The following is a 144179-nucleotide window of genomic DNA, read 5'->3' as shown; positions in this document are numbered from 1 at the left end:
CACCTTTTCGTAAGAGACAGCCCTGACCAGTCAGTTTGATTCTTGATGCTTGGCACAAAATAAAGCTTTGCTTGACCTTCGCTTTGTGTCAGTCTTATTCCTTTGATCACCGACCCTAACACTATAAGGCCAAATCACATGATTAGGATCAGAAAGAGGTAACATAAACAAACAAACAAAAAACATACCTTTAGAACCATTGTAAAACTACTACCAAGTCAAGAACAAAATTTCAGCCCATCCATTTTGTATTAGGGAAGATTAAATCATCATGGATTTCCCTTCCCCCCTCACTTCTCTCTCACTGTACTCTGGATCCTGCCACATCTTTCACCTGGCATTCTGTCTGATCCCTTTTTCTTTCCTTTTATTTAATAGTCAATTTTAGTGTGGTTAGGCATTTTATTTACTCACAGATTTAGGCATAAAGACTATTTGTTAAATTAATAATTTATTTAATTTGGAGTTCCTATTTACTGCCAGGAAACATGCTGTGAAGACATAGCAACTAAGGAAATAGAGGAAAAAATTATACAAATGGTCCTTCTACATGGACCTTATATTCTCATAAGAGAGTCAGACAGTAAATAAGGAGACAATTTACTAAACTAAGTATAGTCTTCATCAAGGCTAATAAGCAAACAGGGTACTCATGGAGATTTCTACTATGGAGAAGTTGATCAGGAAAGGCCTTCCTTCGAAGGGAATGTTAAAGCTGCAATGCAAAGGATGTATCTCCAAATTCTACTCCTGAAACTAATACTATATGATCAGAAACACTGCTCTAGGTAGGAAAGTTAACTAAACATCCTAAGTAATTTGTTCTCATTTCACTGATGGCATGACCTATTTGTAGAACAGGCTAAGTTTTGACAGGAATTTTTAGCCCATTGCTATGTGAAAAGGAGGTGGGAGCTGGGCTCACTCATCTTGGGCCCAATTATAGTGGGAAAGCTTTCAACCTTTCCCTGTTGAATATGATGTTAGCTATGGATATGCCATATATGGCCTTTATATGTTGAAGTAAATTCATTCTATACCCAGCTTGTTAATATGGGTTTTTTTAATTTCTCTCTGTAAATGATTTTTAATTTACATTTTAGTATGTTTACAGAGCATCTAATTTCTTGTGCTACTGGCAAAAGTATATAGAATTTAAATTATTTTTGAAATTCTTTCAAAGTTTAAATTTATTTTTAAGATAAATAAAATATTTTATTTTGCCTTAACTTACCTCTTCTCCTGTGGACTCCATTTCCTTATGTAAATCAGTTTCTTTTTATTTCTTTTTTCCTTTATTTCCCTTTTAAGTTTTTAAATTTAAATTCTAGTTAGTTAACATATAGTATAGTATTAGTTTCAGGAGTAGAATTTAATGATTCATCACTTACATATAACACCCAGTGCTCATCACAACAAATGCCCACCTTAATACTAGTCACCCATCTAACCCATCCTCCACCCTCCTCCCCTCCACAACCCTCAGTTTGTCTCTATAGTTAAGAGTCTCTTATGGTTTGCCTCCCTTTCTTATGTCTCCCCTTCCCCTATGCTCACCTGCTTTGTTTCTTAAAATCCACGTATGAGTGGAATCATATGGTATTTATCTTTCTCTGACTTATTTCCTTTAGAATAATGCACTATAGATCCAACCACCTCACTGCAATGGCAGAACTTCATTCTTTTTGGTGGCTGAGTAATATTTCAGAGTGTGTGTGTGTGTGTGTGTGTGTGTGTGTGTACCCACACCATATCTATTTTATCCACTCATTAATCAATGAATATTTGTGCTCATTCCATAATTTGGCTATTGTTGATAATGCTGCTATAAACATCAGGATGGATGTGTGCCTTCAAGTCAGTGTTTTTCTGTCCTTTGGGTAAATACCTAGTAGAGCAATTGCTGTATCATAAGATAGTTCCATTTTAAGTTTCTGAGAAGACTTCATACTGTTTTCCAGAGTGACTGTACCACTTTGTGTTTCACCAACACTGTAAGAGGGTTCTTTTCTCCCATCCTGACCAACACCTGTGTTTCTTGTGTTGTTCATTTTAGCCATTCTGACACGTGTGAGGTGGTTTTTCATCATGGTTTTGAATTGTATTTCCCTAACGATGAGAGCTGTTGAGCATCTTTTCGTATGTCTGTTAGACATCTGATGTCTTCTCAGCATTTCTTGACTGGATTATTTTGTGTGTGCTCAATTTGATAACTTCTTTATATATTTTCAACACTAACCCTTTATCAAATATGTCACATACAAATATTGTTTCCCATTCCAGAGGTTGCCTTTTAAATTATTTCCTTTGCTTGCAGATACTTTTTGGTGAAGTCCTAATAGTTTATTTTTGCTTTTGTTTCCTTTGCCCCTTGACATGTGTCTAGTAAGAAGTTGCTGCATCAGAGGCCAAGGATAATGAGCAATGGTCATTGCTGCCCATGTTTCCCTCTGGATTTAGATGGATTCCTGCCTCAAGTTTAGGTCTTTCATCCATTTTGAGTTTATTTTTGTGTATGGTATAAGAAAGGTTCATTCTTCTGCACGTGGCTGTCTAATTTTCCCAACAACATTTCTTGAAAGACTGTCTTTTTACCCTTGGATATACTTCCCTGCTTTGTTCAAGATTAGTTGACCTAGAATTGAGGTACATTTCCGGATTCTCTATTCTGTTTCATTGATCTGCTTGTCTGTTTTTATAAAAGTACCAAACTGTCTTGATGATTATAGCTTTTTAATACAGCTTGAAGTCTGGAATTTGATGCTTCCAGTTTTGGTTTTCTTTTTCTTTTTTTTTTTTCTTTTTTCTCTTTTTCTTTTTCTTTTTTTTAAGATTTTTTATTTCTTTACTTGACAGAGAGAGAGAGAGAGAGCACAAACAGGGAGAATGGCCGAGGGAGAGGGAGAAGCAGGCTCTCTTGGTATTCTTTTTCAACATTACTTTGGCTATTTGGGGTATGAACCCACTGTTGACACCAACAAAGAGACCAAGAGGGAGCACCTGGGTGGCTCAGTGGTTTAAAGTCTCTGCCTTCAGCTCAGGTCATGATCCCAGGGTCCTGGGATCGAGCCCCACACTGGGCTCTCTGCTCAGCAGGCAGCCTGCTTCCCCCTCTCTCTCTGACTGCCTCTCTGCCTACCTGTGATCTCTGTCTGTCAAATAAATAATTAAAATCTTTAAAAAAAAAAAAAAAGAGAGAGAGACCAAGAGAATGAGTGTCCATGTAGATGAGTTTCAGGCAAAGGTTTATGTCATGCATGAGTGGTCTATGACAGTGGAGCTACACACAGGCAGCCACACTGTGAAGAGAACCTGAATGGCTGCAAGGGCAAAGCCTCCAGCCTATGCCAACTGAAAGAGGAAGCCTTATCCCCATCACTTGTGATAATTTCATAATACAGAGGTTTGCACATGGCCACATGGATACTCAGCAAAGATGTCAGCCACACACTTCCTGAAAGAGATGGTTTTCCTTAAAGCAAAAGTGCAAAGCAGCATTTCAGGGGCCATGGATGGGCAACAGCAGATACCTACAAGGCATAACTCACACAGGCAGAAACAGAAGCAGTACCCAAGGTCATGAAAGATAACTTGTTGATGAAAAAACCTACTCATGGATAGCAGTTCTCAGTACTAGAAAGCTATAAACTCTTCCTAAATTAATCTTCTTAAATTGAATCTTCTTAAAAATAAAACTGTTTTGTATCTAAACTATTTTAAACTTAAATTTTAATTATTTTATTTAAACTTATTTTAATTTGTCAATTTATTTGAATGTTAAAATTATTTATCTTACTTATTTCAATGTAAAATCATTTTTTAACTTTAAACTTCTCTTTGAAATGTAAATACACAAGAATAAGCATAAATCTGAATAAAAAATGAGGTATATAAAAATGTGTTACATATGAAAGCAATTTTATTGTGTACCAACTGGGAATGAATAGAGATCAACGAAACAGAATTAAATCTTAAATGGGATCCAAGTGTATAAGGAGCTTTAGATATAATAGGACTTCAAGTCAATGGCAAAAAGAAAACTATGAAACTATTTTAAAAAACCCTGAAATTTAGAAAACCAACTAAAAAATCCATACCTCTTTAATGCCTATATAAAAATAAATTCTAGATGGATCAAAAGTTTTAATGTAATTATGCAGGCTCAACAATGCTTTAAAATTAAGAGCTAAAAAAGCAGTTGAAGAATATTTTGGTATGAATGAAATGGGAAAAGTCTTTTTAAGCAAGATATATAAGCCAAAAATAACTTAATATTAAATTAATAAGGACATTACTTACATGCTAAAAGCATTCTATAATGTATACAAGTATTAAAACACATCACAGGTTCAATTACTTGAAAAATATCAATTACTTATACAACAGTAGAAGAGATCATTTCCTCAGTAAAAGACAGCACTCACTAATATCAGTATGGAAAAGATCAACAATTACACAAAACAGATTTTTAAAAAAAAACAGATGATTCACTAAACACATGAAAAGATACCCAAACTCAATAATATGAGAAAGACTGTAAGTTTTTTGGTTGCCTTATACCATAAGTATGTATCTGGGGATGGTTGTGGAGAATATGGACAGAAGTACTTTCACAGACTGAGCAGCAGGGTAGCTATTAGTACAATCTCAAGGACAACAGTTTAGCAATAACTATGAAATTCAACATTTAGCTATCTGACTATTGACTCAAATACATTCCTAAAAAGTCCTCTCCTACAAACTCATATTGCTCATATTCACAAACACACAATTATAAAATTCTTCATTACAGAAAAAAGTAATAACATGAACAGGAATGGAGATATTTATTTTAGTATATATTTACAAGTGAGTAACATGGAGTATAAGAAAAATGAAGAGATCTATATAGACTAGTATGGCATATCTTCAAGATGTTACAAAAGATTTCACTTTTATGTGGAATTTAATCAACTCACCAAAACAAACAAAAAACAAAAACAGACTCATAAATACAGAAACAAATGCCTGCTGCCAAGGGGAAGGGAGAGGAGGGATTTGGGAAGTAGGTGAAGGGGCTGAAAGGTACAATATCTGGGGAATAAAATAAATAACTCACAAGCATGAAAAGTACAGCCTAGTGGATATAACCAATAATATTGTATCGACTTTGGCAGGTAACAGATGGTAAGAGATGGAAGCTACACTTTTCATGATCAGCATTCTGTAATGTACTTTTTGTTTTATTGCATCCCAGGTTTCTTTAAGAACAAAGTGATGAGTGATGCAGGGATTAAAAAACAAAACATCCTTGAACTTTGACTTCCCTCCAAATAGACCTCTCAAACTTCCTGCCCCCACATCTTTTGTGTTCCCAAATCCTTTCTCAGTGAATGAAGAACTTGATCCCAAAGACCTGAGACAAACCCCAGGTACTTGTTCCCTAGCTCTCCCCTCTCCTCTGCCCCCCCCACAATCCTGGGAAGGGCACCTCAGTTTGAAAGCATGGGAGAGCCCAGAGTGGTGACAGACACTGAGGGAAAGGCTCCATCCTCAGGGAAACGAATCAAGGAGTATAGGGTAGTGAAGTGGGGGTCCCATAGCCTGGGGTACCTAGCCAGGCCCTGGTGCCGAAAGAAAGGATATGGGTACCCCTGAAAAAAGAGACCCAGCAGCCTCAAAATCCTATCCTGGCCAGTAGTCCCTACTGAAGACCATTGCAGATGTATACTTAGACCACATGCTTCTCACACCCCAGCTTCTGGGCAATGGGGCTGATCTGCACCTGGGTGGGTTTCAGGCACTACAGGAACATGTTCTCCAGGTTACCTCATATGATGCTCCAGACTTGTTCACTTGCTCTTTCATTCCTGCACAGGGGTCCCTGCTTTGTATATCTCCTGCAGATTTTTGTTGTTGTCAGTTTCCACCACCCACTTCTACAGCAGGGGCCACAGCATACATGTGTTGTAGAAACTGAGCTGCTGAGGCTCAAAGGCAGATAAGGTTATTTGGTGAAACACCTTCCCAAAAGAATCTTCAGGGTGAGCCCCACATGGGCCTGAGTATATCCTAGAGTGATCCTCTTCTGCCTCAAGGGCTTGGCAAATTGTTTCATGTCTTTCAGCAGAACTTTGATGTCCTGGGACTCTGCAGGGTTTAGCTCCAGCTTTTCCTCTGCTCAGGGAAAGAATCCTTGGAGCTGGCTTTCCACTTCAGCTCCTAGCTTGCCCTCTGCCTGAGAGCTCTCCAGGCTGCCTTGAAGCACCCACTCCACCTTAACCTCATGGCCACAGAATGCTGTCCTTCTGCAGAACTCATATGGCAGGGAGGCATCGGGGAACCCCCCAAAATTCCACATCTGACCCAAACCCTGATTCTATTCCTGACCCACCAGGAGGGTAACAGATGGTCAGCCCGGTGAGAGGGTCAACCCAGTAGGACTTTAGCACTCCTGGCCCATCCAGTCCACTCCCATCCCCTTGTGGATACAAGAATGCCAAGTCAGAGGCCAGACATCCTGCCATGGGGAACAGAAGGAGCCCAAACCAAGGCGTCTGGAAAAATGAGGGCTCTCCAAGAGACTGTTCAACACCTCTCTCCCTCCCTAATCCCACACACTATCATAATGTACATAACTGTTGAATCACGATGGTATAAACCTGAAACTAGTATAATATTGTATGTCAGCTATATCTCAATTAAACATAAATCAATAGGGGTGCTTGGGTGACTCAGTGGGTTAAGCCTCTGCCTTCCACTCAGGTCATGATCTCAGGGTCCTGGGATCTAGCCCTGTATCAGGCTCTCTCTCAGCCGGGAGCTTGCTTCCCCCTCTCTATCTCTGCCTGCCTCTCTGCCTACTTGTGATCTCTGTCTGCCAAATAAACAAATAAAATCTTTTAAAAAATCAATTAACAAAGCTATTATGAATTAAAATTTTATAAATTTTATTTGTATAATTTATAAATATTTATTAATAAATATTAAAATAATAAATTTATAATTTATTATAAATTAATAATAAAATAATAAAATTATTTTTATTTATAAAATTTTATAGATTTATAAAAATTTCTATAGGAAAGCATTTACATACACATTGAAAGACTCACATATAAATATTTAAATTTACACTTGCATTTGTAAAGATTACCTGATGAATTTAAAGATACAGATCAAGCAACTGCCTCTGGAGAAGAAAATTGGAAACAATGCTGAGAGTAAAACAGAACTTAATCTTACACTGTATCTCTTTTTGTAAGGCTTTCAATATTATTATTTTTACCTATTTTTGGCTATTACACTTCAATTTTTCTTATGTAAACTAAAAGTATTAATCTAAATATTTTTATGTAAAGCAACCAAAAATTAATAAGGAAAACTCTACATAGCATTATTTCAAATAATATAAAAAGGATAAACTTAACTGATTGAATCTAAAAAAAATACTGTGTCAGAAAAAATGTTTTTAAAAAATTTTTAAATAACCAAAAATTAGTGTAATCATATAAAAATGTCCTCAGTGATTCATTACCTAGTATGAATTCCTTGCTATAGAGGCATCACACATTTCTAATTAGAGATTGACAAGGTGTTATGGACCTTACATTCTAGTCTCAAGGGAAATTTTTCACTTTAATAATAATTTACTTATAATTCTTACAAATAAAGGAAGTAAAAATCAAACTTAAGAGGACTTCTACAGTCCAAAGATATAGATCCTAAAGGCAAATAATTCTCTTCATGGTGAATGATACATTTATCTACTCAAAGATATAATATTTCTTCCCCAGAGCTTCTTCATAGCATTTGTCATCTCAGAATTTCTCAGAGTGTAGATCAGTGGGTTCAGCATGGGGGTTATGACTGTATAAAACACACTCAATGATTTGTCAATGGGGAAGGTCTTAGCAGGTCTTGCATACATGAAAATACAAGGAACAAAGAAGAAGACCACAACAGTGATGTGGGAACCACAGGTCTGGAGGGCTTTCCGCCTCCCTTCTGAACTAAGGTTCTTTAGAGAGTGCAAGATGACACCATAAGAGATGAGCAAGAGCACAAACACAATACTGCATATCAGCCCTCCATTGGCCACCACTAACAGGCCAATGACATATGTGTCAGTACAGACAAGTTTCAATAAGGGATACATGTCACACAAAAAATGATCAATGACATTGGGGCCACAAAATGGGAGCCTATAAATAGTGCTAACTTGAATTACTGAATGCAGAAAACCTCCAACCCAGGACACTACCAGCAGTACAACACACACCCACTGCTTCATGATCACCAAGTAATGCAAGGGCTTGCAGATGGCCACATAGCGGTCATAGGCCATCGCCAACAGAAGAAAGACCTCTGATCCACCAAAAAAGTGTTCTGTTAATAGCTGAGTCATACAAGCATGGAAGGATATTGTATTTTCTGCAAACAACAGGTCTGAAATCAATCTGGGAGAAATAGAAGATGAATAAATGACATCCATAAATGATAAGCTAGCAAGAAAAAAGTACATAGGTGAGTCCAGGGACTTACTGACAGTTACAGTCACCACAATGAGCAGGTTTCCCACCACAGTCAAAATATAAAAGACTAAGAACATAACAAAAAGGATCTTTTGTTCCTTTGGATCCTGGGTGAGGCCCAAGAGGACAAAGTAAGTTACATTGCTATTTGGTTCCATCTATCTGCATTAGGAACTGACTTCTTTTATTAGAAGCAAGTGATCTACAAAAGAAAGGGGAAAATTTTAAATGCATTATAAGATTACTCTTTTTTGACTCATTCAATTAAAAAATTGTGGCAGAAGTACCTGTTTATGTCACATGTGTCACAGACATTGTGATTTCCAAGTTGAATAAGCCATGGTTTCCAACACTCAGTGATAGCATACGTAATAGTCACCAATGTAATAAGCGATAGTATAAAGATAGTTGCACAGTGTGAAGGTCATAAGCAAACTGCAGTCAGAGAAGGCTTCCCAGAGGAAGCAATGCTTTAACTGAGTGGCAAAGGAAAACTGAAAGGACAAGAAAATAAGGCAAGGGAATTCCATGCAAAGATACACAGTTCATAAAATCATAAAACTAAATACTTGAGGCCCCTTTAAGGTAACTGACATATTTGAAGTGAGTGGATCAAACTAGGAATGGAAGTTTGTGGCCCTGGATTGCATCTTTCCTGAGACTTCTTTCAGGAAGAAGTCCTGAAATTATACACATATTATACACATATTATATATTATACACATTTCATTATATTATATATTATACACATATTATTATACACATATTATATATAAAAATACATATTATCTATATATAGATAGATATATAGATATAAATATAGATATCTCCAGAGTTGGAGACTATATATAGTCTCCAACTTTAGACATTTCCACTTGGATATTAATTCAGTACTTTTGAAAGCAAATTTTTAGTTTTCATCAATATACGTATTGTGTTTCCCATCTAATTAAATGGTACCACCTCCCATATCATTGCTCAGACAAGAAATATCGCCATGTCCTTCATGCCATTCTTGCTCTTGTATAGCTTACTGATACCTTTAATAAATCTTATTCACCCCCTCTAAAATAGATCACTTACTTGATCATTCCCCTCCCCGCACCACTTCTGGTCCACTGCACTAGCCTCCCACAACATCCCTCCCCTTTCATTCTGGCTTCCATAAGTTTGTGGCTGTGAAGCAGTCCAAATGATCCTTTTTAAATCTGATTCTGATCTGATAATGCCACTGCTCACAACAACTACAGGGGATTTCACTCACAGGCTCACAACTTAAGGAATCACATTTCTATTACAGTAACAGGAACTATAATCCTCATTTCAGAGTTGAAAAACAGAGGCTCAGAACATCTAATTAATTTTTCCAAAGTCATTCATTTTTAAGTGATAAAGCTAGAATTGCAATCCAAGTTTGCTTTATCTAAAGTAATCTTTTATGGAATAAATATACTCACACAATTGCAATGCCTGGTTTCCACTATTTACTGTTATTCTTACCTTAGGTAGGAAAGTCCACAATCTGAAGGAACACGTTTTACTCATTCACAGGAACATGGACTTCTTCTATCAACCAGTCTGACAAGAGAAGGTAAAAAGTTGCATTATTACTTGAGGACATATTTTATTTCATTCAACTGTCTGTTCGTTCTCTCCTTGGGGTCTTCTGGTTATTCAGAAGTTTGCTTTTATTTGTACTGCAAAATACTTCCTAGGAAATCCAGGATCCACACAGAAATAAAAAATTTAGCAAATTAGAAGAATTTACCAAAAATACAAGGAATTCCTATTCTTAGATAAGGAGATAGCAACCAGACATTCCCGAGGGAGTCTTTTCTCAAGTAACTTCTCTCCTACTAATGTCTAAATGGAAAAATACCATTCAGCTCTTTAGTCAACTTCATTCTGTCCTGTCAGTTTGCTCAGATTAGCTGACTTGATATTTTAAGAGACATTCTGTGCTTCTCTTTAGGTAATGCTGTAAGCCTAACAGAACCCCCCTAAAAATATATATATCGGTAGTTAGGAGCATAGCATCTTCTTCCCAACACAAGCAAAGATCACTGAACATTTTATGCCTTCTAACCAAACTCCTCATTAAGTTCTAGAATTGGGAAGTGTCCAAGACTAATTCTTGCTTAATTAAATTCGCTGGGAATTTCCACAAAAACTTTAAAAATATCTTTAGGAGGAAGGTATTAAGTCAAATCACATAGTTAGGGTCATAAAAAATATATATATCCTTAGAACCATTGTAAGACTACCACCAATCAAGAATAAAATTTCAGCCCTGCCATGTTGTGTTAGGAAAAATTAATTTATCATGTCTTTCCCCACTTGTCATAGCAAGTTTTTCTTTCCTTTCATTTAATAGTCAATTTATGTTACCTTGCAGTTTGGTTAGATGTTCTAGATATTTATTCACAGATTTAGACATAATAATTATTCAATTGTTATTTTTTTATTTTAAAATTTTTAATTAAAAAAAAAAATTTTAATTTTAAATTTGGAGCACTTATTTACTGCCAAGAACAGTGCTATGAGTGAAGACACAGCAATTAATGAAATAGGCAAAAATTATGCAAAGGGTCCTTCCTCCATGGACCTTATTTTCTCATAATAGAATTAGACAATAAATAAAGGAACAATTTAGCATACTATTCATAATCTTTTCAGTGCTAATAATAAGGAAAACAAGGTACTCAGGGAGAATTCTACTATGAAGAAGATAATCACTGAAGGCCTTTCTTCAAAGATAATGTTTAATCTGAGATAGTTGCCAACATCAGAAACACTGTCACAGGGGCGCCTGGGTGGCTCCGTGGGCTGGGGCTTCTGCCTTCAGCTGGAGTCATGGTCAGGGGGCCTGCTTCCCTCCAATATCTGCCTGCCTCTCTGCCTACTTGTGATCTCTGTCAAACAAATAAATAAAATATTTAAAAATAAAAAAAATAAAGAAACATAGTCACAGCTAGTAATTTTAAGTAAAAAGGAAGTGAACTCACTTCACTGATGGCCTGATCTACATGTAGAAATTGCTAAAAATATCACAGGGATTTTATTCCAATGCTTTTGGGAGAAGGAGAGGTGAGAGTAGGCACTCTCATCTTATTCCTGAGTGTGGTGGGAAAGCTTTCAACCTTTCCTTTTTGAGTGTGATGTTACACATGGATCTGTCATATATGGCCTTTTATGTTGAGGTATATTCCTTCTCTACCCAATTTGTTGAGAGGTTACTTTTTTCATGAAAATATATTGAATTTCTATGTTACCAGTGAATAGCCCAGAGAGGATTAGGAAAACAATTCCTTTAACAACAACATCAAAAATAATAAATATTTGAGAAAAAACATAAGTAAGGAGGCAAAAGTCTTCTACAGTGCAAAATTACAAAATGTTGCTGAAAGACAATATGAAAGATACAAATAAATGGAAGGACTTTCATGGACTGATATAGTTCATGCCATTAATATGTCAATGCTACCTAATCTGATCTATAGATTCAATGTAATCCCTATAAACCCCCCATCAAAAAAGAAATGTTCTTTGAGAAATAGAAAAATCCATCCAAAAACTCACATGGAATGTCAAGGAACACAAACAGAGAAAATAATATTGGAAAGAAAAAGAGGGGGAAAAAAAAGAACAAAGTTGGAAAACTTCCTGGATCTAAAACTTACTACAAAGCTATGGTAATCAAAAGAGTGTGATATTGACATAAAAACAGACATAGTAATGGAACAAAATTCAGAGCCGAGAAATAAACCTTTGCATATGTATTCAATGATTTTCAACAAAGATGTCAAGAGTAGTCATGGGGTAGAGACAGGTGGTTCAAAAAATGGTGCTGTGAAACTGGATAGCCGTATAGACAGGAATGAAATTGAACCCTTAATGCATATCATATGCAAAAATTAACTCAATATGGATCAAGATCTAAAATCTAGCTAAAACTATAAAACTCTTATAAGAACACATAGAAGAAAAACTATGACCTTGGATTTGGCAATGATTCCAAAAACACAGACAAAAAGAAATAGAATAATTGTACTTTATCAATATAAAGAACTTTTGTGCATCAAGCAACACCACCAACAATGTGAAACAACACATAAAAGTGGAGAAAATAATTGCAAATAATATATTTGATAAGGTATTAATATCCAGAGTACATAAGGAATTTCTGCATCTTAAAACACAATGAAGGGTACCTGGGGGGTGACTCAGTTGGTTGAGCATCTGCCTTAGGCTTGGCTCAGGTCTTGGTCCCAGGCTTTTGGGATTGAGCCCTGCATCAGGCTCCCTGCTCAGCGGTGAGTCTGCTTCTTGCTCTGCCTCTTCCCTTAGTTTGTGTGAGCTCTCTCTCTCTCTCTCAAATAAATAAAAAAACTTTAAAGAAAAATAAATAAATAAATAAAATTAAAAATACAATGAAATAAACAACTAGATTAAAACAAAGAACTTGCATAGACATTTCTCAGAAGAAAATATATAAATGGCCTGTGGGCACAAGAAAAGATCTCAGTATCATTAATCATTAGAAAATGGATTTTAAAATCATAATGAAATATCACTTCAGACCAACACAGATAACTATTAAAGAACACACACACACACACATAAATGTAGGAGAGAATGTGGAAAACCTGGAATAATTGTGCATTACTGTTGGGAATGTCAAATGATACTGCTCTATGGAAAATGTTATGGTAGTTCTCAAACACTTAAAGAATTATTGCATGATCTAGCAATTTCACATCTAGGTGTAGTCCCAAAGTAATGGAAATTAGGAATTCAATCACATATTTCTACACTCATTTTCATGGCAGTATTCACAATAGCCAGTAAGAAGAAGCAACCAAAGCATTTACTAGCAGGTAACTGTATAAATAAAATGAGGTGTACACACACAGTGGAATACTATTAAGCCCTGAAATATGAAGGAAATTCTGACACACACCAAAACATACTAACTTATAATAGATTCTGCTAAGTGAAATAAGGCAGTCACAAAAAGACAAGCACAGTCTGTTTCTACTTACACAATGTACTTAGCATATCAAATTCACAGATCATATGTAGAATGGTGGTTGCCTAGACCTCACGGAGAGGGAATGGCAATTAGTATTTAATGGGTGTCTGGTTTCAGTTTGGGAAAATGAAAAAGTACCAGAAACACATGGTGGTTATGTTATTATAAAATAGTGAAGTAACTTAATGCCCCTGAACTATGAACGTACAAATGGCTAAAACTGTACATTTGCCACATATAGTTTACCACAATTTAAAAGCTAAACTTAAAAACTAAGATAACTTCCATAAGCAGTAAATGAAATATCTATAAAAATCAGTCAAGGAATTTGCAAAATAAAAGGATGTAAATTATGAGGTATCACAATCCCAGCTATGAAGATATACTACAAAGCTGTAGCAATGAGAACAGTATGTTACTGGCACAAAATTAGACACATAGTTCAATAGACAGAATAGAGAACCCAGATAAACTCATGATTATTGGAAGTTAATCTACAAGAAAGGAGGTAAGAATATGTTGTGAGGAAAAAACAGTCTCTTCAACCAATGGCACTGGAAAAACTGGACAGCAGCTACATGAAAAAGAATGAAACTGGACCACTTTCTTACACTATACACAAAAATAAACTCAAAATAGATTAAAGGCCTAAATGTGAAAACTGAAAACATAAAAACCTTAAAACAGAGCAATGGCAATACTGTCTATGGCATTAGCCACAGTTACATTTTTCTATATATGTCTCCTTGATGAGGGAGCAGAAGACTAACTGAGGACAGGCAGAAGCTGACAGTCCACAGCCCACCACTCCATGGGATATATGTGACAGTCCTCAGGCATTCCTGGATGCCCTAAAGGAAAAACAAAATAGTTTATAAAGATTACAATCCTGCAAGACATGAGTCTCCCTAAGTTTACAAAAATCTTAGCAATGTACAGGAACGAAACATTTCTATCAACGGTATAGCTTCAAGAAGTGAATGTAAATACAATTAAAGGTCCTCATAATCTGCAGCCCATTGACAGAAACTTGAAGCAGGTGAAGTGAAATTTTTGTTCCTCCAGGAAGCTCCCAACTCTTTTACTGTTAATGCCTTACTAGAAGGGAAAACAACTTTAATTTCACAAGGCCTCTGGTATCCTGTGAGTCTTCTTTAACATACAAAAATCCTTTTGAAACCACCTTTTTCCTTACCTCCCCCAACTCTGAAGTACATAATCAGCCACAGCTCACAAACCCTGGGCAGATTTTTCTCCTTATGGGTCCTGTCCACATGTTTTAATAAAACCACCTTTGCACCAGAGACATCTCAAGATTTCTTTCTTGACTGACAGCTCCGGAACTCACCCCACCAAATTTCATCTATATTCTAAAACCCGACCATCCTGAGGCAAAAGAAAGAAAACCATAAATAAACTACTGGTATTACATTGAAATAAAAATCTGCACAATGAAGAAAATAATGAACAAAACTAAAAGACAACGTAGGAATGAGAAAAGATATTTGCAAATGACGTATCTAATAATGGGTTAGTATCCAAAATACATAAAGAACTTATACAACTTAATGCCAAAAAAAAAACACACACACACAAATAATCCAACTAAAAATAAGCAAAAAGCATGAACAGATATTTCTCCAAAGAAGACATAAAGATGGCCAACAAACAGATGGAAAGATGCTTAACATCACTCATCATCAGGGAAATCCAAATCAAAAATACAGTGAGATATCACCTCACACCTGTCAGAATGGCTAAAATCAAAACATAAGGAATAACAAGTGTTGGCAAGGATGTGAAGAAAAGGGAACTGTTGGTGAGAATGCAAACTGGTGCGACCACAGTGGAAAATAGCATGGAAGCTCTTTAAACAATTGAAAATAGAATTGTCATATGATCTAGTATTCCCACTACTGAGAATTCACCCAAAGAATATGAAAACACAATTTTTTGAAGATTTATTTAGTTCTTTATTTATTTGAGAGAAGGAGAGTAACAAGAGAGAGCATGAGCGGAGAGGGGGAGAAGCAGGATTCCTGCACCAGGGAACCTGACCCAAGGCTAGATCCCAGGACCCTGCATCATGACCTGAGCCAAAGTTAGATGGGTAACTTGATTGAGCCAACCAGGCACCCCAACAAAAACACTAATTTGGAAAGATAAATGCACCCCTAGGTTTTTTGCAACATTATTTACAATACCCAAATTATGGAACTGTCCATTGATTGATGAATGGATAAAGAAGTGGTATGTAGACACAATGGAATATTATTCAGCCATAAAAAAGAATGAAATCTTGCTATTTGAAACAACACAGATGGATCTAGAGGTTATAATGCTAAATGAAATAAGTCAGTCAGAGAAAGACAAGTACCATATGATTTCACCCATGTGGAATTTATGAAAGAAAACAAATGAGCAATGGGGAAAAAAGAGATAAACAAAACAGACTCTTAAATATAGAGAATTGGTGGTTACCAAAGAGGAGGTGGGTGGGGTGATGGGTGAAATAGATGAAGGAAATCCATAATACACTTATTGAGATGAGCACTGAGTATTGCATATAACTGTTGAACCACTACAGTGTACACCTGAAAGTAATATAACACTAAATGTTAATTATACTGGAATTTCAAAAATACATACACAAAATAGGAAAAAAAATTTTAGAGTACCACAAAAAAAGAACTAAGTTGATTTCACTGATAGGTTCATTATGTGAACACAAACTGTAGCATAATAGCTAGAGTATATGCAAAGATTACTGGCTTCAGAGACACCTGAGTAATTTTTCTAAAAGTAAATATGTCCTCCAACAACAAAACTGTAAATTAAAATCTCCAGAGTTGTGTCCTGACAATCTGGATTTTATGAGAACTCTAATTCTCTCAGTATATTAAACTTTGACAGTCAATTCGACAATACATATATCTAAAATAGGGTATTTTTACTATGATAAATAATTTGTCCCTGACCCTTCCTCCCAGTATCTATATGCTAAAATAAATACACTTTTGACAAATAGTGTTCATGTGCCTCTGTAACATAGAAATTACCTTTTCTCTGTCCATTTAAGAGACAAATTTATCTTATAAAGTTATGGATATCTCTTAAACTTACCATTTTTATCCTAGAACTTCCTCATTACATTTTTCACCTCCAAATTTCTGAGTCTGCAGTTTTAAGTTTAACAAAGGAGTTACCATGCTATACTACACAGCCACAGCTTTATCAGTGGAGAAGGTGGTGACTGGGTGCAAATATATAAATATTCAGGACACAACACTAAGACCACCACAGTGATGTGATATGAGTGTCCATACAAATGAGTTTCAATCAAGGGTTTACATCATGCATAAATGGTGTATGACAATGGAGTTGCACACAAGCAGCCACACTGTGAGGAGGACCTGAATGGTTGCAAGGACAAAGCTTCTAGTACATGTATCCCCAAAAAAGCAGCCCTATCCCTGTCATTTGTAACGATTATATAGTACATGTGTTTGCAGATGGCCACATGGATAGTCAGCAAAGACGTCAGTCACACACTTCCTGAAGAGATGGTTTTTATTATAGCAAAAGTGCCAAACAGCATTTCAGGGTCATGGATGAAAAACAGAAGATATCTAGAAGGCATAACTCATACAGGAAGAAAATGGAAGCAGTACCCAAGGTCATGAAAGATACTTGTTAAATGAAAAGACCTGCTCATGGATAACAGTCTCAGTACTGGAAAGCTATAAACTCTTCTTAAATTAATCTTAAACTGAAACATCCTAAACATAATAACTGCCTTTGTTATGTAACTAAACCATGTTCAACTATTTTTTAACTTTTTTAAACATTTTTAATGTTAAACATTTATCTTATTTACATATAAACTTATTATTTTAAACTTGAAATTGACACAAAAATATGCAAGACTAATTATAAATCTGAAAAAGAACAGAAAATAGACACCACTAGTCTCATCACATATCGATATGAGTTATATATATGAAACATATATTGTATCTCAATTGGGACTTGAATAAAGACATCAATAAAACAGAATATTCCTAAATTGGATCCAAATACCAATGGGACATTAGAATATAATAGTCAGGATTTCAGGTCAATGGTAAAAAGATAATTATACAACTATTTAAAAGAACAACTAAAAATTAGAAAAAAATATTCAATCCCCAGTTAATCCCTATATCACAATAAATTCCCAATGAATCAACAATTTTAATATAAGACCAAAAGAAGTACTTAAAAATTAAGTGCTAAAAATAGCTGAAGAATATTTTGGCATGAAAGAAGTAAGGAAAGTCTTTTTAAGCAAAATACAAAGCAAAAAAACATTAAATGTAAAATGTAAGACAAAATATAGACTCTGGACTCTGGGAAACAAACTGACAGTTACAGAAAGGTGGGGGGGTGAGGTAGCCCAGGGATGGGTATTAAGGAGGGCATATGTTGTGACGAGCACTAGTGTTATACAAAACTCATGATTCACTGAACACTGTATCAAAAACTAATAATGTACTACATGTTGGCTAACTGAACATAATAAAAAAAAAGTAGTATACGAAAGTTAAAAATATCACATATATCTAGTATAAAAAAGTTAAAATATCACAAGTCAGAAAAATAATAATTATATATACAACACTAAAAAGGATCATTTCTTTAGTACACAAATGACTCATAAAAATCAGCATGGGAAAGGTCAACAATTGAATGAAATAAGCTTTAATAGATGATCCATAGGAAAAAAAAATACAAATCGTGCTAAATATATGACAAGGTGCTCAAACTCAATTACACTAAAAGGATTTTGAAAAAAAGGATATAAAAATGAAATAAAATAATTTTAATCAGATTGTTCAAACAATTATATAAGAAGGATTTTAAATAAAAGGATTTTGATTAAAGCATAAAAATGAAATAAAATATTTCTAATCAGATTGTTCTATGCCTTAAGTATTTATAGGCACACGTTGTTGAGAATGTGGATAGGAGGACTCTCAGTTGCAGCAATGTAGCTGTAAGTACCACCTCAAGGATGGCAGTTTGGCAATAAGTGTGAACAATGAGATTTAACTATGTGACCATTGATTGATTCAAATACCTATAGCAACAACTGTACTCCTAGGAACTCATCTTTGCACATATTCAAAAATATATATGTATTGCAAAATTGTTTGTCATACTGAAACTTTAGGATCCAAAGAGAAATGCATACATTAATTTCAGTATATATTTATAAGGCAGTATTACCAAATACAAGAAAAACTAGATTTAGATCTGTATAGAATGGTATGGAATGTCTTCAATGTTGCAGGTGATTTCACTTCTACCAAAAATCTAAAATAAAAAAAATGGAAAAAAAAACAGGCTCAAATACAGAGAACAAACCGATGATTGGTAAAAGGGAGGTGTTGAGGGGACCAGCAAAATAGGTGAAGTTGATTAAGAGGTACAAACTTCCAATTATAAAATATTCAAGCCAAACAGTATAGTGCAGCATAGGAAATATAATAAATGCTGTCCTAATACCTTTGTATGGTGACAGATGGTGACTATGCTTATCACGGTGAGCATTCTGTCATCTGTATAATTGTCAGAGCACTATGTTACTTGAACCTAAGACAGTATGGCAAGTAAATTTCAATAAAAAACAAAAATAAAAAGTATATTAAAAAATCATAAAATTAAAAGTGTATTTAAAAGCAGATGTTGCATAAGCAACAAGCAGGGCATGATGTAATGAGCACTGGGTATAATATGCGATTGATGAATAACTGAACTCTCCATCTGAAACTAATGACATACTATATGTTAATTAATTGAACTTAAATAAACTAATAAAGAAATATTTTTAAAGATGTTACATAGTAAAAGAAAACATTTACATACACAGAAAAAATACATATACGTATAATTAAATGTACAGGCATTTGTAAAGATTATTACCTGACAAATTTTAAGAAACTGATGAAGTGACTGTCCCTGAGGAAGAGGACTAAAGACCATGCTGAGAAATAAGTAAGAAATTTATGCTACACCTTATCTTATTTTCTAAGATTCTCATTTTTGCTATTATTAGCTATTACACTTCAACTTTTCTTATATAAGGTAACTGAAATTTAACAAGGAGGACATTCCATCCATGACTGAATATTTTAAATAGTGTAATGAAATATCTAAATGACAAGAATATAATTAAAAGGGTGCCTGGGTGGCTCAGTGGGTTAAGCCTCTGCCTTCAGCTCAGGTCTTGATCTCAGGGTCCTGGGATGGAGCCCTGCATGGGGCTCTCAGCTCAGCAGAGAGCCTGCTTCCTACCCCCCCCCCCCCCCGCCTGCCTCTCTGCCTGCTTATGATCTCTGTCTGTCAAATAAATAAATAAAATCTTTAAAAAAATTTAGTGCAATCTTATAAAAATTTCCTCACTAATGCATTACCTAGTTATGGATTCCTTGCTATGAAGGCATTACTCCATTCTAAGTGAAGTGATACAGAAGACATTATAGACCTTATATTCCAGCAGGGAAGAAAGCTTATTACAGTACAGTCATCTAGTCCATCCTTTAATCATAATTATCAGAAATTCTTTGGAGAAAGAAGAGTCAGAATCAAATATAAGAAGACCTCTGCATTCTAAGGAAATGAACCGTAATGCCAAATGACTCTCTTTGTGGTGGAAGATGTGATCATTTATTACAAGATATGATATTTCTTCCCCAGAGCTTCTTCATAGCATTTGTCATCTCAGAATTTCTCAGGGTGTAGATCAATGGGTTCAGCATGGGAGTAATGACTGTATAAAACACACTCAATGATTTGTCAATGGGGAAGGTCTTAGCAGGTCTTACATACATGAAAATACACGGAACAAAGAAGAAGACCACCACAGTGATGTGGGAACCACAGGTCTGGAGGGCTTTCCGCCTCCCTTCTGAACTAAGATTCTTTAGAGAGTACAAGATGACACCATAAGAGATGAGCAAAAGCACAAACACAATACTGCAGATCAGCCCTCCATTGGCTGCAACTAAGAGGCCAATGACATACGTGTCAGTACAGACCAGTTTCAGTAAGGGATACATGTCACAGAAAAAATGATCAATGACATTGGGGCCACAAAATGGGAGCCTATAAATAGTGCTAACTTGAATTACTGAATGCAAAAAACCTCCAACCCAGGACACTACCAGCAGCACAACACACACCCACTGCCTCATGATCACCAAGTAATGCAAGGGCTTGCAGATGGCCACATAGCGGTCATAGGCCATCACCAGCAGAAGAAAGACCTCTGATCCACCAAAAAAGTGTTCTGTAAATAGCTGAATCATACAAGATTGGAAGGATATGATATTTTCCCCAAGGAACAAACTTGAAATCAGTTCAGGAGAAATAGAGGAGGAATAAATGACATCCATAAATGATAAGCTAGCAAGAAAAAAGTACATAGGTGATCCCAGGGTCTTACTGAAAGAAACCGTCACCACAATGAGCAGGTTGCCCACCATGGTCAAAATGTAGAAGAGCAAGAACATAACAAAAAGTACTTTCTGCTCCTTTGGATTCTGTGTGAGGCCCAAGAGGACAAAGTCGGTAACATTGTTCTTTGGTTCCATTCCTTGGCTCTCTCTATTCCTTATAGGTGCTGATTTAAGTTATCAGAAACAGCTTCCCTTAAAAAAAAAAAAGGGGGAAATGTTTAATATATTATAAACTTAATTTTTTATTTATTCAATAAACAATGCACATGGAAAATCTATTTATGTCAAACCTGTCATAACTGATTATCACCCAGTTGAACACAACATGGTTTCTTCCTCTCGATGATTTCCTATATAGGGGACAGATCATTACATACCAGTTTAACAAGAGTCACTGTAAGTACATTCATGTAGACTAAGGGTTCCCTGTGCTAGAATACATAAATCAACATCGGATCTGGGAAGGCTTCCAGAGAAAGCAGTACTTGAGCTGGTTTTTTTTTTTCCTTTTTTTTTTTTTATTGTATTACGTTAGCCACCATACAGTGTATCATTAATTTTTGGTATAGTATTCCAAGACTCACTGTTTACATAACACTTAGTGCTTTAGCTGAGTTTTGAAGGAGACATGAGAGAACAAGAGAGGACGGAAAGGAAATTCCATGAAAGATGCACCATGTAAAAGTCATACATAAAGTGTAATTCCTAAATGAAGAATCACTTAAGGTAACTTACATATGCAAAGTGGGAGAACAATTTATGAATGGCTCTCTGTATACAATTACGTAACTGACATTTCCAAATAGGTATCAATTAATTATTTATTAAGATAATCTTTTCGTTTTCCACAATAAACCTATTCCTTCCTAAATGACCTCCATCTCATTATATGGTACAAAATATTTTTCATCACATTATATGTGTACAAAATACACACACTGTGTGTGTGTTTATAATATATACACACCTATACATATATATCTACATTTATATATGCACATTTATATAGAATCACATTTAATGTACCACATTTTATCTTTACAGTAGCAAGAATTTCCATCCCCATTTTATAGTTGAAGAAATGGGCTTAAAATGCTTAATTTCTCAAAGTCATACACACTTCAGTGACAGAGATGGAATTAAAAACTAACGTCTGTGAATCATCTGTACCCCTGGGGATAGAGTATTATGCCTCCATCAGAAAGGATGAATACCCAACTTTTGTAGCAACATGGACGGGACTGGAAGAGATTATGCTGAGTGAAATAAGTCAAGCAGAGAGAGTCAATTATCATATGGTTTCACTTATTTGTGGAGCATAACAAATAGCATGGAGGACATGGGGACTTAGAGTGGAGAAGGGAGTTGGGGGAAATTGGAAGGGGAGGTGAACCATGAGAGACTATGGACTCTGAAAAACAATCTGAGGGTTTTGAAGGGACGGGGGGTGGGAGGTTGGGGTACCAGGTGGTGGGTATTATAGAGGGCACGAATTGCATGGAGCACAGGGTGTGGTGCAAAAATAATGAATACTGTTATGCTGGAAATAAAAAAAAAAAAAAGAAATTAAAAAAAAAAAACAAAAAACTAACGTCAATTGACTTCAGATCTCTTGTGATTCCAAAGAACTTTTCAACTCTTATAAAATCAAGTTTATAAGAATTTATTTATTTATAAGAATTTCCTGCATAATAAAATAATTCACACAATTGAAAAACCTGGCTTCCACTATTACCCCTCAATGGCTTACTTTTTGAAGGCTTGTTTACAGTCAGCAAGAGGACTTTTTAACTAACTCATAAAGACCTGGCAACGTCTCTTCCATTTGGTGTCACTACCAAGGACAAAAAGCTGCATTAGTCCTTACGGATATTTTTGGCTTCACATGACTATGTATGTCCATTTTCTACACAGAGGCCTGTAAGTACATCAGAAAATTGTTATTATTTATTGTAGATCTATTTAAAAGGAATTCCGTGATGCAAACAGAAAAACCAAATATTCCACACTATTATTAATTAGTAATAATAAATTATGTGATAATATAATTATTATAAAAATATTAGGGTAATTTATCAAGGCAGGCAACCTATGTAACACAAGAAGTCAATAACAGGCTCTTTCAAAAGGTGAACTGTTCCCTAGAAACGAACTTATTTTTAGTACCCTCAAAAAAGAAAAATCACCATCCACATTTTGGAGCCATTTTATTCTGTTAGTATGGCAAAACTAATTGGACTGAGATCTTGAGAGGACATCCATGAAATCTCCTCCTGAAAGAGTTGTAACAGTCCTAAAGAGAATAGTGTTTTATGCCCAGTAAAGACAAGTATCACAGGTCATTTTTCACCTTCTAACCAGATAAATCATCGAGTCATACAATTGGGAGTATGTCCAAGACTGACTCTTGCTTTATTTTATTCACTATGATATTCCCCCAAATTTAAAAAATTTAAAAGAGCATCTGTATGTAAGGATACTTTCAGACCTATTACATTACGGAGAAGTTGGACAAGAAATACTGCTGAACTATACAGTCCCAGAAAAAGAAACCAGAACAAATTATGCAAAAAAGGTGGGACAACTATCCAAGGGGTAACGTACATGTAATGGGAATACCAGGAAAAGAAGAAAAAAGTGAAAAGAACAGAAGCAGTATTTGAAGCAATATGACTGAGAATTTTCCCCAAAATTAATGTTGAACCCAAGTCTCTGGAAGCTCAGAGAATACCTCATAAGATGAATGTCAAACAAACAAAACACCATATAGACGTATGTTATAATCAAACTTCAGAAAATCAAAATAAATTTTCAAATCATGAAAGCAGCCAGAGGAAAAAAGTTCTTACCTGTAGAAGGGTGAGTATCTGACATTAAGCTCTTGTAGTGTAAGTGCTTGACATTAAGTTTTTGATTGCCGAAGCATCCACTTCAAAAGGCATCCGTCATGAATAAACATATTGCCAGCTTATGACGGAGCTGCTAGCAAAGCAACAGGATAAGGAATTAAGTCACCTCCATTCATGAAGTTCCCTCTTTCAGAAAGCCCTGGGTAACTTCAATAAATGACCACTTGAATGACCCTGCTTCTCCTTTTCCATACTCTAATTCCCACTCTTCTACTTTAGCCAATAAAGACTGAACCCACGAAACCCTAACTACCTCCCCACCACCTCCAGACCCTAATAAAGGCAGAGGACCAGGTCTGTGCTCTCCTGCTTTCTTTACTTGCAACCTGCGGTGTGGCACTCAGATATGCCATGCACCCTCTGGGACTAGTGCATAATAAATCATACTTTGAAGTTCCCTGATTATTTCTACTGCAGTCAAGTGTATCCTGCAATCATAATAATAACCACAAGAGCCAGTCTAGCCACAACACCTCAGCAGGGGAAATGTCTGTGGGGATTTGCTACAAGTAATATGGGCCCAGGTGAGTGCCACAGGCATTCCTGGACAACATCATCACTATCAGTAGTTTGGGACCACCACAAGGAGCAGAGGCAAGGATTATATCCAGCTTTTCCTCAGAAACCACGGAGGAAAGAAGTGAATGGAGTGAAGTATTTAGTGTTGAGAGAAAAAACAAACACCAACCAACATTTCTGTGCTCTGTGTATTATCCCTCAAAAGTGAAGAAGAAAAGTCAAACTCAGAACCAGAGTAGAACATTGGTTGCCAGGACCTGGAAATAGGGAAAGGGGACGATGTTGATCAAAAACTACAAACTTCCAGCTTAAGATGAATAAAGTCAGGGTATCTAATAATTAGTATGGTAACATAGATAACAATATTGTGTTATATATTTGAGAGTAGATCTTAAACATTCTCACCCAAAAAAAGTAATTATGTGAGGTGACCAATGTTTTAACTTACCTTTTTGTGGTAATAATTTCACAATATGTATGTATACCAAATCTCAATGTACATGTTAAACTTATAAAATATTATATGTCAGTTATATTTTAATCAAGTTGAGAAGAAAAAAAATCTATACCTGGATGTTTCTAGCAACTTTATTCATAATTGTCAAAACATGAAAGCAACCAAGACACCCTTTGGTAGATGAGTGGATAAACAAGCTGTGGTACATCCAGACAATAAATATTATTCAGCTCTAAAAGAATGAGCTATTAAGTCAGGAAAAGACATAGATGAAACTCAAATGTGTATTACTAAATGAAAGATGCCAATCTCAAAAGGCTACATACTGAATGATTTCAATGACATGAAATTGTGGAAACTATGGAAATATGGAAAACTATGGAGACAGTGAAAATATCAGTGGCTATCAAGGAGTTAGGAGAGAGGGAAGGATGAACAGGCAATGCACAGAGCATTTTTAGGGCCATGAAACTACTCTTTATGATACTACTGGTGGGTACATGTCATAATACATGTGTCCAAACCCATAGAAGGTACAGCACCAGGAGAGAACCCTAATGCAAAGTATGGACTTTGTGTGATAGTAATGTTTCAACATAAGTCCATCAGTTGTAACAAATGTACCACTGTCATATGAGAGGTCCATAGTGGGAGAAATTTGCATGTGTGGGAACAAGGATTATACAGGAACTCTCTGTACTTTCTTCTCAAATAACAAGAAGCTGAAAACATGCCTAAAAATAAAGTTTATTAGTTTTTTAAGGTGATGTGTGTCCAGTAAGAGGAAGCATGTAAGTGCATGTGGATAAGCTGGACGGCCTGGGGACCTGCATTAAGTGCCAAGGTCCAAACAGACAGAGATATGAGGCAAGATGGAATGAGTGTACCATTTTGAACTTAGCCATTGTGGATTTTAAACAGAATCCCAAATATGTTGGGGAGAGTTGAACCAGAATTAATTAGTCTTCTTAATTATAATAGCATAACTTTGAGAACCTTATTTTAAATATCTCTAAGCCTCATTTTTTAGCTTTAAGAGAATAGTATGTACTTCTGGGAATTACAATGACTGGATGATATAATGTATGCAAAGTGCTTGATGCATGGTAGTACACAATATATTTGGGGGTGATTTTTTTAAAGGATTAGGGTCACTAAAGTAAGACAAGCATTTTGTTTCTTATTGAGGAAATCTTCCTCCTAATAAACAGCTCAAAGTTAGGGCAGAAGAGATATTTGGGAAGTGCCACTGCATCAAATGCTACACTATGCTAACGAACAAGGTGAAATATCATGCTGTCCATTTGTGTTTCTACTTCAGCACTAACCACAACTAAGCACAGCCCCTATTTGGGAAAAATAAATGATATGAATAACTGTATGGTATCAACAATTTTCCTGCTCTCAGCTTCCTTGTGGTCCTTGATTTTTGCTCTTCCCCCTAGATGTAGGACAGAGACTGGGAAACCCTTAAATTCTGTGGAAATTAAAAACTATGGGAGAAATGAAATCCATTTTGTGACCTCCCATCTTCCACTGTGCATATCCAGAGTATGTGGCTGCCCAAATATCTCTTATAAGCATCCTGCACATGTTAGTTTCCAAAATATTATCCACTTTCCAATGTAAAATCCAAAGAACCTCATTTGCTTTCTCTGTCACCCTGCCACTTTGGTGCAGGCATGTGATGGGTTCTGTCAACCAACAGTATGTGTGCAAGTCTTGGATTGGAAGTTGGTTATCTAGGGCTAGGTGGTTCCAAGCATCAGAGTGGCTCTCAGGTCAGTAATGTGTGTACCATCACAGGGCTGGCTGATCCTGATTACGGGACAGGCAGTAGCTCCCTTAGCATGCCAGTCCAGTCAGCTGTGCTTCTACGAGTACTTCCTGATAGCTCAGCCTAGAATCTGTGATTCCCACTCTTCCAAATAGCCATAAGTTATTTAATTGCATATTATACATCCCTTCTACTTAAGTTAGCTACAGAGATTCTGCATCATTAGCTAATAACCCCAGCTGACCTACTAACTGATGTAAAATTCTCCATTTCAATTTATCACCAAGAATGAAAAGTCACCAATTTCAGGAGCTCCCAGTTAACAAGGGTACCTTTTAAAAATGCATTTATTCTTAAGGGAGTTAAGTGGAGATGATGGCCTTTTATTCAGTAAACATGTAGGAAGCATTTACTATGTGCCAAATCTACTCTAGTTGCTGGAAATACAGTAGTGAACAAAACAGCCAATGCATCTACTTTCATGGAACTTACATTTTAATTGGAAGAGAGAGAGAATAAATCAGTAAATCAGATAATCAGATGGTGAAGATGCTATAGAGAAGTTGTGAGTGATGTGACAAAATAACTCAGGGAGATAGAGAGTGGCTTTACAAGGTGGTTAAAGAAGACCCCTAATGAGGTGCAGCTGAGTTGCAGACTGAGTGGGGACAATGACCCAGGCATAGGAATGTCTAGAGGAAGATCACTGGGAATAAAGAACTAGTTCAAAGGCCTAAAGGCAAAAATGAGGCCATTGCCGCTGGAGCTAGTGAAAAAGGGAGAAAATAAAATGATAGGGTCAAAGAGATGTGCTTGAGTGGGACAACTGTACATAAATGTACCATTTAAGCAAATGCTTTCACATGGGAAAAAATTGTAGAAAATAAAGAAGCCATGAAGAGGCAAAGTGGAGATCAATGTCATTGACTATACCAAGTCCACCAAAGAAAACATCTGCCAGAAAGCACACACAAGTTCTGGGGAAAGGTCACTGCTTGAGTACAGATGTTTTATTTCACTTATCCTGATTTTTTAAATGATTTTATTTATTTATTTATTTGAAAGAGGGAGAGCTTGTGAGGAGAGTGAGAGAGAGAGAGAACAAGCAGGAGGGAAGAGGTAGAGGGAAAGGAAGGAGCAGGCTCCCCGCTGAACAGAGTCTGACATGAGATTCGATCCCAGGACCCTGGGATCATGACCTGATCTGAGGGCAGATGTTTAACCGTCGAGCCACCAAGGCTCACCTCACTTCATCTTCATTTTAATTATCACTAAAATAATTGTAAGGTTAAGGTGATCTCCGAGTCAGAAGAGAGTAGTTGATGACACTCACCCATGTCAGATAGAACGCCTCTTCCTGAATACAGAAACTCCTCTCTAGTGGTTTTACTTGTGACCTTTCAGCTCACTGTCTTTCATGCCTAAACACAGATAAACACTATAAATTCTTGCTTTGAGGTCTTTCTTGAACTCAAAGCTTAGAGAGGGACCCTGCCTTCTGATTCACTATCACATCACATCCTTCAATTTTTAAGCACTTTTCTCCTTAAATGTAACATTTTTTATATATTTTAACTTGCTTACTTCCTATTTCCCTCCACTAGAAAGTGTTATGTCATCTGTCATTGTTATGAAGTACATCACAGTGTTTAATAGTGCAAGTTCTAAATCCCATCTTGGGCATTTTCTAGTATGACCTACCATAAATTATTGAAATTTTCCACACTTCAGTTCTTCTAGAAAGCAGAAATAACATCACCTATTTCATAGAGATCTTAGGGGATTAAACAGTAACTTGCCTTTGTAGCATCAGCCAAATTGTAATAAGTAGGGAATCTACTAATTTTTATACTACAGATTTTTATTTGTCATAAAAAGTGTATTAAATTTTGGTATCTTCCTTAACCTAATTGTAACTTTGGAGACATTCACATTTTTAAGGTGAATTTTTTAGAGTGAATCTCATCCATCTTGTGTAATTCTGCAGGCTTTACTCTCAGAATTTTGAAGTGTCTCATGATCTCTTAACAGAAATATCTACATGGAGCTGAATAACGTGTATAAATCAGAGGGTTTTTTTTTTTAAGTCAGAATGTTTATAGCAGCAATGTCCACAATAGCCAAACTATGGAAAGAACCTAGATGTCCATCAACAGATGAATGGATCAAGAAGATGTGGTATATATACACAATGGAATACTATGCAGCCATCAAAAGAAATGAAATCTTGCCATTTGCGACAACATGGATGGAACTAGAGCGTATCATGCTAAGTGAAATAAGTCAAGCAGAGAAAGACAACTATCATATGTTCTCCCTGATATGAGGAAGTGGTGATGCAACATGGGGTCTTAAGTGGGTAGGAGAAGAATCAATGAAACAAGATGGGATTGGGAGGGAGACAAACCATAAGTGACTCTTAATCTCACAAAACAAAGTGAGGGTTGCTGGGGGGAGGGGGTTTGGGAGAAGGGGGTGGCATTATAGACATTGGGAAGGGTATGTGCTTTGGTGAGTGCTGTGAAGTGTGTAAACCTGGTGATTCACAGACCTGTACCCCTGGGGATAAAAATACATGTTTATAAAAAATAAAAAATTAAAAAAAAAAAAAGAAATACAACACAAACAAATTAGTGAGGGAGCAACAAAGACAATGACATTTATTAAGTAACCGAGTGACAAGCATTGCCCTGGATATTTCAGATACAATGTCTCATCTAATGCTTAAAACTATAGTATGAAAAATGTATTACCATTTCACTGTCCATGTGAACTAAGATTAAAATAAAATCCTGAGAGTTGATGAAATTCACATGTAACAAAAACCTAATAAGACAGAATTCACTACTAATTCTGTTTACTTCACATCACCCCAAACTGCCACAAGCACTAACTTTCAGAGGCTGAATGATAACCTAAAAGTCAGTAACACTCTTATGTAAAGCTCAAGGGAAACGTTATCTGACATAGTATTGGTCATACAAGGAGATGTCATTTTCACCTAAAAGACAGGGACCAAGGCAAGATCCATAGAGGTCCTGACCCAGACATTATAAGGGTCTTGCAAGTTCAAGAGATATAAGCAAAAATCTGTCCATATTAAGAGTAGGGCCAACACCAGGATTTTTTCCCTTTTAAATATACTTTTTTTAAAAAAGATTTTATTTATTTGACAGAGAAAGATCACAAGTAGGCAGAGAGGCAAGCAGAGAGAGAGAGAGGAGGAAGCAGGCTCCCTGCCAAGCAGAAAGCCCGCTGCGGGACTCAATCCCTGAACCCTGAGATCATGACCTGAGCTGAAGGCAGAGGCTTAACCCACTGAGACACCCAGGTGCCCCTAAATATACTTTTTTAATGTATACTCTGTGCCAGGAACTTTCATAAGCACTTAACATATAAGCCTACTTAAATATCCCAAAATATTATGAAATAGGTATTATTATTGTTACCATTTTTACAAATAAAAAAATGTTATAGAAAGGTAAAATAACATTGCACTACCACACCACCTTCTCTAAACAAATATCTCACTTAATTCCGTTCATACAGCAGTTGCCTGATATTGTTGACCTCAGGTCCATAATTTGGCCCTTCAATTCAGACTCGTCAGAAGAAAGTCATACCCATAAATGGACCACCCCAAGGCCTAGGAAGCATAAGGACAATGGAAATGAGAAAAACAGGAGATTGTGGGAAAGTAATGGCAAAGGATGTTGGGAAACATTCCAGCCCCCAAGAATTTTACAAGGACAGTGAGCTCCAAGTATTATTCCTCACAGAAGGTATAAAGAAACTATGCATTATCCATTCTAATGCTTAAAAATAGACTAAGTAATTCTGTAATGTTATAGAGATTCCAATAAATGTTATAGAGATTCCAATAAATTTCATAATAGCTAACAGTTATCAAGAATTTATTGGTAATAAGAGATTCACAAGAATTATTTATTAATCCTGATAATATCTCTAACACAATCCTTTAACTCAAAGAATTTATGATTTGCTAAAATTCACACTGTATGTGGAAAAACTAAGTTTTGATCTCAGAACTATCTTACTTAGAACTATTCTCTTAATGATTGTAATATACTAAACCCATTCTTCCAAATGTGCATATAAAATCTCCTTTACATAGAAAAATAATGGAAAGAATGTTCCCAATGTAAATGACTAGTTACTATTACAATAGCAATGGATTTTGGTCCAAATAATCCAGCGAGAATAATAGACCTTCTCTTTGGATGTAAAAGAGGAAAAGAGAGAATCAGACCAGATGTAGCAAAAGATTCAAAAGTATGGAAAGTGAAGATAAAGAATACAGAAAGCTTTTATATCTTCATAGAATACTACATTTTTGGAAAAGGTAGAGATCTTGCATTGTATGACTTATGAGGAATTGAGTTTCATGAGGCTCATAGCATCTGCTATGGAAGATACTTCCCAGGAAATGCTTTAACAAGGTGATCTGTTAATAGGCCAATGATGCAAACATAATCTAAAGCAATATTGCTCTTAGTGTATGTATACATCACCTGCTTAGAAACATCTGCATAATTTGTTTAAAATGCAAATATGCCAATCCAGGAACAGTCCCACTGAATTAAAATCTCTAGAGCCTGTATCCTGGAAATGTGTATTTTAATAAGAATTCCAACTGATTCTGAAAGTAATCAAAGTTTGGCAACTAAATGGGTAATAAATAATCTAAATGGGATATTTTTAAATCATAATTTCCTGCCGGGGCCTTTCCTCAGAGAATTTATATGCCAACATCAAATACTTTTACTTATAGCGTTCGCTTGGCCCTAAACCATACAAATTATATTTTCTCTTTCCCATTTAAAAGATAAAGCCATTTTATCACAAATCACCATTGTGATTATTTCTCCACTGAAGTCAACTTTTGATCCAGAGCTTCTTTATAGCATTTTTCACCTCTGAATTTCTCAAGGTATAGATTAAAGGGTTTAACATGGGAGTTATCATGGTATAAAACACAGCCACAGCTTTATCAATGGAAAAGGTGATCACTGGACGCAGATACACAAATATGCAGGGCACAAAGAATAATATTACCACGGTGATGTGAGAGACACAGGTAGAGAGGGCTTTACGCCTCCCCTCCAAGCTATAGGTCCTTAAGGAGTGCAAAATGACTACATAGGAGACCACCAAAAGGAGGAAGTTTAACAAACAGATGAACCCACTATTGGCAGCAACAAAGAGACCAAGGATATGAGTGTCCATGCAGACGAGTTTCAACAAAGGATTTAAGTCACACATGAAATGATCTATGACATTGGGGCCACAGAAGGGCAGCCAGACTGTGAAGAAGATCTGAATGGTTGCATGGACAAAAGCTCCAGCCCAGGCCACTCCCACAAGGAGGCTACACACCTGTTGACTCATGATGGTTGTATAGTGCAAGGGTTTGCAGATGGCCACATAGCGATCATAGGCCATCACTGTGAGAAGGATAATCTCAGCAGCACCAAAAAAATGCTCAGCAAAGACTTGAGTCATACATCCCCTAAAAGAGATTATTTTTCTCACAGTAAGAGTGTCAGCAAGCATTTTAGGGGTCATGGAGGTAGAACAGCAGCCATCTATAAGAGATAAGTAACACAGGAAGAAGTACATGGGAGTTTCCAGGGTCCTGTTGGTGCTGATGGTGATCATGATGAGTAAGTTGCCTCCCAAAGTGACCAAGTAGACAATTAAAAACACAACAAATGAGAATTTCTGAAGGTCCACATTTTGAGTCAAGCCCAGGAGGATGAATTCTGTCACATTACTCATCTTCTCCATCAGTTCAGTTTTAGTATATGCACTGCTGAAGCAAGCACTCCATCAATTCAGTTTAAGCGACAAGTGACTTCCCTGAAAAGAAAGTCACACTCATCCTCAATAAAGACATCTTTACCTAATGAATAAATATTCATGGAGTGCCTTATTTTTCCAGTTTTACAGAAGGCAAAAACAAGCACAAAATTCTATCAACTGTCTCATTTTCTTATATTATTACAAATAACAATATAGATGGTATTTTTTTGTTCTTTATAATTTCCTGATTTTTTTTTTTTTTTTACAGAGAGAGACAGAGAAAGAGAGAGACAGCACAAGTGGGCAGAGGGAGAGAGAGAATCTTAAGCCGGCTCCATACCTAAGGCAGGTTCAAACCCATGACCCTGAAATTATGACCTAAGCTGAAAACAATAGTCAAAGACTTAACCAACTGAGCCACCCAGGTACTCCTTATTTTAATTTTCTACAACAAAAATGTATAACGTTTAAAATCACAAAAATATCATGCAACAATATGGAAGAACCAATCCATGAGATAGCCATACATGTGGTACCTTCACTTATACCCAAAGATTTACCTATTTTACCTCCAACATTGCTGGACATGTTTACCAGTGAAAAATCTAATTTGTTCTAATTGAGGTCAAATGAAAAGACTCAAAGACATATAAAAATTCTTTCACAAGCCATATTTATTTCCTACTTTCTCTGTTTGGTAGCTTCTCAGCTTCCTTGGGACTAAAAACGGTATTGCTAGCACCTCCCAATATCAGAGAAGGTGGTAAATGGCCCTTAGAGTACTGGCCACATTGTCTCCTACTCATCTCTTTTTCTTCAACAGGGTGTATCCTTGAAGGCAAAAATGTGCCTTACTGAAATTGTAATCTTACTCATTTTTGTATTCCCAAAAAGTAAACACTCATAAAGCATTCTCTGAGAAAGGGAGAAGATAAACAAGAGGCAAAGGAAAGAGGGACAGAAATAAAGGAAAAAGAGCAAAGAGAAATGGGTTTAAAATCCAAAGACAGCTTGGAATCTGGGATGTAACCCTAACTAACTAACTATACAACATCAATTTATTATATCTCTTTGTGCCTCAGTTTTTTTCATCTGTGTAAGTAGGGACTAAATATATCTGTATTTAGGAGTGTTGTGAGGTTAAATAATTTTAAATTTACTCTTATTGCTAATATGGTTTTATTGTTCTCACAGGAGCATCACCAAAGAAATATTTCAAAATTGTCTCTGAACATCTCCAAAAGGCAAAGATTCTGAAAATGTAAGCTGAACAAGTGAGAAGAAACAGGAGAATAAGAAAAATAGTGACAGGGATGCCTGAATAGCTCAGTCATTTAGCATCTGCCTTCAGCTCTGGACATGATCCCAGGGTTCCAGGATCAAGTCCCTCATTGGGCTCCCCGCTAAGCAGGAAACCTGCTTCCCCCTCTCCCACTTACCCTGTTTGTGTTCTCTCTTGCTATTTTTCTTTCTGTCGAATAAATTAATAAAATCTTTAAAAAAAAAAAAGAAAGAAAGAAAAACAGTGACAAATGTCAAAAAGAAAGATCATCAGATTAAAAAAAATTTTTATGGGGCACCGGGGTGGCTTAGTGGGTTAAAGCCCCTGCCTTTGGCTCAGGTCATGATCCCAGGGTCCTGGAATCGAGCCCTGCATGGGCTCTCTGCTCAGCAGGGAGCCTGCTTCCTCCTCTCTCTGCTTGCCTCTCAGCCTACTTGTGATCTCTGTCTGTCAAATAAATAAATAAATAAATAAATAAATAAATAAAATCTTTAAAAAAATTACAGCAAGTGACTAAAAGAATCTTTAATATAAATACTTACTTTTTGTTTATTTGCTTGCTTTGTTTTTGGGATTTATTGTCTATTCATTAATTGATTTGCTGAAGACATATCCTAAACATAAAATAATGTACTCCTTCCAAATTTGACTCTTAGACTAAGTATAGATTTTTCCAGGAAACAGGAATCTAAATGTAGATCCTGTTCACTATTCAAATAAAGGCTTTGTACAGTGTTGTGCTTTACTAGTTTTATAATCCTATTCAATTTTACATCCACAGTGATAGCCAATATATTAGAAAGCATTTGAGAGAGAGAGCATCAAAGGGGATATAGAGACAGAAAGGGAAAAGAGGAGAAAACATAAAACCAAAAAGGAAAAGAGAAAAAAAAAAGACAAGCAGAGAAAAGTAGACACACTACGAAGTCATCTAAGAAAGACTTACTAAGTGTATTGTAAAATTTCCAATAACCGCTGTACTTGAAGTCTAAACTTTTTATCAAGCTTGTTTGCTGATTATGGCCCTCAGGATCAACATCAGAGAAAAATGCTAACAAATCAAGAAGTCATAGGTTATCCTTACATACAAACTTATCAGGAAAAAAAAAAAAAAAAGAGTTATTTTTGCCTAACTCAGTGCTGAGGGCTGTAAACAATTGTCTTGTCAATAGTTGGTCCTTTGCAGACTCAAGAATACTTAAACTCCATTCAATCCAAGGTATATAAAACCAGAGTCTTGGTCATGTTAATTTATGTAAACTTACAGTTAAAAAAAAAAAAAAAAGTGTTTCCAGAAAAGAAAATTCTGAAGTAAAATCAAAAAGAAGAAAATTGTGGGGTGCCTGGGTGGCTCAGTGGTTTAAACCTCTGCCTTTGGCTTGGGTCATGATCTCAGGGTCCTGGGATCGAGCCCCGCATTGGGGTCTCTGTTCAGTGGGGAGCCTGCTTCCCGCCCCCCTCTGCCTGCCGCTCTGCCTGCTTGTCTCTCTCTCTCTCTCTGTCGAATTAATAAATAAATAATCTTTAAATAAAAAAAAAAGAAGAAAATTGTGCTCTTCTTACATACCAATCCTCCCCATATCTTGTATGTCTGGGACTTGTCACCCTGGCCTGACTTGTTCAGATAATAAGCAAACCCAGAGAGTAGACACATTCACTTTGTATTTAAATGTAATTTGGGTTGGGGGTGTGGGGGAGATTTCAGCAACTTAACACATTTCTATTTCTATGGTATTCACAGAAATCTATAGGTTTTTTAAGTTTTTTCTGCAGAACTTGGTGTGAGAGACTTAATATAGACCGTAAGAACATGGCAGCCATTTCTAGAGCCAAAAAGAAAATCCAATTACCAAAGCATCAGCAGTTGACTAAAAGTCTCTGGGATGAGGAATCTCTTGAAGCCAATTCTTCTGAGCCTTTTTTCAGAACACCTATGCTCAGTGCTGAGCTACATACTTTGGTCCTGAGGATGCTCCCCCCTTCTCCCATCATTTCACTAGCTCCCCATGTCTAGCCACAGACATAGCCAGGGAAAGGCACTGCCTTTGTGGTTCACTCTGCCAAGGAATCCACAGAGTCCTGTTTCTCAACTCTTTCAGTTCTCACAGTCAAAAGGCACCAGTTTTATTTAAGTGGTGACTCACCTCTAGGCTGTTTTCCCAAGGGAAGAGTGGTTAATTTTATCAACCTTTGCCAAAATGGCAGCAAAATGCTTCTCCCTTCCTCCTATATTCTCTCTGACCACAGAAGGACATTTTTTGCAAGGGTTAGAATTGATCTACAGGAATAAGATAATTATCAAGCTACAGTTAGAACCTAGATGTTTCATTTTTTTTTCCAATAAATGTTCATGGAACATCTAAAATGTACCAAGCACAGTGCTGTTCAATGTTAATAATGACAGTAACTAACTATTGAGTGCTAAACACATTAAACATCTATTAAATGCATTACATGAGGTACCCTTTATGACGGGCACTATTCTTATTTTCATTCTACAGATGAGGAAACTGAGGCACTGTGAGTATGGTAATATACCCAAGATCAGAAGTGAGTAGCGGCAGAACTAAAATTTATTTGTTTATTTATTTCTTTATTTAATTTTAGACACAGAGAAAGAGAGGGCAGGTGTGGAGTGGGACAAGGGGCAAAGGGAGAGGGTGAGAATCCTGAAGCAGACTCCCCACTGAGTGAAGAGCCCAACACAGGTCTCAATCTCAGGACTCCTAGATCATGACCTGAGCCAAAATCAAGATTTAGAGGCTTAACTGATGGAGCCACCCAGGCACTCCATAAAACTAGGATTTAAATACATATCTGCCCCCATAGCCCAGAGATTGTTGCTGCCCTCACATGCAAGAATTCAACTATTAAAAAAAGACAGTGGTGAGCATTATAAAAAAGAACACAATGCTATGATGGGAACATGCATTAAACTGGGGTGAAGGTAGAATGTTCAGGGACGAAGTGATGTTTAAGTTGAAGCCAAAAAAAAAAAAAAAAAACCACTACCCAAGGTTGAGAACAGATATACATAGGAGAGGGGATTGAGTTGGACTATACCATGTGGTGAATGTGACCAATGAATAAGGTCTCTGTGTGAGCCCACCAAGAGCATTTGTGGTTTCATTCTGTTAGAGGTAAGTCCAATCAATTGTACTTTTCCAATCACATATTCAAGTTGACTATAAGTTTTCACTGTCACTATCAATTAGCTGAAAATTACTTGAGCAGAAGAGTTAAAATACATCAAGCAACTGAAAAACCCCAGTTATAACTGGCTCATTTGAAAGAGGAACAAAGACAACTTAAAGCACTTGGACCTCACATAAACACAGACCCAGCCTCCAATTTAAGCAATGTCAAGTGTTTCCTTACCTTGAAATAAGTTATTTAGCTTTCTCAGACTTAATTTTTCTCATCTCCAAAAAGGGACTAACAATACATCTTATTGTTTTGAGGGTTAAATAGACCCATGGGAATTAATAAATGAATGAATGGCAGCCATATTTCTTTTTCTTTCCTTTTTTTAAATTTCGATTCAATTAGCCAACTTATAGTACATCATTAGTTTCAGATGTAGTGTTCAATAATTTATCAGTTTCATATAACACCCAGTGCACATCACATCATGTGCCTCCTTAATGCCCATAACTCAGTTACCTAATCCCTCACTCACCTCCCCTCAAGCAACCCTCAGTTTCTTTCTTATAGTTAAGAGTTTCTCATAGTTTTTCTCCCTCTCTGATGACTTCCCATTCTGTTTTCCCTCCCTTCCCCTATGATCCTCTGCCCTGTTTCTTACATTACACATATGAGTTAAGACCTTATGATACTTATCTTTCTCTGACAGACTTGTTTTGCTCAGCATAGTACCCTCCAGTTCCATCCACATCAATGTAAATGGTAAATATTCATCCTTTCTGATAGTTGAGTAATATTCCATTGTGTATATATATACCACGTCTTCTTTATCCATTCATTGATGGACAATCTTGGCTCTTTCCACAGTTTGACCATCACTGTCAATGGACATCTCAGTCCTTTCCACAGTCTGACTATTGTAGACATTTGATAGTCATATTCCTACCAGAAGAAAAAAATCTCAAACTTGAGATGAAATTTCCACCAAAATTTTAAGAATCTGTTTTCAGCTGATGTTGGCTGACAGACTTCTGTGTAATTCCAGGTTTTCAGTATTACTGACAGACTTCTGTGACAACTCTGGTACACAATTATAGATGGGCACATGCCAACTATTGCTTGAGTATGTATGTAGGAGTTGAACCTATAAATCAAGGTTATTGGAAGTTCAAGATAATTAGATAATGCCTAATTATTTTCCAAAATAGTTTCATTAATATATACTTTCAGCAGGGATGCCTGGGTGGCTCAGTGGGTTAAAGCCTCTGTCTTCTGCTCAGCTCATGATCCCAGGGTCCTGGGATTGAGCCCAGCATCGGCCTTACTGCTCAGCAGGGAGCCTGCTTTCTCCTTTCTCTCTCTGCCTGCCTCTCTGCCTACTTGTGATCTCTGTCAAATAAATAAATAAAATCTTTAAATATTTATATATTTATATATATATATATATATATATATACATATATATGTATATATACTTCCAGCAGCAATGTAAAATACATCCCATTTGTTCATATCCTCTGGATCACATGGTAGTCTCGAATTTCTTAATTTTTGCAAATTAAACAAATGTAGAATGTTATCTCATTGTAGGTTTCCTTGGGATTTCCAAAATTACTATTAAGCTGATTATCACTCCACATGTTTATTCACCACATCTTTCTTTTGGCTGAAATGCCTGTTAGTATCATTGGCCCATTTTCCAATTGTCTCTGTTTTCAACTTACATAAGGTCATTATTATTGTAAGCAATAATCATTTGTAACTTAAATATCTTGCAGATGTTTTCTAGTCCTTACATTTATTTCAAGGTTCTTCCCATTAACAGCATTTCAGAGTTTAAATATTGGTGTTTATATATCTTTTATTTATGAAAAAAGGTTTTTTGTTTTCTTTGAGAAAAAAATTGCACACCTCAAGGTCACAAAGATATTCACCTGTATTTTCTTCTAAAATAGGTGATGTTTGGATATTGATATTTAAATTCTAAAACTAACTGATGTTAACTTAAATCTTTGTTAAACCCAAGTCTTCATAGATATGCTCCAGCTTTCTTCTAGAAGACTTACAGCTTTTACTCTTATCTTATGTACATGATTCACCTCAAATTAATTTTTTATGTGATGTGACTCACAAGGTAAGTTTCATTATTATCCATATGAATATTTACTTACTCCAGCACCTTTTGGTGGAAAGACTTTTCCTTTCTCCATAACTCTTTTGACAATGTTTTGTGAAAATCGATTAATTCTGTGTGTGCTGGCTTATTTTTGAACTCTCTATTTTGTTCGATATATCTATATATTTGTATATATTTATCTTATGTTGATTGTTGTATCTTTATATGAAGTCTTGAAGTCAGGTAGTATAAACTTTCCAAAGCTCTTTTGCATAATCTGTTGAGTTTATTCCTAAGTGTTTTCATTTTTATCTAATGTCAATAGTGTTTTGCAATTTAATTTTCCAATGTTTTTATTCTTGGTACAGAGAACATATTTTCATATATTGACCTTTTATACAGCAATATGGCTAGATTCACTTATTATGCAGTCATAATTTTTCTACCTAGAAAACCACAAAGTTTGGAAATCCATAGTTTAATTCCCTTCCAAACTATATCATTTTTTCTTCTTTATTTCAGTAAGACCTCCAGTCTTCTCAAAAATAGTTCAGACAGACACTAAACCAGCAAACAACTACACCCCACCAAAAAGCCTCCTTCGTAAAGTCAGGACAATACAAGAGTGTCTACTCTAAATACTTCCATTCAACATTTCATTACAAGTTCCTACCATGGAAATTAGGTTTAGAAAATAATAATAAAAGGCACCCAAATTGAACAGAAAGAACCATCTGTATTTGCAAATCAGGGGAATTCAAATAAAACTCACAATAAGATAACAAACATCCTTCAAGTAGCCATATTTTTTTCCAAAAAAGGAAATAAATAAGTGTTGGCAAAGAAGGAGTAATTAGAAATCTGATACATTACTTATAAGAATGTAAAATGGTCTAGAGGGACACCTGCTTGGCTCATCAGTTAAGCATCTGTCTTTAGCTCAGGTCATGATCCCAGGGCCCTGGAATCAGGCTTTCTGCCCAGTGGAAGCTTTCTTCTCCTTTTTCCTGCTTCCTTCCCTGCTTTTACTCTCTCTCTCTGTAAATAAATTAAATAAATAAATAAATAAATAAATGGTCTAGAGATGTGGAAAAACAGTTGGTGGTTCCTCAAAATTTAATATAAAATTATCATACCACTCAGCAATTCTACTTCTAGATATATGCTCAAAAGAATTAAAAACAGGTGTTCAAACATATTTGTACAAAAATTTTCATAGCAGCAACATTCACAATAGCTAAAAGGTTAAAACAGTTCAAATTTCTATCAACTGATCAATGGATAACTAAATTGTAGTATACCCATACAGTAGATTATTATTCAGCCATAGAGAGTAATAGAATACTATCACATGCTACAACATGGATGAACCTTGAAAACATTATGCTAAGTAAAAGGCAGACACAAAATCCATATACTGTATGATTCTATGCATATAAAATATCTGTAATGAACAAATCTGTAGAAACAGAAAACAGGTTAGTGACTACAAGGGGCTAGGAAAGGGGAAAAATAGAAATTGACTATTTAACTGATATTGAGTGATAAAAATGTTCTGCAACTAGGTAGTTGGTGATGATTGCACAACATTGTAAATGTACTACATTTGTGACAAATTGTGAAGTTTTAAATGTTTAAAATCTTAACTCTTATGATATGTGAGTTTTACCTCAATTAAAAAAGAAAATCACAAGACAAAAAAAATTGAAGGAAATAAAATTGAAAGCACAACATATCAGAATATCTAAAAGTATTAAAAGTCCTTAGATGAAAATCTGGACCATTAAATGAATGTATTAGAAAAAAATAATGTCTAAAATCAATCATCAAAGATTTTGACCTAGAGAGGTAGAAAAATAAGAGGAAAGTAAGCAGAAAGTAGATGATAGGAAATAATGAGGATAAGAATAAAAACTGATTAAACCAAAAATGAAAAACAGTAGAAAAAAATCAATGAAACAAAAAGCTGGTTCTTTGTAAAGCTTAAATAAAATTGACAATGTCTTAGCCAGAATAATGAGGAGGAGGGGACAAGGACAGAGGAAATGTGAGAAAGGATAAGAGAGAAAAATATAGGCAAATTACTCATATCAAGAATAAAAGATGTGACGCCTGGGTGGCTTAGTCAATTAAGTGTCCACCTTTTGATTTCAGCTCAGGTCATGATCTCAGTGTTGTGAGATAGAGCCAGGGTTAGGACCCACACTGGGTGTGGAGTCTGCTTAAGATTCTCTCTCTCTTTCTCTCCCTTCGCCCTTCCCCCCACCACTCACACATGTGCACACACACTCTTTCTCTTAAAAAAAAAAAAAGAATAAAAGCTAATACAGCATTACAGATTCTACAGACACTAAGAGGATAGTAGGAAATATTATGACAAATTAAAGCCAAAAAATCCAACAACCTAAAAACCAATTATTTTAAAAGTATTACTAAATCTGACTGAAGAAGAAATAGAAAACCAGAATAGTCTTATATCAGTAAAGAAATACAATGTGTGGTTAAAATCCTTCTCAAAACCAACTCCAGGCCCAATGGCTTCACTTTTTAATTACATATTTTTTTACTTACTAGGTATTTTATAAAAATAAGTATTATTGTTTTCCTTAGCTACTGCTAAGATTCTCAGTCATTCAGAAGAGGGTAAGTCTACATTGTGGGGAGGCCCTAACTTCATGCTGCAACTAGCACCAAACCCAGCAGGGCCCACCCAGCACTTGCACACACTATCACCTGTGTTTAGGCCTTACCTGCATCTATTCAGCCCTCATCCTGCACCACAATATGGTGAATGTGGAAAAGATCAATGACATCATTTAAGCAGTCAGTAGAACCTTTCCGGCCAGGCTTGTTTGTAAAGGCCCTGGACAATGTCATCAGGAGCTTCGCCAGCAACATTAGGGCAGGTGAACCTGCCCAGCAGCTCCCTCTGCATCAGCAGGAGGTCCTTGTCTCTCTTCCATCACTGCCTCAGCTGAGGAGAAGAAAGTGGGAAGAGAAAGAAGAATCTGAGGAGTGTGATGATGACATGAACTTTGGTCTTTTTGACTAAAACTTTTTTGTAACATGTTCGATAAAAAAACTGACAGACCCAAGAAATAAATAAATAAATAAAACTAATCCCATACAAACTCGTTCAAAACATAGAGGAGAAAACATTATGCAACTCATTATATGACCCTGCATTCCCTAAATACTAAATGACATTACAAGAAAGAAATTGACAAACACATATCCATTATGAACATGTTCAAAAGACATTTAACAAAATACCAGTTAGTCGATTCCATCAGTAATTTCTAAAAATAATAATGCACCATAATAATACAGAGTTTGAACATCCAACCATCACTCAGTATAAGTCACTACAGAATAAAGAAGAACTACATGATCACGTCAAAAGATGCATAGAAATTGGTAAATTTCAACCCAGATTTAAGATTTCTTTTAGAAGTTAGCAAATGAACAATAGAAAATTATTTTTTTGGCCTGATAAAGAACATTTTTATAAAATCTGTAACTGTCATCCCATTAATGATGAATACACTCTCCCTAAAAGCATGCCACTCTTGATCTTGGAGACAGGTAGAGATATACGTTCACTATTACTATTATATATTGTACTCTATGTCTAGCCATTGAAACAAGAAAAGAAAAAGGAATAAAACACACAGAGATTAGAAACAAAGAAGCTGGGGCACCTGAGTGTCTCAGTTGGTTAAGCATCTGTCTTCAGCTCATGTCATGCTCTCTCTGTCCTGGAATCAAGCCCCACTGAGCAGGCAATCTGCTGGTCTCTCTCTCTCCCTCTGCTCCTTCTCACCACTGGTTTTCTCTCTCTTTCTCTCAAATAAATAAGAAAAGAAGAAGCAAAATTATAAAAATGTTTTTGTGCAGATGGCATAATTGTGTGCAGAGAAAATATTAAGTGTGCTAAGGTAAATAGTTGATCTAATCAGTGAACTTAGCAAAGTCATACTTTGTGAATCTATATAAAAAATCAACTATATTTCTGCAATAATATTAAACAATTAGAAATTGAAATTATGTCCAATACTATTTTTTAAAAATGAAATGTTAGGGTTACATTTTTAAAATATATTCAACATCTGTGTATGTAAACTAGAAAACACTGCTAAAAAAAATTAAATACATAAGTGGAGAGATGTACCATGTTGATAGAATAGAAAACCCATTTTTTACCATTTTATTTCTAAATTTTCAATGTAATTTCAATCAAGACCCCAACAGGATTATTGGAAAAATTGATAAATCTGTTCTGAAATTTATTCAGAAATGTAGAATTTCAAAAGTGCCTAGAATAGCTAATTATTCTCAAAAACAAAAAAAAAACCACACACATTTAGGGAATTTATTCTACATCTAATTTCATTCATGATGACCAAGATATGGAAGACAGAGAAACAACCTGTATGTTCCTTGATGGATGAATGGATAAAGAAAATGTGAAACATATATACAATGGAATATATAACCTTTTAAAAAAAGGAAACGCCATTTGTGACAACCTGGATGAACCTGCAGAACATTATGCTAAGTGAAATAAATCAGAGAAAGAAAGTAAAATACTACATTATCCTGCTTAGATGTGGAATCTAAAATAGTCAAACTTACAGAAGCAGAGAACAGAATGAGTATTGCCAGAGGCTGGGGGAGGGACAGATAGAAAGATATTGATCAAGGGAAAGAAAGTTTCACTTATGCAAAATGGATAATTATACAGCAATGTGATGTAGTTAACAATACTCTATCGTATATATGAAATTTACTGAAAGAGTGGATCTTAACTATTCACTACACAAACACACACACACACACACACACACAAATAGTAACTGTGAGTGATGAAAATGTTAAATAGTTTCTTTGTGATGATTATTTCACAATGCATTCTTATGTTAACATATCAAGTTATACATCTTAAATGCACACAATTTTGTTTGTTCGTGATTCTTCAATAAATCAAAGAAAAAGAGCTATTAGAGCCAAGAACTTTAAAATGGCAGCCATTTCCATTTGCTTTCACTGCTCTAGCTGTCAAGCAATCAGTTGTGGTTTTCCAATAAAGGTTTAATATAAATGAGAAAAAAGAAACTTCTGTGATATTAGTCTGTAGGGAAACCACATCACAGCACCGCTGGAATTATGGCACCTTGCTATTCACATGGCATTCAGCTTTTTTTTCTTTTTTTTTTTAACTTATTTAAATTTATTTATTTCTTTAAATTTATTTATTTATTTTCTGCATAACAGTATTCATTTTTTTTCACTACACCCAGTGCTCCATGCAATCCATGCCCTCTATAATACCCACCACCCGGTACCCCAACCTCCCACCCACCCGTCAATTCAAACCCCTCAGATTGTTTTTTAGAGTCCATAGTCTCTCATGGTTCACCTCCCCTTCCAAATTCCCCCAACTCCCTTCTCCTCTCTAACTCCTCATGTCCTCATGCTATTTGTTATACTCCACAGCTTTCTTAAAAATCCAGGACATAGAGGAAAGAGACTAACAGGCTTAGGTTCCAAGTGTAGGGAATACAATTCCCCACATAAGAATGAGTGTTTCTCAACATGTCTCTTTAGAATACTATTTCTTTTCTTTTTTTTTTTTTTTTTTTTTTTTTTTTTAAGACAAAGCCCTTCCATCAAAAGAGATAATTAATTCCTGGGAGAGGAAACAAGAACTACAAGACAAGGTCCCTGAACCTTGATGGAAACCTCTTTAACTATCCATACGGGGCAAGGTGAAAATGTTTTTCTCCACCTCTCCAGAGCAAAATTCATTGTAGGCAGAGTGAACCACCTGAATGTGATTTCTCCACACTGTTTGCCTCTTGCCCTGCAGGACCAGAGCCATATATAGATCATTTCTCTGTAGTGTCTTAAGTGAATCCATCTAAATTCAAAACCAGGAAACACATTTCAAACAAATTATCTGTGAAAAAGTTTTGAGGCTTTGGGCTAGATGTAAAGATTTGGACTCATAAGAACACTCATTTTAGTAGACTCGTGGAGTTATAACTCATGGAGTTATATATAGCCCCCAAAAGTGGATACATTCAATGTATACAATTACTTAATAACTATTGAGTTGAGAGTGAATTATCTGAATAGGCTCTTCCCAAGAGTGACACATTTCTCATACTGAAAATTACTTATTACAAGAAGAGGTCAGTTTGAAGACGGGACTATTTCTGAATACCCTCAAACATCATTAAGATCATCTAAGAGAGCTGAGGTAAGTTTTTCAATAGTGCTGATGCTTTATTAAAGATTGTTACTTTCCACATATACTACTCATTACTTTCCAACTTTTCAGACATAGTAATAAAATAATTTATCCTTATCCCAATGCTTCAAAAGATAATTCATGAATATCTTTAGCTAATTGGACAGTTAAAAAATTGGGGGCTCATAGAGATTAAGCAAATGGTAGGACCCAGCTTTCTGACACCAAATACCATGCTTTGGCCAGGAGACACCTCCTAATAATGAAAAAAAATCATGAGAACGAAAACAAAAATTTACTACATTTCAAACACACAAATACAAAAATTAAATGATATAGGTCACCAGCTATTTCACCCAAGCACAAACATAGAGAACAGTTTCTGGGATCCACTGCTAGGTCTTGCACAAGTCTCTATCTTTCCTTTGAGAGTAAAATTGGTGATGAACCTTCCTAAGTTCAATTGCATAGTTAAATGTTTCTCTGTATTATTGCCCAAACTGCCAATTCTTCCTATCTTATAGGGGCATTCACAGTCATAAAATTAAATGAAAATCCTGTGTACATCCTAAACAGGTGTGGTCAATGTCTCAAATAATTGTTGTGATAACCTTTTAGGTGGGTATTATCATTCTTGCTTTATAGATGAGGAAACAGAGATGTAAGGTCTAAAGTTATGTAGCCCAGATAAAAGAAACTACAAGTGGAAGAACAGGATTCTACTTCAGTCTTTCTGATTTCCAAACCAATACAATTAACCACGGGATCATTTGTTTTGATATTTTGCAGAAGAGTCTGGTGGCCCATTTTATCTGTATCTATATCTATATCTATATCTGTATCTATATCTATATCTATATATATTACAATAAGAAACACTTAGGGCTTGGGGAGAGGCCGAGATAAAAGAGTTATTCGATGAAAGCTGTGCCACCTTTTTCTTAATATTCGAGAGTTCCAGTATGCCACTGTGTGTGTTGTATGTCTTCCGATGAACTGCTCCACATGGGCTTGACTCTAAAGTAGTATTAAAGTAATTATAGGTATCATGGTCATATCAAAAAAGAGAGTTACTAGTTCAACATTGTTTATTATAAAGTAACAATATAGGGCATGGATTAAAAATTGGGAGGTAAAACAATTAGCAAGTATAACCTGAGTTTTCTTAGCTCCAGTCTTTATTAGCTGCTCAGTCATCTTGGGCAAGGTCCTTAACTTCTTCTCTATGCTTCTATTCCCTAATGTGTAAAATAGGGATAAAAATGATAGCAGTAACCATTCTGTAGGTTTGTAGTGAGGATTAAATAACCAAATGTCTACAAAAATACTTAGAGTACACTACTAACCCTAACCCTAACCTAATAATATTAATATTGCCATCATTATTATAATTATAAATATTAGTCTCTGAGATTGTTTCCTCTTCTGCAAAATGAGTGATATAACACCATCCACACAGGTTATCATACGAAAAGTTACCACATATACAAAGCATTTGTTACATGCCACGCACACAGCAATCAGTCATTCAAAAGTATATATTACTAGCTATTTTCAAGTTATTCGACTTGGAAAACATACATTATGAGTACTTTTAAGTAGCTCTTGTATCCGTTCATTACATTCCCATCACCAATGCCCTGTTACTCTTTATTCAACTACTATCTGTAGTTTGCTACTGGGATTCCTGTGTCTTCCTTCCACCCCCTCACTGAACCTCAACCCATTTCAGCCAAAGAACACAAAGATCTTTAGGAGAATAAAAAATGTCTGAATTTCCCCCCTTCACATTCTTCTTTATCCTCCCACTCATATTCTTAATTATCTTCCATGGTTCCCCATTTCCTAGAGATTAAAGGGAAAATTCTGAAGCTCTGCATTTGGAAGCTCTACATCCATCTACTACCACTTTTTCAGGTTTGGCTAGCACAATGTGTACAATCTACTACTACAACGTAGACTCTTGGTCATTTGGGATGACTAAGTGCACACATGGCCTCCTGCCTATGTGTTTACAAAAGTTCTTCATGTCCATAATCTTGACAATAACTTCAGTGGGGGCAGTTCGATTAATTTCCAATAACTCAGAATCTTTATTTCCAACACACACAGAACCTCAAAATCATTCACGATTCAATAGAATCCGAGAATGCATTACATATTAAAATGGGAAGTTTAGTAAATTCAGGCTTGTGTTAATAAAAATTATTTTCTTTTCAGGCAATGTAATTAACTATCAGGTGAAACACATGGAGAATAGGAACAATGTGACAGAGTTTGTTCTACTGGGGCTTACAGAGAATCCAAAGATGCAGAAAATTATATTTGTCGTGTTTTTTGTCATCTACACCATCACTGTGGTAGGTAATATGCTCATTGTGATCACCATCACTGCCAGCCCATTGTTGGGGTCCCCCATGTACTTTTTCCTGGTCTATCTCTCCTTTATTGATGCCTGTTATTCCTCTGTCAATACTCCCAAACTGATTATAGATTCCCTCCATGAAAAGAAGACTACAGGATACAATGGATGCATGACCCAAATATTTGGGGAACATTTTTTTGGAGGTGCTGAAGGCATCCTGCTTACTGTGATGGCCTATGACCGCTATGTGGCCATCTGCAAGCCTTTACACTACACAACCATCATGAGTCGGCGAGTGTGTAGCCTGCTAATGGGAGTAGTGTGGGTGGGAGGCTTTCTTCATGCAACCATACAGATCCTTTTCATCTTCCGGTTACCCTTCTGTGGCCCTAATGTTATAGATCATTTTATGTGTGATCTGAACCCCTTGCTCAATCTTGCCTGCACTGATACCCACACTCTAGGGCTCTTTGTTGCTGCCAACAGTGGATTCATCTGTCTGCTAAACTTCCTCCTCTTAATGGTCTCCTATGTGGTCATTCTGCGCTCCCTCCGGAATCACAGCTTGGAGGCAAAGCGCAAAGCCCTCTCTACCTGTGTCTCCCACATCACAGTGGTCGTCCTATTCTTTGTGCCCTGCATATTTGTGTACATGAGACCCGCAGCTACTTTATCTATTGATAAAGCAGTCGCAGTGTTCTACACTATTATAACTCCCATGTTAAACCCCTTAATCTACACCTTGAGAAATGCCCAAATGAAAAATGCCATTAAGAAATTGTGTAGTATGAAAACTGTTTCAGGTGACAAATAAATGTGCCTGGAGCTCAACACTGATCCAGTGGAAAGAAAGCTCAAAAGGACATTTTGCATGATTTCAGCAAGTAATAGTTAAAGGATGGAGAAATAAACTAACCACTATTAATCACAAATTTTGCTTTGAGGATAACAGAAATAAATGCAAGAAAAGAGAGAAAACATAAACAAGGACCACTGCTTATTCAGAAAATTCTACCAAGTTGGAGTTTAGTTTTGCTAGCTTCAACCAAATATATGGATTCGTATGCCTTCCTTCTAATAACAACTTAAAGAAATACTAGAATTTATTGCTATCAAGCAATAATCTCTTTAACAATCCAAGGAGGTAGGCACTGAAATTATCACCACTTTACAGGTGAGGAAACTGATAGAAATGGAAAGGTACCAAAGCAGATATATTGGAAAACCAGCAACCAGAACTGACTGATTTCCCAGATCATGTCCTTAACTGCTGTTAACTGCCAGGCAATGATGATCAAAAGAACCGATAAATATACTAGTTAACATTTACTGAGCCAGAGACTGCACTGGACACAATATATATATTAGTTCATTATCTATAACAAAAACCTAATAATTTTTCATGTATAACTGCTTGGTTTTTACATATCACAATTGATTTTATATGTTGCCTATAACATTATGGTAGGTAACTATTTAGGGCTATAAAACCATTAGCAGTTTAACCTCTGAGGGGTAGGTAATAAAGACTATTCCAGGTTTCCAGGTTCTCTTGTAGGCTTCAGAACCATTTTGCATTGTTCATATCACTCATTTTATGCTGATACCCCATCAGAAAGAGTAATGACTCAAAAATTTTGATGTCGGACAGAAATTTCTTATTACTGAATATACAGTCATACTCTGTAAAGTACTTACCTACTGTGTAACAATAGTCTCCCCAAGGTAGCATAATGTCTGTTGCACAGTAAGTATTGAATTAATTACTTAATTAATTAAAAGTATAAAGGAAGATGAATAAATTCAAAAATAAAGAGCAAGAAAGCAGTACTGGAGACTGGGGAATTCTTTACCACTTTTATCTGATTCAACTCTAAGGAGAATTCTGGCTACACCTCTTGGGAAAACTAGCTTGTTTTCACTCTTGCTTATCCTAAGGATGAAAAAGAAATTGAAACTACATTTCACAGCATATGAAACTACAATATGCAAAATAGTTTACCTTGATACTCTCCTGCTTTCAGTGACATTTTATTACCTTATGAATGTGGCCTGCTTATATTATGTTTCTGTGTTAATCAGTTTACTTTTTGGTACCATGCCATTATTAAAATATGTGGCTCTTTCTACACACAAAACTATCTCAGGATATTTTCCATTCATCCCTTTTGTCGTATCTTCATAATCAGCAAATATTTTTGAGCCCAAGAAATGTATCAGACAGGTTGATAGTTGCTGGCCCTCAGTGGTGAACAAAAAGAGAAACAGTTTCTGCCTCCACAGAGCTTAGAATCCATTGAAAGTCTCCCAGGATGAAGCGGAAAATTACAACATGTATAAATGATAAGATAGCAGAATCACAAGGTGCTATGAAAAAACATTGGAGGGATACAGGATCAAAAGAAGATGCCTAGATGAAAAGATGTAAAACACAGAAAGCAGTGGTAAAAATAAGTCCGCTGGTACAATGAATAGGAATGGGATTGGTGGACTGTCCTAGAAGATGGAATACATAACAAAGGCCAGGAGGTGAAAAAGAGTACACAGGAAACCTAACCAATTCAATATGTTAATCAATTCAAAAACACTGGAAGTTTGATTTTAGCTAGTGAATGATGCAGTTAGATTTGAATTTTAGTGGGGGTGCCTGGGTGACTCAGTTGGTTCTGCCTTTGGATCAGGTCATGATCCTAAGGTCCTGGGATCAAGTCCTGTATGGGGCTCCTAGCTCAGTAGGAAGTCCGCTTCTCCCTCTGCCTCTGCCTGCCACGCCCCCTGCTTTGTGCTCAGTCACTCTCTGTAAAATAAATAAATAAAATCTTAAAAAAAAAAAAAAAGCTTTAAGGGGAGCCTAGGTGCCTCAGTCATTAAGTGTCTGCCTTTGGGTCAGGTCATGATCTCAGGGTCCTAGGGTTAAGCCCTGCATCCGGCTCCCTCCTCAGCTGGAAGCTTGCTTCCCTCTCCCACTCCCCCTGCTTGTGTTCCCTCTCTTGCTGTGTTTCTCTCTGTCAAATGGATAAATAAAATCTTTAAAAAAAAAAAAAAAGAAAAGCTTTGAGTTTTAGAATGGTAACTATGGCTACAGTGTGGGAAATGGTTTGAAGGGGATGAGACTACCCACAGGAGAGTAGTTAGAGGTCACAGTGGTGATTTGGGTGCAAAAGGATTGATGTCTGAAGTCTGGTGGTGCCAGTGAGGAGGCAGAGTTTGGTGGACACAACTGCGTCCAATTCCTATCTCAAAGTCTGCATCTGGGGAGCCCAAACTAACACAGAGATAGAAAAGTGTTCAAGAAATACTTGGTACTACAAATAAAAGAATTTGATGCAGGATGAAGATTTGAGAGATGATTCATCGATGATACCCAGTTTCTAGAGTAGATTACCAAATGGATGGAACAGAGAAAAGATTAATGTTTTTTTAATGTGTTGGATGACCTTTAAGTAACAATGTACAATTAAATATATGTTTCTGATCCTCAGAAAGATGTAGGCCACATAAATGTAGAAAACTTGAACACATAGATGGCCAATAAAATCATAAAAGTAGAGGCACCTGGGTGGCTCAGTGGGTTAAGCCTCTGCCTTCAGCCCAGGTCATGATCTCAGGGTCCTGGGTTTGAGTCCCACATCGGGCTCTCTGCTCAGCAGGGAGCCTGCTTCCCCGTCTCTCTCTGCCTGCCTCTCTGCCTAATTGTGATCTCTGTCCCTCTGTCAAATAAACAAATAAATCTTAAAAAAAAAAAACATAGAAGTATTAGATATCAGCTATGGAGAGTGTGATTTGGTCAACTATGGGTGGTTTTCAGTGGTCTATCAAATAGCCATTTTGATATTTTTATAAAGAAAACAAAAAAAAAAATTTAATCCTAAAATAGAACTCTAGAGGTGCCTAGGTGACTCAGTGGGTTAAGCCTCTGCCTTCAGTTCAGGTCTCGATCTCAGGGTCGTGGGATCAAACCCCACATCAGGCTCTCTTTTCAGCAGGGAGCCTATTTCTCCCTCTCTCTCTCTCTCCCTCTCTCTCTGCCTACTTGTGATCTCTGTCTGTCAAATAAATAAATAAAATCTTAAAAGAAAAATGCCTGTACCTCAGGCCATCACTTTAAAAAAATAAATAGAACTCTAAAAATGTCAGTTGGTCTATTATTAGAAACTCAATGAAACACCAAACCTATAAAATAAAAACAGGCTATGAAAGAAGTTTTTAAAAATCAGACAGACATCAAAATTTTTGCCAGCAAAAGTAGTAATTGGGAGTTAATGAAAATTTTTTTTAATGTTCTCAAGGGAAAGGACTGTAACAACTAATTCCGTATCATGCAACACAGAATTCAAATAGGAGAATAAAATAAATAGATTTTCAACATACAAAGACTCATAAATTTAATTGTTCAAGAACTAAACCTCTGCAAACAGAATTCAATGGATTCAAAAGATCATACACCATGACTAAATGGGATTAACTCTGTGATGCCAGGTTAGTCTAAAATATACAAAAAAATCAATCTGATACATCACATTAAGACCATATGATCATCTCAATAGGTTCACAAAATTATTTAAAGATTTTATTTATTTATTTGACAGAGATCACAAGCAGGCAGTGAGGCAGGCAGAGACAGAGGAAAGGAAGCAGGCTCCCTGCTGAGCAGAGAGCCCGATGCAGGACTCGATCCCAGGACTCTGGGATCATGACCTGCACCAAAAGTAGAGGCTTTAACCCACTGAGCCAACCAGGCACCCCGATTCACAAAATTGTATTGACAAAATTTAACAATCTTTCATGATAAAAATTCTCAACAAAATAGATTTGAACGAAATTGCCTCAACACACATGCAAAAAAAAAAAAAAAAAAATATCTGTGAAAATCTCAAAGCTAACGTGATGATCAGTGGTTAAAACTGACACCTTTTCCCATAAGATCCAGTACAAGGCAAGGAAGCTCATGTCACTTTTATTCAACATAGTACTAGAAGTAACAGCAAAAGCCATCAGACAGGAAAAAAAAATAAGGGCATCCAAACTGAAAAGAAAAAGGTAAAATTATCTGTTTGTAGATGACATGATCATATATGTAGAAACCCTAAAACCTACACACACACACATACACACACACACATACACACAAACTATAAAACTAATAAATGAATTCAATAAAGATGCAGAATACATACAAAAATTATTCACATATCTTTACACTAACAATAAACTATACAAAAAGGAAATGAAGATTATTTGACCATAGAATTGAGGGTCCATATCTGGGCTCTCTACTCTGTTCCACTGGTCTTTGTGCCTGTTTTTATGCCAGTCATGCTGTCTTGGTGATCACAGCTTTGTAGTAAATCTTGAAATCAGGTAACGTGATGCCCCCAGCTGTATTTTTGTTTTTCAACATTTCCTTAGTGATTCAGAGTTTCTTCTGATTTCATACAAATTTGTGGATTATTTGCTCCAGCTCTTTGAAGAATACCGGTGGAATTTTGATCTGAATAGCATTAAAAGTATAGATTGCTCTAGGCAGTATAGACATTTTAACAATGTTTATTCTTCTGATCCAAGAGCATGAAATGGTCTTCCATCTTTTTGTGTCTTCTTCAATTTCTTTCATGAGTATTCTGTAGTTCCTCAAGTACAGATCCTTTACCTCTTTGGTTAGGTTTATTCCCAGGTATCTTATGGTTCTTGGTGCCATAGGAAATGGAATCGATTCTCTAATTTCCCTTTCTGTATTTTCATTATTAGTGTATAAGAAAGCCACTGATTTCTGTACATTGACTTTGTATCCTGCCACGTTGCTGAATTATTGCATGAGTTCTAGTAGTTTGGGGGTGGAGTCTTTTCGGTTTTCCATATAAAGAATCATGTCATCTGCAAAGAGAGAGAGTTTGACTTCATCATTACCAATTTGGATACCTTTTATTTCTCTTTGTTGTCTGATTGCTGTTGCTAGGACTTCTAATACTATGTTGAACAAGAGTGGTGAAAGTGGGCATCTTTGCTGTGTTCCTGATCTCAACGGGAAAAAATATACAGTGGAAAAAAGACAGTCTCTTCAATAAATGGTGCTGGGAAAACTGGGCAGCTATATGTAGAAGAATGAAACTCGACCATTCTCTTACACCGTACACAAAGATAAACTCAAAATGGGTAAAAGACCTCAAAATGAGACAGGAATCTATCAGAATCCTAGAGGAGAACATAGGCAGTAATCTCTTCGATATCAGCCACAGCAACTTCTTTCAAGATATGTCTCCAAAGGCAAAGGAAACAAAAGTGAAAATAAACTTTTGGGACTTCATCAAAATCAAAAGCTTCTGCACAGCAAAGGAAACAGTCAAGAAAACAAAGAGGCAACCCACGGAATGGGAGAAGATATTTGCAAGTGACAGTACAGACAAAAGGTCGATACCCAGGATCTATAAAGAACTCCTCAAACTCAACACACACAAAACAGACAATCATACCAAAAAATGGGAAGAAGATATGAACAGACACTTCTCCAATGAAGACATACAAATGGTTATCAGACACATGAAAAAATGTTCATCATCAGTAGCCCTCAGGGAGATTCAAATTAAAACCACACTGAGATATCACCTTACACCAGTTAGAATGGCCAAAATTAGCAATATAGGAAACAACACGTGTTGGAGGGGATGTGGAGAAAGGGGAACCCTCTTCCACTGTTGGTGGGAATGCAAGTTGGTGCAGCCTCTTTGGAGAACAGTGTGGAGATTCCTCAAGAAATTAAAAATAGAACTTCCCTATGACCCTGCCATTGCACTTCTGGGTATTTACCCCAAAGATACAGATGTCGTGAAAAGAAGGGCCATCTGTACCCCAATGTTTATAGCAGCAATGGCCACGGTCGCCAAACTATGGAAAGAACCAAAATGTCCTTCAGCGGACGAATGGATAAGGAAGATGTGGTCCATATACACCATGGAGTATTATGCCTCCATCAGAAAGGATGAATACCCAACTTTTGTAGCCACATGGACGAGACTGGAAGAGATTATGCTGAGTGAAATAAGTCAAGCAGAGAGAGTCAATTATATGGTTTCACTTATTTGTGGAGCATAACAAATAGCATGGAGGACATGGGGAGATAGAGAGGAGAAGGGAGTTGGGGTAAATTGGAAGGGGAGGTGAATCATGAGAGACTATGGACTCTGAAAAACAATCTGAGGGTTTTGAAGGGGCGGGGGGTGGGAGGTCAGGGTACCAGGTGGTGGGTATTATAGAGGGCACGGATTGCCTGGAGCACTGGGTGTAGTACAAAAACAATGAATACTGTTATGCTGAAAATAAATTTAAAAAAAAAATTAAAAAAAGGAAATGAAGAAAATAATTCCATTTATGATAGCATCAGAAAGAAAAAAATATTTAGGAATAAATGTAATCAGTAAGTGAAAATTCTTCACGCTGAAAGGTATAAGAAATTGATTGAAAAAGACACAAATAAATGGAATGATCCCATGTTAGTGGATTAGAAAAATTAATATTGTTAAAATGTTTATATTACTCAAAGCAATCCATAGATTCAATAAAATGCCTATCAAAATTCTAATGGCATTTGTCACAGACATGGAACAAAGAATCCTAAAATATATCTGAAACCACGAAAGACCTTGAATGGCCAAAGCAACCCCAGAAAGGAGGCAAAGCTGGAGGCATCACACTTTCATTTCCTGATTTCAAGCTACTATATTTCAAATCAGTAGTAATCTAAACAGTATGGTACTAGAATAAAAATAGACACCTAGATAAATGGAACAGAATTGAGAGTCCCAAAATAAACACTTGCATATGCAGCCCCTTAATATTTGACAAGGATATCAAGACTTCTCAATGGGGAAAGGATTGTCTCTTCAATAAACGGTATTAGGAAAACTGGATATTCACATGCAAAAGAATGAAATTGGATCCTTATCTTGTACCACATATAAAAATCCATTGAAAATCAATTAAAGACTTAAATGTGAGACCTGAAGCCATAAAACTGCTAGAAGAAAACATATGAAAAAAGCTTATTGACATTGGCCTGGGTAATGATTCCTTGGATATGCTTCTCATCTCAGCTTGTTCTACATAGCTTCCAAGAGTGCCTGCTTGGGGGAGGTGGCTGGATAAACATCTGGTGGTGCTGACACTGCCACCTCCATAGATGATTTCCCAATGAGTTTCAGTGGCACTTCTGCAGGCAAATTCCAGTGAATCACACAAGCACTCAGAGATCAAGTTCTCAGTTCAGTAGATCTGCACCTTAGTTGGGGTGGTTTCTACCAGCCTTGGTCCATCTGTGCCTTAGAGGGTTGTTTCCTTTTTGCCAGTCCAGGCCACAGTCCTCTGCTCAGCAGCCTCAGGCTATCAGCAACCCAGAGGGAGGTTCCCAGCTTACCAGTCCATTTTTTTTTTCCTGTCATTCTCTCTCCAGCTACCGTAAACTAGTCCTGGCCAAGACAACCAAGTGAACTTCACCATCCAATGGGCAACAACTACTCCTTCTCCAAAAGATGAATCCTAGTTTTGGGGAGGAATTCTCCCTTTTAAATGTATTCCTTCCTTTGATATTCACCTCTTAGTCCCAGCAAATCCTTTAGAGTAATCATTAGCCCTTTCCAGTTAATGCTCTGCTATAATGAACATGAAGGTATGTAACCCTTCCCGGTTCAAATTACTGTGTTATCTGTCTCCTAATTAGGCCCTGAGATACAACATGGAAAGTACCTAATACGACACCTAACTTACAGGTATTTGATAAATAGTATCTCTTTCTACTGTACAACCAAGATTTAATGGACAAGAAAATTCACAAAGGGAAGAATTTATATTGGTGCTAGAGTCCAAAGTAAAGGAATATCATTAAACCTATTATTTTATAATCAGTAATAACCAGTATCTTAATGTTATATAAGATTATTTTAAAACAGTACAATATTCTAGATTCATATCTTTTAGTTCTAAAGATATTTGAGATTCTAAGTAATAAGTAAATATTTATGGATTAAGAAGCAGTAAATTGTAATGATACGAGTGTGGGATGGGAGACAGTAAGTATGGATTCCAGTTCAACCCTTAGTTTTGCATTTAAGTGGCTATTGGCAAGTGTTATTCAAATTCTTGTTAGAGCTGATGTCCTCATCTATATATCAAGAAGCTTTCATTAGATTACTTCTATTACTTCTATATCAAAGATACATTTAATTATTATCTGAAATTACTTTTTTTCTCCAGAGCTTCCTCATAGCATTTTTTACCTCAGCATTTCTGAGGGTGTAGATTAAAGGATTTAACATTGGGACCACCATAGTATAAAAGACAGCAACAGCTTTGTCAATGGACAGAGTGATCACTGGGCGCAGATAGACAAATATACAGGGCACAAAGAATAAGACAACTACTGTAATGTGAGAAACACAGGTGGAAAGGGCTTTGCGCCTCCCCTCCAAGCTATAGTTCTTTAGGGAGCACAGGATGACCACATAGGACACCACCAAAAGGAGGAAGTTTAAAAGACAGATGAAACCACTGTTGACAGCAACAAAGAGACCAAGGGTATGAGTGTCCATGCAGACAAGTTTCAACAAAGGGTACAAATCACACATGAAATGATCTATAACATTGGGGCCACAGAAGGGCAGCCAGACAGTGAAGAGGATCTGAATCGTTGCATGGAGAAATCCTCCAGTCCAGGCCACTCCTAGCAAAAGAAGGCACAGCCTGTGGTTCATGATAGTTGTATAGTGCAGAGGTTTGCAGATGGCCACATAGCGATCATAGGCCATCACTGTCAGCAGGATGATCTCAGTAGCACCAAAAATATGTTCTGCATAGACTTGAGCCATACACCCATTAAAGGAGATCGTTTTCTTCTCATGAAGGGAGTCCAAAATCAGCTTGGGAGCTGAAGAAGAAGAATAAATTGTGTCTATCAAGGAAAGATGAGTCAGAAAGAAGTACATGGGAGAGTTCAGAGCCTGGCTGGTGGTAATGGTAACCACAATGAGTAGGTTGCCTGAGAGTGTTGCCAAGTACAGAACCAAAAATCCCAGAAACACTATATTCTGCATCATGGGGTTCTGTGTAAGACCTATTAAAATAAATTCAGTCACATTTCTTTTATTCTCCATCTATGTACTGTGGGGGATAAAAAACTTCAGGAAGGAATGCTTTACTTCTAAAAAACAAAAAGGAAAGAAATAAGGAACCATAAAATCATCAAACAGTACAAAACTCTGACTTTTAACAGTAGTCTGACAATCTCAGATGATTCCTTCCCTTTCCAAAACTTTCTAGGAATAGGTAGGTCAAAACTTCTCTTAGTGGACATAGAATTAAACTTCAATATAGTATTTAAAGCTAAGTTTTGCCATTGTTAATGCTCACTTTTTCCTGGACCTCAGATTGCTTTATTCTCTGTATCTCAATGTATTCTTAAATCATAAAGGCAGAGAAGGTTAAGATAAACTGTTCCTCTTACATATGGGCAAGTTACATAATGAGGTACATGGAAAGAACACCTCTTCCAGATGATCCCATAAGTGCTTTACTGAAAAGGTAGTTTAAGAGTCCAAGCCCCAAGACAGTGGTCTCCCTTCTGGAAGCCCAATGCATGAGATAATCCTTCCAGGGATGAGAACCCTTGAGAAGAAAATTGAGTGCACTTCTAATTGCCAACTCTTCTCTAAAGGAGAAGACCTTTGGGAGAACCAACAACTAACTAATACGTTTTTATAGCTTCCTGAAGGTCCAGGCCAAAAGTTGGGTTTTATGATCAAAATCAGACAGAAAACCCCAAATTTGACTCATTCATTATTATTATTTCACTTACTTGTTTCTTGAAAATCTTGAAGTAATTTGAGTATATTTTTAAATGCTTGTCTTTTATAATTTTCATCTACCCCATATAGAAACAAACATACAAACAAAACTTGGTCTTATGTCCAAATTAATGTGTTTGATGCCCTCTATTAATTGACAGACTCAAGCACAGGATCAGTTTCTTTTCTTGTCCTAGTCCAAAGACCAATAATGTACCTATTACTACTCAAACCCTCTAATACTCATATTTTTGGATAAGTGAGAAATGGAGAATAGTGTTGATCAAACAGAATGAACCTGGTCTTCCATAAAAGAATCCTCAGACTGCAATTAAAAGTAAGGACTTACGGGGGTGCCTGGGTGACTCAGTGGGTTAAGCCTCTGCCTCGGCTCAGGTCATGATTTTAGGGTCCTGGGATCGAGCCCCACGTCCACCTTGGGGGTCTCTGCTCAGTGGGGAGCCTGCTTCCCCTCCTCTCTCTCTGCCTGCCTCTCTGCCTGCCTCTCTGCCTACTTGTGATCTTTGTCTGTCAAATAAATAAATAAAATCTATTTTTAAAAAAATAACGACTTATTTCTTATTTCAGACAAATTTCTTCTAAGCACAGAAATCTTTGTTACTTGTTTAAATTCACATACTCAAACATTTTGAAATGGAAACTTTTATTACAGCTCTGTTTTACTCCATTATTAATAGCATGTGGAGATTTATTTTCACAACATGTAGTCCCTACAATAATAGTTCATTTTTAATGAGAGGTAGTCATGTGCTAGGCACCATACTAAATACTTCACATGCATTATTTCACTTAATTTTCATAACAGTTCCAGTTATGAAGATAACAGTATGTGTATATATATATATATATATATATATATATATATATATATATATAAAATAAAATGAAACTCTGGTCAAGAGAAGGTAAATGGGGGTGCCCGGGTGGCTCAGTGGGTTAGAGCCTCTGCCTTCGGCTCAAGTCATGGTCTCAGTGTTCTGGGGTCAAGCCCCCACATCAGGCTCTCTGCTCAGCAGGCAGATCTTGTCTGTCAAATAAATAAATAAAATCTTGAAAAAAAAGAGAGAGAAGGTAAATGACTTGCCGAAAGTGATAATGATTTAAAAAAAAGGGGAGGGGGAGACTGCTTTTAAACCCAGGATGTCTGCTTCTAGCTCATCAGCACTAAGTGCCTCTCCAATACAGATCCAGTTTACTTCTGAGAATCAGCCAATGTCAGAGTTTGGACAAGTGGGTTGGTAACTAAAGCCACCACCGGAGACCATATAAAATCCATGGCATTTATTTCACTAAACTATGAAATGTAGAGTCAGATTCTAATGATTTCAAGGGTCCATTGAATGCTAAAATTGTTGTACAGTAAAAATGCTCTAGTTCCTTGCAATGAAAACATATATGCTCTTTAAAGATGAGGACACTAAGTTGCAGAGAGATAAAGTCCAAGAAAACACAGCTAACTGTTTAGATCAGACCACAGGAAAAAGTCTTCTAGTGCCCAATGCAGTGATTTTTTTTTCTACCATCACATCTTGCTTCCCTTGAAATGAATGTTTACAAGAAAAAAAATCACCCTAAGGTACCAAAGAGAATTAACTTTCATCTCTTATCTTTAGCAATGCCTGCCTTGAATCTCTAAAAAAATGGGGAAGGATGGGGGGAGCTAACTGTGAGTTAAGGATACAAAAAATGCCATCATACTGTTGGGACTACATCCATTATAGCAGAAATAAGGTCTTACCTAAGTTAGAATGAAATCCAAGAAAAGTTAAGAGTCAGAATAACAAGTGCTTCCGAGCCTGGGATTTAGTGTAGTTTCCCAACTGTGCAGGAGGTACATTCCTTCTTGCAGATCTTATATATTAATGCACCCTCCTCAAGGTTCTCAGTTTTAGGGCTTAAGATTTCCTTTAAGAAACAGAATCCAAACATTGTCCTTTCTCCTCTCTTCTATGCTGACCTGTCTTAATGATGGTAAAAGTCATACAGCCTGTCTTGGCTTCACCTCAAATTTCTCTTTGTTTCTTTTCAGTTGCCTTTCATATCTGCTCCTATCATTAGAAGAGATTTTTTCCCCCTCTTTCATCCCTAGAAATTATGAAAATCAGAGTACTATTTCAATGAAATGAGTGACCACACATAAGCCAGTCTCTGGCTATCCAAGCTACCCACACTATATGCCCTAACGCTGAAGGAAACCCTTCAGTGACCATCCAGTTCCAATTTGCTGCTCTACTGCACTGTCTCCACATTCAAAAGCCTAGAAATTGACTCAGGAATCCATAAAATGTAAAATTATTCCTGATCTATTATGGATATTTCCATATAGAGTGAAGAGAACAAATATTTCTGCAAAATATCTTACAATATCTTAAAGTGGTCACCCATAAAATATCAGAAAGCAATATTTCAACGATTTTAGTTTCAAAACCCCTTGAGGGAAAATGGAAATGTAAGAAACTGGATTAAAAAACAGCAATTCTAGTTAACTTACCTGGTTGCCTCTGTTGTTAAGGAGAATGCCCAATGTATTCAGGAAAAAGAAATAACCATTATGCGTACCTGTTCAAACATCATGCCATGTACATGTATATTTCTCAAGTCCCCACCAACAGGACAATGGCATTTTCAAAGCTCCAACGCTTTAGATATTCAAGTCAAAGGAAAAGAAATTGTTATCTCGAACATGGAATTCAAAGTCCTTAGCTACTGAGAATCTTCTGATCTTCAGCACCTAGCTCTATGGCTATAGAAAAAAAACACACATATTTCTATCACTTTATACAACTCTCTTATTCTGCCCTTAAAATAAGAAAACAACTTCCTTTTGAGTCATCATGTTTAGAGATGATACTGGGAGCATCAAGGCTTTCTACCTAAGGCTTTGCTCTCTCGGGAATTAATTATCTCTGTTTTTTAAAGATTTGCCTTAGAAATAACTATTTGAGAGAATGCATCTGTGAACAACACATCTTCACCCAAATGTCTCTTTTCCCTGAAGTTTATGCCTATGTGGCATAAACTGCATTCTTGGTCTATAAATTATGTAATAAAGCATTCCTCCTCCCAACCCTTGGGTATCACAAAATGGGCACTAAAGGCTGTAAAAACAACATGGGGTTTCATTTAGATTGCTTATCCCCAAGGAAATAACTTCCTTGGCTGAGGGCACCAGAGAAGGTTAAGATAGTAAGTCAGCCTCTCGACTATACTATAAATGAACACATAAGAACAATTGGACTTGATATATTTTCAAGCAGACTAAGATGTAGAGTTGGAGGCCAAATGGAGGTTAAAAGTTCTTGTCCAACTTGTCTGATGTAGAAGTCTAAAAAACACAGATTTTGAAGCCTATCCAATGGCCTTTTTTTGGAAATCTGGAGTTCTATTGGCCACTTGATAATGGAAATCTTTCCTAGGAAAACAGATTTCTTCAAATTTTCTTCACACATAGTATTCTCAGGTCAGTGGAGAGCAGAATGTTCTGTGATCTTGCAAACATATATTGTAGCAAGTACTCTGCAGCCTGAAGGAAATAGGTATTATTAAAATCACATATCATGAGAACTGAAACAGTGGCTATATTTAAATGTATGGCTATGCAGTAGATGGCAGACCAGGAAAAATGTAACCGCAGCTATCCTTACTAAGCCCTATGTCCCTTCTTCCCTCACTTTGCTGTAGTACCTTGATTCATTTTCATATATTAAACCAAACTTGCATTCCTGAGATAAACCCCACTTGCTCTCAGTATATAATTATTTTTATATTTTATTCAGGTTAGTAATATTTTTTTGAGGATTTTTGTGTCTTTACATAAGAGATGTTGGTTATAGTTTTCTAATGGTATCATTGTCTAGTCTTGATATTAGGGCAATACTGGTCTTATAGAATGTGTTCCCTCCTCTCCTATTTTCTGGAAGAGTTTGAGAAAGAATGGTGTTAATTCTATCCCAAATGTTTGATGAAATTCACTTCAAAATGAAGCCATCTTGGCATGAGTTTTTCTTTGTGGCAAGTTTTTTTTTATTAATCCAATCTCTTGTTATTTATATATTCAGATTATCTATTTAACTTGAGTCATTAGTTTGTATCTTACTTAGAGTTTGTTCATTTCATCTAAATTTTATAAACTGCTGGCATACAACTGTTCATAGGATCCCCTTATGATTTTTTTTTTATTTTTGTAAGGTTCATAATAATGTCCCCACTTTTATTCCTGATTTTAGCTGTTTGAGTCTTCTCTCCATTTTTTTTTCCTGGTCAATCTAGCTAAAGGTTTGTCATTTCAGTGTTTTTTTTTTTTTTTTTTTTCAAAGAACCCCCTTTTGGTTTGATTGTTTTTCTATTCTCTATTCTTTTTTCTACTTCATTTGTTTCTGATCTAATCATTGTTATTTCCTTCCTCTGTTTACTTTGGTTTTAGTTTGCCCTTCTTTTTCAAATGCCTTAAGGGGGAAGGTTAAATTATTTGAAGCCTTTCTTTTTTTTTAATATAGGTATATGCAGGTATAAATTTCCCACTAATCACTGATTTAGATGCATTCTACAGGTTGCAGTATGTGGTGTTTTCATTTTCATTCCTCTCAAAATATTTTCTAGTTTTCCCCATGATTTCCTCTTGGACCCCTGGTTATTTAAGAGTATGTTATATAATTTCCACACATTTGTAAAGTTCCCAAATTTCTTCCTATTATAATTTCCAATTTTGTTACACTATGGTCAGAGAACATACTTTGTAGGATCAATACTTTTAAATTTATTGAGTCTTATTTTATGTCTTCATATATGATTAAACCTAAAGAATGTTTTCCGTGAGGTTGAGAAGAATTTACAGTTTGCTGTTGTTGAAGAGCTATATTAGTTATCTGTTAGGTATAGTTGGTTTATAGTATTAAGCCTCTTGTTTTCTTGTTGAACTTCTGGTAAGCTCTCTATCCATTATTGAAAGTGGAATATTAAAGTCTCCAGCTACTAGTGTTGAAGATGTCTGTGTATTCTTTCTTCTGTGTCAGTATTATACATGTGTTCATGAATTCTGGGGCTCTATTAGCTGCATATAAATCTATAATTATCATATCTTGATTAATTGACTCGTTCATCATTATGAAGTATCTTTTTGGTCTCTAGTAATTTACATCTCAAAGACTATTCCATCTTATGTTAACATAAAATAACCTATAACAATTTCAGCTCACATTTGATTACCTTTTGCACGGTATAGATTTTTCATACTTTCCCTTCCTAACTTATTTGTGTCTATGAATCTAAACTATATTTCTTATAGACAAAATATACAGTTGGCCCTTGAAAAAAGTGGGGGTTAGGGACACTGACACCTCAGTCAAAAACCACATATAACTTTTGATTCCCCCAAAACTTAACTACCAATAGCTTATTGTTGACTGAAAGCCTTATCAACGACATAGTCAATGAACACATATTTTTATATGTGTTATATACTGTATCATTACAATAAGGTAAGCTAGAGAAAAGAAAATGTTAATAAAATCTTAAGGATGAGAAAATACATTTATAGTACTGTACTATATTTATTGAAAAGAATCTGCCTGTAAGTGGACCCACACAGTTCAAACCCATGCTGTTCAAGGGCACTGGGTGTTACATGTAAGTAATGAATCACTAAATTCTACTCCTGACACAGATATTACACTATATGTTAACTAACTAGAATTTAAATAAAAACTTGAAACAAAAAAGAAAAATAACAAAAAAAGGTTCAACTGTATTTAGATCATATTTTTATATCCATTCTGTGAATCTCTGCCTTTTAAATGAAGGTCCAAAATGTATATTTTATATAATTACTGTTAAGACAGAATTTACATCTATTTTGCTATTTGTTTTCTACTGTCCTTTCTTTTTTACATCTTTATTCTTTGCTACGGCCTTTTTTGATGGGCTAAATAGATATTTCATAGTGTTCTATTTTTTCTTATTGCTTATTTTACTGTTTTTTAGGGCTTTTTTTAATTGAACTTTTTATAACAAAGTTATTTTGGTTTCTCTGGAAAGTATAGTTAAAATCTTAAACAATACAACTCAGATTAATACTAGAGCAATTACAATACTGCACAAGACTTTTATTTCTGTGTAGCTCTAGTCCCTCTCTCCTTTCGTGTTTTTATTGCCATACAATGTTCATGTTTATACACTGTAAGCCCCTTGCCACAGATTTATAATTGTTGCTTTATGCAGATCCCTTTTAAATCAGATAGAAGGAAAATGGCAATACAAACTAAGTACACAAATATTGTCTTTTATATTTACCTATGTAGTTATTTTTACCAGAGTTCTTGATTTCTGCATGTAGATTCAAATTACTGTCTGGTATCAACTTCATTTCAGTCTAAAGGACTCCCTTTAGTATTTGTTGGAGAGCAAGTCTGCTGGTGATGAAACCTTTCTGGTTTTGTTTATCTGGAAATTTCTTAATTTCTCTTTCATTTTTGAAAGATACTTGTATTAAATATAGAATTCTTAGTTGACAAAACTTGGAATATAGCATCCCATTGTTTTCTGACCCTACCATTTCTAATGAGAAATCAGCTGTTTGTCTCAATGAGAATCCCTTGTACATGGTGAGTTGCCTCCCCCTTCTACTTTCAAGATTCTCTTTGTCTTTGGCTTCAGGTCATTTGATTGTTACCTCATATGTGTGTGTTTATCCTATTTTGAGTTTGTTGTTGGATGGTAGATTAATGTTCTTGGAAGATACAAGCCACTATCTCTTCAAATACTCTTTCTGCTTCTCTATATTCTCTCCTGCTGGAACTCCCATTATGCTCCTGTTGGTACTCTTGCTGGTATTCCACAGGTATCTGAGGCTCTGTTCATTTTTTTCCTTCATTCATTTTTCTTTCTGCACAAATACTACCATCTGGAGGATTTATAAATATCTAGTACCTAGTGTTTGCTGAAGATTCTAATTCATTAATTTTATCACATTTTTTCCACATCTGTTGAGATGATTCTACGGATCTTCTCACTTATTCTACTAAGGTGATAAATCACATTGATTAAATTTTTAATACTATAACAATCTTGTATTCTTGGAACAAATACAATTTGGCCAAGTTGTGTTACTCTTTTGAATGTTACTGGATTAAATTTATTAATATTTTATTTAGGATTTTTATATCAAAATCATCCTGTAATTCTTTCTTGTAAAGTTTTTGTCAGGTTTTAGTCTCATGGTTATACAATCCTCACCTTTTCTTTTTCTCTTGAAAAATTTTCCCTTCAATATTTTGTAAATTCACCAGGGAAGACATCAAGCCTTTAATTTTTGAGATAAGGCTTTAATTAGAGAATTAAATGAATATAAAGAGAAATGTTCAAATTTTTATTTCCTCTTTTATAGGTTTCGATAAGATCTTTAATTTTTTATTTCATCTAAAATTTCACTTTTATTGTCATAAAGCTTTTATAAAAGCCTCTTATTTTAATTTCAATTTAAAAATTATAGTAATTTTCTCATTCCTCATATGGGTAACTTTTTCTGCCTCTCCCTCTCTCTCTTTTTTGTTCTTGACTAGTCTTGTTCATAATTCATCAAGTTTTTAAGTCTTTTCAAAAAATAAACATCTGACTTTATTGATTGAGAAAACAGAATCAGATTGCAAGGTCAAATGTACAAAAATTAAAGATCTTATCTGGTTTCACGTTTTATTAATAACTGAAAGGATACAAGTAATTATGAGATACTGCAGAAAACTGGAGAAGTTCAGGACTGTCAGTATCACTCTTTAGGCCCTTTCTTACTGTATTCAAGTGCTCTCTGCTTGATGCATAACATACGATTTCTGTAAGTAATGCATTCAGCCATCATTTACATAAAAGGAAACTATTTTGGTCATGACACTTTATATTCGAATAGCCACACAGCTTATGCAAGATTTTCCAGAAAGCAGGGCACCTGGGTGGCTCAGTTGGTTAAGTGTTTGCCTTCGGCTCAGGTCATGAATCCAGAGTACTGGAATCGAGCCCCACATTGAGCTCCCTATGCCAGAAGCCTGCTTTTCCTTCTCCCTTTGTCATTATCCCCACTGGTGCTCTCTGGCTCTCTCTATCTCTCTAGCAAATAAATAAAATCTTTTTAAAAAATTAAATTAAATTAAAGGATTTTCCTGGGGGAGGGGAGATTTTCCAGAAAGCCATGCCCCATAAACCCACAGAATTCTAGGTTTGTTTTCCATTAGTAATTCTAGGTAAATGAGATAAATCCTGCTTCAAGCATTCCATAGCATCCTGCTTCAAGAATTTCCCCCCTGGTAAATACCATGAGTGTGTTTCCCAAGAGCTCATTAACATGTTTCTATAATCTTTTAACTGAATCAACTAACCCTCTTGCCTGAGGCCTGTGTATAGAGATAAAATGTGTTGCTAACAAGCTTCTAACTCTTTGCTTCCCAGTCCAACCTATGACCTCAGTCAATATCTCCTTTCTACATATTCTCATGCATCTTTTAAAATTTAGCTCATAACACTTTCAACAATAAATTATGTAGAAAAATAATCCTACTAATACTTTAGTGACCACCAGGATTGGCCACATTAAATACAAACTTAGAAATTCTGTGAACAAAGCATACCACTCATAATTAGTAACCCCTACAAAAATCTGAATATTTTTTGCAGCTCAGTTAGGCTTTTCTTACATTATCCAGTTATTTAAAATGTTTTTACATATTAATGGAGCCATTTCATACAGTTTTAATTTCTCTAAGAACAAATTCACTTCATTTTTGCTAAATCAAATTCCATGGGTATTATAAGAATTGTGGGCATCAAATCAACGTTACAAAATATGTTTTCATCAACAAACTCACAAATCCTTTGTTCTACCAGAAAGCCATGTCAGGAAGATTAGTGTTCCACCACCATAAAGCTAGTGAACTTACAGGATCATTCTCTCTTCCTTCCCAACAAATTTTCCCATGCACTACATATTCCCAGTGACTGGAATAGTAATTGGAGGCCACCTTTTATTAAATTCTGGATTCCTACTGGTGTGTGTGTACATAATCAGATTCCAGATATCATAGTACAGGTTTAGTTTCATACACTGGCTTCCAAGTATCATTGTGTAACACTATCCATCTGCCACCCCTTCCCTAATAGGATCAACACAATCTACTTCCTCTATCTGTTCATTCCCAAACAATCAAACCACAGGGGAAATAAAACTGACAGATATATCTGTGGTATCAGGCCATTACAAAACAATAAAGGCAACATTGTGAAATAACATCCTGTCATAAATTAAGCTTACCAAAATGTTCCTATAAAAACCTCCTCTTTGCCTTGGACCTCTAGCTCTTCTGGCCATTAGACTTTACAGACACTGGATTATGTAGTGATTAAAATTGTCAATATGTTTTCCTGCATAAGGTGCAAGTTTTCTCCCATCAACAGTGATAGATATGGTATTGCATTATAGCAATTACCCACTTTCTCCACTCACTACAGTTTTACCTTATCCCAACCCAATTTCAAGCCACAGTCTATCTCCTGCAACAGAGAGCCCTCTGGTGGCCCTGTTTGGGGGAGCAAATCTTTCTCATCATTAGCCTCTGTGAACATTATTCAATACCCCCAAAATCAGAGATTAAAATTCTTGCAGATTATAAAGCAAGGTGGTAATTAAATAACAGTGCTAATTAAATCACCAGATCTTTTGTTGCCATTGGACATTGATTGTTTTGTGCAATTTGGGGAAAAGGTTTCACAAAAAAGTATTGCATGGCCTATTAGATTATCAATTGGCTCTGTTCTATCCCAAATACTGCTCCATCTGGTGTGTCATAGCATTTCCCAGGAATGTCCTTTACATACCTCCAGAGGAGAAAAGTCAGAAATATGGGGCCATTATATCAAACCCAAGTTGGATTCCCTCAGGTCTGACTGGGTTTTATTTCTGCTTTCCTAAACACATTCATTCTACTTCCACATCTGGTATATTCAAAGGAGCAAATGAAGTTCTGCCAGCTCTGGAAGTCAGCAATAATCTACCTTCCATTCTATCTGTAAGATTAGCAATTTATCATTTCCACTTGTGACCACACAGAATGTCTATTATGCAACATTCTATCTCGTGTATGATTTATTGGTAGTGTTTCTCAGATCATCTGAAAAATGACCACATGGTAAATATAACCTATAAAGCCAAACTATACCTATAGTCATCTACCCGTGAATGGAGTTGTCAATGTGTAACCTCACTTCTTTTCTCCAAATTATCCAGTTGGGGGGTTTTAGGTAGAGCCTGAGCAGGAAGGCAAGTTCACTACTATGGAGAAAACAAGTTCACAGGATTTCTCTAGTAAGTCTTTCATCAGTAGCCTATGAGAGAAGTGGTAATAGTACTAATTCTTTTTCCAAAGTTGTCTCTTGAAAATAGCATGATTTTCTTCTCTGGAATTATAATCCACTTATAAGTGTTTCTAAATGTTTCCATTTATTACTATTTTTGTCCCACAATCTCTCCCTATCACCAGATTTCCCAGATCAACCATACTATTTTTCCACATGGCTGAATATGACAGCAGTTGTTTTAACACATCTTTAGGCACACACCCAGGCAGATATCCTAAGCTCTGATAGGGAAAGAATCACAGTATTGAACTTGTCATTTGGTAACTGGGCTACATTTGTAGTTATCCGTAATTTAGCTACATGAGATGAAGATATGGTCCACCCTAAAGTACCTGAGGAATACATGTTTTCAAATTTAATTGAAAAGATTCTATGTCTGGGGCACCTGTGTGGATCAGTGGGTTAAGCCTCTGCCTTCAGCTCAGGTCATGATCCCAGGATCCTGGGATCAAGCCCCGCATCGAGCTCTCTGTTCAGCGGGGAGTTTGTTTCCCTTCTTCTCTCTCTCTGCCTGCTTCTCTGCCTACTTGTGATCTCTGTCAAATAAATAAATAAAAATCTTAAAAAAAAAAAAAAGAAGAGAAAAGATGCTATGTCTTGGGCATCAGTATTAGCTTCCATCAATACACGTAAGTTTAAACACATAATGATGCTCATAGGGTCAGGCAACACCAAAGAAAAATGTTGTGAAATGGTGAAGATATAAACTGTGGAATTGCATAATTGTTCATCTCATTCTATCCTACCTATCCTGCAAATACTTCTAGTGAAGTCATTAATGGCAAAGGTTTTGCAAGTTTATATATCTGAAAGGACTCACAAGACCTCGGAAAGCATTATCACATAATGTATTTAAGACCACTGTTAATGTGAAATAAAAAACAGGATACAGGAAAGCACTGAATATTCTATAAATGTCCGAACAATCTCCCATGAGTCCTTATTCACAGAGAGAAATAAGCTTCATCTCCTTTTGAACCACCAAAATCACCATGAGATAAGTCCTGGCTTCAGGAAAGCAAAGGCAGAAATTTGTAATAAGGTGTTTATGTCCTTCTGGTCAAGCCAGTTAGGTTGAGTAAAGGCCATTGGTAAAAAAATGATTCTTGGTGTGTTTGGGACTATCAAAGGAGTTTGGGACTTTGCAAAAATGACCAAAACTCCCAGTGGTCTTATCCTAGCCAAGAGTCAAAGCCAAGCATAACCAGAGATCAGGTTAGACTTTCCTGTTGTATAGTAAATGATCATATACAGTGCACGCTCAGACTCTTGGTCAAGACTACAAATCACTCATAGTCATTCTTTCTCTTGCATATTTTGTACCATTTATAGGACAGGGGAAAAACATACAACTTCCAAAATGCCCATTACTTATATCATCAAATAAGAGATGGGTATTGTTTAGATAAGCACTTGAGTTAACCAAATATTCTACCACAAACTTGTTGACAATCATGCCCAAGTTGAAGGACTATTCTATCACACTACTGAAATTAAAATTTTATGAAAAGTATCAATATGTTGATTTAGTATAACAATTAATTGATTGTTAACTAATTCTAGTTCCTTCTCTAACCAGATTTCATTGTATGACTATCATGGAAGGTGTTAATTTAATTTCCTAATAAATTTAATCATTAATAATAGTATTATAGATTTTGTGGAAATCAAATTAAATCTACCAGTTATACCACTATTAAACCAAATAACAGTAACATTATTATTGATTGACTGGTTCCCTCATTAACAGCAATTACTTCTTACTACTGAATTAATTTTCACTCAAATCCTTCATTTGATGTATCACTGGGTTTTCCACATCTTCCTGTCATCCAGGACCCCTGAAGCAAACTGCATTAACCTGTAGCTCAATCCACGAAGTATATTTATATTTTCCTCTTCAATTAGTTGACCTCTATGAAGCTACTTCCCAGACTGAGTGTTGGCTCTCCACACCAGAGCCACCATCTATAAACTAAAACTGCTTGTTAGGAATCCACCAAAAATTGGTCACAGAGAAGGATCTATTCAGCTATGAGAGTAAGTAACTCCTCAGAAGGATCTAATAGGGCTCAAAGGCAAGGCAGTCACTTGTTCATGTGTGCAATGGGTTCGCTCTTTCACAAATCCTATATTTATATTTTATTTAATAAAAGAAATTTTCTGTTCATTTCCCTTTCTACTAGAATAATTATCTGATATAACCCAGGACTTATGGGTATTTCACATCTCATAATGTTATATCCTTCAGTAAAAATAAAAGCAGTTTCAGGTAAAGTCCAACAACAAGCTAGCAATCACCTTATAAACAGTGTACACTCTTTGGCTGTTTGAGACAACTTCCTAGTTCAAAAGCCCACTGATGCATCTCTAGGTGGCAATTCTGGCATCCCTTACTGAAGGCATCACTAGGAAAGAGAATTTGTTTTCCTGATTCTCTTTTTAGGAACAGAGAAGCATCACCCAAAAGAAATCTCAAAGTTTTTCTTGTCTCCCATTGGTCAAAATGTTGTCACATGCCTGCCCTTAAATTGATCACTGAAAAGAGGAGGACATTACCATAATTGTTTTAGACTAATCCAGGGTCACAACTGTGGTCTGGGGATGGACCACACTTTCCTCTGAACACCTAAAGAAATGGAGTTTCCTTAGAAATAAAGAAGCTGGGAAATAGCCAACTGTGGGTGACAGTGTCGGCCACACCTAATGTGCCTCCACTGACCGCTCTCCATACATCTCTAATCAATCTCTCTCTCTCCCCTTGCCCCACACTTCCTTCTTAGCTCTGTCCTCTGGCATTTCAACATACCAAGTTTCTCCCATCCTAAAAAATATTCACACATATGCTGATGTTCCACGTAGTGACTAATTTCATTCTTGTAACAACTCTATGAAATAATGTTATCTCTATTTTGCAGAAAAGGAAACTGACACATGTGGAAGGTAAATAACATAGCCAAGCTCCCAAAGTTAGACAGGATTCAACAAATACTAGCCAACAGTATCACAATAGTAGAAAATACAAAAACTTCTCTCAATTCATTTCAGAAAAGTATTTTCTAAGTAAGTTCTGTATAACACATTCATCAGATGAACGTTTACACAATTTTTCAGTATTCTTCCCAATAATGTCAATTTATATAGGTCTCTTTTTCAGACTCTAGCAAGTGAAATGGCATACATAGAGTCTTGCAAATAGAAGAACTATAAATACATCATCGCTTTGATGTATTACTTCTCTGGGAACCTACCACACCCCATACATGTAGAGGATGTCCCTGCTCCTCAGTCTGAACATCTACTTGGTCTTCCTTCCACTCTGCAGGAAATTTTCAGAGAGAAAATTTCCAAGATAATGTTTAGGCAGATCTCTCAGATTGGAGCCAAAGGTAGGAAAGGAAGATAAATGTCCTCCTTTCTCTGTGGCTCTCCTCATGGTCACTGAGGCATCTGGGATCTGTTTGAGGAATGTGTCCTGCCTGTCACTGCTGGGAGAACCAGAGACTCTACATAATCCCCCAGAGTCTCTATCAGCACCCCCATGCCGATCATTCCCAGTGCATGAGACACATCACAGAACCAGTGTCTACCTGGTACCACAGCATAATTGTTAGAGCTCGGGCTTAGAATTAGATCCTTGTATTTAAATCTAAGCTCTACCAATGGTTAGCTGCTCGGATCTTGACCAACAATGCTCACAGTGAACATTGACCTCTTTACACATAAAACAGAATTAGCAGTACTGTCTTCTTGGGATTATATAAGAATTATATAAAATACCATACTTAGCAGAGTGACATTAATTTATTACTTGTCAGTCCTCATTGTGTCCCTTTTTCCTTTATTTCTACAACTTTTTCAGGGACTCCCAACTTCACTGTCAGATTTCTTTAGTGGTGACATATCAAATTTTCATAGAAAGATTTTAAAATTATAATGTCCTATGAATCAGTATTTGCTACTTTAAATAGATCTTCTTTACTTTCTGTATGTGTACAGAGTCTAGCAACCAAAAGACTAATGGAGATGTATATATATATATTACTAGTTGAAACAATTCTTGCCAGAAATCCAAACAAACTGGTCACACCATGAGCTTTGATATATTTACGGAAAATAACAGACAGCAGTGAATCTCTGCTCTTTATCTTATAGAACCCTACTACAGTCCTCTGATAGGTACCATTATCAACCCCTTTTTACAAATGTGGGAATTCAGGTATAAAAAGGCTAAGGAACTTGTCCAGTGTCACACAGTTAGCAAATAGATGAGCCAGCAAAATTTTTCTCTTCAGCATGATTCAGATGTCTATTATTAAGAGCACCTTCTCTAGCCTACAGGTGTAAACCACTGGGGCTTTAGCATTAGAATAGCATTTTTCACTGGCTTAGAGGTTATACTGTGTCATCTTCCTCAACCCCTCCCCTCCCCGAGAGCTCTGTGAGATAGGTATTATTAAGGCTATTTTATAGACTCTGACTGGCTCATGCACCCATGCCCCAGTGAACAGAACATTCTGTGCCTTTCATCCCAGGCCCTAGGACCACTTCCTAAACACAATCATAGAGGGGCTGCTAACCCAGCCCAGCTGGCTCTCCCCAATCCCTTTGGTCACAGATGGCATGACCCCCAGAGAGAAATGATAAATTGACCTGGCCGCCATCTTGGTTGAAGATGCTAATATTAATCCTCTGGGAGCTCAGAGATTGGAGCCTCCCTAACACCTAATACCCATTTTAAAACTTCCCTAATGGGGTGCCTGGGTAGCTCAGTGGGTTAAGCCTCTGCCTTTGGCCCAGGTCATGATCTCAGGGTCCTGGTATCATGCCCCGCATTGGGCTCTCTGCTCAGCAGGGAGCCTGCTTCCCCCTCTCTCTCTGCCTGCTACTCTATTGTGATCTCTCTCTCTGTCAAATAAATAAATAAATAAAATCTTTTAAAAAATAAAAAAAAAATAAAACTTAAAACCATCCATGAAAATATTAATACAGATGGACCCAGGAAGACCACATAAAAATAACCAGCCACACGTCACAGAAGCTGTTTGGTTCTGAGTTTCCAACATGGCTGGATTCAGACTCCCAAGGACCAAAGAAAATAACTCTGGGCTGAGCACAGGCTTACTAAGAAAAAGACTTGTAAGAGCTAACTGCAGTTAACTTGCCTGCTACTTCAGGGACCTTGCATTTGTTGCTGATTGTGTGCTGCTCGCAATCCCTAATGTTTGTGCTTTAATAAAGTATGCTATTTTCATAGCTTTATATCAGTGTGGATCTCAGCTCAAGTAGTCTTTACAATATAATTCATCTTGTCACCAAAACAAACAAACAAACAAACAAACAAATGGCAAATGTGAAGTACGGTGGGTTGGAGAGAGATGTCTCCCTAGTTGTTTAGGCTTTCCCCTCAATTTCTTATGAAGTCCAACTCTTTAGAAGCTAAGTGAAGAATAAGGGTCTGGGAGCACCTGGGTAGCTCAGTGGGTTCAGCCTCTGTCTTCAGCTCAGGTCATGATCCCATTGTACTGGGATTGAGCCCCTCATCAGGCTCCCTGCTCAGCAGAGAGTCTGCCTCTCCATCTCTCTCTGCCTGCCTCTCTGTCTACTTCTGCCTAATTGTGATTTCTCTCTCTGTCAAATAAATAATTTTTTTTAATCTTTAAAAAAAGAAAAGAAAAGAATAAGTATCTCACCTGGGATACTCATGCATGGCACTCACAGGAAGGTGTGACCCTAGAATCCAAAAGTAAACCCAGCTGATAAACTCAATTATTTAGGAATTCTCTCTCAGCAATAATTTTCAAGGAATTAAGTGAGCAAAAGAAATAAACCTAAGATAAAAATGGTTGAACTTGCAGAGCAGTTGCTGGGAATGCGTAATGACAGCATCCTCCATTCCAAGTGTGTTCTTAGAGAAGACATCTGTTCTGGAATGAATCTGTTACTTCTTTCTCAAAGGCATCAGACAGGTAGGTACACTGATTTTTTTTATTAGTAGTTTGTTCTCAAGGTAATACTAGGTCCCTAAAGTGAGTTAGATTTAAATATGTGTACCTACTTTCACAGAATTTTATGCATAATGACTATATTTAGTCTATTAGAAAAAGCACAGTCACTCAGGAGATTATGAACCCACACCAGAGATAAGAAAATAATATTACTTTTACTAAATTTTTTCACTGGTTATGAAGGTAATCTACTATAGAAAACTTGGTTCAAAAAAATTTTTTAAAGAATGTAAAAATGCCCTTAACTCGTAACTCAAGTAAACACTATTAATCTCTATAGTGTATTTTTTTATAAATACCTTTCTATGTATACATGTCATTTTGGACATTTTAGATCATAATACATAAACTGTTTTATATTTTGTGGTTTCCACTCAATATTATACTGGAAGAAAAATCTTTCCACACTACAAACTCTTGAAATAACTTTAATGTCCACCTGATATTTCATTACTATAATTCACTTAATTATTCATATTAATGCAAATATTTGGAATATGCTCACTTATTTATTATCATCAAAAAATTATGGAATACAACCTGCACGATTAATTTTTATCCATTTTTTTAATCTGGAATAGATTCCCAAACTGAAGGAATACTAGACATAACCAGTTATAAAGCCCTTATTACATGGAGTCAAACTTCTTTCCAGAAGAATTTATATCAACACACAGTCACCAGCCCTGGATAATGTAACTATCATAAATCTTGGACAACCCGTCAATCAAAAGCATTTCACTATTTAAACATACTTCTTTGATGACTATGCCCTTATTTTCACAATGGTATGAGTAGATCTTTTTTGCAAAAACCATTTGCATAAAAATGGTTACTTATTATACTTGTTTCAAGTATTTTTCCAGTGTGTTGCAGAACTTTATGTAACTGAATCCATTAATTTGTCCTGTTTCTCATACCATTGTATCTGCTTTAGATGCTCTTCTTCAGCCAGAAATTACATATAAACTTTTTCTTATTTCTCTTTTTGAACAAATCTATATCTTATTTGAAGGCATTAATATACTCTATTCCATCTTTTTGTGTGCGTGTGTGTGATGGCATGAATATCCAACCATGTGTAATTGTAGGAAGGGCTGTGCATTTGTAAAACTCGTCATCTGGATGAGTGTGTGAGTGAATATGTTTGTGTGTCAGTCAGAGGATGAAGAGGCAATGTGTTCATTATAACTAGTAATAAGGCACAACTTTAAGTCTGAGTTTATCTGCCTGGAGTTGCCTTCAGTCTGAAAGAAAGCAATTCTGACAGAAATGATTTGCTTGATCAAAATTCACCTGCCACAATTGCAATCCCTGTGCAATTCATAGACAAATCAATTATCCAGATACCAAAGTGGATTTACGAACAAATGAACAATGTGACAGAATTCATCCTGCCTTGCCTGACACAGAACCCAGATGTGCAGAAACTCTAGTGCACTGTTTTATAATCATCTACTTTCTCACTGGGGTAGGCAACATACTCCTTGACATGACAATCAAATCCAGCAGAGCCCTGGGCTCCCCTATGTATTACTTTCTGTCTTTCCTGTTGTTTGTAGACAGCTGCTGCTCTTCTACCATGGCTCCCAAAATGATACTTGACTTGCTCATGGAAAAACAAAACAAAACAAAACAAACAAACAAAAAAAACTGCCTCCTTCAAGTGGGTGCATAACTCAGCTCTTTGCAGCATTTCTTTGGAGGAGTGGAGATCATCCTGCTCACAATGATGGCCTATGACTGCTACCTCACCATCTGCAAGCCCCTACACTATAAGACTGCAAAGAACAGGCACATGTGTGGCCACCTGGTAGCCATGGCCAAGGCTGGGAAATCTCCTCACACTCTGGTTCAAATTCTTTTTAAGGTCTGGTTGCCATTCTGTGGCTCCAGGGTCAATGACCACTTCATCTGTGACCTCTTCCCTCTACTAAAACTCTCTTGCACTGACACTCACATTTTTGGACTTTTTGTTGCTACCAAAAGTGGGCTGATGTGTCTCCTCATTTTTTCTATTCTTGTTACCTCCTATGTCCTCGTCCTTTACTCCCTAAGAACTCACAGTAATAAAGGACTGCATAAGGCCCTTTCTACCTGCATCTCCCCTGTTACCATAGTTATCCTATTCTTTATATCCTGCCTATTCATGTACCTTTGGCCCATGGTCACCTTTCCCATTGACAAAACAGTGGCAGTGTTTTATACCATATTAACACCCATGTTAATAAACTTTTAATCTACCTCAGAAACTCAGGGGTGAAAAATGCCATGAGGAAGCTCTGGAGCCACAGTGTAATCTTGGGTAATAATTCATGTGACCAGAGAATAATCAAAAACTTCATTCATATATTAAAAACAATATGACTCATAGAAAGAATGATGGTCTTGACATCAAACTACGTGAGTTTAGTGAGTTTAAGTATAGTGTGCTCTCCCCTTGCTTTCTTTAATCTTTAATGGTTCCTCTTTCATATCAATAGGAGACTAAATGATGACTCTAGTTTCTTCCAATTAGAAACCTCTATGCATTTACAAGTTGCTGATCAAAGGGACATTGCTAATCAGCATAAAAATGTCACATGTATAGAAAATCTCTGAGTTATATATTTAGTGGAAAAATTCTCTGTAAAGCTTTGGGTTAGATTATATACAAATGGGACAGTTAATATATATAAACAAAAGGCATGATGTCGAAGGATTCTGCTGAAAATTCATAGTTTCACTCCCAACTATGTAGTCAAAGAATGTTTATTGGGTTGAGAAATAAAGATTAACCAGAAATGAATGAGTATTGAATAATGCAAGAGGATTCATCCCAAAATTAAAGCTGCCTTGCTGCACAATTCTATGGGCACCATTTATACTGAAATCTGGGCTCTTCCTAGAACAAATTATTTTCTCTTCCTGAAGCCAAAAAGAAATATAAATTTCTTCTTGATATAGCAATGACACAATTGCACATTTCCTACGCAGAAGAAAACTGTAGAATATTTTTATCAAAGACATACTCTAAACAACTTCACCTCTGAACTAGCTGTTATTATAGGGATTTCTGCCTTAGGTGATAGGAAAAAAAGGAACGGGGTACAGATGGCCCTTCTTTTCACTACATCTGCATCTTGCGGGTAAATACCCAGGAGTGCAATGGCAGGGGCATAGGGAAGTTCTATTTTTAATTTCTTGAGGAATCTACACACTGTTCTCCAAAGAGGCTGCACCAACTTGCATTCCCACCAACAGTGGAAGAGGGTTCCCCTTTCTCCACATCCTCTCCAACACATGTTGTTTCCTGTCTTGTTAATTTTGGCCATTCTAACTGGTGCAAGGTGATATCTCAATGTGGTTTTAATTTGAATCTCCCTGATGGCTAGTGATGATGAACATTTTTTCATGTGTCTGATAGCCATTTTATGTCTTCATTGGAGAAGTGTCTGTTCATATCTTCTGCCCATTTTTTGATATGATTGTCTGCTTTGTGTGTGTTGAGTTTGAGGAGTTCTTTATAGATCCTGGATATCAACCTTCTAGAAAAATTTGGGATACAACTTCTAATACATCAAAATATACCCTAAATCTAGCACAGGGCTTTGTTCTAGTCTCCAACCTGAGAAAACTCTCCACTTTCTTTTCCTTTCTTTTACTAAACAACATATCTTATCAACTCCTTTTTTAGAGTTTTTTTAAATTTTCATCTTTATAGTCATATTCCACCTTTTCATCGTGTTTACCCTTATTTTTGTCTGTGAGTATATATGTATGTATATGTTTTCCTTTGTTTAAAATTTTGTAAGGTAATTTCTTCTAAGAGACCAAAATACACCCAAAATCAAGTGGGTGGCTCTGCTCTATTCACCGTCTAATATATATATTTCTTTTAGTTCTTAAAAAAAAAATTTTAGAACTTCTTTTTACCCCCTTTCTTCTCCCCCAAATTTTGGGTCTTTTCTGCTTTGGTTAACCCACTTTTATGGGGTTGTTGCCTCCCTTTTAGTATTTTATTCTCTCATTCATATATTCTTAAATGGATAAAATGACAAGGCAGAAAAACTCACCACAAAAAAAAAATAAAATAAAGAACAAGAGGAAGTACTGAAGGCTAGGGACCTAATCAATACAGACATTGGTAATGTGTCAGATCTAGAGTTCAGAATGACAATTTTCAAGGAGCTAGCTGGCCCTAAAAAAGGCAGATATTAGAGGTATATATAGAGGTATTATAGTACCACTATATATAGAGAGAGGTATATAGAGAGGTATATATAGAGATGTTAAAAAAGGAAGATATTAGAGAAACATTACCTGGAGAAATAAAATCCCTTTCTGAAGAAATAAAAGCCCTTTCTGGAGAAATAAAATAAGGCTGAAATCAAAAAAGTTATTAATGAGGTGCAATAAAAAATGGAGACTCTTACTGCTAGGATAAAAGAGGCAGAACAGAGAATTAGTGATATAAAAGACCAAATAATGTAGAATAAAGAAGTTGAGCAAAAGAGAGACAAACAACTACTGGACTACAAGGGGAGAATTCGAAAGATAAGTGATACCGTATATGAAACAATAATAGATTATTGGGATTCCAGAAGAAGAAGAAGAAAAAGAAAGAGAGAGGGGGGGAAGAAGGTATATTGGAGTAAATTATTGTCGAGAATTTCCCTAATATGGCAAAGGGAACAAGCATCAAAATCCAGGAGGCGCAGAGAACCCCCTTCAAAATCAGTAAGAATAGGTCCACACCCCATCATCTAATAGTAAAACTTACAAATCTTAGTGACAAAGAGAAAATCCTGAAAGCAGCATGGGACAAAAAGTCTGTAACATACAATGGTAAAAATATTAGATTGGCAGCAGACTTATCCACAGGGACCTGGCAGGTCATAAAGAAATGGCATGATATATTCAGAGCACTAAATGAGAAAAAACATGCAGCCAAGAATACTTTATGCAGCTAGGTTATCATTGAAAATAGAAGGAGAGATAAAAAGCTTCCAGGACAAACAAAAACTGAAAGAATTTGTAAACACCAAACCAGACCTAAAGGAAATACTGAAAGGGGTCCTCTAAGCAAAGAGAGAGCCTAAAAGTAAAGTAGTAGATCAGAAAGGAGACAGTGTGTGTGTGTGTGTGTGTATATATATATATATATATATATATATATATATACATATATATATATATATTTTTATTATTATTATATACAGAAACAGTCACCATACAGTCAATACAATGGCACTAAATGCATATCTCTCAATAGTTACCCTGAGTGTAAATGGGCTAAATGCCCCTCTTCAAAAGACTCAGGGTATCAGAATAGATTAAAAAAAAAAAAAAGACCCATCACTATGCTGTCTGCAAGAAATTCATTTTAGACCCAAAGACACCTCCAGATTTAAAGAGAGGGGGTGGAAAATAATTTGCCATGCTAATGGACATCAAAAGAAAGCTGGGGTGGCAATCCTTATATCATATAAATTTTAAGCCAAAGATTTTAAGCCAAAGACTATAATAAGAGATGAGGAAGGACATTATATAATACTCAAAGTTTCTGTCCAACAAGAAGATCTTACAATTTTAAATATCTATGCCCCTAACATAGGAGCAGCCAATTATATAAACCAATTAATAACACAATCAAAGAAACACAGCAACAATAATACAATAATAGTAGGGGATTTTAACACTCCCCTCACTGAAATGGGCAAATCATCCAAGCAAAAGATCAATAAGGAAATAAAGGCCTTAAATAACACACTGGGCCACATGGACATCACAGATATATACAGAACATGCTATTCCAAAGCAACAGAATACACATTCTTCTCTAGTGCACATGGAACATTCTTCAGAATAGATCACATCCTGGGTCACAAATTAGGTCTCAAGTGGTACCAAAATACTGGGATCATTCCCTGCATATTCTCATGCCACAATGCTCTAAAGCTAGAATTCAATCACAAGAGAAAATTTGGAAAGAACCCAAATACATGGAGGCTAAAGAGCATCCTACTGAAGAATTAATGGGTCAACCAGAAAATTAAAGAAGAATTTAGAAAATTCATGGAAACAAATGATAATGAAAATACAACTGTTCAAAATCTGTGGGACACAGCAAAGGCAGTCCTGAGAAGAAAGTACATAGGGATACAAGCCTTTCTCAAGAAACAAAAAATGTCTCAAGTACACAACCTAACCCTACACTTAAAGGAGCTGGATAAAGAACAGAAAGGAAAGCCTAAATCCAGCAGAAGAGAAACAATAAAGATCAGAGCAGAAATCAATGAAATAGAAACCAAAAGAACAGAAGAACAAATCAATGAAACTAGGAGCTGGTTCTGTGAAGGAATTAATAAGATTGATACACCCCTGGCCAGACTTATCAAAAAGAAAAGAGAAAGAACCCAAATTAATATAATCATGAATGAAAGGGGAGAGATCATAATGAACAACAAAGAAATAGAAAGAATTATAAGAACATATTATGAGCAACTATACACCCACAAATTTGACAATCTGGAAGAAATGGGTGCATTTCTAGAGATATATAAACTCCCAAAACTGAACAAGGAAGAAATAGAAAACCTGAGTAGACCCACAACCAATAAGGAGATTGAAGCAGTAATCAAAAATCTACCAAGAAACAAGAGCCAGGGCAGACTGCTTCCCAGAAAAATTCTACCAAGCATTTAAAGAAGAATTAATACCTATTCTCCTGAAACTGTTCCAAAAAATAGAAATGGAAGGAAAACTTCCAAACTCATTTTATGATGCCAACATTACCTTGATCCCAAAACCAAAGACCCCATCAAAAAAAAAGAATTACGGATCAATATCCTTGATGAACACAGATGTGAAAATTATCACCAAAATACTAGCCAGTAGGATCCAACAGTACGTTAAAAGGATTATTCACCACAACCAAGTGGGATTTAATCCTGGGCTACAAGGTTAGCTCAATATCCACAAATCAATCAATGCAATACAATACATAAATAAAGGAAAGAATAAGACACATATGATACTCTCAATAGATGCTGAAAAAGCACTTGACAAACTACAGCATCTTTTCTTGATAAAACTCTTCAAAATGTAGGGATAGAGGGCACATACCTCAATATCATCAAAGCCATCTATGAAAAACCCACAGCTAATTTCATTCTCAATGGAGAAAAACTGAGAGCTTTTCCGCTGAGGTCAGGAACATGACAGGGATGACCATTATCACCACTGCTATTCAATATATTACTAGAAGTCCTAGTCTTAGCAATCAGACAACAAAAAGAAATTAAAGGCATCCAAATCAGCAAAGAAGGAGTCAAACTATCAGTCTTTGCAGATGATGTGATACTTTATGTTGGAAAACCCAAAAGACTCCACCCCAAATCTGCTAGAACTTGTACAGGAATTCAGTAGTGTCAGGATATAAAATCATTGCACAGAAATCAATTGCAGTTCTATATACCAACAGCAAGACAGAAGAAAGAGAAATTAAGGAGTCAATCCCATTTACAATTGCACCCAAAACCGTAAGATACCTAGGAATAAACCTAACCAAAGAGGCAAAGAATCCGTACTGAGAAAACTATAGAGTATCCACCAAATTAATTGAGGAAGATGCAAAGATATGGAAAAATGTTCTATGCTCATAGATTGGACGAACAAATATTGTGAAAATGTTGATGCTACCTAAAGCAATCTACACATTTAATGCAATCCCTATCAAAATCCCATCCATTTTTTTTTCAAAGAATTGGAACAAATAATCCTAAAATTTACACAGAACCAGAAAAGACCTCAAATAGCCAGAGGAATGTTGAAAAAGAAAGCCAAAGTTGGCGACATCACAATTCCAGACTTCAAGATCTATTACAAAGCAGTTATCATCAAGAGAGTGTGGTAGTTATGCTCCACAAATAAGTGAAACCATATGATAATTGACTCTCTGCTTATTTCACTCAGCATAATCTCTTCCAGTCTTGTCCATGTTGCTACAAAAGTTGGGTATTCGTCCTTTCTGATGGAGGCATAATACTCCATAGTGTATGTGGACCACATCTTCCTTATCCATTCGTCCATTGAAGGGCATCTTGGTTCTTTCCACAGTTTGGCGACCGTGGCCATTGCTGCTATAACCATTGGGGTACAGATGGCCCTTCTTTTCATGACATCTGTATCTTTGGGGTAAATACCCAGGAGTGCAATGGCAGGGGCATAGGGAAGTTCTATTTTTAATTTCTTGAGGAATCTACACACTGTTCTCCAAAGAGGCTGCACCAACTTGCATTCCCACCAACAGTGGAAGAGGGTTCCCCTTTCTCCACATCCTCTCTAACACATGTTGTTTCCTGTCTTGCTAATTTTAGCCATTCTAACTGGTGTAAGGTGATATCTCAATGTAGTTTTAATTTGAATCTCCCTGATGTCTAGTGATGATGAACATTTTTTCATGTGTCTGATAGCCATTTGTTTGTCTTTATTGGAGAAGTGTCTGTTCATATCTTCTGCCCATTTTTTGATATGATTGTCTGCTTTGTGTGTGTTGAGTTTGAGGAGTTCATTATAGATCCTGGATATCAACCTTTTGTCGGTACTGTCACTTGCAAATATCTTCTCTCATTCCGTGGGTTGCCTCTTTGTTTTCTTGACTGTTTCCTTTGCTGTGCAGAAGCTTATTTGTGGAGCATAACAGAAAACATGGAGGACATGGGGAGTTAGAGAGAAGGGGGTTGGGGTAAATTGGAAGGGGAGGTGAATCATGAGAGACTATGGATTCTGAAATACAATCTGAGGGTTTTGAAGTGGCGGGGTGGTGGGAGGTTGGGATACCAGGTGGTGGGTATTATAGAGAACACGGATTGCATGGAGCACTGGGTGTGATGAAAAAATAATGATACTGTTATGCTGAAAATAAATAAATGAAAAAAAAAGAAACTATCAACCACAAAGTAAAAAAAAAGTGTGGTAGTGGCACAAAAACAGACACATAGATCAATGGTACAGAATAGAGGACCCAGAAATGGACCCTAAACTCTATGGTCAACTAATCTTTGACAAAGCAAGAAAGAATATCCAATGGAAAAAAGACAGTCTCTTCAACAAATGATGTTGGGAAAATTGAACAGCCACATGCAGAAAAATGAACCTGGATCATTTCCTTACACCACACACAAAAATAGACTACAAATGGATGAAGGAACACTATCTGAGAAAGGAATCTATCAAAATCCTTGAGGAGAACACAGGTAGTAACCTCTTTGACCTCAACCAAAGGAAAACTTCTTCCTAAAAACATTGCCAAAGGCAAGGGAAGCAAGGCCAAAAATGAACTATTGGGACTTCATCAAGATCAAAAGCTTTTGCACAGCAAAGAAATCAGTCAAAAAAACCAAAAGACACTGATAGAATGAGAGAAGATATTTGCAAGTGACATATCAGATAAAGGGCTAGTATTCAAAATATATAAAGAACTTATCAAAATCAACACCCAAAGAACAAGCAATCCAATCAAGAAATGGGCAGAAGACATGAACAGACATTTCTGCAAAGCATATGAAAAGCACATGTGCAGCACATGAAAAAGTGCTCCACATCACTCAGCACCAGGGAAATACAAATCAAAACCACAGTGAGATTCCACCTCACACCAGTCAGAATGGATAAAACTAACAAGTCAGGAAATGACAGATGCTGACGAGGATGCAGAGAAAGGGGAACCCTCCTATGCTGTTGGTGGGAATGCAAGCTGGTGCAACCACTCTGGAAAACAGCATGGAGGTTCCTCAAAAAGTTGAAAATAGAGCTATGTTATGACACAGGAATTGTGCTACTGGGTATTTACCCTAAAGATACAAATGCAGTGATCCAAAGGGGCATGTGCACCCGAATGTTTATAGCAGCAATGTCCACAATAGCCAAACTATGGAAAGAACCTAGATGTTCATCAACAGATGAATGTATCAAGAAGAGGTGATATATATATACAATGGAATACTATGTAGCCATCAAAAGAAATGAAATCTTGCCATTTTATGACATGGATGGAACTAGAGGGTATTATGCTGAGCAAAATAAGTCAGTCAGAGAAAGATAGTTATCTCCCTGATATGAAGAATTTGAGAGGCAACATGGGGGGTTTGGGGGGTAGGGAAGGAAAAAATGAAATAAGATGGGATTAGGAGGGAGACAAACCATAAGAGACTGTTAATCTCACAAAACAAATTGAGGGTTGCTGGGGAGGAGGTTAGGGAGAGAAGGGTGAGGTTATGGACATTGGGGAGGGTATGTGCTATGGTGAGTGCTGTGAAATGTGTAAACCTGTGATTCACAGGCCTGTACCCCTGGGGCTAATTGTCGGGGTCACGCCCCCAAGATGGCGCCAGTCGCGCCCCTAAGATGGCGCTGGAGCAGTACGGACAACCTAAAAAACATCCGCCCTGGCCACACGTGACCTCATGCTCGACACATGAGCACCGTATGCCACCACTGCCTAAGAGCCCCAGATACCTCCTGTTCACTTGAACACCTCTGTGATTGGCTGTTATGCCCTATATAAGGCAAGGGAACTTCCCCGCAAGGGGAGGAGAAAGATCGACCAGGGAATAAACAAGAGCTTGTGCATCTACCTGTGTATGTGTTGCATCATCTCTGGGGGGGAAGGGAGAGTGTGACATTTGGTGCCAAAACCCGGGAACTGTGAGTATATTTAAAAATAGCAAAGATACAGGGAAGGTAGAAATTCTGATACTGGTTGAGATATATTCTGATTTACATATAATATTGAGGTATATTTAACTTTTTAATTTTATGTGCATTGATCTCACATTGAACAGTTTTGTCAGAGTGAAATACAATGTTTCCATTTTGTTTACTTGATTTTTAGAAGTGGTAGTTCTAACAGGAAGATTTCATGGAATAGAAGTTGTGCAGCCTTTTAAATTTAGTGTTTTAGAGAGAAGGCAATACATGAGTACTTTTTCCCCCTCGTCATATTGCACGTTCGTCACTAGGATGACCACAAAGGAAAGGTTAGAAGTTTGCTGAAGAGCAACCACAAAGGGATTGCACGTTCGTCACTAGGACGACCACAAAGGAAAGGTTAGAAGTTTGTTGAAGAGCAACCACAAAGGGACAGCAGCTGTATGTTCACGGATTGCAACTGTAAAGGTAAAGATAATGGGGTCGGAAATTTCTAGACTCCGAATGGAGAGCCCCTTGCGGGCACTTTTGAAAGCTAACGGAACCCCTCTTAAAGCTCAAACTGCTCGAGCGTTCCTAAGAGCAATAGAGCATCAAGCCCCTTGGTTTTTAGATGAGGGCCTCTTAAGTGTCCCACAGTGGGAACATTTGGGAGAAGATTTGAGAAGGGCTGATGCTCAGCAGCCTTTGCCAACAGGCACCATGGCTATATGGGCTCTTGTGAGGAGCTGCTTTACCGTTAAAAAGGACAAATTTACAGGCCCCCTAAAAGAAGGAAGTTCCATTTTAGAGGAAGTAAAAGAGGAACGCTCTTTGCACTCCTCCAGTTCCTCTGAAATTGACAGTGAAAATGGTGAAGAGGAGGAGTTCAGCGGGGAGGAATTAGAAAGGAAGGTAAAAGAACTAAAAATAGGTCATGCAACCCTTCCTGATACAATGGAGCCGACAGCGCCACCCCCTCCCTATTCAGGTTCCTGTAAGGGCGCATGCTCGTGTCAAACATCCTCTCCTTGGGCAGATCTCTCAATGGCTTGCTTCCCCATTCTCGAGGACGCTCAAAACCAAAGGTTTCATCAGCCCTTAGACTTTAAGCTTGTGAAACAATTAAAGGAAGCAGTTAACACATATGGTCCTCAGGCCGCCTTCACAGTATCCTTATTAGAGTCCCTAGCAGGGCTCAATTTGATCCCAGGGGACTGAACAAACTTGGCTAGAGCTACCTTACCAGGGGGCCAATATCTGATGTGGAAAACAGCCTGGTAGGAATACAGCACGGACACTGCCAGGCGCAATGCAGCCGCCGGCCACCCAGACTGGAATGTAGACATGCTAATGGGCTTAGGAAATTATGTCACTGCTCAGGCTCAAGCCCAATACCACCCCGCCATCTACCTACAAATAGCCACCACAGCTACAAAAGCTTGGAAAACCCTACAGGGTACCGGAGGTTTACAGGGACAATTATCAAAAGTCATTCAAGGCAATAATGAGCCATATGCCAATTTTGTAGATGGTCTACTCCAGACAGCTTCCCGCATTTTCGGGGATGCGGAATAAGCCATGCCCTAGTCAAGCAATTAGCCTATGAGCAGGCAAACAAATGGTGCAAGGAAGCTATCCCGCCCTGGAAAAGCAAGGACCTCTCCACATATTTAAAGGTATGCAGAGATATCAATGACTCTGTTATACAAGGGCAGGTCCTTACGGCAGCCATTACCCAGGGCCTTTCAAGTTATGGTTTTCAGAAGCCATCTCGGTCTAATCCGGGTGCCTGCTTTTCCTGCGGGCAATTCAGCCACAGGAAAGTACAATGTCCAAACAAACGGCACTCCGAACAAGCCAAACAAAGCCAAAAACCCAAGCTCTGTCCTAGATGTAAGAAAGGGAATCATTGGAGTAATACTTGCACCTCTGTAAGAGATAGACAGGGAAATTTCCTAGGTCCTAATCCTAAACTACAAAAAACGGGAATTCGGGCCCTTCACTCCGGGGCCCACAACAAATGTACGGAGTGATACAACAAGTGCCCATGAGTTGGCATCCACTTACGAGCCAAGGAAGGCCACAGTAGGAAGCGCAGGATTGGACCTTTGTGCCACCTCCAGATTGGTCTTAACTCCTGACATGGAGGTGCAGACGGTGGAATCAGATTGGCAGGGACCAATACCCCAAGGGACAGTCGGCCTCCTGTTAGGAAGGAGTTCCACTACCTTGAAGGGATTAATTGTGCACCCAGGTGTTATTGATTCTGATTTTCAAGGACAAGTGAAAATTATGGTATCCTCCCCAAAAGGCATAACGGTCATAACCCCGGGAGATAAGATAGCTCAAATGCTTATTCTACCTAGCCAACATGATCTTTATGCATATAAGAACACCCCCCGAGGAACTAAAGATTTCGGTTCCTCCGTAGAGCCTCTCGCTTGTTTAACCCTGGGATTACAGGACAGGCCGTTATTAACCATAACCATCCGAGGAAGGGACTTCCTGGGTCTGCTCGATACCGGAGCTGACAAAAGCATTATAAGGTCCCTTGCCTGGCCTAAAGATTGGCCTATAGTCAAAGCCAACCAAACACTACTGGGCCTGGGAGTTGCACAAAGCCCCAACCAAAGTGCAGCAACATTGCAATGGAAGGACAGAGAGGGCCATACCGGACTATTCCAACCATACATTTGTGCCCTACCTATATCACTTTGGGGGCGCAATATCCTAGCACAAATGGATTTAAAACTAACCACGGAGAATTTGTTCAATGGTCCTGTCAAGGGAATGATGCAGTCAATGGGATATACAATGGGCCGAGGGTTAGGGAAACAAGAGCAAGGCATAACTCAACTGATAGCACTCTCAAAGCACTTCCAGAAGAATCAAGGTCTGGGTTTTTAATAGGGGCCACTGAACATGCCATACCTTTAAAATGGAAAGACGATAGACCTCGCTGGATTCCTCAGTGGCCCCTAACTAAAGAAAAATTAGAGGCAGCCAAAGGTTTAATAAAGGAACAATTGGATGCTGGGCATCTTCTCCCTTCGACATCCCCTTGGAATACACCCATATTTGTTATAAGGAAAAAAATCAGGTAAATGGAGGCTACTCCATGATCTCTGAGCAGTAAACGCTCAAATGTACTCTATGGGCCCTATCCAATGTGGCTCACCTCTTGTTTCTGCAATACCAAAAGGATGGCCCACAATTATTATAGATATACAAGATTGCTTCTTCTCCATTCCATTACATAAGGATGACTGTTGGAGATTTGCATTTACCTTGCCAGCAATTAATCACTCCCAACCAGATCAGAGATATGAATGGACAGTCTTACCACAAGGTATGACCAATAGCCCTACCTTGTGCCAAATGTATGTTGACAAGGCTTTAAGAACAACCAGACACAAATTTCCCATGTTGTTACTATACCATTATATGGATGATATTTTATTATCGCATAAAAACAACCAAGAGCTTGATAAGGCACTCCAATTTCTAACAGCAGAATTAAAGGAATGGCACCTCACCATAGCACCAGATAAAATACAAAAAGGAGATTTACAAACCTATTTAGGCACACATCTTTCGTGCATGATGGTACGGCCTCTAAAACTCAGCTTTAGGCTGGACAATCTAAACACCCTTAACGACTTTCAGAAATTGTTAGGTAACATTGCCTGGCTTCGACCCTACTTAAAACTAACTACAGCAGAGTTAAAGCCCCTATTTGATATTCTTAAGGGTGACGCAGACTTAAGCTCAAAAAGAAGTCTTACCCCCGAGGCTAGGCAAGCCATCACCTTAGTCCAACAACGATTAGAATCATGTCAGATCACACGCCGTGATCCAGATCAACCCTTATTATTAATAATACTACCAGAGCCTCATAGCCCTACTGCCATCATTTGGCAGGGTGGCCCCTTACAAAGCGTTCATTTACCTAGCCCCCCATCTAAAACATTACAACCTTACCCTGAAGCCATGGCCTTGCTTCTACAGAAGGGGCTAAAGGACTGCCTCGCCACATTTGGCTCACAGCCACATACTATCATTACCCCCTACGGACCAGACCAAATTAATTGGCTCATCAATCATGACACAAATTGGGCCATTCTCCATTTCACTACTATTGCAACCTTCGATAACCACTATCCAAAACACCCCTGGATTTAATTCTGTAAAAACACCCCTATTGTCTACCCACTAATCACAAAAACAACCCCCTTAAAAGATTGCTTAACACTCTTTACTGATGGCTCAAAAAATGGAGTGGGAACGGTAATAACTGCAGGAAAAAGCTATACAATCCTGGTACCATCTGGCTCTGTACAACTTGCAGAACTGGCAGCAGTCATTTTGGCTTTTTCAACATTTCCTGACGATCCTTTCAATCTACTATCAGATAGCAATTATGTCATTAGCTCTCTATCAGTTCTAGAAACAGTGCCTTATATTGCACCTGCCTCCACTGTTGCTTCTTACTTCAAATCCCTACAAAAGCTGATCTTACAGCATACACAACCCTTCTTTGCAGGACACCTTAGGGCTGACACACGTCTTCCAGGACCCTTATCTACGGGTAATGAAAAGGCAGACTTTATCACAAAAACACCTTTTATATTCTCCATAGAAGAACAAGCCAAATTATTCCATGAAAAATTCCATGTAAATTCCACTACACTCCACAGAAAATTTCAAATACCGAAAATCCTTGCTCAACAGATTGTTAAGTCTTGCCGGCACTGTGCCCCTCTTATCCCAGCACCCTCCTTTGGAGTAAACCCACGTGGAATACTACCCAATCATGTGTGGCAAATGGATATTACACACATCCCTGAATTCGGCAACTTAAAATATGTACATGTCTCAGTAGACACATACTCGGGGGTCATTATGGCCTCCTTACATACAGGAGCAAAGGTCAGAGATGTCATTCAACATTGTTTGACAAACTTTGCCTTTTGGGGCATCCCAAAACAAATCAAAACCGACAATGGGCCTGCTTACACATCACACAGCTTTAAAAATTTTGCTGATACATTTCACATACATCTAGTCACAGGCATACCCTACAACCCTCAAGGGCAAGGAATTGTCGAATGAGCACACTTGACCCTGAAAAATCAATTAATAAAACAAAAAGGGGGAATATGGGCCACCTACAAGTCCCCTAAGGACAAACTCAAGACCACTCTCTTTACTTTAAATTTTTTGGTCATGGACGCAATAGGACGATCGGCAGCAGATCGCCACTCGCGTCAGGAGGTCAATCTCAATGACTGGGTAAAATGGAAAGACATTCTGACAGGACTATGGAAGGGTCTGGACCCGGTCCTACGATGGGTCCGTGGTTCCGTTTGTGTTTTCCCTCAGGACCAGCCGACTCCGGTTTGGGTTCCAGAACGCCTGAAACGACGAGTACATTCAAATTCTCTCCACCAGTTGTATCCAGCCCTTATCGGGCATATGCATCACATCTAACTTGTATTCTAATCTCTCCCGAGCAGCGAACCTCTCCCAAGAATTATCTTAGATGTTCAACGGCACCTGGTCAGCCAAATTCCACAATCTGACAGCCTCCCTCCAGATGGAGATTCTGCAGATCAATGCCACAAGAGTCAACCCTCTCACGGCCTCCCAATTCCTACAAACTATGCAGGCAGTGGTGGCTTTTGGGAAATCCTGGTTTGGGACTATTGCACTCTGCTGTATTGTGCTCCTTGTCCTCCTCCTGGCCCTGCGTTGGATAAGGTCCCTCCAACACACATTAGCCAGGACCGGCAGGCTGTACATCAAGCCTTGGTAGCCACAGAGCATGGTAGCTCACCCCAAGTATGGCTTAGCATGCTGGACCGGTAGTCAATGACAGGTAATGAGGACGGTAACGGTGTACCAACCTAAGACAGAAGCTGCAGCATGCTCTGCAGTATTTGATGATGGGTAAGGACGCAAGTTGATCGTCCCAACCTAAGACAGGCACGGTCCCTTATCCATACAAATAAATAAAGAAGGGGGAGCTGTCGGGGTCACACCCCCAAGATGGCGCCGGTCTCATCCCTAAGATGGCACCAGAGCAGTACGGACAGCCTAAAAAACATCCACCCTGGCCACACGTGACCTCGTGCTCGTCACATGAGCACCGTATGCCACCACTGCCTATAAGCCCCAGATACCTCCTGTTCACGTGAACACCTCTGTGATTGGCTGTATACTCCCTGTTCACGTGAACATCTCTGTGATTGGCTGTTATGCCCTATATAAGGCAAGGGAACTTCCCCACAAGGGGAGGAGAAAGATCGACCAGGGAATAAACAAGAGCTTGTGCATCTACCTGTGTGTGTTGCGTCATCTCTGAGGGCAGGGAGAGCGCAACAGCTAATAATACATTATATGTTAATAAAAAATTAAAAATTAAAAGAAACTTAAGGTTGAAATCCTACAAAGGTATCTTTTCTGAACACAGTGAAGTGAAACAAAACCAATAGCAGAAGGAAAACTGAAAAATTCACAAATACATGGAAATTAGATAACACATTATTGTACAAACTTTGTGTCAAAGAAGAAATAAAAAGCAGACTTAGAAATATGTCAAAACAAAATAACTTTAAACTACAGACTAAAACCTATATGATGTAGCAAAAGCAATACTAAGACAAAAATTTGTAGCAATGAACACCTACATTTAAAAAGATCTCAAGAGACCAAACATTATGCTTCAAGAAATGAAAAAAAAAAAAAAAACTAAGCGCAAAGTTTCCAGAGGAAGGAATAATTAAGAGGACAGTGGAAATCAATGAAATGGAGACTAGGAAAACAATAGAAAAATATCATTCAAACCAAGAGTAGTTTTTAAAGTAAAACAAAATTGTCAAACGTTAGCTGGTCTAAGAAGAGATCACACATGGAACAGAGGACATTAAAACTCATGCCACAGAAATAAAAGGATTATAAGACACTACTCCAATTATATGCTAAAAAGGTTGGTTAACCTGGAAGAAATAGATAAATTCCTAGGAACATAGAATCTATTAAATCTGATGCATGAGGAAATATATAACCTGAACAGATCAATAATGAACAAGAAAACTAAATTCATAAGGAGAAACCTCTGAAGAGAGAAAATCCCAAGACTAGAGGGCTTCACTGGTGAAATCTACAACACAACATTTAAGGAGAATAAATGCCACTCCTCAAACACTTCTAAAAATTGCAAAGTAAAAACACACCTGAACTTCCTTTATAAGGTCAGAATTACTGTTACCAAAAAAAAAAAAAAAAGAAAGAAAGAAAGAAAAAAGAAAAGAAAAAGAAATGAAATACATAGAAATCAAACTGAACTAAAAAATTAAAAAGATTTGCAAACTGAAAACAACAAAACATTTATGAAAGAAAATTAAAACAAATAAAAGCGCAAATAAATGGAAAGACATGACGTCTTTCTAAAATGTAGGAATCAATGTTGTGAAGATGTTCATACTATCCAAAGTGATCTAGAGTCTGTATAATCCCTATCGAAATCCCAATCCAATGTTGACTTTTTCAAGGTGATTTGGTGCAGGATTTCAACCAGCTCCTCAACACCCCAGAAGCTGAGGGAGAAAAGACTGTACTGGAGCCTCCTTTCTGTAGTTTTTCAATCCTCTACCTCTGAATGTCTTTATGTATAATGTTTGGCTCAGTGGGATTTTCTCCACCCCTACCATGTGGAAATACTGTTCTTTACTGTAAATCTGCATGATTCCTTCTGTGAGCTATAGAGAAAAAAGCTATATTCCCATGAACAAATCATGAGAATCTTTCATCTCAATACACACACCAAAGAAGGTTGATGGATTTATGGCTCATAAATTATCCAATCTTTGTATATGAGAATTATGCCATATGAGCCTCCATTGTTGCAACTAATAAAAATGCCAGTCTTCCAGAGTTACATAGCACATAACCTTGAAAACTGGCATTTCTATTCTCAGGACCACTATAAACTTAGAACAGTGATATATTCAGAGAGAAATCCATCCTCTGAACTCTGACCTATGCCTAAACCACCCCCATCCTGTGCCAGGCTCAACAATGTCGAAATGAGCAGCAAAGCCCTGTCAGGAATCTTTCCAACCTGTCTTAACAAAACCTCACCCTAAATTATAGCCACAGACACATGTCTCACCAAAGCACACCCCCATTTCTAAAACTGGCTTCTAATGATATTTGTGAGTACCAAGGGGGAGTAAGCAAAAAAACTGTGACTGAGGCTTCCAGCAAAGATTCCAACAGGACCAATTACTAATCCTCTGAGGACTTAAGAGGTCAATGCACTATCAAATCCTGCACTTCGTGAAAGTCTATTTAAATATTTCTCTAGAGTCTATGAAGAAAGAATTACAGGACATTTAAGTAAAAGACAGAGGCAGAGCATATACCAACAAGCTTAAGATTCATAGAGGAGACATGCTCTCAATCTCAGCAGATTAAAGGTGGGAATTAAAAGAATTCTCTCCACACTACTCTTGGACTTGCTGGGAAACATAAATTAGGCAAGATTTGAAAAATATATATATATCCAATCAAGCGGTTGCACTTCTACATGTTATAGTTCTATACACTCGCTTTTTTGATGAATTTTTTGTTCCATTATTCTTACTTTAGATTGAATGTACTTCTGATCTTTGAAAAATATATGTATTATGAAGACGCATTTATACTTTCAAAGGAGGCCAAGAAAGTAAGTAGAAATTTAACCCAAAGTGTTGAAGTTTCCTAACTAAAACAGCTTATTTTCTGGGTAAATTCTGACAATGGGAACTAAAATAGACTAAAATGACCAAGACTGAGAGAGTTCTCAGAGGGAGAATTCAAGTGACCCACTTGTTAGTTCATAAAGTATATTTGCAGCTATGAGGCTATGCTCTCAGGGGAAGAAAACAATGCCTGGGTGCAATGTAAAAACACTGGAATCCACAACAAAATAGATCCAAGTCAGTAATAACTCAATCTTTTTCCACAAATTTTAAACAGATTAACTTAATTTTCACAAATTACTTTTACTGAATAGTTTTTATAGCTAGATTCTGTGAAATGAAGTAAACCTTTTTCTCTAAACATGAATTTGAACATGATGACATGAAAATACCAGCAAAACGTGATTTATAATGCTGCCACACAAGATGCTGTTGAGAACAACCAAGGTCCCTTTTTAAAAATTGTGGTTAATGTATATGTAGAAGTAGATTGCTTTGGTAGGTTTCTATGTGTGATTATTTCAAGTTGGCTCCACTTTTCATGACTTATGTTGCCACACTGAAGTTAGAATTAGTGGAGTAAATCTATTAGGGATGATGAAGCACATAGTTCCCACCTATAGCAGCCATGGATAGAGAAGAAACTAAAGAGACTGAGCTTTCTGGAAAACAAAAGATACTTTCCTCACTTTTATTTCTTTAATATTTTATTTATTTATTTGAGAGAGAGAGAGTAAAGCACAGTGGAGGGCAGAAGGAGAAGTAGACTCCCTGCTAAGCAGGGACCCCAAAGCTGGACTCAATCCAAGGACTCAGTCCTGGGACTTCAGGATCATGACTTGACTGACTGAGGCACCCAGGCACTCTTCTACGCCTTTACTGTAGCTGAAAAGTCATGATGCTGACTGCTGACTTCTGTGTCCAGAAACTTTTGAGGAAAAATAAGTTGTTATGTTTTTCAGCAGGGATAGGGAAAGGAGAAAGAAAAGGGTAGAAGGAATTAAATATGCTATGATCATGTGTAACATGTACTCACTATTGAAAATCCTGGTACAGATCATTCAAAAAAAGAATATATTCTTGTATATATTCAATTTTTCAAACAATCAGAAATGAAACTTTCAAGTCTCTCTCACATGATTAAACTTAGTGTCAAAAGAAAAACTTCTATTATCTTAGATAACATTTTTCCCAAAACAGTAGGAAATTCAGGGAAACTTCATGATTCATTTCATTCCATTTGTAAAATATGACTAGGATTATTAATGATTATTATTAATAATTACTAATTATTATTAATAATACTTATTAATCTATTTCGGAGATGGGATATGGGTGACAGGAAGTTCCCAAATGTCTTAATGTTAATGCCTTGCTGGAGAGAAAAACAACCTTAACCTGACAAAGGCAAAGCCTCCAGGATCCTCTGAGTTTTTAAAAAGGGAAAAATCTTTTTGAAACCTCCTTTTTCCTTACCTCCCCCAAGCCCCAAGTACACACGCAGCCATCCCTCACAACCCTGGTGTAGCAGTTTTTTCTGCCCACAGGTCATGTGCTCGTGCTTTAATAAAACCACCTTTTCTGCACCAGACCATTATTCTATCTGATGAAAGATCAGTGCACAGAAAATTAACTTAAGAACTACTGAGGAGTTTTCAGTGGACTTTGGACCGCTTCCATTTCTGCATCCAAAGATGTGAGAAGAGTGAGTGTGTATGAGTCTTGTAGAGTCAGATACAATATCCAGGGCAGTGGAGTGAATGCAGATCAAAGAGCTGTTATAAAGATGGGCCCTTAGCATCCTGAAGGGGAAATATACCATCTGCAGGTCTGTTTCTCAGTGTGCATGTGCATTCATTTGACAGAAAGGAATCCTAGCTCAAAAAGCACAGCTGCTGTAGATATAGGAAGGATAGCACTTTTCTATCTGCTGTACATTTCACATTTTAAAGAATATTGTGTTCATATGCCCATAAATATTCATGTCAATGGGCAACCATAACCTCAGAATAATTGCTATTGATGAAATCTGTACCAAAATCAGAAAGAAAAGAGCCATCCATAAGATTTTAGAGCCAGAGCTTTGAAGTCAATCAGGAGTCAACCGTCATAATAACATTTTCCTTTTTTTCTGATTATTGAAACATATTGTCATTATGAAATTTCGATGAGTAAGAGAAAGGTAACCTCTATCTACCTCTATCTACTCTCTTTTATAACAGTTTCCAAAGTGGTTGAAGTGAGTGGAAAGTGTAGCTCCAGCAAACCCATAGGCCAGGACTAAAGAGGTGACGGAAGATTTCAGTGTTGAATTCAAAATACTACTCAGAAATTGTGATCTTTCCAGATGAACCATAGGCTCATAACTAAAGCTGACTTCATGGAAAGGAAGAGCAATGTGACAGAATTCATTCTGCTGGGCCTGACCCAGAATCCAGAACTGCAGAAATTCCTATTTGCTGTGCTTTTAATCACCTACTTGATTACACTGGCAGGTAATCTTCTCATCTCCATCACCATCTTCATCAGCCCAGCCCTGGGATCTCCCATGTACTTTTTTCTGTCCTATTTATCCATTATAGATGGTTTCTACTCTTCATCCATAGCACCCAAAATGATCTTTGACTTGCTCTCTGACATGAACACCATATCCTTCGATGGCTGCATGACTCAGCTCTTTGCTGAACATTTCTTTGCGGGAGCTGAGATCATCTTATTAATTGCCATGGCCTATGACCGCTATGTAGCCATCTGTAAGCCCTTGCATTACACGACCACCATGAGCCGACCTGTCTGTGCTTTCTTGGTGGGAATGGCTGTGATTTTAGGCTTTATTCATGGAGGGATACAGGTTCTGTTCATGGTCCAGTTACCATTCTGTGGCCCCAATGTTATTGATCATTTTATGTGTGATTTAATACCTCTCCTGGAACTAGCCTGTACAGACATTCACACTTTGGGGCCCCTGATTGCTGCCAACAGCGGGTCACTTTGTCTGCTCACTTTTTCTATGCTGGTTGCTTCTTATATTGTCATCCTGCACTCCCTGAGGACTAAAAGCTCTGAAGGACGTCGCAAAGCCCTGTCTACCTGTGCTTCTCATGTAACTGTTGTCATCTTATTCTTTGTACCTTGTTCATTCCTGTATCTGAGACCCATGACCTCCTTCCCTGCTGACAAAGCTGTGACTGTGTTTTGTACCCTAGTCACTCCCATGTTGAACCCATTGATCTACACCCTCAGAAATGCAGAAGTGAAAAATGTCATAAAGAAACTCTGGAGGCAAATAACAAAAATTGGTGATAATGAATCTTGGGATTAGAGTATTTACATTAAAATATCTATTGAATATTTAGAGAGATTTATTCCCCTTCTTACTTGATTAAATGTGGGACAGTCAATTGTCCTGTTTGGATCACTTTTCTTCAGGATCATATATTTTATGGGCAAGGTCAACATATCCACCCAGGAATAGTAGGCACAGTGCCTAGAGCCCACATAATTCTAGGATTCCTTGAAATGCTTAATTTCTTTTAAAATAAGAAGATAAAATTGAATATAATCCAAATCCAAGTTGGAGTATGTCATTGTTATACCAATGCATTCATAAAATATGATCTTTAATAATTTTTATGGAGAAGGACTCATGAGGTCAAAGTAGAAAGGGACCACAGAAGTCATAATGTAGCCCTGATTGTTGGTATGAAATGGTTCTGCAGCAATATTTTCAATACTCTCTACACCCTGCACTACAGCTAGAATGAAGTTTTATTTTATAAGAGGAAAAGTTCTATATATGCAATATTGTATAGAAAGCCAGTGAGTCTTGAAGAAGTACTTCCATCCAAATATACTTTTTCTTATCTTCCTGAATTTGAGAGGTTAATAAATATCCCTGCACCACAGCAACAAAGCATTCTTTACTTCTCGCGGTCCCAATAAGAGAACACTTGCACACAAAGGTACATTTTAAAACTTACAGCACCACCATTCCCTGCAGTATACAATTGTCTGCACAAGAATAAGAGGCAGAATTGGCTGATGCAAAAAAAATATAACTGATCAAGTTTGTAGAGTTAAGGCAGAAAACAACTGTATGTCAAAGTTGTGTTTTAAATGGAATATTACTCAGCCATCAGAAAGGACGAATACCCAACTTTTGCATCAGCATGGATGGAACTGGAAGAGATTATGCTGAGTGAAATAAGTCAAGCAGAGAAAGCCAATTATCACATGGTTTCACTTACTTGTTGAGGGTAAGGAATAACATGGAGGATATTAGGTTAAGGAAAGAAAAGTGAAGGGTAGAAACAGAGGGGAAGACTAACCATGACAGACTGTAGACTCCAAGAAACAAACTGAGGGTTTTAGAGGTGTGGAGAATTGGGGGGATGGGTGAGTCTGGCGGTGAGTATTTAGGAGAGCATGTATTGCATGGGGCACTGGGTGTTATATGTAAACAACTAATCTTGGAACAATACATCAAAAGATAATGATAGGGCACCTGGATGGCTCAGTGGGCTGAGCCTCTGCCTTCAGCTCAGGTCATGATCCTGGGATCCTGTGATCGAGGCCCACATTGGGTTCTCTGCTAGGCAGGGAGCCTGTTTCCCCTCTCTCTCTGCTGCCTCTCTGCCTACTTGTGGTCTCTGTCTGTCAAATAAATAAAATTAAAAATAAAAAGGTAACTATGTATTGTATGTCGACTAATATAATAAAATAAATAAATAAATAAATAAATTGTATTTTAGACATGGACTAAGGAAGAGTCTGAATAGCTGGGACAGGAAATTACCAGTGATGTAGAAATAAGTCTGTGTCACAAAATTGAACAACAATGACCACACATCTGGATTACAGAAAATAATCCATAATATTTGTATAAGGAAATTCAAAGATAATTCAGAAATAGATGCTTTGAAGTCAGAGATTAAAAGCTTTGGATCAACCAGATTTGATTACTCATCTTGTCTCCTGCATTAATTACCCTTGTCAATGTAACCATTGTGCTTCATCTCTCTACTGATTTTTTTCAACCTGTAAAATGGAAATAGCATTGCATACTCTCAGGCTGTAAAAATTAAACAATTTAGATTGAAAAAAATGAATCAGCTAAAAACTAGTGATATTGCTCAGATTTGGTTATAGCTTTCAGAGATGTCACCAGCACAGAAAGTAAGCCAGGGTCAATGGTTGCTGACAAGAGGAGCCCCAGAACACCACTACCAACCATCATTCATTAACCATGATCACAGGAAGACCAAACATCTATGCCAGCCTCACTGTACTTCAAATGTCGTAAAAGGCATCTGTATATGAGTAGGAACTGCATAGCAGTGAGTTTTCTCATCAAGGAATCTAATGGGAACTGTGAACAGATCTCTGGACACTAAAAGCCAGCCCCCCACCAACTCCTAGTCTAGGACACAAATGCCCTTAAACATCTCTGCAATAACCAATGGGGAGCTGGCTGGAGCAACCATGACATGTCTGAGCAGAACTTATTTCAAAAACCTCTCCCTGATGGATGGATCTCCTTCTGCCACTCTGGGAGAAGGAGAAGGGAGAGCCCAGTGCCAGAAACCAACAGACCTATCTCTGCACGGAGCTTGGGATTCCTGAGGAAGAGCTCAGAAACTTGTCTTCAGAGGGTGATTTCACAGCCAGGGATTGAATATCATGTGATGTTGACATTTCTCATGTTCTCAGGACTTTAGATCAGGTTGGATCTAACTTTACATGAAGGCCTTTTAAAAATATATGTTGTCCCGGTTGCCTGGGTGGCTCAGCTTGTTTACCGACTACCTTCGGCTCAGGTCATGATCCTGGAATCCCTTAGATCGAGTCCTGCATCAGGCTGCCTGCTTGGTGGGGAGTCTGCTTCTCCCTCTTACCCTTTCCCTTCTCATATATATGTTGTCCCAAAACAAGCGAACAAACTCAAGTAAGAGAACAAAGTGCTGGTTACCAGTGGTGGATGCCAGAGGTGGTTGGTTGTGGGGAGAAGAGTGAAATAGGTAAAGGAGATTAAAAGGTATAAGCTTCACTATAAAATAAATACATCAAAGAGTTAAAAAGTATAGCATAAGGAATATAATCAATAATACTGTAATACTGTTGTATGGTGACAGATGGGTGACTACAATTACCTTGGTGAGCACTGAATATCAAATCCCTACATGGTACAGGTCAACCTTGATAACATATTTTTCCAGTGTGTTCCAAACCTTGATATAACTGAATCCATTAATTTTTCCTGTTTCTCGTACCATTGCATCTGCTTAATGTGTTCCTCTTCAGCCAGAAATTACATATATACTTTTAAAAAAATCTTTATTTTATTTGAAGGCATTAATGCACTCTATTCTTTCTTTTCCATTTTTTTTCTTTTTTTTTTCTTTTTTGTGATGGTATGAAGAATATCCAACCATAGGTAATTACAGGAAGGGATGTGCATTTGTAAAACTGTATTTGGGGATATGAATGAGTGTATGCATGAATGTGTGTACACATATGTCTGTGTGTCAGTCAGACTGTGTAGAGACAATGTGTTCATTATAACTAATAATAAGGCACAACTTTAAGTCTGAGTTTAACTGCCTGGAGTTGCCTTTAGTCTCAAAGAAAGCAACCCTGACAGAAATGATTTGCTTGATCAGAACTCATCTGCCACAATTGCAATCCCTGTGCTATTCATAGACAAATCTATTATCCAGATACCAAACTGGATTTACGAACAAATGAACAATGTGGCAGAATTCATCCTGCCTTGCCTGACACAGAACCCAGATGTGCAGAAACTCTAGTGCACTGTGTTTATAATCATCTACTTTCTCACTGGGGCAGGCAACATATACTCCTTGACATGACAATCAAATCCAGCAGAGCCCTGGGCTCCCCTATGTATTACTTTCTATCTTTTTTGTCCTTTGTAGACAGCTGCTGCTCTTCTACCATAGCTCTCAAAATGATACTTGACTTACTCACGGAAAAGAAAACTGTCTCCTTCAGTGTGTGCATGACTCAGCTCTTTGCCGAGCATTTCTTTGGAGGAGTGGAGATCATCCTGCTCACAGTGATGGCCCTCGACTGCTACCTGGCCATCTGCAAGCCCCTACACTACAGGATTGCAAAGAACAGGCAAATGTGTGGCCACCTGGTATTATAAGGATTTCTGCCTCACGTGATAGGAGCAAAAGCATCCAGGAAAAAAGAGAGAGTTAATGATAATTGAATAAGCAAGACAAAAAGTCTACAAATCCAAATTGGAAAGTCAGTATTTAGAACACTTGCAGATCAATGCAATGGGAATTAATCTGAGATAAAGATTGAGTACCATTCTAAGAGAAAAAAACTCAAATAAAAGGAGATCCAAATTTGATCCAAGACAAAAGTTCTGCAAAAGAAAGAGAAAATCATGAAAGCATAACAATACCAAAAAAATCAACAAAATACAAAGGAATGAAGAAAGGAAGGAAGGAAAAAAAAGGAGAGGAGAACTACAAGACACACAGAAAACAAAATGGCTAGACTCAGTCCTTATCTATAAATAATTATTTTATATGTAAATGGGTTAAACTCCCCAGCCAGAAGACTTAGAGTGGCTAAATGGGTTTTTTTAAATCCCATTCTATGCTCTCTGCAAGAGACTTACATAAGATTTAAGGACACACATTGTCTCAAAGTAAAGTGCTAAGAAACAGTTATTCTATGCAAATGGAAACTAAGAGAGGGCAGGAGGGCAGGACTATACCTATGTCAGATGAAATAGACTCTAAAACAAGAACTGTCACAAATAAGAACTTTATATAATCATAAAATGGTCAGTTTACCAGCAAGACATAATAATTATAAATATTTATACACCCAACATCAGAATACCTAAATACTTCAAGCGGACATTAACAGATACAAAGGCAGAAATAGACAACAATACAGTAATAGTAAGAGATTTCAATATTCTACTTTCAAAGATGGATAGAACATATATAGACAAAAAATTAATAAGAAACCAGTAGACTTCAAAATCCTGATTGTTTTTTAGGAATCTGAGGGTTTTGAAGGGGCAGGGGGTGAGAGGTTGGGGGAACCAGGTGGTGGGTATTGGAGAGGGCACGGATTGCATAGAGCACTGGGTGTGGTGCAAAAATAATGAATACTGTTTTGCTGAAAAAATAAAAAGTTAAAAGAAAAAAAAAGAATCCGGGGGACTTGAATAAAACTATTCCCAAATGGACTTACCAAATATGCATAAAACAGTCAATCCAATAGCAGTGGAAAATACTTTCTTCTCAAGTGCACAAGGAAGATTATGAAAGATCATATGTTAGGTCACAAAATAAGTCTTCAAAAACTTAAGAAGGTTGACAGGCAGCCAAGATGGCAGAGGAGTAGCAGGCTGAGATGACATCAGGGCACAGGAGTTCAGTTAGATAGTTATCAAAACATTCCAAACACCCACAAATCCAATAGGAGATCAACGAGAAGAAGAGCAGCAATTCTAGAAACAGAAAATTGACCATTTTCTGAAAGTTAGGACATGCAGAGAAGTGAATCCTAGGTGATGGGAAGATAGACCGTAGAGGGAGGGGGCCAGTCCCCGGCAAGTGACAGAGCAATGGAGCACAAAATCAGAACTTTTAAAAACTCTGCTCCACTGAAGGACATAGCTCCAGAGGTTAAGCGGGGTGGAGCCCTCACAGGAACAGCATGTCTCAGCTCTAACAGGGTCACAGAAGGATCGGGGGTGTCTGAGTGTAACAGACCTCCCAGGTATCAGAGTGGGGAAGCTGACTATCGAGACAGAGCCAAGGAGTGAGCTCTCAGCTCAGGAATTCCTTAAACTGTGATCTGTGGCACAATCAGACCACTGCTCTTTGAGCAGGGACCCCACAAGTGGCAGATCTGGGGAGACTTACCTACCTTATCTGGAGGCAGGGATCTGCTGGGTTTGGAGACTCCAAATAGGGCTGTGTGCCAGAGACAGAAATGCTCAGACACAGGCCAGGTGAGCTCGGAGTGCAGCCGGATACCAGGGAGATGGGAGTGAGAGCACTTTTCTCTGAGGGTGCACTGAGGAGTGGGGCCCCAAGCACTTGGCTCTTCTGGGCCAGAGATTGGGAGGCTGCCATTTTCATTCCTGTCCTCCAGAGCTCTACAGAAAGCCTTCAGGGAACAAAAGTTCCTGAGGGTGAAATCCAGCATATTACTTAGCCCAGCCCCTGGCAAGGGTGGTGTAATTCTTCCTCAGGCAAAGACACTTGAGAATCACTACAACAGACCCCTCACCCAGAAGATCAGCAAGAACATCCAGCCAAGAACAAGCTGACTGATCAAGGAGAACAGTGCAATTCCAGAGGATGGGAAAGCAAAGCATGGAATTCATGGCTTTTTCACATGATTGTTTAGTCTAGCACAGTTATTTACTTCTTTTTCATTTTAATTTTTTCTTATTCTAATTTTTAAACTTTTACTCTTTCCTCTTTTAACATTTGTAACTAGTTTATCTTAACAATACATTTCTTTAAAAAAATCTCTTTGAACTTTTATTATTATAATCACATTCCATCCTTCATTGTATTTAACTTCATTTTTTGTACACACTTTGGTTTTTCCTTCTAAAAAAATTTGGGATACAACTTCTCCTAATACATCAAAATATACCCTAAATCTAGCACAGGGCTTTGTTTGAGTCTCCAGCCTGAGAAAACTCTTCACTTTCTTTTCCTTTCTTTTACCAAACAACATATTTTATCAACTCCTTTTTTAGAATTTTTTTTACGTTTTTTTTAATTTTTTTTACGTTTTCATCTTTTCATCGTGTTTACCCTTATTTTTGTCTGTGAGTATATATGTATATATATATTTTTCTTTCTTTAAAATTTTGTGAGGTAGTTTCTTCTAAGAGACCAGAATATACCCAAAATCAAGTGGGTGGCTCTGTTCTATTCACCATCTAATATATATATTTCTTTTAATTAAAAAAAAGTTTTAGAACTTCTTTTTACCCCCTTTCATCTCCCCACAATTTGGGGTCTCTTCTACTTTGGTTAACGCACTTTTCTAGGGTCTTTGCCACCCTTTTAGTATTTTATTCTCTCATTCATATATTCTTATATGGATAAAATGACAAGGCAGAAAAACTCATCACAAAAAAAAAAAAGGAAGAAGAAGAAGAAGAAGAAGAAGAAGAAGAAGAAGAGGAAGTACCGAAGGCTAGGGACCTAATCAATAAAGACATTGGTAATGTGTCAGATCTAGAGTTCAGGATGATGATTCTCAAGGAGCTAGCTGGGCTTAAAAAAGGCAGGGGAGTTATTAGAGAAAAGCTATCTGGAGAAATAAAATCCCTTTCTGAAGAGATAAAAGCCCTTTCTGGAGAAATAAAATCAAGCTGAAACCAAAAAAGCTATTAATGAGGTGCAATAAAAAATGGAGACTCTTACTGCTAGGATAAAAGAGGCAAAAGAGAGAATTAGTGATATGGAAGACCAAATGATATAGAATAAAGAAGTTGAGAAAAAGAGACAAACAACTACTGGGCCACAAGGGGAGAATTTGAGAGATAAGTGATACCATAAGATGAAACAATATTAGAATAATTGGCATTCCAGAAGAAGAAGATGAAGAAAGAGCGAGGAGGGCAGAAGGTATATTGGAGAGAATTATTGAAGAGAATTTCCCTAATATGGCAAAAGGAACAAGCATCAAAAACCAGGAGGTTCAGAGAACCCCCTTCAAAATCAGTAAGAATAGATCCACACCCCTCCATCTAATAGTAAAACTTACAAATCTTAGTGACAAAGAGAAAATCCTGAAAGCAGCTTGGGACAAAAAGTCTGTAACATAGAACGGTAAAAATGTTAGATTGACAGAAGATTTATCCTCAGAGACCTGGCAGGTCATAAAAAACTGACATGATATATTCAGAGCACTAAATGAGTAAAAACATACAGCCAAGAATACTATATGCAGCTAGACTAACACTGAAAATAGAATGAGAGATAAAAAGCTTCCAGGACAAACAAAAACTGAAAGAATTTGTAAACACCAAACCAGACCTACAAGAAATACTGAAAGGGGTCCTCTAAGCAAAGAGAGAACCTAAAAGTAGTAGATCATAAAGGAACAGAGAAAGTATACAGTAACAGTCACCATACAGGCAATACAATGGCACTAAATTCATCTCTCTCAATAGTTACCCTGAGTGTAAATGGGCTAAATGTCCCCCTTCAAAAGACTCAGGGTATCAGAATATATTAAAAAAAAAAAAGACCCATCACTATGCTGTCTACAAGAAACTCATTTTAAACCCAAAGACACCTCCAGATTTAAAGAGAAGGGGTGAAAAACAATTTCCCATGCTAATGAACATCAAAAAAAAAGCTGGGGTGGCAATCCTTATATCACATAAATTAGTTTTTAAGCCAAAGACTATAATAAGAGATGAGGAAGGACATTATATAATACTCAAAGGTTCTGTCCAACAAGAAGATCTTACAATTTTAAATATCTATGCCCCTAACATAGGAGCAGCCAATTATATAAACCAATTAATAACACAATCAAAGAAACACAGCAACAATAATGCAACAATAGTAGGGGATTTTAACACTCCCCTCACTGAAATGGGCATATCACCCAAGCAAAAGATCAATAAGGAAATAAAGGTCTTAAATAACACACTGGGCCACATGGACATCACAGACATATACAGAACATGCTATCCAAAAGCAACAGAATACACATTCTTCTCTAGTGCACATGGAACATTCTCCAGAATAGATCACATCCTGGGTCACAAATCAGGTCTCAAATGGTAGCAAAATATTGGGATCATTCCCTGCATATTTTCATGCCACAATGCTCTAAAGCTCGAATTCAATCAAAAGAGTAATTTGGAAAGAACCCAATACATGGAGACTAAAGAGCATCCTACTAAAGAATTAATGGGTCAACCAGAAAATTAAAGAAGAATTTAGAAAATTCATGGAAACAAATGATAATGAAAACACAACTGTTCAAAATCTGTGGGACACAACAAAGGAAGTCCTGAGAAGAAAATAGTGATACAAGCCTTTCTCAAGAAACAAAAAATGTCTCAAGTATACAACCTAACCCTACACTTAAAGGAGCTGGATAAAGAACAGAAAGGAAAGCCTAAATCCAGCAGAAGAAGAGAAACAATAAAGATCAGAGCAGAAATCAATGAAATAGAAACCAAAAGAACAGTAGAATAAATCAATGAAACTAGGAGCTGGTTCTGTGAAAGAATTAATAAGATTGATAAAACCCTGGCCAGACATATCAAAAAGAAAAGAGAAAGAACCCAAATTAATATAATCATGAATGAAAGAGAGATCATAATGAACAACAAAGAAATAAAAAGAATTATAAGAACATATTATGAGCAACTATACACCCACAACTTTGACAATCTGGAAGAAATGGGTGCATTCCTAGAGATATATAAACTCCCAAAACTGAACAAGGAAGAAATAGAAAACCTGAGTAGACCCACAACCAATAAGGAGATTAAAGCAGTAATCAAAAATCTACCAAGAAACAAGAGCCAGGGCCGACTGCTTCCCAGAAAAATTCTACCAAGCATTTAAAGAAGAATTAATACCTATTCTCCTGAAACTGTTCCAAAAAATAGAAATGGAAGGAAAACTTCCAGACTCATTTTATGATGCCAACATATACCTTGATCCCAAAACCAAAGATCCCATCAAAAAAGAGAATTATGGACCAATATCCTTGATGAACACAGATGTGAAAATTATCACCAAAATACTAGCCAGTAGGATTCAACAGTACGTTAAAAGGATTATTCACCACAACCAAGTGGGATTTAATCCTGGGCTACAAGGTTAGCTCAATATATACAAATCAATCAATGTGATACAATACATAAATAAAGGAAAGAATAAGACACATATGATACTCTCAATAGATGCTAAAAAACACTTGACAAACTACAGCATCATTTCTTGATCAAACTATTCAAAGTGTAGGGATAGAGGGCACATACCTCAATATCATCAAAGCCATCTATGAAAAACCCACCGCTAATATCATTCTCAATGGAGAAAAACTGAGAGCTTTTCCGCTGAGGTCAGGAACATGACAGGGATGACCATTATCACCACTGCTATTCAATATATTACTAGAAGTCCTAGTCTTAGCAATCAGACAACAAAAAGAAATTAAAGGCATCCAAATCAGCAAAGAAGGAGTCAAACTATCAGTCTTTGCAGATGATGTGATACTTTATGTTGGAAAACCCAAAAGACTCCACCCCAAATCTGCTAGAACTTGTACAGGAATTCAGTAGTGTCAGGATATAAAATCATTGCACAGAAATCAATTGCATTTCTATATACCAACAGCAAGACAGAAGAAAGAGAAGTTAAGGAGTCAATCCCATTTACAATTGCACCCAAAACCGTAAGATACCTAGGAATAAACCTAACCAAAGAGGTAAAGAATCCGTACTGAGAAAACTATAGAGTATACACCAAATTAATTGAGGAAGATGCAAAGAAATGGAAAAATGTTCTATGCTCATAGATTGGAAGAACAAATATTGTGAAAATGTTGATGCTACCTAAAGCAATCTACACATTTAATGCAATCCCTATCAAAATCCCATCCATTTTTTTTCAAAGAACTGGAACAAATAATCCTAAAATTTACACAGAACCAGAAAAGACCTCAAATAGCCAGAGGAATGTTGAAAAAGAAAGCTAAAGTTGGCGACATAACAATTCCAGACTTCAAGCTCTATTACAAAGCTGTTATCATCAAGAGAGTGTGGTACTGGCACAAAAACGGACACATAGATCAATGGGACAGAATAAAGGACCCAAAAATAGACCCTAAACTCTATGAACAACTAATCTTTGACAAAGCAAGAAAGAATATCCGATGGAAAAAAGACAGTCTCTTCAACAAATGATGTTGGGAAAATTGAACAGCCACATGCAGAAAAATGAAACTGAAAAACCACACACAGAAATAGATTCCAAATGGATGAAAGACCACAATCTGAGAAAGGAATCCATCAAAATCCTTGAGGAGAACACAGGCAGCAACCTCCTTGATGTCTACCAAAGCAAAATTTCTTCCTAAAAACATTGCCAAAGGCAAGGGAAGCAAGGCCAAAAATGAACTATTGGGACTTCATCAAGATCAAAAGCTTTTGCATAGCAAATGAAATAGTCAAAAAAAAAAAAAAAAAAAAAGACAACTGACAGAATGGGAGAAGATATTTGCAAGCAACATATCAGATAAAGGGCTAGTATTCAAAATATATAAAGAACTCATCAAACTCAATACCCAAAGAACAAGCAATCCAATCAAGAAATGGGCAGAAGACATGAACAGACATTTCTGCAAAGCACATGAAAAGCACATGTGCAGCACATGAAAAAGTGCTCCACATCACTCAGCACCAGGGAAATACAAATCAAAACCACAGTGAGATTCCACCTCACACCAGTCAGAATGGATAAAACTAACAAGTCAGGAAATGACAGATGCTGACGAGGATGCAGAGAAAGGGGAACCCTCCTACGCTGTTGGCGGGAATGCAAGCTGGTGCAACCACTCTGGAAAACAGCATGGAGGTTCCTCAAAAAGTTGAAAATAGAGCTATGTTATGACGCAGGAATTGTGCTACTGGGTATTTACCCTAAAGATACAAATGCAGTGATCCAAAGGGGCATGTGCACCCGAATGTTTATAGCAGCAATGTCCACAATAGCCAAACTATGGAAAGAACCTAGATGTTCATCAACAGATGAATGTATCAAGAAGAGGTGATATATATATATACAATGGAATACTATGTAGCCATCAAAAGAAATGAAATCTTGCTATTTTATGACATGGATGGAACTAGAGGGTATTAAGCTGAGCAAAATAAGTCAATCAGAGAAAGATAGTTATCTCCCTGATATGAAGAATTTGAGAGGCAACATGAGGGGGTTGGGGGGTAGGGAAGGAAATAATGAAATAAGATGGGATCAGGAGGGAGATAAACCATAAGAGACTGTTAATCTCACAAAAGAAACTGAGGATTGCTGGGGGAGGTGGGTAGGAAGAGAGGGGTGGGGTTATACATTGGGGAGGGTATGTGCTATGGTGAGTGTTGTGAAATGTGTAAACCTGGTGACACAGGCCTGTACCCCTGGGCTAATAATACATTATATGTTAATAAAAATTAAAAATTAAACAAAACTTAAGGTTGATATCCTACAAAGTTATCTTTTCTGAACACAGTGAAGTGAAACAAAACCAATAGCAGAACGAAAACTAAAAAATTCACAAACTCATGGAAATTAGATAACACATTATTTTACAATCTTTGTGTCAAAGAAGGAATAAAAATCAGACTTAGAAATATGTCAAAACAAAATAATTTTAAACTAAAGACTAAGACCTATATGATGCAGCAAAAGCAATACTAAGACAAAAATTTGTAGCAATGAACACCTACATTTAAAAAGATCTCGAGACCAAACACTATGCTTCAAGAAAGAAAAAAAAAAAACTAAGTCCAAAATTTCCAGAGGAAGGAATAATTAAGAGGACAGTGGAAATCAATGAAATGGAGACTAGGAAAACAATAGAAAAATATCACTCAAACCAAGAGTAGTTTTTAAAGTAAAACAAAATTGTCAAACTTTAGCTGGTCTAAGAAGAGATCACACATGGAACAGAGGACATTAAAACTCATGCCACAGAAATAAAAGGATTATAAGACATTACTCCAATTATATGCTAAAAAGGTTGGTTAACCTGGAAGAAATAGATAAATTCCTAGGAACATAGAATCTATCAAATCTGACCCATGAGGAAATATATAACCTGAACAGATCAATAATAAACAAGAAAACTAAATTCATAAGGAGAAACCTCTGAAGAGAGAAAATCCCAAGACTAGAGGGCTTCACTGGTAAAATCTATAACACAACATTTAAGGAGAATAAATGCCACTCCTCAAACACTTCTAAAAATTGCAAAGTAAAAACACACCTGAACTTCCTTTATAAGGTCAGAATTACTGTTACAAATGAAAGAAAGAAAGAAAGAAAGAAAGAAAGAAAGAAAGAAAGAAAGAAAGAAAAAAGAAGAAAGAAGAAAGAAAGAAAGAAAGAAAGAAAGAAGAAATGAAATACATAGAAATAAACTTAACTAAAAAATTTAAAAGATTTGCAAACTGAAAACAACAAAACATTTATGAAAGAAAATTAAAACAAAAAAAAGTGCAAATAAATGGAAAGACATGATGTCTTTCTAAAATGTGGGAATCAATGTTGTAAAGATGTTCATACTATCCAAAGTGATCTAGAGTCTGTATAATCCCTATCAAAATCCCAATTCAATGTTGACTTTTTCAAGGTCATTTGGTGCAGGATTTCAACCAGCTCCTCAACACCCCAGAAGCTGAGGGAGAAAAGACTGTACTGGAGCCTCCTTTCTGTAGTTTTTCAATCCTCTACCTCTGAATGTCTTTATGTATAATGTTTGGCTCAGTGGGATTTTTTCAACCCCTACCACGTGGAAATACTGTTCTTTACTGTAAATCTGCACGATTCCTTCTGTGAGCTATAGAGAAAAAAGCTATATTCCCATGAACAAATCATGAGAATCCTTCATTTCGATACACACACCAAAGGAAGTTGATGGATCTATGGATCATAAATTATCCAATCTCTGATATCTGAGAATTCTGCCATATGAGCCTCCACTGTTGCAACTAATAAAAATGCCAGTCTCCCAGAGTTACATAGCACATAACCTTGAAAACTGGCATTCCTATTCTCAGGACCACTATAAACTTAGAACAGTGACATGTTCAGAGAGAAGTCCATCCTCTGAACTCTGACCTATGCCTAAAACACCCCCATCCTGTGCCAGGCTCAAAAATGTCGAAATGAGCAGCAAAGCCCTATCAAGAAGCTTTCCTACTTGTCTTAACAAAATCTCACCCTAATCTATAGCCACAGACACATGTCTGACCAAAGCACACCCCCATTTCTAAAACTGGCTTCTAATGATATTTGTGAGTGCCAAGGGGGAGTAAGCAAAAAACTGTGGCTGAGGCTTCCAGCAAAGATTCCAACAGGACCAATTACTAATCCTCTGAGGACTTAAGAGGTCAACGCACTATCAAATCCTGCACTTCGTGAAAGTCTATTTAAATATTTCTCTAGAGTCTATGAAGAAAAAATTACAGGACATTTAAGTAAATGACAGAGGCAGAGCATATACCAACAAGCTTAAGATTCATAGAGGAGACATGCTCTCAATCTTAGCAGATTAAAGGTGGGAATTAAAAGAATTCTCTCCACACTACTCTTGGACTTGCTGGGAAACATAAATTTGGCAAGATTTGAAAAAAATATATATATCCAATCAAGCTGTTGCACTTCTACATGTTATAGTTCTATATACTAGGTTTTTTGATGAATTTTTTGTTCCATTATTCTTACTTTAGATTGAATGTACTTCTGATCTTTGAAAAATATATGTATTATGAAGACGCATTTATACTTTCAAAGGAGGCCAGGAAAGTAAGTAGAAATTCATCCTAAAGTATTGAAGTTTCCTAACAAAAACAGCTCATTTTCTGGGTAAATTCTGACTGATAATGAGAACTAAAGTAGACTAAAATGACCAAGACTGGGAGAGTTCTCAGAAGGAGAATTCCAGTGACCCACTTGTTAGTTCTCAAAGTATATTTGCAGCTATGGGGCTATGCTCTCAGGGGAAGAAAACAATGACTGGGTGCAATGTAAAAACACTGGAATCCACAACCAAATAGATCCAGGTAAGTAATAACTCAATCTTTTTCCACAAATTTTAAACAGATTAACTTAATTTTCACAAATTACTTTTACTGAATAGTTTTTATAGCTAGATTCTGTGAAATGAAGTAAACCTTTTTCTCTTAATATGAATTTGAACATGATGACATGAAAATACCAGTAAAATGTGATCTGTAATGCTGCCACACAAGATGCTGTTGAGTACAACTCAGGTCACTTTTTAAAAATTATGGTTAATGTATATGTAGAAGTAGATTGCTTTGGTAGGTTTCCATATGTGATTATTTCAAGTTGGCTCCCCTTTTCGTGACTTATGTTGCCACACTGAAGTTAGAATTAGTGGAGTAAATCTATTAGGGATGATGAAGCACATAGTTCCCACCTATAGCAGCCATGGATAGAGAAGAAACTAAAGAGACTGAGCTTTCTGGAAAACAAAAGATACTTTCCTCACTTTTATTTCTTTAATATTTTATTTATTTATTTGAGAGAGAGAGAGTAAAGCACAGTGGAGGGCAGAAGGAGAAGTAGACTCCCTGCTAAGCAGGGACCCCAATGCTGGACTCAATCCAAGGACTCAGTCCTGAGACTTCAGGATCATGACTTGACTGACTGAGGCACCCAAGCACCCCTCTTCACCTTTACTGGAGCTGAAAGGTCATGATGCTGACTGCTGACTTCTGTGTCCAGAAACTTTTGAGGAAAAATAAGTTTTAACATTTTCAGCAGGGATAGGGAAAGGAGAAAGAGAAGGGTAGAAGGAATTAAATATCCTATGATCATGTGTAAGATATACTCACTATTGAAAATCCCTGCACAGATAATTCAGAAAAAGAATATATTCTTGTATATATTCAATTTTTCAAACAATCAGAAATGAAACTTTCAAGTCTCTCTCACATGATTAAACTTAGTGTCAAAAGAAAAACTTCTATTATCTTAGATAACATTTTTCCCAAAACAATAGGAAATTCAGGGAAACTTCATGATTCATTTCATTCCATTTGTAAAATATGGCTATGATTATTAATTATTATTATTAATAATTACTAATTATTATTAATAATACTTATTAATCTATTTCAGAGGTGGGATATGGGTGACAGGAAGCTCCCAAATGTCTTAATGTTAATGCCTTGCTAGAGAGACAAACAACCTTAACTTGACAAAGGCAAAGCCTCCAGGATCCTCTGAGTCTTTAACATAAGAAAATCTTTTTGAAACCTCCTTTCTCCTTACCTCCTCCACCGCCCAAGTATACAAGCAGCCACCCCTCACAACCCTGGTGCAACAGTTCTTTCTGCCCACAGGTCATGTGCCCGTGCTTTAATAAAACCACCTTTTCAGCACCAGATCATTATTCTATGTGACGAAAGACCAGTTGCACAGAAAATTAACTTAAGAACTACTGAGGAGTTTTCAGTGAACTTTGGAACGCTTCCATTTCTGCATCCAAAGATGTGAGAAGAGTGAGTGTGTATGAGCCTTGTAGAGTCAGATACAATATCCAGGGCAGTGGAGTGAATGCAGATCAAAGAGCTGTTATAAAGATGGGCCCTTAGCATCCTGAAGGGGAAATATACCATCTGCAGGTCTGTTTCTCAGTGTGCATGTGCATTCATTTGACACATTTCAAAGAATATTGTGTTCATATGCCCATAAATATTCATGTCAATGGGCAACCATAACCTCAGAATAATTGCTATTGATGAAATCTGTACCAAAAGCAGAGGGAAAAGAGCCATCCATAAGATTTTAGAGCCAGAGATTTGAAGTCAATCAGGAGTCAACTGTCATAATAACACTTTCCTTTTGTTCTGGTGTTTGAAACATATTGTCATTATAAAATTTATATGAGTAAGAGAAACTTAACCTCTATCTACCTCTATCTATTCTCTTTTATAACAGTCTCCAAAGTGATTGAGGTGAGTGGAAAGTGTGGCTTCAGCAACCCCAGAGGCCAGGACTAAAGAGGTGACGGAAGATTTCAGTGTTGAATTCAAAATACTACTCAGAAATTGTGATCTTTCCAGATGAACCATAGGCTCATAACTAAAGCTGACTTCATGGAAAGGAAGAGCAATGTGACAGAATTCATTCTGCTGGGCCTGTCCCAGAATCCACAGCTGAGGAAATTGCTATTTGCTGTGCTTTTAATCATCTACTTGATCACACTGGCAGGTAATCTCCTCATCTCCATCACCATCTTCATCAGCCCAGCCCTGGGATCTCCCATGTACTTTTTTCTGTCCTATTTATCCATTATAGATGGTTTCTACTCTTCATCCATAGCACCCAAAATGATCTTTGACTTGCTCTCTGACATGAACAAAATATCCTTCAATGGCTGCATGACTCAGCTCTTTGCTGAACATTTCTTTGCGGGAGCTGAGATCATCTTATTAATTGCCATGGCCTATGACCGCTATGTAGCCATCTGTAAGCCCTTGCATTACATGACCATCATGAGCCAATTTGTCTGTGCTTTCTTGGTGGGAATGGCTGTGATTTTAGGCTTTATTCATGGAGGGATACAGGTTCTGTTCATGGTCCAGTTACCGTTCTGTGGCCCCAATGTTATTGATCATTTTATGTGTGATTTAATACCTCTCCTGGAACTAGCCTGTACAGACACTCACACTTTGGGGCCCCTGATTGCTGCCAACAGCGGGTCACTATGTTTGCTCATTTTTTCTATGCTGGTTGCTTCTTATATTGTCATCCTGCGCTCCCTGAGGACTAAAAGCTCTGAAGGGCGTCGCAAAGCCCTGTCTACCTGTGCTTCTCATGTCACTGTTGTCATCTTATTCTTTGTACCTTGTTCATTCCTGTATCTGAGACCCATGACCTCCTTCCCTGCTGACAAAGCTGTGACTGTGTTTTGTACCCTAGTCACTCCCATGTTGAACCCATTAATCTACACCCTCAGAAATGCAGAAGTGAAAAATGTCATGAAAAAACTCTGGAGGCAAATAACAAAAATTGGTGATAATGAATCTTGGGATTAGAGTATTTACATTAAAATATCTATTGAATATTTAGAGAGATTTATTCCCCTTCTTACTTGATTAAATGTGGGACAGTCAATTGTCCTGTTTGGATCACTTTTCTTCAGGATCATATATTTTATGGGCAAGGTCAACATATCCACCCAGGAATAGTAGGCACAGTGCATAGAGCCCACAATAATTCTAGGATCCCTTGAAGTGCTTAAGGTCTTTTAAAATAAGAAGAAAAGAAATCAATATAATCCACATCCAAGTTGGAGCATGTCATCGTTATACCAATGCATTCATAAAATATGATCTTTAATAATTTTATGGCGAAGGACTCATGAGGTCAAAGTAGAAAGGGGCCACAGAAGTCATAATGTAGCCCTGATTGTTGGTATGAAATGGTTCTGCAGCAATATTTTCAATGCTCTCTATGCCCTGCACTACAGCTAGAATGAAGTTTTATTTTATAAGAAGAAAAGTTCTATATATGCAATAATGTATAGAAAGCCAGTGAGTCTTGAAGAAGTACTTCCATCCAAATATACTTTTTCTTATCTTCCTGAATTTGAGAGGTTAATAAATATCCCTGCACCACAACAATAAAGCATTCTTTACTTCTCGCGGTCCCAATAAGAGAACACTTGCACACAAAGGTACATTTTAAAACTTACAGCACCACCATTCCCTGCAGTAAACAATTGTCTGCACAAGAATTAGAGGCAGAATTGGCTGATGCAAAAAAAATATAACTGATCAAGTTTGTAGAGTTAAGGCAGAAAACAACTGTATGTCAAAGTTGTGTTTTAAATGGAATATTACTCAGCCATCAGAAAGGACAAATACCCAACTTTTTCATCAACATGGTTGGAACTGGAAGAGATTATGATGAGTGAAATAAGTGAAGCAGAGAAAGCCAATTATCACATGGTTTCACTTACTTGTGGAGGGTAAGGAATAACATGGAGGATATTAGGTAAGGAAAGGAAAAGTGAAGGGTAGAAGCAGAGGGGAAGACCAACCATGACAGACTGTAGACTCCAAGAAACAAACTGAGGGTTTTAGAGGGGTGGAGAACGGGGGGATGGTGTCTGGTGGTGTATAATTAGGAGAGCATGTATTGCATGGGGCACTGGGTGTTATATGTAAACAACCAATCTTGGAACAATACATTAAAAGCTAATGATGTATTTTGTGGTGACTAATATAATTAAATAAATAAATAAATAAATAAATTGCATTTTAGACATGGACAAAGGAATAGTCTGAATAGCTGGGACAGGAAGTTACCAGTGATGTAGAAATAAGTCTGTGTCACAAAACTGAACAACAATGACCACACATCTGGATTACAGAAAATAATCTATAATATTTGTATAAGGAAATTCAAAGATAATTCAGAAATAGATGCTTTGAAGTCAGAGATTAAAAGCTTTGGATCCACCAGATTTGATTACTCATCTTGTCTCCTGCATTAATTACCCTTGTCAATGTAACCATTGTGCTGATTTTTTCAACCTGTAAAATGGAAATAACATTGCATACTCTCAGGCTGTAAAAATTAAACAATTTAGATTGAAAAAAATGAATCAGCTAAAAACTAATGATATTGCTCAGATTTGGTTATAGCTTTCAGAGATGTCACCAGCACAGAAAGTAAGCCAGGGTCAATGGTTGCTGACAAGAGGAGCCCCAGAACACCACTACGAACCATCATTCACTAACCATGATCACAGGAAGATCAAACATCTATGCCAGCCTCACTGTACTTCAAATGTCGTAAAAGGCATCTGTATATGAGTAGGAACTGCATAGCAGTGAGTTTTCTCATCAAGGAATCTAATGGGAACTGTGAACAGATCTCTGGACACTAAAAGCCAGCCCCCCACCAACTCCTAGTCTAGGACACAAATGCCCTTAAACATCTCTGCAATAACCAATGGGGAGCTGGCTGGAGCAACCATGACATGTCTGAGCAGAACTTATTTCAAAAACCTCTCCCTGATGGATGGATCTCCTTCTGCCGCTCTGGGAGAAGGAGAAGGGAGAGCCCAGTGCCAGAAACCAACAGACCTATCTCTGCACGGAGCTTGGGATTCCTGAGGAAGAGCTCAGAAACTTGTCTTCAGAGGGTGATTTCACAACCAGGGATTGAATATCATGTGATGTTGACATTTCTCATGTTCTCAGGACTTTAGATCAGGTTAGATCTAACTGTACATGAAGGCCTTTTAAAAATATATGTTGTCCTGGGTGCCGGGGTGGCTCAATTGGTTAAGCGACTGCCTTCGGCTCAAGTCATGATCCTGGAATCCCTAGATCAAGTCCCACATCAGGCTGCCTGCTCGGTGGGGAGTCTGCTTCTCCCTCTGACCTTTTCCCTTCTCATATATATGTTGTCCCAAAAGAAGCAAACAAACTCAAGTAAGAGAACAAAGTGCTAGTTACCAGTGGTGGATGCCAGAGGTGGTTGTGGGGAGAAGAGTGAAATAGGTAAAGGAGATTAAAATGTACACACTTCACTATAAAATAAATACATCAAAGAGTTAAAAAGCATAGCATAAGGAATATAATCAATAATACTGTAATACTGTTGCATGGTGACTACACTGACCTTGGTGAGAACTGTCAGATCCCTTCATGGTACAGGTCAACCTTGATAACATTTTACATCAGTTCCACTTCAATATTAAATTATTTTTTTCTTTTTTTTTTCTAAGTGGCTTATTGTTCACTTTTTTAAAAATTTTATTATTATTCTGTTTTGTTAGTCACCATACAGTACTTCATTAGTTTTTGATGTAGTGTTCCATGATCCATTGTTTGCATATAACAGCAGTACTCCAGGCAATATGTGCCCTCCGTAATACCCATCACTGGGCTAACTGATTCTCCCACCTCCCTCCATCTGAAACCTTCACTTTGTTTCCGTGAGTGCATAGTCTCTCATGGTTTGTCTCCCCCTCTGATTTAACCCCATCATTTTCGAGCTCAACCATACAATTTTTCCATGTTTCCACAGGACTGACTATAACAGGAGGTATGCTAATACATCTTTGGGCACACACCCAGGCAGATATCCTCATCTCTGGTAACAAGGGAATCAAAGGACTGATCTTGACATTTGGAAATGGGGCTACATTTGCAGTTGAAATGAGGTTATGATCCACCCTAAAATATCTTAGGAATACTTTTTCAAATTTAATTTTCAAATTTGATTTTCAAATTTAATTCCAAAGATATTGTGTGTTGGGCATCAATATTAGCTTCCCTCACTATACATAAATTTAAACAAGTAATGGTGATCTGTGTCAGGCAACACAAAGGGAAAATATTGTGCAATGGTGAAGAAGTAAAATTGTGGAATTGTATCTTTGTTTGTCTCATTTTACCCAAACTAATCCCAAAATCATTTTTCGTGGAGATATCACTGCAAAGATTGCACAAGTTGGCATATTTGAAGGGACTCACAAGAAATCACAAAGCATAATCATATAATACAATTTTCTGAAGACCAATGATACTGAGAACTGAGAAACAGAGTACAGGCAAGCACTGAAGGTTGAAGAGATGTCCAAACAATAGCCCCAGAGTGTCTGTTCACACAGACAAACAGGCCTCATCTCTATTTGAACCATCAAGATCAGCATGAGATAATTCTGGGCTTCGTGAAAGCTCAGGGAAGAAGTTTGCCATGAGGTATTCATGTCCCTCTGGTCAAGTCAGTTATGCTAAGTAAAAGCCAACAGTAAAAAAAAAAAAAAAAAAAATTCTTGGCATCATCAGGGGAGTTTGAGACTTTAAAAATACATCAAAAATTCCCCTGGTCCTGTCTTATGCAATGGTCACAACCCTGCATGACCAGAGTTAAGACTTTCCTATTGAGTAGTAAAATAACCCTTTCCTACACACTCCACTCTCTGACTCTTGGTCAAGACTAAATCACTCATAATCATTCCTTCTTCTGCAAGTTTTGCATGATTTATAGAACAGGTAAAATAACAGACCAAGTGCAAAGTGTTAATATCTTGTATCATCAAATAAAGAATTGGTATTGTTTAAAGAAGCATTTCAGCTAACCGAATATTCCACCACAAACTTAATCACAAACAAGCACAAGTTGGAGAACCATGTAATCTCCCTTGAATAGAGAAATTAAGATTGTATGAAAAGTATCAATTGGTAGATTTACTGTAACAATTAACTAATCCTAGTTCCTCCTCTAACCAATCAGATTTCATTGAATGAACATCATGGAAGACGTCAATTCCACTTCCTAATATATTTGATCATCAATTTAAGTATTATAGATTTTGTTGAAATCAAATTAATCCTACCAATTATAAATGATAATATTAAACCAAATAACAGTTACACTATTATTGATTGGATGCTCCCTTTATAACAACAATTACTTCTTGCTATCAATTTAATTTTCATTCAGACCCCTCATTTGATATAACCCTGGGTTTCCCACATCTTCCAGTTATCCACGTCCCCTGGATCAGGCTTCATTGCCAGTCCATTGACTATTGCCAAAACCTAAGAAAAGTCATACTATATCACTATAGTTATAACCCGGATCTTCTGGTACCTAAAGAACACCGTTCTTAACACACTGAGTGGATTTATAGTTTCCTTTTCAATAATCAGCTTCCATTCAGCCACTTTTCAGACTGAGAGATGAATCGCCACACAAGACACCATCTATACACCAAATAGGCACCGACCATAAATTGATCATAGGGAGGGACCCATTCAAATAGGAGGGTAAGTCACTCCACAAGAGGATCTAATGTAGGGCTCAAAGGCAAGGCAGTCACTTGTTAATGTGTGCAATGGGTTCCCTCTTTAACAAATCATGTGCTTATATTTCTAATTAGGAAAATAAATTTTCTGTTCATTTTCCTCCCTACTAGAATGATTATCTGATATATCCTGGGACTTATGGGTATTTCACATCTCAAAATAATGTTATATCCTTCAGTAAAAATAAAAGCAGTTTGAATAAATTCCAATAACAACCTAGCAATCACTTTGTAAACTGTACACTCTTTGCATGTTTGAGGCAATTTCCCAGTACAAAAGTCCACTGATGCATCCCCTGGTAGCCATTCTGGCATCCCTTATGGAAGGCATTACTAAGAAAGAGAAATTATTCTCCTGATTCTCTTTTTAGGAACAGAGAAGTATCACCCAAAAGAAATCTCAAAGTTTTTCTTGTCTCCCATTGGTCAAAATGTTGTCACATGCCTGCCCTTAAATTGATCACTGAAAGAGGAGGGCATTACCATAATTGTTTTAGACTAATCCAGGGTCACAACTATGGCTTGGGGATGGACCACACTTTCCCCAATACTGGAAGAAATGGAGTTTCCTTAGAAAGAAAGAATCTGGGAAATTGCCACTCTGTGGGTAACAGTGTCTGCCACACCTAATGGGCCTCCACTGACCACTCTCCATACATCTTTAATCAATCTCTCTCTCTCCCCTTGCCCCACACTTCCTTCTTAGCTCTATCCCCTGGCATTTCAACATATCAAGTTTCTCCCACCCCAAAAAAATTCATCCACATGCTAATGTTCCACTCAGTGACTAATTTCATTCTTGTAACAACTCTATGAAATAATGTTATCTCTATTTTGCATAAAAGGAAACTGATGCATGTGGAAGGTAAATAACATAGCCAAGCTCCCAAAGTTAGACAGGATTCAACAAATATTAGCCATCAGGATCACAATAGTAGAAAATGCAAAAATTTCTCTCAATTCATTTCAGAAAAGTATTTCTGAAAATACTTCTGAAAAAGCATGGTCTATGTATAACACACTCATTTTACCAATATTCTTCCCAATAATGTCAATTTATATAGGGCTCTTTTTCAGACTCTAGCAAGTGAAATGAAATACATAGAATCTTATAAATAGAAGAACTAGGTTTCACACCCAGGCTCATCGCTTTGATGTATTACTTCTCTGGGAACCTACCACACCCCATTCATGTAGAGGATGTCCCTGCTCCTCAGTCAGAACATCTACTTGGTCTTCCTTCCACTCTGCAGGCATCAGGAAATTTTCAGAGAGATAATTTCCAAGATAATGTTTAGGCAGATCTCTCAGATTGGAGCCAAAGGTAGGAAAGGAAGATAAAAAATGTCCTTTCTCTGTGGCTCTCCTCATGGTCACTGAGGCACCTGGGATCTGTCTGAGGAATGTGTCCTGCCTGCCACTGCTGGGAGAACCAGAGACTCTACATAATCCCCCAGGGTCTGTATCAGCACCCCCATGCCGATCATTCCCAGTGCATGAGACACATCACAGAACCAGTGTCTACCTGGTACCACAGCATAATTGTTAGAGCTCAGGTTTAGAATTAGATCCATTTGTATTTAAATCCAAGCTCTACCAAAGATTAGCTTCTCAGATCTTGACCAACGATGCTCATGGTGAACATCGACCTCTTTACACATAAAACACAATTAGCAGTACCGTCCTCTTGGGATTATATAAGAATTATATAAAATACCATACTTAGCAGAGTGACATTAATTTATTACTTGTCAGTCCTCATTGTGTCCGTTTTTCCTTTATTCCTACAACTTTTTCAGGGACTCCCAACTTCATTGTCAGAATTCTTTAGTCATGACAAATCAAATGTTCATTAAAAAAAAAAAAAAGATTTTAGAATTATAATTTCTAAAATTAGATTTTAGAAAGATATAGAATTATATGAATCAGTATTTGATACTTTAAATATATCTTCTCTACTTTTTGTATGTGCACAGATTCTAGCAACCAAAAGACAATGAAAACAAGATTGTGTGTGTGTGTGTGTGTGTGTGTGTGTGTGTGTGTGTGTGTGTGTGTAGTTGAAACAATTCTTGCCAGGAACCCAAACTGGTCACACCGTGAGTTTTGATACCTGCACAGGAAAAAAAACAGTCTTTGCTCTTTATCTGGTAGAATCCTACTACAGTCCACTGATAGGTATCATTATCAAGCCCTTTTTACAAATGTGGGAACTCAGATATAAAAAGGATAAGGAACTTGATCAGTGTCACAGAGTTAGCAAATAGAAGTGCCAGCAAAATTTTTCTCTTCAGCATGATTCAGATGTCTATTATTAAGAGCACCTTATCTAGCCTACAGGTGTAGACCACTGGGGCATTAGCATTAGAATAGCATTTTTCACTGGCTTAGAGGTTATCCTGTATCATCTTGTTCAACTCCCCCACCCCAAGAGTTCTGTGAGATAGGTATTATTATTTTTTTTTTACTTTAAATTTCAGGGTTTTTTTTTCTGATGTATGCTCTTCACTTTTATTTTTTATTTTTTTTTTAATTTTTTCAATTTATTTATTTTCAGAAAAACAGTATTCATTATTTTTTCACCACACCCAGTGCTCCATGCAATCCGCGACCTCTATAATACCCACCACCTGGTACCCCAACCTCCCACACCCCCGCCACTTCAAACCCCTCAGATTGTTTTTCAGAGTCCATTGTCTCTCGTGATTCACCTCCCCTTCCAATTTACCCCAACTCCCTTCTCCTCTCTAACACCCCTTGTACTCCATGATATTTGTTATGCTCCACAAATAAGTGAAACCATATGATAATTGACTCTCTCTGCTTGACTTATTTCACTCAGCATAATCTCTTCCAGTCCCATCCATGTTGCTACAAAAGTTGGGTATTCATCCTTTCTGATGGAGGCATAATACTCCATAGTGTATATGAACCACATTTTCCTTATCCATTCGTCTGTTGAAGGACATCTTGGTTCTTTCCATAGTTTGGCGACTGTGGTGCAGCCTCTTTGGAGAGCAGTGTGGAGATTCCTCAAGAAATTAAAAATAGAACTTCCCCATGATCCTGCAATTGCACTCCTGGGTATTTACTCCAAAGATACAGATGTCGTGAAAAGAAGGACCATCTGTACCCCAATGTTTATAGCAGCAAAGTCAAATTTTTTAATTTTATTCTTCTTATTCTATTTTTTAATTTTTCCTCTTTTCTATTTTAAAGTTCTTTAGTCATTTTACCTTATCAATACCCTTTCAAAAATCTTTAATTTTCATTATTATAGTCATATTTTATTCCTTCATTGTATTTAAACTTATTTTTTGTATACATATAGAGTTCTTTTTTCTTTAAAATTTTGGGATACCCCTAAATCTAGTGCATGGCTTTGTTCTGGTTTCCAGACTGATCATATTCTTTCCTCATTTTTTTTTTGCTTTTTTCAACCAAATTCTTATCTTATCAATTCCTTTTTTAGAATATTTCTTAATTTTCATTTTTACAGTCATATTCCATCCCTTCATTGTGTTTACCCATTGATATAGATATAAATATAGATATAGATATTCTTTCTTTAAAATTTCAGGAGGTAGTTTCTTCTAATAGACCAAAACGCACCCAAAATCAAGTGTGTGGCTCTGTTCTATTCACCCTCTAATATACAAACTTTTTTTTCTTTTTTTATTCCTTTCTTCTCCCCCTAATTTTGGGTCTCAGCTGATTTGATTGGTGTATATTTTTCTGAGGTCCTTGCTACCCTTTTAGTATTTTGTTCTCTCATTCATCTATTCTTATCTGGATAAAATGACAAGGCAGAAAAACTCATAAACAAAAAAAAAGGGATTGGCTATGGCTAGGGAACTAATCAATACAGACTTTAGTAATATGTCAGAGCTAGAGTTCAGAGTGACAATTATCAAGGTGATAGATGGGCTTGAAAAAGTCATGGAAGATACTACAGAATCCTTTTTTGGATAAACAAAATCCCTTTCTGGAGAAATAAAAGACCTGAAATCTAACCAAGTCTAATCAAAAATCTCTTGATTAGATACAGTAAAAAAAAATGGAGGCTCTAATTACTATGATAAATGAGGCAGAAGAGGGAATTAGTTATATAGAAAACAAAATGGTATACCATAAATAAGGTAAGAAAAAGAGAGATAAACAACTACTGGATCACACGGGGAGGATTTGAGAAATAAATGATATCATAAAGTGAGACAATATTAAAATAATTGGGATCCCAGTATAAGAGGAAAGAACAAGAACGGCAGAAGGTGTATTAGAGCAACTTATAGCAGAGAATGTCCCTAATTTGGGGAAGGAGAAAGATATCCAAGTCCAGGACACACAGAAAACCCCCTTCAAAATCAATAAAAATAGGTCAATACCCTGAAATAAAATAATGAAACTTGCAAATCTGAAAGACAAAGAGAAAATCTTCAAAGCAGCTTGGGACAAGAGGTCTGTAACCTACAAAGGTAGAAACATTAGATTGACCAAAGACCTATCCACAGAGACTTGGCAGGCCACAAAGGCATGGGTGTTAAATGAGAAAACTGCAACCAAGAATACTCTATCCAGCTAGGATGTCATTCAAAATAGAAGGAGGGATTAAAAAAAAAAAATCTTCCAGAACAAACAGAAGCTAAAAGAATTTGTGATCACCAAATCAGACCTATGGGAAATATTAAAATGGATTCTTTATTTTTTTATTTATTTTTATTTATTTTCAGCATAACAGTATTCATTATTTTTGCACCACACCCAGTGCTCCATGCAATCCGTGCCCTCCCTAATACCCACCACCTGGCACCCCAACCTCTCACGCGCCTGCCACTTCAAACCCCTCAGACTGTTTTTCAGAGTCCATAGTCTCTCATGGTTCACCTCTCCTTCCAATTTCCCCCAATTCCCTTCTCCTCTCTAACTCCCCATGTCCTCCATGGTATCTGCTATGCTCCACAAATAAGTGAAACAATATGATAATTGACCGTCTCTGCTTCACTTATTTCACTCAGCATTATCTCTTCCAGTCTTGTCCATGGTGCTACAAAAGTTGGGTATTCATCCTTTCTGATGGAGGCATAATACTCCATAGTGTATATGGACCACATCTTCCTTATCCATTCGTCCATTGAAGGGCATCTTGGTTCTTTCCACAGTTTGGCGACTGTGGCCATTGCTGCTATAAACATTGGGGTACAGATGGCCCTTCTTTTCACTACATCTGTATCTTTGGGGTAAATACCCAGGAGTGCAATGGCAGGGTCATAGAAAAGTTCTATTTTTAATTTCTTGAGGAATCTCCACACTGTTCTCCAAAGAGGCTGCACCAACTTGCATTCCCACCAACAGTGGAAGAGGGTTCCCCTTTCTCCACATCCTCTCCAACACACGTTGTTTCCTGTCTTGCTAATTTTGGCCATTCTAACTGGTGTAAGGTGGTATCTCAATGTGGTTTTCATTTGAATCTCCCTGATGGCTAGTGATGATGAACATTTTTTCATGTGTCCGATAGCCATTTTTATGTCTTCATTGGAGAAGTGTCTCTTCATATCTTCTGCCCATTTTCTGACATGATTATCTGTTTTGTGTGTGTGTTGAGTTTGAGGAGTTCATTATAGATCCTGGATATCAACCTTTTGTCTGTACTGTCATTTGCAAATACCTTCTCCCATTCGGTGGGTTACCTCTTTGTTTTCTTGACTGTTTCCTTGGCTGTGCAGAAGCTTTTGATTTTATGAAGTCCCAAAAGTTCATTTTTGCTTTTGTTTCCTTTGCCTTTGGAGACATATCTTGAAAGAAGTTGCTGTGGCTGATATAGAAGAGATTACTGCCTATGTTCCCCTCTAGAATTCTGATGGATTCCTGTCTCACATTGAGGTCTTTTATCCATTTTGAGTTTATCTTTGTGTACGGTGTAAGGAGCAGCCAATTACATAAGAAAACTATTAATCAAGATAAAAAGTCATATTGACATGAATACATTAATAGTAGGAGATCTTAACATGCCTCTCTCAGAAATAGACAGATCATCAAAGCAGAATCAATAAAGAAACAAGAGCATTGAATGACACCCTGGACCAGATGAACCTCATAGATAGACATTCCACCCTAAATAACATTCCACCCTAAAACATGCCTCTCTCAGAAATAGACAGATCATCAAAGCAGCATCAATAAAGAAAAAAGAGCATTGAATGACACACTGGACCAGATGGACCTCATAGCTATATACAGAACATTCCACCCTAAAACAACAGAATACTCATTCTTCTCACGTGCACAGGGAACCTTCTCAAGAATAGACCACATACTGGGTCACAAATCAGGACTCAACCGATACCAAAAGACTGAGATTATTCCCTGCATATTCTCAGATCTCAAGGCTTTGAAACTGGAGCTCAATCACAAGGAAAAGTTCAGAAGGAACTCAAACACCTGGAAGCTGAAGACCACATTGCTTAAGAATGCTTGGATCAACCAGGAGATCAAAGAAGAACTGAAACAATTCATGGAAACAAAGGAGAATGAAGACACTTTGGTCCAAAACCAATGGAATACAGCAAAGGTGATCCTAAGGCGAAAATACATAGTCATCCAAGCCTCTCTCAAAAAAAATTGAAAAATCCAGAACACAGCAACTGTCTCTACACCTTAAGGAACTGGAGAATCAACAAGAAATCAAACCAACTCCACACATAAGAAGGGAAATCATCAATATTAGAGCTGAGATCAATGATATGGAAACCAGAGATGCAGTAGAATGTATCAATGAAACTAGAAGCTCATTTCTTGAAAGAATCAATAAGATCGATAAACCACTGGCCACACTAATCCAAAAGAAAAGAGAGAAAGCCCAAATTTATAAAATTATGAATGAAAAGGGAGAGATCACAAGTAACAACAAGGAAGTAGAAACAATCATCAGAAGTTATTATCAACAGGTATATGCCAATAAGCTAAGCAACCTAGATGAAATGGATGCATTCCTGGAAAACTACAAACTCCCCAAAGTGAACCAGGAAGAAATTGACAACCTGAATAGACTGATATCTAGTAACGAGATTGAAGCAGTGATCAAAAACGTCCCAAAAAACAAGAACCCAGGACCTGATGGATTCCCTGGGGAATTCTACCAAACCTTCAAAGAAGAAATAATACCTATTCTCCTGAAGCTGTTTCAAAAAATTGAAGCAGAAGGAAAACCTCCAGACACTTTCTATGAAGCCAGCATTACCCTGATCCCCAAACCAGGCAAAGACCTTACTAAAAAGGAGAATTTCAGGTCAATATCACTGATGAATATGGGTGCTAAGATTCTCAACAAGATCCTAGCAAACAAGATCCAACAGCACACTAAAAGGATTATCCACCATGACCAGGTGGGATTCATTCCTGGGCTACAAGGATGGTTCAACATTCACAAATCAATCAATGTGATAGAACAAATCTATAAAAGAAGAGAGAAGAACCACATGGTCCTCTCAATTGATACAGAAAAAGCATTTGACAAAATCCAGCATCCGTTCCTGATTAAAACGCTTCAAAGTATAGGGATAAAGGGAACATTCCTGAACTTCATAAAATCTATCTATGAAAGACCCACAGCAAATATCATCCTCAATGGGAAAAAGCAGTATAGGGATAAAGGGAACATTCCTGAACTTCATAAAATCTATCTATGAAAGACCCACAGCAAATATCATCCTCAATGGGAAAAAGCTCACAGCCTTCCCGTTGAGATCAGGAACACGACAAGGATGCCCACTCTCACCACTCTTGTTCAACATAGTATTAGAAGTCCTAGCAACATCAATCAGACAGCAAAGAGAAATAAAAACTATCCAACTTGGCAATGAAGAAGACAAACTCTCTCTCTTAGCAGATGGCATGATTCTTTATATGGAAAACCCAAAAGACTCCACCCCCAAACTAATAGAACTCATACAGCAATTCAGCAATGTGGCAGGACACAAAGTCAATGTACAGAAATCAGTGGCTTTCTTATACACTAACAATGAAAATACAGAAAGGGAAATTAGAGAATCAATTCCATTCACTATAGCACCAAGAACCATAAGATACCTGGAAATAAACCTACCCAAAGAGGTAAAGGATCTGTACTCGAGGAACTACAGAGCACTCGTGAAGGAAATTGAAGAAGACACAAAAAGATGGAAGTCCATTCCATGCTCTTGGATCGGAAGAATAAACATTGTTAAAATGTCTATACTGCAAAGAGCAATCTATACTTTTAATGCCATTCTGATCAAAATTCCACCGGTATTCTTCAAAGAGCTGGAGCAAATAATCCAAAAATTTGTATGGAATCAGAAGAGACCCTGAATCGCTAAGGAAATGTTGAAAAACAAAAATAAAGCTGGGGCATCACGTTACCTGATTTCAAGCTTTACTACAAAGCTGTGATCACCAAGACAGCATGGTACTGGCATAAAAACAGACACATCGACCAGTGGAACAGAGTAGAGAGTCCCGATATGGACCCTCAACTCTATGGGCAAATAATCTTTGACAAAACAGAAAAAAATATACAGTGGAAAAAAGACAGTCTCTTCAATAAATGGTGCTGGGAAAACTGGACAGCTACATGTAGAAGAATGTAGCTCGACCATTCTCTTACACCGTACACAAAAATAAACTCAAAATGGGTAAAAAACTTCAATGTGAGACAGGAATCCATCATCCTAGAGGAGAACATAGGCAGTAACCTCTTCGATATCAGCCACAGCAACTTCTTTCAAGATATGTCTCCAAAGGCAAAGGAAACAAAAGCAAAAATGAACTTTTGGGACTTCATAAAATCAAAAGCTTCTGCACAGCCAAGGAAACAGTCAAGAAAACAAAGAGGCAACCCACCGAATGGGAGAAGATATTTGCAAATGACAGTACAGACAAAAGGTTGATATCCAGGATCTATAAAGAACTCCTCAAACTCAACACACACACAAAACAGATAATCATGTCAGAAAATGGGCAGAAGATATGAAGAGACACTTCTCCAATGAAGACATAAAAATGGCTATCAGACACATGAAAAAATGTTCATCATCACTAGCCATCAGGGAGATTCAAATGAAAACCACATTGAGATACCACCTTACACCAGTTAGAATGGCCAAAATTAGCAAGACAGGAAACAACGTGTGTTGGAGAGGATGTGGAGAAAGGGGAACCCTCTTCCACTGTTGGTGGGAATGCAAGTTGGTGCAGCCTCTTTGGAGAACAGTGTGGAGATTCCTCAAGAAATTAAAAATAGAACTTTTCTATGACCCTGCCATTGCACTCCTGGGTATTTACCCCAAAGATACAGATGTAGTGAAAAGAAGGGCCATCTGTACCCCAATGTTTATAGCAGCAATGGCCACAGTCGCCAAACTGTGGAAAGAACCAAGATGCCCTTCAATGGACGAATGGATAAGGAAGATGTGGTCCATATACACTATGGAGTATTATGCCTCCATCAGAAAGGATGAATACCCAACTTTTGCATCAACATGGACGGGACTGGAACGGATTATGCTAAGTGAAATAATTCAAGCAGAGAAAGTGAATTATCTTATGGTTTCGCTTATTTGTGAAGCATAACAAATAACATGGAGGACATAGGGAAATGGAGAGGAGAAGGGAGTTGAGGGAAATTGGAGGGGGAGGTGAACCATGAGAGACTATGTACTCTGAAAAACAGCCTGAATGTTTTGAAGGGACAGGGGGTGGGAGGTCGGGGGAGCCTGGTGGTGGGTATTATGGAGGGCACATATTGCGTGGAACACTGAGTGTGGTGCAAAAACAATGAATTCTGTTATGCTGAAAGGAAATTTTTAAAAAATTATCTAGACTACTATTTCATATAATTTGGAAAACTCCCCAAACACATTTTTCTTTTTTCCTTGTTACTATTTATTTATTTATTTATTTATTTTCAGCATAACAGTATTCATTGTTTTTGCATCACACCCAGTGCTCCATGCAATCCGTGCCCTCTCTAATACCCACCACCTGGTTCCCCCAACCTCCCACCCCTCACCACTTCTAACCTCTCAGATTGACTCTCTCTGCTTGACTTTTACTCAGTAGAAACAAAAAAAAAATTGATTTCTGGTTTTAAAAAATTATCGCAAAGATACAGATGTCGTGAAAAGAAGGGCCAGCTGTACCCCAATGTTTATAGCAGCAATGGCCACGGTCGCCACACCATGGAAAGAACCAAGATGACCTTCAACGGGAGAATGAATAAGGAAAATGTGGTCCATATACACTATGGAGTATGATGCCTCCATCATAAAGGATGAATACTCAACTTTTGTAGCAACATGGACCCGACTGGAAGAGATCATGCTGAGTGAAGTAAGTCATGCAGAGAGAGTCAATTATCATATGGTTTCACTTATTTGTGGAGCATAACAAATAGCATGGAAGACATGGGGAGTTAGAGAGGAGAAGGGAGTTGGGGGAAATTGGAAGGGGAGGTGAATCATGAGAGACTATGGACTCTGAAAAACAATCTGAGGGGTTTGAAGTGGCAGGGGGGGTGGGAGGTTGGGGTACCAGGTGGTGGGTATTATGGAGGGCACGGATTGCATGGAGCACTGGGTGTGGTGAAAAAAATAATGATACTGTTATGCTGAAAATAAATAAATTAATAAAAAAATTACAGTACAGTATGCTTTTATTTTCCACCTAAATGTAAAGGGTCCTTGGGAAGCATTTTCACTTCTGTTTGTAAGTTAACTTTTCTCCCCAAATAAAGCATCATTCTTTTTTACCTAAATAAATATATAAATAAACATGTGCATCTACTGTCACAGATTTTTATGAAGAATGACCTATGAAATCTATTAAGAAAAGCAGACACTCAAGATATTATGAAAGTCGACCAGACACAAGAAAATAATATTTCTCTTATAATCTTCTTTCACTCATTATAAAGGTAACCTATTGGATTTGAAGAAAAATTTGATAAAATATAATATTTAGGAAAATAAGATTTGCCCTACCTATAATTCAAGTAAGCACTATTAATCTTTATAATGTACTTTTTTCAGATACTTTTCTATATATATATACATAGATAGATATAGATAGATAGGTATATAGATATATTATGTCATTTTGGACATTTTGGGATTATAATATATAAACTGATTCATATTTTGTGGTTTGCACTTAATATTATAGTGGAAGAATCTTTTCACGCTATGAACTCTTCTTGTTATTAACTTCAATGTCCACCTGATATTTCCTAACTACAATTCACTTCATTATCCATCTTTATGCAGACATTTGGATTATGTTCACTTATTATCATAAAAAACTATGTAATACAACCTGTATGCATAATTTTTGTCCATATTTTTCATCTAAGATAGATTCCTACACCTAAGGAGTCCTGGACATGACCAATTATAAAACTCTTATTACATGGAGTCAAACTTTTTTCCAGAAGACTTTATAGTAACACATAGACACCAGCACTGTGTAATATAACTCTCATAAGCCTTTGTCAACCCAGATGTGCACAAACTCTTATTCACTATGGTTTTTTTTTCATTTATTTATTTTCAGCATAACAGTATCATTATTTTTTCACCACACCCAGTGCTCCATGCAATCCGTGCCCTCTATAATTCACTATGTTTATAGTAATCTACTTTCTCACTGTGGCAGGCAACCTACTCATAGTCATGACAATCAACACCAGCAGAGCCTCGGGCTCCCCCATGTGGATTTTTTTTTTCCTGTCTTTCTTGTCCTTCATAGACAGCTACTGCTCTTCTACCATAGCTCCCAAAATGATATTTGTTTTAGTCACTGAAAAGAAAACTACCTCCTTCTGTGGGTGCATGACTCAGCTCTTTGCAAAGCATTTTTCTGGAGAAGCTGAGATCATCCTGCTCATGGTGATGGCCTATGACCGCCTATGATGGCCTATGGCCATCTGCAAGTCCCTACACTACTGGATCACAATGAAGAGGAGAATGTGTGGGCCCCTGGTGACCATGGCCAGGGCTGGGAGTTTTCTTCACACTCTGATTCAATTCTTTTTAAGGTCTGGTTGCCCTTCTGTGGCCCCAATGTCATTGGCCACTTCAACGGTGACCTTTTTCCTCTCTTAAACTCTCTTGCACTGACACTCATATCTCTGAACTTTTTGTTGCCACCAACAGTGGGCTGATGCATCTGTTCTTTTTCTATTCTTATCACTTCCTATGTCCTCATCCTTTACTCCCTAAGAGCTCACAATAATAAAGGAGAGCATAAAACTCTGTCCACCTGTGCCTCCCTTATTACTGTAATTGTCCTATACTTTATATCCTGTATATCCATATACCTTTGGCCCATGGTCACCTTCCCCATTAACAAAGCAGTGGCAATGTTTTATACTATATTAATACCCATGTTAAGTCATTTAGTCTATACTCAGAAACTCAGGGGTGAAAAATGCCATGAGGAAGCTCTGGGGCCACAGAGTAATCTTGGGTAACAATTCCTGTGACTAGAGAAGAAAAAAAAAAACTTTATTCATCTTTTAAGAACAAGTGGAACTAATAGAAAAAATGATGGTCTTGAACTCAAAATATGTGAGTTTAACTATGTTATGCTCCCTGTGTTTTTTTTATTTCTTTTCAGCATAACAGTATTTATTGTTTTTGCACCACATCCAGTTCTCCATGCAATACGTGCCCTCCTTAATACCCACCTGTGATTTTTGTAATCTTTAAAGGTGCCTCTTTCACATCAGTGTTTGATTAAATGATGACCAATGTCTCTTCCAATTAGAAATCTCTCTGTATTTTTAAGTTATTGTTCAAAGGGAATTGCATATCAGCATATTATTGTCACAACCTATAGAAAATGTCTGAGTTTATGTATTCAGTGGAAAAATTCTCTGTAAGGTTCTGGGTATAGATTATATAAGAATTACAACAATTAAAATACATAAATGAAAGGAATAATAGCTAAATCTTTTGCTGAAAATTCATAGTTTCAATCCCAACTATGTAGCCAAAGTAGCTTTATTATAGTGAGAAATGAAGATCAATCAGAAATGAATGAGTTTTGAAAAATGAGAGACTCATTGAAGAATGAGGATTTATCCCAAAGTAAGATTACCTTGTTGCACAATTCCATGGGCACCATTTACACTGTAATCTGGGATAATCTTAGAATAAATTACTTTATCTTCCCAAAGCCAAAATGGAGTATAAAATTCCTCTAGGTACAGCCATAGAGCAATCTCACACATGATTCCTGAGAGACAACTATTGGAACATTTTTACTATCAAAGACATATTATCACTAATTCATCTCTAGTAGCAGTTATTATATGGATTTCTGCCTTAGCTAATAGGAACAAAACTATCTGGTACAAAAGAGAGAGTTAATGATAATTTAGTAAGTGAGACAAAGTCTACACATTCTAAAACACCCCTTCAGACCAATTGTCAGCAATGCAATGGGAAGTAATCTGAGATACAAACAAGTGCCAGTGTAAGAGAAAGAACTCAAATAAAAGATCCAGATTCAACCCAGGACAAAAGTTCTGCAAAAGAAAGAAAATCCATGAAAGCTTATCAATACCAAAAAATCAACAAAATACAAAGGAAAGCAGTAAGACAAGAAAACAGTGAGAAACAGAAAACAAAATGGCAAGACTAAGTCCTTCCCTATAAATAATTACTTTATATGTAAATGGGTTAAACTCAGTCAAAAGACATAGAGTGATTACATAGTTGTTTTTTTTTTAATACCACTCTATGCTATCTGCAAGAGACTCACTTAAGCTTTAAGAGCACATACTGTCTCAAAGAGAAGTGATGAAAAAAAGACATTCCATGTGAATGGCAACCAAACTATGGCAGAGACTACACTTATGTCAGACAAAATAGACTTTAAAACAAGAACTCTAACAAATAAGAACTTTATATGATAATAAAATGGTCAGTTTACCAGGAATATATAATAATTATAAATATTAGGCACCCAACATCAGAATACCTAAATATATCAAGCAAATATTAACAGACATAAGGGTAGAAACAGAAAACAACACAATAATAGTAAGAGACTTCACTACTCCACTTTTGAAGATGGTGGAAGAGTGGGGAACTCCATTTCAACTGGTCCCCTGAATTTAGGTAGATATCTACCAAGGCACTGTGAACACCCACAAAATTAGCCTGAGATGTAAGATTTTATGTCTGGATCTCTACAGGGACAGGGGATCATCAGTTGAAAGATACAAAGGATGGAGTTGGGATTGCATGGACAGATGTTGAACAATAAACAGAAGGGGGAAGAGAACACCAGAAGCTAGCCATTGGAAATAATACCCCAGCACAAAAGTGCCCTGCACCTGGGGACAAGCAAAAGCTTGGAGAGCAGCAGTGGTGGGAGGGAAAAGGACTGGTAACAGCACTCAAACAGAATATAGGTGCTTAAGGGGCAAATTTTGGGACTGGGCAGCTATAGGCATGGACCCAAGCCCACAGACCCAGAGAAGGGGCTTCCCTCCACCCGCTGCCCACTGCCCACTGCCACTGCCCAGAAGGAACTGGTTTGGACCTGTGCCCTCAGACCTAGGGCCAGTCATTCTACCACCAGGTCTTGGGCCCACCCTGACATGACCAGTCATGCTTTTGGTGGCATGAGAGGCAAAACAAGCAGGGGCCAGGGGCCACCACTGAGAGGATCACTGGGGGCCTGCACCACCTATGGAAGGCTGCAATTTTCAGCAGCACTTATGTAGGGGGAGACTGTGTTCTGGAGGATTCAGAAAGGAGGAGCTGTGGCTTCTCTCCTCTGGGGCTGGGTGTGGACATTTTCCTTTTCTCTGACCCTCCAAAAAGGCACAAAAAAGCCACCAGAGAACAAAAGCTCAAAAAAACAGTTTCCAAGGAGCCCAGCCCCTTGTTAGAGGGCAGGGCAACTCTGCCCAAGCAAGATTGAAAAACAACATAGCAGCCCCCTCCCCAAGAAGACAAGCTGGAATAATAAGAGGACAACAACCCTGGGGTCCCCATAAAACTGTAAAATGCCAACACCAGGATAAAATGGTATATTAAGCTCCTGGTGTTGCCTCATGGTCTGTATATTCCTTAGATACAACTTCATTCACTCTCTTTTGGTGCGGGAAGGTTTGGGGGGCCTTTTTGCTTTTTTTCATTTTGTACTTTATAAATCTTATTCTTGGGTTTCATTTTGGCTGAGGTTCTTTCAGTGGTGACTTCTGATTGCTCCAAACTTTCCAAGGGTTCACCTTGCTTGGACTGTGGTTGATATTTTTGGCTCTAAATCCCCTCAACCACAACTCAACAGAATGACTAGGAGGAGCACTCCCAACAAAGAAAAGACCCAGAGACAATGGCCTCTCCCACAGAACTAATGGATATGGAAATAAGCAAGATGTCAGTAATAGACTTCAGAGTAACAGCTATGGAAACAATAAGTAGACTGGAGAAAACCATTAATGGCAATATAGATTCTCTAAGGGCAGAAATGAGAGCTAAAATGCTATAAATGAGATGCAGTGTAAGCTACATTCTCAAACAGCTAGGGTAAATGAAGCAGAAGAATGAATTAGTGATCTAGAAGAAAAAAATGATAAAAAGGAAGGAACAGGAGGAGGCCTTGAACAAAAACCTTAAAATCCATGAAAACAGAATTTGAGAAATAAATGACACCATGAAGCATTTCAATGTCAGAGTTACTGGCATCCCTGAGGGGTTAGAAAGAGAAAGAGAGAGAGGACTAGAAGATATATTTGAGCAAATCATAGCTGAGAAGCTCCCCAGTCTGGGTAATGAAAAATGTATTCGCATCCTCGAGGCAGAGACGACCCCTCCCAAGATCAAGGAGAACAGAACCACTCCCTGGCATGTAATAGAGACAAACCATAAGTGACTCTTAATCTCACAAAACAAACTGAGGGTTGCTGGGGGGAGGGGGTTTGGGAGAAGAGGGTGGGATTATGAACATTGGGGAGGGTATGTGCTTTGGTGAGTGCTGTGAAGTGTGTAAACCTGGTGATTCACAGACCTGTACCCCTGGGGATAAAAATATATGTTTATAAAAAAAAATTTTTTTTAAATAGAATAATAGTCCAACTCAGAGAACCAGAAAAAAAAAAAAACAGTGTTTTCCTCAATCTGGGGAAGGAAGAAATGAACAATGATTGTTTAAGAGATACGGATTTTTAGAATGGGAAGATGAAAAGTTTTAGAGATGGGTGGTGTTGATGTTTGTACAACTATGTGAATATACTTAATGTCACTGAACTGTACTGTTGAAAATAGTTAAAATGACAAATTTTATATTAAGTGTATTTTACCATAATTGAATAAAGAAAGAGATGGGGCACCTGGGTGCCTCAGTCACTTAAGTATCAGACTCTTGATTTCAGCACAGGTCATGATCTCAGGGTCGTGAGAACCAGCCCCATGTCAGGCTTCACACTCACCACCAAGTCTGCTTCAGACTTTCTCTCTCCCTCTCTCTCTGCCTCTCCCACTGCTCATGCTCTCTAAATAAATAAAAATGGGTGTGCGGAGGGACAAACTGTGAGTGAACAAAACTGTTAACTGTACAGGAGAGAGCTGAAGGCACTGCTTCCCTTTCTGGTTCTAGTTTTCTGGAGTGTTCAGTTTGGTTTTAAGGTAAATGTCGATTTTTTCAAGGTGATCTTGTTCAGGATTTCAGCCAGCTCTTCAATATATCAGAAGCTGGGGGAAATAAGTTTGTAGTGGAGCCTCCTTTCTATAATGTTTCTATCATTCTAAATGTCTTTTTTATAATGTTTGGCTCAGTGGGATTTTCTCAACACCTACTATGTGAAAGCACTGTTCTTTACTGTAAATCTCCCCAATCCCTTCTGTGTGTGATAGAGAGAAAAACTATACTCCCACGAACACATCATGAGGATTTTTCATCTAACTATACATGCCAAAGGAAGTTGATGGATCTATAGCTCATAAGTTACCCAATCTTCAGTAGCTGAGAATTCTGCCATCTGAGTCTCCTTTGTCAGCCACTAATAATATCAGTCTCCCAGAGTAAAATGGCAAATGACCTTGAAACCTGCCATTTCCATTCTCAGGACAACCATATTATTAAGAACAGACACATTTTCAGAGAGAAATCCATTCTCTGAACTCTTACCTATGCCAAAACCACCCCCTATCCTGTGCCAGGCTCAACAATGTTAAAAAGAGCAATACAGCCCTATCAAGGAGCTTTCTTACTTTTCTTACCAAAATTTCATCTGAAATTAGCCACAAACACATGTTTCACCAAAGTTTAACTGGCCTCTAATGATGTTTGTGGGTGCCAAAGGGGAGTAAGTGAAAAGCAGAGGCTGAGGCTTCTAGCGAAGATTCCGACAGGACCAATTACTAAACCTCTGAGAACCTGAGAGGTCAGTGCATTGCCAAAGTGCAGGCACTCTGCCAAAGTCTATTTAAATATTTTTCTAGAATCAATGAAGAAGGAATCACAGGATATTTAAGTAAAGGACAGCAGCAGAGAGTGTACCAACAAGCTTGAGATTTATATGGGAGACATTGTTCCCAAGCTTAAAGGGTTAAAAGGAGGGCTTAAATCAGGCATAACAAGAATTTCCTCAATACTTCCCATGCACTTGTTCGGAAACATAAATTTGGCAGAAAGGATTTGAAAAACAATGTATAATCAAGTGGATCTGATGCACTTTTCATTTTATAGTACCCTATACCAGATTTTTCTGAAGAATTTTTCCTTTTTCCTGTCTGGATCACTTTTCTTCAGAAGTATATATATTGTGGTCAGGATCAACATACCCATTAAGGCAAAGTAGACATGATTCCTAGAGCCCACAATAATTCTAGAAGCCCCTGAAATGGTTAATTTCTTTTAAAATAAGAGGGAAAAATGAATGTAATACAAATCCAACTTGCAGTATAGTCATCTTTATACCAATGCTGTCATAAAATGTAATTTTAATATTTTAAATGGAAAAGAAGGACTCATGAGGACTAAATAGCAAAGGGCCACAGAAGTCATGATGTTGCCCCAATTGTGGGTATGAAACAGTGGAAGCAGCAGTATTCCTGAACAGTCTTTACACCCCACACTACAGCTAGAATGAAATTTTATTTCAAAAGAGTAAAACTACATATGCAAAAACATACAGAACACCAGGGAGTCTTCAAGAAGTACTTTCATCCAAATATACTTTTTCTTATCTTCCTAAATTATAGAGATTTACTGATGTTCCTGTGCCACAATAATAAAAACTCTTTACTTCCCACAAGCCCAAGAAAAGAACACTCGTACAGAAAGGTGCATTTTAAAAATTACATCACCTCCATTTCCTGTAGTATGCAATTGTCTACAGAAATATTGGAGGCAGAACTGCTGAGGAAAAAGAATTAGAAGTGATCAAGTCTGTAGAGTTAAGGCAGAAAATATCTGTATGTTAAAGATGTGTTTTAGACATGGACAAGGGCAGAGTTTAAACAGCTGGAAATGACCAGTAATGTAGAAACAAGTCTGTGTCACAAACTGAACAACAATGACCACAGATCTGGATTACAGAAAAGAATTCATAACAAGTACATAATGAATTTCTTGGAAAGATTCAGAAACAGTCAGTTGCTTTGAAGTCAGAGATTAAGAGCTTTGGATCAAATAGGCTTGATTTCTCATCTTATCTCTGACATCAATTAACCATTTAATGTGAGCATTTTGCTTCATCTCTCTACTGATTTTTTTAATCTATACAATAGAAATAGCATTGCATACCCTCTTTTTCTTTTTAAAGATTTTATTTATCTATTAGACAGATAGAGATTATAGACAGAGAGGCAGGCAGAGAGCAGGAGGAGAGCAGGCTCCCCGCTGAGCACAGAGCCCTATGCAGGGCTCAATCCCAGGACCCTGGGACCATGACCTGAGCCAAAGGTAGGGGCTTTAACCCACTGAGCCACCCAGGTGCCCCATCATTGCATACTTTCTTAAGCTGTGGGAATGAAATGATTTAGATTGAAAAAAAATCAATCAGCTAAAAATTAGTGAAATTGCTCAGACATGGTTACAGCCTTCAGAGATGTCGCCAGCACAGAAAGTAAGCCAGGGACAATGGTTGCTGAAAAGAAGTGCCCAAGAACATCACTACCAACCACCATTCACTAACCATGATCACAGGAAGACCAAACATCTGTGCCAGCCTCACTTCACTTTAAAATAAGTCATAAAAGGAATCTGGATATGAGTAGGGACAGCAGAACAGAGAGTTACTATCTCAGCAAGGAATCAAATGGTGCCTGTGAGGAGATCTCTGGACACTAAGAGCCAGCCCCCCACCAACTCCCTAGTCTGCGATACAAATGCCCTTAAATATCTCTGCAGCAACAAGTGAGGGGGAACTGGCTGGAGGAACTGTGATGTGTCTGAGCAGAACTTATTTCAAAAGCTCTCACTAAAGTTGGATCCCCTTCTCCTGCTCTCACGGAGGAAAAGGGAGAACCACTGCAGTGCCAGAGACCAACAGATCTATCTCTGTACAGAGCTTGGGATTCCTGAGGAAGAGCTCAGAAACTTGTCTTCAGAGGGTGATTTCACAATCAGGGATTGAATATCATGTGATGCTGACATATCTCATGTTCTCAGACTTTAGATCAGGTTAGGTCTCACTCTTTATGAAATCCTTTTTAAAATAAATGTTTTGCCAAATAAACAAACAGACTCTGAAGGCAACAAAGTGGTGGTTGCCAGTGGTAATTGCAAGAGGTGGTTGTGGAGTGAAGGGTGAAAGAGATAAATGAGATTGAAAGGTCAAACTTTATTACCCCACAAATAAGTGAAACCATATGATAATTGACTCTCTCTGCTTGACTGATTTCACTCAGCGTAATCTCTTCCAGTCCCGTCCATGTTGCTACAAAAGTTGGGTATTCATCCTTTCTGATCGAGGCATAATACTCCATAGAATATATGGACCACATCTTCCTTATCCATTCGTCCATTGAAGGGTATCTTGGTTCTTTCCACAGTTTGGTGACAGTGGCCATTGCTGCTATAAACATTGGCATACAGATGGCCCTTCTTTTCACTATATCTGTATCTTTGGGGTAAATACCCAGGAGTGCAATGGCAGGGTCATAGAAAAGTTCTATTTTTAATTTCTTGAGGAATCTCCACACTGTTCTCCAAAGTGGCTGCACCAACTTGCATTCCCACCAAGAGTGGAAGAGGGTTCTCCTTTCTCCACATCCCCTCCAACACATGTTGTTTCCTGTCTTGTTAATTTTGGCCATTCTAACCAGTGTAAGGTGATATTTCAATGTGGTTTTAATTTGAATCTCCCTGATGGCTAGTGATGATGAACATTTTTTCATGTGTCTGATAGCCATTTGTATATCTTCATTGGAGAAGTGTCTGTTCATATCTTCTGCCCATTTTTTGATATGTTTGCCTGTTTTGTGTGTGTTGAGTTTGAGGAGTTCATTATAGATCCTGGATATCAACCTTTTGTCTGTATTGTCACTTGAAAATATCTTCTCCCATTCTGTGGGTTGCCTCTTTGTTTTGTTGACTGTTTCCTTGCTGTGCAGAAGCTTTTGATTTTGATGAAGTCCCAAAAGTTTATTTTTGCTTTTGTTTCCTTTGCCTTTGGAGACATATCTTGAAAGAAGTTGCTGTGGCTGATATCAAAGAGATTACTGCCTATGTTCTCCTCTAGGATTCTGACGGATTCCTGTCTCACGTTGAGGTCTTTTATCCATTTTTAGTTTATCTTTGTGTATGGTGTAAGAGAATGGTCGAGTTTCATTCTTCTACATATAGCTTATGCCGAAAAAAAATAAAATAAAATTAAAAAATAAGATGTCACACACACATACACAATGGAGTATTAGTCATAAAAAGAATGAAATCTTGCCATTTGCAATGACGTGGATGGAGTTGGAGAGTACCATGCTGAGCAAAATAAGTCAGTCAGAGAAAGAAAAATATATGATTTTACTCATATGTGGAATTTAAGAAACAAAACACACAAGCAAAGGGAAAGAAAACAGGAGTGACAAATCAAGAAACATACTTTCAATCATAGAGAACAAATTTATGGTTACTAGAGGGCAGATGGGTGGGGGGATGGATTCAACAGACGATGGCAATTTAAGGAGTGCAATTCATGGTGATGAGCACAGTGTGATATATGGAATTGTTGAATCACTGTATTTTATACCTGAAACTAATATAACATGTATATTAACTGGAATTAAAATAAACATTTAAAAATTTTTAGTAAAATAAGCATAAAAAACAATAAAAGTTTTAAGTAAAAAAAAAAAGGTCAAACTTTAATAAAATAAGCCAAAATGTTGAAAAGTATAGCATAAGGCATTTAATCAATAACATTATAATATTATGGTGACAAAGGGGAGACTACACTTATCTTGATGAGTGCTGAATAAAGTACAGAATTGTCGAATCACTACATTGTACACCTGAAACTATCATGACGTTCTATGTTAAATACACTCCAATATAACCTCTAAAAAATAGATGTTTTGCTATAATTTCCTGAGTGACCACCTTCTAAATAAATGCAAGCAACACTATGTCTATAATATCAAACTTATCTTTCAAAGATCTAGCTGTAGTTCCCAAGAAAGATAGGATGAAAAGGATAATGTACAAATAAGGAAACGATGCTCATGATGCCCATAATGACAGCGAATGCTTCTGGAGCACCTTCTCTGAACAACGTACTGACCTACCCACTCATTTATATGTTTTCGAGGCAGCAATTTCTGTCCTTATTTCTTTCAATAACTTAAGTTTCAAACTGTGGAACTTACCTCTTTTTAAAATGTCCTTTACGGGGCAACTGGGTGGCTCAGTGGGTTAAAACCTCTGCCTTCAGTTCAGGTAATGATCCCAGAGTCCTGGGATTGAGGCTCACATTGGGCTGTCTGCTCATCAGGGAGCCTGCTTCCTTCTTTCTCTCTCTGCCTGCCATTCTGTCTACTTGTGATCTCTCTCTGTCAAAAAAAATAAACAAAATCATAAAAAATAAAGAGAGAAGGGGGTTGGGGTAAATTGGAAGGGGAGGTGAATCATGAGAGACTATGGACTCTGAAAAATAATCTGAGGGGTTTGAAGTGGCGGGGGGGGGGAGGTCGGGGTACCAGGTGGTGGGTATTATAGAGGGCACAGATTGCATGGAGCACTGGGTGTGGTGAAAAAATAATGATACTGTTATGCTGAAAATAAATAAATGAAAAAAAAAAAAAAGATTATCCACCAGAAAGGGGAACCCTCTTAAACTGTTGGTGGGAATGCAATTTGGTGCAGCCAACTTTGGAGAACAGTGTGGAGATTCCTCAAGAAATTAAAAATAGAACTTCCCTATGGCCTTGCAATTGCACTCCTGGATATTTACCCCAAAGATACAGATGTAGTGAAAAGAAGGGCCATCTGTACCCCAATGTTTATAGCAGCAATGGCCACGGTCACCAAACTGTGGAAAGAATCAAGATGCCCTTCAACGGACGAATGGATAAAGAAGATGTGGATATGGACCATCCACACTATGGAGTATTATGCCTCGATCAGAAAGGATGAATACCCAACTTTTGTAGCAACATGAACGGGACTGGAAAAGATTATGCTGAGTGAAATCAGTCAAGCAGAGAGAGTCAATTATCATATGGTTTCAATTATTTGTGGAGCATAACAAATAACACGGAGGATATGGGGAAATGGAGAGGAGAAGGGAGTTGGTGGAAATTGGAAGGGGAGGTGAACCATGAGAAACTATGGACTCTGAAAAACAACCTGAGGGTTTAAAAGGGGCGGGGAGGTGGGAGGTTGGGGGAGCCAGGTGGTAGGTATTATGGAGGGCATGCATTGCATGGAGCACTGGGTGTGGTGCAAAAACAATGAATTAAAAGAAATTTAAAAAATAAAATAAAATAAGATGTCCTTTACATACCACTAGAGGAGAAAAGTCAGGAAAACCAGGTCTTTAAAGCAAGCCCAAGTTTACCTCCCTCCACTGCTTTCCTTAAACACATTCATTCCACTTCCACATTTGGTATACTCAAAGAAACAAATGAAAGATCTTCCATATCTGGAAGTAGGCAAGAAGATTCTTGCCAACCTCTCATCTTATCAGTCAGATTAACAACATATTTTATCCATTTGTGGCCAAACAGAAGGTTTATTATTTCACATTCTTTTTACTGTATGATTCATTGGAAATGTTTCTCAGGTCATTGGGAAAATGACTACATGGTATATATGGCCACAAAAACCCAAGCCAAACTATACCTGTAGTGGTCTAGCTATAAGTGGTGGCATCAATCTGTAACTTCACTTCTTTTCTCCAAATTATCCATTTGGTAGTTGGTTGTTTTTGTTTTTGTTTTTAAGATTTTATTTATCCATTCAACAAAGAGAGACGCAGAGGGAGAGAGCACAAGCAGAAGGAGCAGCAAGTAAAGACAAAGGGAGAAGTAGGCTTCCTGTCAAGCAGGGAACTGGACATGGGGATCAGTTGCAGTATCCTGGGATCATGACCTTAGCCAAAGGCAGACACATAACAGACTGAGCCACCCAGGCATCCCCATTTGGGATATTTTAGGTCGAGCCTGATAATCAGCAAGTGGACAAGTTCCCTACTATGAAGAAAAGTCACCAGGATTTCTCTAGAGTCAGTCTTTCATCAGTGACATATGACACAGGTGGTAAGAGTACTATCTCTTGTTCCAAAGTGGTCTCTTGAAAATAGCATGATTTTCTTCTGCTATAGAATCATGATCCACTTATAAGGACCTCTACCTTTTTCTCTTTATTATGACTTTTGTCCCACAACACCTCCCCATCATCAGATTTCCCAGCTCAACCTTGTGCTATTTTTTCACAAGGCTGATTATAAGAAGAACTGTGTTAACACATCTTTGGACACACACCCAGGCAGATATCCTAAAATCTGATAAGAAAAGAATCAAAGGACTGACCTTGACACTTGGTAATGGGGCTACATTTGCAGTCAAGAGGACCTTAGGATCCACCCTAAAATATCTTAGGAATACATATTTTCAAATTTAACTCCAAGGATCTTGTGTCTTGGGCATCAATATTACCTTCCCTCAGTACACATAAGTTTAAACTAATAATGATC

General features: G+C 37.3%; 7 protein-coding genes and 4 pseudogenes across 7 annotated transcripts; 6 read left to right on the top strand and 5 right to left on the bottom strand.

The window, feature by feature from the left end:
* Positions 1-5471: 5471 nt before the first annotated feature.
* Positions 5472-6506, bottom strand: LOC116598798 (annotated as a pseudogene).
* A 1235-nt stretch (positions 6507-7741) lies between these two features.
* LOC116599359 (olfactory receptor 4A47-like) lies at positions 7742-8671 on the bottom strand. The gene has a single exon (XM_032359169.1). The coding sequence runs from the start codon at positions 8669-8671 to the stop codon at positions 7742-7744; it is 930 nt and encodes a 309-aa protein (XP_032215060.1).
* Positions 8672-20249: 11578 nt separating this feature from the next.
* Positions 20250-21185, bottom strand: LOC116599316 (olfactory receptor 4A47). Its single transcript, XM_032359114.1, has one exon. It carries the CDS (start codon positions 21177-21179, stop codon positions 20250-20252), a length of 930 nt encoding a protein of 309 aa, XP_032215005.1. The 5' UTR covers positions 21180-21185.
* Positions 21186-31602: 10417 nt separating this feature from the next.
* Positions 31603-32517, bottom strand: LOC116599870 (olfactory receptor 4C12-like). Its single transcript, XM_032359821.1, has one exon. The coding sequence runs from the start codon at positions 32512-32514 to the stop codon at positions 31603-31605; it is 912 nt and encodes a 303-aa protein (XP_032215712.1). The 5' UTR covers positions 32515-32517.
* A 3762-nt stretch (positions 32518-36279) lies between these two features.
* Positions 36280-42123, top strand: LOC116599869 (annotated as a pseudogene).
* A 5450-nt stretch (positions 42124-47573) lies between these two features.
* On the top strand, positions 47574-48503 carry LOC116598871 (olfactory receptor 4C46). Its single transcript, XM_032358256.1, has one exon. It carries the CDS (start codon positions 47574-47576, stop codon positions 48501-48503), a length of 930 nt encoding a protein of 309 aa, XP_032214147.1.
* Positions 48504-56898: 8395 nt separating this feature from the next.
* Positions 56899-57828, bottom strand: LOC116598872 (olfactory receptor 4C12). The gene has a single exon (XM_032358257.1). The coding sequence runs from the start codon at positions 57826-57828 to the stop codon at positions 56899-56901; it is 930 nt and encodes a 309-aa protein (XP_032214148.1).
* An 18484-nt stretch (positions 57829-76312) lies between these two features.
* Positions 76313-85386, top strand: LOC116599868 (annotated as a pseudogene).
* Positions 85387-96740: 11354 nt separating this feature from the next.
* LOC116598899 (olfactory receptor 4C45-like) lies at positions 96741-102631 on the top strand. Its single transcript, XM_032358330.1, has 2 exons — positions 96741-97622; positions 102620-102631. The coding sequence occupies exons 1-2, from the start codon at positions 96741-96743 to the stop codon at positions 102629-102631; spliced, it is 894 nt and encodes a 297-aa protein (XP_032214221.1).
* An 11632-nt stretch (positions 102632-114263) lies between these two features.
* Positions 114264-115205, top strand: LOC116599867 (olfactory receptor 4C45-like). The gene has a single exon (XM_032359820.1). It carries the CDS (start codon positions 114264-114266, stop codon positions 115203-115205), a length of 942 nt encoding a protein of 313 aa, XP_032215711.1.
* Positions 115206-131649: 16444 nt separating this feature from the next.
* LOC116599267 lies at positions 131650-132516 on the top strand (annotated as a pseudogene).
* The last annotated feature ends 11663 nt before the right edge of the window (positions 132517-144179 follow it).

This window comes from Mustela erminea, chromosome 9 (genome assembly GCF_009829155.1).
Source record: "Mustela erminea isolate mMusErm1 chromosome 9, mMusErm1.Pri, whole genome shotgun sequence".
Lineage (NCBI taxonomy): Eukaryota > Metazoa > Chordata > Mammalia > Carnivora > Mustelidae > Mustela > Mustela erminea.
The sequence above is the reverse complement of the archived record's forward strand: the minus strand, read 5'-3'. Positions and strand labels throughout refer to the sequence as shown.

What these genes read in the sequence shown, in the direction of transcription:
- LOC116599359 (XM_032359169.1), bottom strand. Translation starts at nt 8,671, where the DNA reads ATGGAACCAAATAGCAATGTAACTTACTTTGTCCTCTTGGGCCTCACC.
- LOC116599316 (XM_032359114.1), bottom strand. Translation starts at nt 21,179, where the DNA reads ATGGAACCAAAGAACAATGTTACCGACTTTGTCCTCTTGGGCCTCACA.
- LOC116599870 (XM_032359821.1), bottom strand. Translation starts at nt 32,514, where the DNA reads ATGGAGAAGATGAGTAATGTGACAGAATTCATCCTCCTGGGCTTGACT.
- LOC116598871 (XM_032358256.1), top strand. Translation starts at nt 47,574, where the DNA reads ATGGAGAATAGGAACAATGTGACAGAGTTTGTTCTACTGGGGCTTACA.
- LOC116598872 (XM_032358257.1), bottom strand. Translation starts at nt 57,828, where the DNA reads ATGGAGAATAAAAGAAATGTGACTGAATTTATTTTAATAGGTCTTACA.
- LOC116598899 (XM_032358330.1), top strand. Translation starts at nt 96,741, where the DNA reads ATGGAAAGGAAGAGCAATGTGACAGAATTCATTCTGCTGGGCCTGACC.
- LOC116599867 (XM_032359820.1), top strand. Translation starts at nt 114,264, where the DNA reads ATGGAAAGGAAGAGCAATGTGACAGAATTCATTCTGCTGGGCCTGTCC.